The sequence below is a fragment of the Micromys minutus genome, assembly GCF_963924665.1.
Source record: "Micromys minutus genome assembly, chromosome: X".
NCBI classification, from domain to species: domain Eukaryota; kingdom Metazoa; phylum Chordata; class Mammalia; order Rodentia; family Muridae; genus Micromys; species Micromys minutus.
This window is the reverse complement of record NC_137970.1, coordinates 103279133-103423311: the sequence shown is the minus strand read 5'-3', so window position 1 is coordinate 103423311 and position 144179 is coordinate 103279133. Positions and strand designations below refer to the sequence as shown.

Sequence of the window (144179 nt, the reverse complement as noted above, 5' to 3'; positions counted from 1 at the left end):
CTTCTCCCAATGGCAGATTTCTAATTCTTGATCTCTACAGGATCTCCAAAACTAGATCTAAGGCTAGGATCCACGTTTGACGGAGAAGATGTGACGTTGGCTTTTCTGGTGAGAGGAAGTCAGATATTTTATAACTAGCACAAATATCCATCTTATCATCTTACCCAAAAGTCTCCCCTGAACATTGACACATGCTTAGAATAAACAATTAAAGCATCTATGTAACACCCAACAAAATGGACATTTTTTTAGGAGTCAAAAGATGTTATATCTAAATTATGGACCTCTGAGTTTGTACTCATTTCTTTATTGGACTTTCTCCAACTCGAGTATTTTCTAGGTGGAAATGACATAATTATATTATAATTTCAGGCACTAAGAGAAATAATTACTTAAAAGACAGGAAAATAGAAGGAGGATTATTAGAGAACAAGGAGGACACTACTAGAATGAGAGTCAGGAGTCAGGGGGGCTATGTGTATGTGTAAAACATCATCATGAAAACCATTAGTTTGTAGTTCATTTATACTAATTAAAAAAGATAAATTGTCCTATATAGAAGCTGCTAAGGAATGATCAAGGATGATCTCAGTATCTCTGTACAAACTCGGGGATTTGAGTGCAAGGGCAAATATCAGTATTGAACGGAGGCATGTTTTCAGTGATGTTATTCAGATTCACACAGTTGGGGGTGTGAGAAGGAACAGACTAGGCTTGGGGAAATTCCTGAGTAGTGGGGAAGAAGGGAGATACCAGAGTGCAGAGGTCAGTCAGTCAGTGGAGTCCTGCGTGCGTGTGTGATTTCAGCCCAGCCACTTACTGGTACTTCATCTCAATTTCTATTTCCTTGCTAGTAAAATGGAATCATAAGAAGTCCTGCACCACAGACTGTAGCGAAGAGGAAATATAGTGCAGTATTCAAAGGTCTTGATTATCGAGAGTTCAGTGCAATAGCAGAATGATTATTAGTGTTCCCTAGGATGGATGGTGCCGGCTCAGATTTCGAAGCAGTGGAAGATCTTTTAAGTCTCAGTGGGAATAGAGAGATTCTCTTTGAACTAAGTAGTTCCACATGTGTCTTGAAAGTTAGTAGAATGAAGAGCCCACCCTTTAGGCAGGAAGCAGGAGAAAGGTCACTGGAGAGCCCAAGATTTAGCAAGAATCACAGCTTTTACTTTCTTGACTTATCTGGAAAACTATATGTTAGCTTGGATGGATGTCCCACTATAAGCAGACCTTGAGATCAAGATTTGAGTGTATGTGATTTGCTATCCAATGCTCCTGAAAGAACTAGGTAGGAGCATGAATACTATAGGTAAGGTCATGGACAGGAGAAGAAGGAAAGTGTGGAATTTCTAGTTAAGTCCCAGCCTCCTCTGTATCCTTTGGGGATACTGACATATGTAAATTAAACATGAGAGCAAAGGTTTCACTATTCCTGCAGGATTGGCAAAGGACTTCCCTCAAGGGCATTAAACCCTTCTGCTCTTCTGGTTTCCTGTGATTTCAAGAAAGAGGCTGTACTCACTCAAGGGCAGACTTCCCAAAAGAGTCCCAAGTATTGGCCATTAAAAATAAAACAACAACAAAACACTGGAGAACAGCTTATCATTTTCTTACCAAAGAAAACAAAACCTTCCCTTAAGATTTCACCACTCCACCTCCACTTGTAGCTGCTATCTAAGGACATTGTAAATGTATGTATACACACACACACACACACACACACACACACATTTTCAGCTACCTCATTTACACCAATTCAAGCTTGAAAGCTTCCCCATTCTTCTTGAGCAGGCAATGATGAATTAACTGAGGTATATTTAAACAATGCTCTGTTATTCAGTGTTAAAAAGAGCTATCAAAGTGGTCATATCATTTAACATTCTGTTATGTATGTGCTGTGTAAAAAAAACAAAAACAAAATTCATGTGATGCTTCCAGGTGCTTCCCATCCTTGACTACTTGAAAGTGACAGTGTTTATAATTTTACTCATTCTAGAGGATTTGAAGTATCATATTTTGGTGATTTGAATTTGCATTTTCTAATGATTGGACTATGTTGAACATTTTGTCGTATCCTTATTGGTCATTTCTATAGTCATTGTAAAGTGCATGTGTGTATTTGACCTATATTTTATTAGGTTGTTTTTCTATTTTTTATTTCATTCTAAAAGCTCTTTATATATTCTGTATTAGAGTCCTTTGTGAGCTATAGGTACTGTAAATATTTTCTCCTGGAATCTTTTCACTCTATGTGATCTTTTAAATGGCATGTTTGAATAAAATTTAAAACTATATTAAAATTAACATAGTCTGGTTTAGTAATTTATATTTTGCATTGTATCAATAATCACCTATACTAATTTTTGATCCTCTAAATGGGGAATATTTTTTTCAAGGTTCTAATTTGCACATATGTTTTTAGATAAAGCTAAAAGTGTATTTTCTTTATGAGTGTTTGATATTTTAGCCCCGTTTGTTAAAAAAAATGATGGTTATTCTTCCTTAAAGTTTTTTTTGCTTTGTCCAAAGATAAGTAATGAAATTGATCATTCATGTATTTTTTTAATTCTCCATTCAATTCCCTTACTTCATAGATAGAAACTGTTTTTTTTTTCTTAATTAATCTACAGTTATTGTTAAGTTCTGTAATCTGATAATATAAGTCCTGGGACATTACTCTTTCAAGACAAAATTTTTAAATCTATTTTAAGTTTTGTCAATTTGACTAGGGACTTCAAATGCCCTAAGACACCCTCAAACATGATATGTAACAGAGACCAGTCTTGAACTCCTGTTTTCCTGTGTCAGCCTCTCAAGTGCTTTTTAAAAATGTGCTATGAAACCCCTTCAGCTCTTCAGTCCTTTAAGGGTTTACAACCCCATAGGAAGAACAACAATATCAACCAACCAGACCCCTAGAGCTCCCAGAGACAAAACCACCAACCAAAGAGCACATATGGAAAGAGCCATGGTTCCAGCAACATATGCAGCAGAGGATGGCATTGTCTGATATCAACAAGAGGAGAGAGGCCCTTGGCCCTGTGAAGGCTCAATACCCCAGTGTAGGGGAATGCCAGGGCAGGAGATGGAAGGGAGTGGGTGGGTGGGGGAATACTCTCATAGAGGCAGGGAGAGGGAGATGGGATAGGGGGATTCCAGAGGGGAAACCAGGAAGGGGGATAACATTTGAAATGTAAGTAAAGAAAATATTCTATAAAACAAACAAATGAACAAAAAACAAAAAATGGGGTACAGAGCTAAAAAGTAGAATTTTCAACTGAGGAATTATTGAATGGCTGAGAAATGTTAAAGAAATACTCAACATCCTTAGTAAATGGGGGAAATGCAAATCAAAACAGCCCTGAGATTCCACCTCACACCAGTCAGAATGGCTAAAATCAAAAACTCAGGCGACAGCAGATGCTGGATGGAGAGGATGTGGAGAAAGAGGAACACTCCTCTGCTGATGGTGACACTGCAAATTGGTAAAACCACTTTGGAAATCAGTCTGGCAATCCCTGAGAGAGTTGACAATAGTTCTACTGGAAGACCCAGCTATGCCAAAAAGATATACCCAAAAGATGCTTCAATACATAATAAAACACATGCTCCACCCTATTCATAGCAGCCTTATTTATAGTAGCCAGAAGCTGGAAACAACTCGGATGTCCCTCAACAGAAGAATGGATACAGAAAATGTGGCATATTTACACAGTGGAGAATGACTCGGCTATTAAAAACAATGACTTCCTGAAATTCTCTGACAAATGGGTGGGACTAGAAAGTATCATCCTGAGTTAGATAACCCAGACACAAAAGAACACATAGGGTACGTACTCACTGATAAGTGGATATTAGCCCAAAGCTTCACAATGCCCATGATAAAACCTACAGACCATATGGAACTTAGGAGGAAGGAAGACCAGGGTGTGGATGCTTCAGTCTTGTATTGAAGGGTGAACCAGATGATCTCAGGAGGTGGAGGGAGAGGGGAACCTTGGAGATTAGAGAAGAGGGGGAAATAAAAAGGGCAGTATCAGATACTGCAGGGGACGGGAGAGAGGTACAAAGGGTCAGGAAATAAAATAAATAAAATATGTAGCTGTGGATGAGGAACTAGAGATAGACACTTGAGGGTCCCAGACACCAGGGAAGTGAGAGGCTCCCACGACCTAATGTAGATGACTTTAACCAAAGGGCGGAGCAGAGGGGAGATAGAACCTGTAGAGACCACCTCCAGTACGTTGACATGGCTCCTGGATGACTGATGAGACCACTCACCCATTTCAAAGTTTTTAACCCAGAAACATTCCTGTCAAAGGAAAGACAGGAATAAAAAATGGAGCAGAGTCTGAAGGAAGGGCTATCTATGGACTGCCCAACCTAGGGATCTATCCTGTCTGGAGACACCAAACCCCAACACTGTTGTTGGTGTCAAGAGGCACTTGCTGACAGGAACCTGGTGTGGCTGTTCAGTGGAAGGTTCTGCCAGCAACAGACCAATGCAGATTTGGATGCTTGGAGAAAACCATCAGACTGAACTTGGGGACTACGGTGGGAGGGCTGGTGGAAGGACTCAGAGGAGCAGAGGGGATCACAATCCCAAAGGAAGGACAATGTGAGCGGACTAGACTACCCAGTGCTCCCAGGGACTGGACCACCAACCATGGAGTGAACAGGGAGGGATGCATGGCTCCAGATACATAAGTAGCAGAGGATGACCTTGTCTGAGATCAGTGGGATGGGAGGCTCTTGGTCCTGTGGAGGTTTGATGTCCCAGAGTGGGGACATATTGGAGTGGTAGGGCAGGAGAGGGGAGAGGAGTGCCGTCATAGAGGCAAAGGAGAGAAGGGAAAGGGCACATTGGGATGGGGGTTTGTGGAGGGGTAACTGGGAAGTGGGAGATCATTTGAGATGTAAACTAATAAAATGATTAATGAAAAAAATCTCAAGGGGAAAATGTGGGATGAAAGGCATTTGTTCTTTTTGAAATAGGGCCTCATGTAGCTCAGCCTGCCTTGAACTCTTGATCTCCTTACCTTCACCTCCAAAGTACTGGGATTGTTGACATGGTACCGCCCTGATTTTTTTCCATTTATATAGAAACAGTTGGTTCATCTTATTCATTTCTTGGAAAGTACAGAGAGGATTTTGATACATCCTGCCTTGAACACAAATATTAATTCATAAATACAATGCTGCACCTTCAAATTCAGAGACACAATATCTCCCCACCTATTTACAAGTGTCATTTTGCGCTCTAACTTAATCTCAGTGTAGAGATATGACTATTGTTAAACTCGTGTTCATGTATCGTGACTAATTTGCATTGATTTGTATTCTTAATTTTATTTTTCACTGTTGGTTTATTAGAAGCAGAATTCATTTTTACATGATGTTCTATGATCCCGCAAATTAGCTGAACTTTCTAGTCTTAATTGTTTTATTCTCAAGGACTTTTAATGTACACACCTGCCATCTGTGCATCTTTCCAGTCCAGATTCCATTACACACATAGACACACACACACACACACACATTCACACACCTCTTCCTTTTCTTTTAATTTTCCCTCATTATATCAGCTAGATCCTCAAGTGCAATGTTGAATAGAAATGTTGAAGACTCCACCTTTTTGTCTTTTTCCTGACTTTGCAAATCAAGGAATCACTAACAACTGTTACTCTGAAGTTACAGAAGAATCCAATTCTCACTCATGATAATAGAATCAAAGTAACCCAAAAACCAAAAGTTGTCTCTCACCTGGAGTCAAGCTATTTATTAAAACACAGTTCATAATAATTGTTTTAAAATTTTTAGGTTTGTATATTTTATTTTTATGTGTACTAGTATTCTGTTTGCATGTATCATGCGCATGCCTGGCTCTTGCTGAGGATCTCAAGAGGACATCTAGATTTCCTAGAACTGGAATTGTAGATGCTTAGAAACCACTTTATTAGTGAAAGTGGGACCTGAGTCCTCCGAAAGAGCAACCAGTGCTTTTAGCCACATAGCCATCTCCATGGCTCCAATAATCCTAAAGTGCTCACTGCTTTTGCTTTATGGTTAGGAACAAAGCACAGGCCAGAATTGCAAGTAGACATTTTTGATTCTCATGTGTTTTTCTGTATTGCTGCTGCAACAGCTAACCATAAACCTAGTGCCTTGAAACAGAACAAGTTAATTATGTTGTAATTCTGCACTGTAGGTGCCCAACATAGGTCCATAGGTCTCATTAGACTGTAACCATGGTGTCACTGAGGTTGTTATCCTTTCCAAGGCTTTGCCTTTGAAACCTTCTGGATGCCTTGGTTTGTGATCTCCTTCATCCTCCATCTTCAGAGCCAGCAAAGGGAGGTACAATCCTCTCACACAGCATCTTTCTGGCATGTTTCTCTTTTTGTTTGTCTTTTCCTTTTAAGGATGATTACAACTATAGTGGGCTAATCTGGATAATATATATTGTCCATATTTTAAGATCTGCTGATCGTTACCTGTAATTATATCTGCAGCTTTAATTTTCTCTTGATTTGCAACATATGCATAGGTTATGGGGATAAGATGGATACTCTGATGAGACCATAAATGGGCTGTTTACAGTATGCTCTTACAGGCTCGTCTCACATAGAAAATGCATTCATCCCATCCACAGGTCCCAACTGTCTCATCCAATTATAGCAGTATCTAAAAAAAGAATCAGTATCATCCCAAGTTTATCAGTTCCAAAATCTCGAGCTTCATCATTCAAATCAAGTGGGGATGAGGTGCTTGGTATAATCGCTTTGCTGCCTCTCTAGCCAGCAAAGCTCTGGAAATTAAGAGACTTTCACTGACTCCCAAACTATGATGATTGTCTGGAGGAATGGTGATGTGCATTCCTATTCAAAAAGGAAGAGAGTAAAATTAAATCAAGGCATAATTTTTTTCCAAGAAATTTTAAAATCAAGGGAACCAAATTTTGTTAATTTTCAAGATCTAGACATAACGAGGGTAGCTGTTTTAGCCTTCTTGCTGACCAGCAGTAGCTATGCATGAGGGGTACATGCTTCCCTCATCACCCTTTGCTGTCTGCGAAAGACGCTGCATATTTCCAGGTTATTATTTCATCATTTGAATGCCTCCTGCATGTTCAACGTTTGGTGCTCAGACAGCTTCTTTTCCATATAATGATGTCGAGGTCCTATATACTCTGAGCCAGCAGTGTTTCTGCTTGTATAGAATTGTCAAGACTTGTGCCTCCCACATTATTCATCATGGGTGCTTTCGTGAAGATGCTCCTTCAAAGATCTCTCTGAAGTGGCATATATTTAAAGCTGCCATGCTAGATGACTTTCCATAAAGGCTTCAGATTAACAGACCCCAAGCAATCAGTAGTTAGTGATGACATAGTACAGCTATGGTGAATACACATTAACTAAATGGGTCCCTTTTCCCCTTCCCCCAACACCCTAAAGGTCACACATTTATTCCACTATGTGTTAAGTTCTCTTCACTCCCCAGCCACCTGGGAATTAGAAACAGCCTGATTACCAGTGTGTACCATGGACTGCTCATCAAGTGCCTAACATGGGACGGCTTCCCTTCCTCCAAAATGTAGAGAAAAAGACGCCCACTCTCCACAGGGCGCCTGAGCACCCATGGGGCCTGTACCCTGCTGTCTCTCCATGCTGTTAATATCAATTCTAAGGAATCTTTTACTCCAAAGATATCCACTTCAGTGTCTTGCCTTGAGTTCCAATATTTTCCCCAAAGCACTGGCATCTTCAGAAAGGGCTATGTGGATCTGAGTAATGGCAAAGAACCTTCCCTATATCTGAATATGTTTTTCTCCCTTTGTTCATGGCAACTACCATTTAATGTTCTCAGTGGACACCACACACAGTAGAGAGTGCCAACCCTTATAACACAGTTTACCTTTTTTTACATGCTAGAAGCCAGAAAAGATGCAGATTTTGGTGTTTGGAATATTTGCATGTATATGATGAAACGTCATCAGAATGAAACTCTAGTCTAATCAGACATTAGGTTCTGATTTATATAAACCTTATCACATAGTCTGAAGTGACTGTTATAACCGGAACAAAGTTTTGCAGCATGGGTTTTTTCATATAAGTATGCTGGTGTTCTAAAGAGTTTGGATTTGAGGTTTTCAGTTTCCAACTGAGGGTTACTCAACCTGTACTTTTTATCCCTTCTATATAACCATACCTCTCAGAAAGTTTCATTTATAAATTAGGTACAGTGCAGGATTGTTGAGATCAGGCCGGGCTGTACTCTAACTCATTCAGTGTTGTGTAAAAATGAGCTTTTTTTCAAGTATTGCCCCATTCTAGGTGTCTGCCATTTTATGAAACAACTTGGAAGCCATTTTGAGGGTGGAGAATGATTGTATGCCCGAGTAGATCCACACACAGTGGTGTCTGCACAATCACCCATGTAGCACAAATGACTCAAATTAAAGACTTAAAATATACAAATCATCATCTCAGATTTCACAGTAACAATAAAATATTTCTGTATAAGACAGACTTCTTGTTACTGGGGTAAGGCCAGCACACGCGCAGAACTGTGCTCCTGTTTATAGGCTCTATGGGAGAATCCATTGCATGCCATTGGATCTCTTCATGACCATCTGTAAAATTTGGTTGAGAACTCCCTATTTTGAAAGCTATCAATGGCAGGTCCAATCTTTGTTATGGTACATCACTCTGACTGTCTTCCTATGCCCCACCCATCTTTCATTTCTAAGGATTCTTTTGATTACATTGGACATACCTAGATAATCCAGTGAAATCTCACTATTGTGATTAGTTGATTAGCAATTTTAATACCGTCTATAACCTTAATTTCCCTTGGCCATGTACTGGCACGTATACTTATAGTTTTTGTGAATTAGAGCATGGATATATTAGAGAGCCTTTATTCTGCCAGCCACATGTATCACATTAATTGAGTTTAAATGTTAAACCAATGTTGCGTTCCTTGGATAAATAACACTCACTCAGGTTGCATAATTTGTTTCATACATTGTTGCTTTCTGTTTGTTCTCCTTCAGAAAGGCATTGCTCTATGATTTTTTTTACCCTCTGTGGTGACATTGATTTATTTCCCTATCAGGATTCTTCTGACTTTTTTCTTCATCTAGTAGCTTCCTCCTCCTCTCTCTCTCTGCCTCATTCATCTTGTTTTCTTCCTCTTCTTTCATTCCTTAAGACTGAGGATGGAACTCAAACACTTTACAGCCTAGGATGGCCTAGAACTCCTGATTTTCTTGCCTCTCTGCCCACAGAGCAACAGGAGTGTGTTTTCATCGCCTTTCCCAACTTTCCACTGGGCAGAGTTTATGAAATGGTCCCTACACTGTTTTCTGAAGGTTTTGGTGAAGGATTGGTCTTGCTTCATCCCTGACTGTTAGAATTTGCCAAACAACCACCTTGGCCTGGGTTTTTCTTTATGGGAAGATATGGAGTCACTGATTAAAAATTTAAAACAAGGCAGGAAGATTTAGAGTTCAAAGTTCACCAGTGGCTACATAGCAAGTTATATAGCGCAAGCTGTACTACATAACTCTGCCTCAAGACAAAACAAAAGCCAAAGCAACAACAATTAAACAAAATAAAGCACACAATACAGGAAACAAAGAAACAAAATCATGCATACATTTGAGACACAGAGGCAGGCTGGTCAGAGTTCTAGGTCAGCCTGGTCTGCATAGTGAGTTCCAGGCCAGGGCTACACAGCGAGACTGTATTGATCTGCACTTTTAAGTCTTCCTTCGACACCAATGTCATTTAGAAGTATCATGTTCAATTTTTCAAAATTTGGATATTTTCCAACAACATTCTGATACAAATCTTTGATTTAATTAAGGTCATATAATGTACTTATGTGACTTGAATCCTTTTGTTTTTATTGCAACTTCTTGCATGGCTCAGTACATCCAGAAAATGTTTTGTATCTAATTTTTAAAACGTGTTTTCTGTAATCACTGGGAAAAAAAAAACAGGTAAGGCCAGGTTAGGTCATTTAACAATGATATGTAAGTCTATGAACAACTCAACTATTGTTTATTTCATGCTGTCATGTTTCAGTTCATGTTCTCCAGCATTCTACTGTTGAGAACAAATATTATTACAATTATCTTATCCTTCTAAGGGTGTGGGACTTTTGTCATATATGTGCTCTTCTTTTGTTCCAAGAATCATCTAGTACCTCAAAACCATCTTCTCTTGTGTCAATATATCCAAGGTCTTCCTTAGTGGTTGGTATGTCTATGGGATAAATTGCTCATCACTGGATAGATACACTTTCATCCTATGAGTGTGTTTACCCCTGAAGTATGTGTCTCTTGCTTATCTACTCTGATGATTTTCAACTTTAGTGGGGGTGTTTATGTCCCATCATTTCATAGATTTATGATAAGGTTGAATTTGTGTCTGCCACTTTGTCACGTTTTAATTTTTTTCTTCTTATATTTATGTGTGTGATGCTAAACCCATTTAACTGTATAATTGTTATTCCTCTATTAATTCACTTTTAACTACTTTCTCTCACTGTTTTTTAATGCCCTTTCTAGAGTTTATCATAGCCAGCTTAACATATTACAAACTATTTCAATATCATAGTCACAATTTTGTAGATCATGAAGCTTTTCTCAGGCATTCCTCCTTTGCCTGGCTCCTCAATTGTCATCCTGCTTCCATATAGCTATACAAGTTACAAGCACAGCAATACAGTACTAGATTTATACCAGTTGTATAGCCACATGACTCTGTTAACTTTTCTTCATATATACTTCAACTGTTCCTTTGTTTTGGGGGGGGTATATTTTATTTACATTTCAAACCCTTTCCCAGCTTCTGCTCCATAAACTCTATATCCCATTCCCCCCCCCCCGCTTCTATGGGGTACCTCTACCTACCCATTCCCTCCCTCCTCCCTACAGTGACATTCCCCTACACTAGGACATCGAGTCTTGACAGGACCAAGGGCTTCTTTTCACATTGATGTCCAACAAGGCCATCCTCTGCTGCATATACAGCTGGAGCCATGGGTCCCTCCATGTGTACTCTTTGGGTAGTAATTTAATCTCTGGGAGATCTGGTTGGTTGGTATTGTTGTTCTTATGGGGTTGCAAACTCCTTTAGCTCCTTCAATCCTTTCTCTCCAACTCCTCCATTGGGGATCCCGTTCTCAGTTCAATGGTTGGCTGTGAGCATCTGCCTCTGTATTTGTCATGATCTGGCAAAGCCTCTCAGGAGACAGCTATATCAGGCTCCTGTCAGCAAACACTTCTTGGCATCAGCAATATTGTCTGGGTTTGGTGGTTGTATCTCCAGGTGGGGCAGTCTCTGGATGGCCTTTGCTTCAGTCTTTGCTTCAAACTTTGTCTCCATATTTTCTCCTGTGAATATTTTTGTTTCCCCTTCTAAGAAGGACTGAAGAAGCATCCACACTTTGGTCTTACAACTTCTTGAGCTTCATCTGGTCTGGGAATTGTATCTTGGGTAATATGAATTTTGGGGCTAATATTCACTTATCAGTGAGTGCATACAATGTGTGTTATTTTGTGACAGGTTACCTCACTCAGGATAATATTTTCTAGATCCATCCATTTCATGAAGTCATTGTTTCTAATAGCTGAGTAGTATTCTATTGTGTAAATATACCATAATTTCTATATCCATTTCTCTGTTGAATGACATCTGGGTCATTTCAAGCTTATTGCTATTATAAATAGGGCTGCTATGAACATTGTGGTGCTTGTGCCTTTATTGTATGTTGGGGCATCTCTGGGGTATATGCCCAGAAGTGGTATATCTGGGTTCTCAGGTAGTACTATGTCCAATTTTCTGAGCAACCTCCAGACTGATTTCTAGAGTGGTTGTACCAGCTTGCAATCCCACCAACAATGGAAGAGTGTTTGTTCATCTTTCTCCACATCCTCACCAGTGTCTGGTGTCACCTGAGTATTTGATCTTAGCCATTCTGACTCGTGTGAGGTGGAATCTTATGGTTACTTTGACTTGCATTTTCCTCATGACTAATGGTGTTAAACATTTATTTAGGTGCTTCTCAGCCATTCAGTATTCCTAAGGTGAGAATTATTTGTTTAGCTCTGTCCCCCATTTTAACAGGATTATTTAATTCTCTGGAGTCTAACTTTTTGAGTTCTTTGTATATATTGGATATTAGCCCTCTATCAGATGTAGGATTGGCAAAGATCTTTTCCCAATCTGTTGGTTACTGTTTTTTCCTAATGACAGTGTCCTTTGCCTTACAGAAGCACTTCAACTGTTCTTCGAATTAGATATTCTTTGAACTACTTCTAAGTCCATTGATTGGTTTCTTCATTCAAATCATTGGTTGAGCCCCATAGCATGAAATTTTTTATTCTGTCATTTTCTAATTTCCAGATTAATAGGTAGCTTTGTTGTGTCTGACTTATATGTGTGAGAGCCACTGTTCTTTCTGTCATTTCATCAAACTTTCTTTAATTCTTTACAAGCCAATGATTCTTTAGCTTTTAAAAGCATATTCATGATGTTTGCTTCCAAGACTTCTCTATTAAATTCAACATCCAGAAATACTCAATGAAAGTTACTGTTAACTGATTTTTCTCATCTCCCTAAGTTGCACCTTCTTTTTGTGTGACTTTTTTGTAACTTTTTGTTCAGTGTTATGTATTTCAAGTAATATAGTATAACACTATTGGATCCTGACTCTTCCACCAATGGGAGCTGCTGTTTTATTTGATTTTGCTTGAGTGGTTAGTTGCCCTACTAGAGTAATTATGCTAAATTATTAAGGATCATAGCTGGGTCTTTATAGCTTAGTTATCAATCAAATACTGGTCAGAGGTTGTATTCAAACATGTTGCACCTTGAAGACTTCCTGTGATGGTGTCGCTGTGCAAGGGAAAGTATGGGCTGTTTTTAAGATGTTCCAAGACTTTGTTTCCTGCTAGGTTTTCTTAGAACACCCTTGTAGGTATATGCTGGCTTTATGTCATAGGAGTAAGTGTAGGGCAGGGGAGAATTTGGACTATTAAGTTCTCCCCTTCTACCACATGGGTCCAGATAATTAACTTAGGTGTTTAGACTTGGCAGAAAGTACGTTTACACTCTGCGTTATCTTGCTGGCCTTTACCCTTATTATATCTTATATGCATCTTATAAACTTTTTATAATATTAAACTCCTTAGCTCTGAGCAACAAAGGGAGAGTCACTAGATTTGCCACATGATCTAGCTATTCAATTTCTGAATATGCATCTAAGAGGAATAAATATTACATATAAAAAGCCACATATACTTTTACACTTATCAAAAAATTAACATGTAGAAATAGTTGAGGTGTCCACCAGCCAATGGTGGGTAAGGACAATGTGGTCCATATACACAATGGAAATTTATCTTGCTACAAAAATCCTATTATTTGGGGGGAAAGTACATGTAAGTTAGAGGAAGTTATGTTAAACGAAATAAGTCAAACGCAGAAGGACAGATTGGGCACACTCAATGAGTCTGTGTGTGTGTGTGTGTGTGTGTGTGTGTGTGTGTGTGTGTGTAAGCTTCAATAAACAAGCTGAGTTCACTGGGTGTGATGTACATGCCTGTAATGACAGCACACAGAAGGCAGCATCAGAAGGATCACCAAAAGCTTGAGGTCAGGTAAGTGACACTAAATGCAAGATCACCAGAGCTAGAGTGTGTAAACCTGGCTTTAAAAACCCCATAGAAAAGCAGAAATGAGTTGACAAACTAGAAAGTGTAGGAGGAAGGGAGGCAGAGGGATGCTGTATAAAGGGCAGAAGAGAAGAATTAGGCAGGCTTGCTAAATTTTAGTTTCTTATTTTTTTTCTACTCACTTCCCCCTTTTGCCTGAGGAATTCTTGTATGATCCCAGGTATATAAAATAAGTATGCCACCCAAAGGTTTGTTGATAATAAGCCATAAAGACATTTATTTTAAAGCAATCTTTCCTTCCTGTCTTAGTTACTATTCTATAGTTGTGACCAAATGCTTGTGAAGGATAACTTGAGAAATGGTTTATTTTGGTTTCTAGTTTGAGGACATGCAGTCCATTGTTGGGATAGGGGATGGGGGAGGGTTGAAGCCACTGGTCATCTTTTGTTCTGACTCAGAAAACACAAGAAACTCTTTTTACTTAGTCTGAGATCTCAATCTGGGTTGTTTGTGTTCCCTCCTCAGTTAAAATGCTCTGGAAATACAATTACACCAGGAAACATGCCACCTGGGTCACTCCAAATAATGAAGGTTAACCTCACAAACATACATATAATTTTTACTATTCTTTTAAACATGAAGGTAAATGAGATAGATGTATTTGTTCAATATTGTATGTAAATAATTAAATATTGGATGGTAATTGATTATTCAGGCCATAGAGCATTTTCTATATCTTTTAGAGTTGATTGATATTTTGATTTTATAATCAGCAATGCTGAGAATGTTTCTAAGAATAAATACATATTACAACTTTGAAGAAGCATGCTCAAGACCATTTCAGACATTGTTGGAAATTCTGTCTGAACCCCAAGCCAAAATTCTTTAAAATTTTTTTCAAACTGAAGTCAGCAAACTAAACAGCAATTTTTTAAAATTAAACATTTCCTTATAATATTTTAATGTAATATAACAATCCAAATGTATGAGAAAATAAAACAATAAGAGCAGAAATTTTATGTGTATAGTAAATAAAAACAATATAAAATTGGGTCAGTAAGATAGCTGAGTAAGCAGAAGTGCTCTTTGCACAAGCCTGATGATCTGATCCATCCATGGAACTCTTGTAAATACAGGAGAGAAAAATGAACACTATGAAATTGTCCCCTGACCTCCACACTGATACAATAAGCATGTGGTTCACACCAATATCATAGCATATGTCCCATACAAATATACCATGTACAAACACACACTAATAACAAATATCATAGGGCCAACAAGATACCTCAGCAGATAAAGAGAGTTGTACTTCAACCTCCACATGTGTGCCATGACACATATGCCATCTCTCATTAATAAAAAAATCATAATTAAGAATTTTAGACACTACAATCATGATATACAGTAGTCTGAGCTGAGGTATTTCATTCACTTGTTAGCACTGTGCCAAGACCACATGTGTGTTCAGACCCGAGGTACAGCAATACAATATGACATGAGTGCTGAATTTTCCACAACTTCAACATTTAGCTATGTGACCCCTGGAGGTGCCATGGCAACACCTCAAAAAGCTGTTTTCTATAGCACAGATGGGTGATAGTTTACAATGGTGTATTGTATGTTTTATGAGGAACTAGATGGACTGAGTTTGAAGGTTCCTGACACAAAGATAACATGACTACCCAACACATACATATATTGAAAATACCACACAGAACACAGTATGCACAATGTTATTACAACAATTAAAATATTTCTGTGTCAGACATCTAAATATATAGGATATGCCTCTGTTGTAGAACATCTGACTAGTGTATTCAAGGACCTAGGATCCCTGTTTGGTACCAGAAAGTAATAATAAATTAAGTCAAATTTATTTCAATACAAGGGAATGGTAGAAAAACTTACAGACTCTTCACTCATGTTCTCTGCCTGTTTCCCAAACCCTTCAGGTACTTCTACAGACATGGCAATGTTCCATGAGTGGTACACATGACCTCCCTGAAGAATAAAAAGATTGAAAGAGCAGAGGGCTTTGGTGCCCATAAGAAAACATGACATTGGTGCATATATATTGCACATATAACATGTAAATTTGTATAAAGGTTTTAAATGTGACATGTGTAAGTTGTAAGGCATGTAGATTCAGGAGGGAAGACATTTCAATCCAGGCTCTTAGTCTTGTTGATGAAAGAATTCATAGAGAGATAGTGAGTCAGCAAGCAGAAGGTTTGAGGAAGTGAGGAAGAAAAAGAATTTATGCTAGAAAGTAATGTGGGTAGCCTAGGCAAGGAGAGTCAGGATGGGGAAGGCTGAGATGTTTCTTTGATTTGTTACTTAGACATTTATGGATTGGTTGGACATACTAAAATTGTCAGTGTATGTGTAGCAAATGACTAGTTAATCAGTTCTATAGCCAGCATCGAGATAGCCATCTACACATAGAAAAGGTGTTTGAGGACTTAAGCTCGCTCATTTTAACACAATTGGCCATACAATAGCTAATCTTTGTTGCCCACTTGATAAACCTTGGAAGATACAACTTCAATTGATGAGTTGACTCCATCAGATTGACCTTCAGACATATCTATGAGACATTTAATTTTCAATCATTAACTCAGAGCCCAGACCATTGTGAACAGAAGCAACCCTAGGTAGGCTTCCCTGGGTGCTCTAAGAAAGGTAGCTGAATATGAGTCTGGCAACAAGACAGTAAACAGCATTTGTCTGTGGTTATTGCTTCAATCTCTGGCCCTGAGTGTTTGTCTTAGCTTCTCTCAATGATGGACTATAAATTGAAAGCTGAAATAAACACATTTCTCCCCAAGTTGCTTTGGTCATGGTGTTTATCACTGAGCTGACAGTGATTTTTAAAGAGACAGTCAAGAATCCTGGAAGGCAGGATCCTCCTTTTTGATTGACAAGAACTGGGCAGTTGATCTTTACTAAGAGAAAATCAAGGAGGGGAGAATTTAATGAGGCCATTGTCCCTGACCCATGACTCCTCTGCCTAGTGACACTTTCTTCTATTTTGTGGGTAGGGCATGTCTATGAATGAATGAAGATTAATCTCAGCTTGCTTGAGTTAATTTCAGATGTCTAAATTCCTTCTTTACATTTTTCTTTTTTCTTGGTTTATCTTTATTTTGATGCTGAGGATCAACCCCATGACTACTCATGCTCGATAGCTGGATAAGCAGTCTACTAATGAGCTGCACTGTACCCTTTCCTTAAGGGGTTTTGTTGCTGATGTTATTGGCCAACTCCTCTTTTGTTTGTTGTTAAGACTAGGTTTGCTGGTGGGGTTGTAAACTCTGAAAATCAGTCTGGCGGTTCCTCAGAAAAATGAACATAGTACTACCAGAAGATCCAGCTATTCCGCTTCTGGGCATTTACCCCAGAGATACTCCAATATACAACAAAGATACATGCACCACAATGTTCATTGCAGCTCTATTTGTAATAGCCAGAAGCTGGAAGGAACCCAGATGTCCTTCCGTAGATGAATGGATACAAAAATTGTGGTACATTTACACAATGGAGTACTACTCAGCTATCAGAAACAATGGCCTAATGAAATTCTCAAGAAAATGGATGCATCTAGAGAATATCATCCTGAGTGAGATAACCCAGTCACAAAAGAACAGACATAACATGCAGTCACTGATAATGGGATACTAACCCCAGAAAGCCCTGAACACCCCAGAAACAACCCACAGACTGTGTGAAGATCAAGAAAAAAAGAAAAGAAAAAGAATATATTTTAATTAAAATAGAACTGTACCACATCCCCCTTTTTTCCTAAAACCCCTCCCAGTTTCTCTCCTATCTCCTCAAATTAATAACCTCTTTTCCTATATTATGGTTACATATATATATATATATATATATATATATATATATGTGTGTGTGTGTGTGTGTGTGTGTGTGTGTGTGTGTGTGTGTGTGTATGTATAGGTACCCACAAATACTTAATTACAACCTTATAAAAATGTGTTTGTATACTTTTATGCAAAAATGCTTAAAAATCTGTACATTTATCTTTGTTTTTAAAAATAAAGTTAAAAAAAGAAAGAATTTTTAAAAAGACAAAAAAAAAAAAAACAAAAACAAACAAACAAAAAAAAACTAGGTTTTACTGTGTGGCACTGACTTGCCTGGAATTTGGTTTATAGGCCAGGCTGCCCATGAAATCACAGAGATTATCTCTGTGTACATTATATATGTGTGTGTATGTATAATATATATATATATGGAGAGAGAGAAAGATTATATATTTATTATATACAGAGACATATAGAGAGATAGATTTGAGGTGCGTGTGTGGGTGTGTGTGTGTCAAACAAGAGTCTTGGACATATATGTATTTCCAAGGCTTGCATGGATAGTGCTATGTAGGCTAGTCTGGCTTTGAATTGTTGATCGTCCTCTGTTTCCCATATTCTAGCATTAGAGTCATACACCACTGTGGTGGTTTGAATGAGGATGACCCCATGGGTTCAGATTATTTGAGCACTTGGTTTTTAGTTGATGATCCTCCTTGGGAAGGTTATGGAACTTTGGGGAAATGGAACTCTGTTGGAGGAAGTGCATCAGCAGCGTCACAATTTGAAAGTTTTTATATACTCTCCAGTTTTCGTTTGCCCAGTCTGTATTCTGCTATACTTCTCCACCACGATAGACTCTCTTCCCTCTGGTAACATAAGATCAAATAAGCCCTTTCTTCTATAAGTTGCCTTGACAGAAAAGTAACAAATACAACCACCATGCCCAATCCAAAGCAAGTGTGTTTTATATAAACAGGACAAACGCTTTTGGGGTGTGGCACATGAAATGAACAACAAAATGCACACTGAAACAACTTTAGAGTCTTGCTATTCTGTTAAATGCGTATATAGGAAGGCTGAATGCCTTAGAGAACATTAGTACTTTAATACGAAATCCTAAAATTAATGAGCCTTAATCCCACCGGAATAAGGTCATATGATGACATGCTAAGTAATGCCCTAACTCTGGCAGCAGCTCTTAACTTCAGTTGTTCAAATAGCATGGCAGATCATTCTTGGGATATTAGTTCTTTTTAGAAGCCGTTGTGTTTTGCTTTGTTGTTGAAGTTCTTGTCTATTTTCAAATAATAATAGTAAGCTTTGTGTTGACAGACTAACGCTATCCAGTTTGCTGAGGCGGGAATCCACAGCCCTTCTCTCCTCTGCTCCTCTTTTGGCAGCCTGCCCAGCACTTTCTCTCCCTGCATGTGGAGAGACTAAGTAAGGGCAGACTAGCCAGGCTCATGTTTCCAAGGGTGAGCTCAACTTGAAATCTTTAAAGTAGAAGAAATAAGTTTCCTTGAGAATGGTTTCCTGCTTTGGATCACAGTTTATTCCCCAAACATTTCCAGGAAAAAGGAGAGGGATCAAGCCCAGGAAGAGAAAGAGGGGAAGAAGTAATGTACTTTTTACTGATCATCTCAACTTCAGCCCCCAAAGGTCATGTATCATACTTATTATCTAAGCATTTACCTAGTCAGTAAAGGTTTCTTGAGTTGCCTTCTTTATGCAGCCAAGGCAACATACATTTCCATAAGTCCCCTGAACAAACCTAAGAATGTGAGTTGCATCCTTACTTTACCAGTTAGGAATCTTGAGGCTCAGAGCTAACTTTGCTGGTTAAGATTCCAAATAGACTTTTCAGTCAGCAGAACTACTGTTCTTGCTACCATCCTTATAGCTGCCTTTTCAGTGGCAGTCATTGTGGAGACTGTACTGAGAGCTGTCAAACTATGAACTGAGGTATGCACTCTTGTCCGTCAGAGGACAACCTTTCATTGGTCTAATTTTACCACCCTGTTTATTTAGTGACACAGAATAAGCTGGTTCATTGTAGACAAAGGGTGGTGCCTTTGGCTTCTTGCCTAATCTGGCTAAATGTGCTTTTGAAGATGTCTCTTTCCAAAGCCACTGTTTTACTTACTGAGGAAGCACTGAAAGATTTCCCATGCAAGTCAGGAGAAGGAAACAAGAGGCTTGCTATTGTCATTGTTGTTAACATTTCATTGGGACATTGGCCAGACCAATTAGACAACAGGAAAAAAAAACTAGTGTTACAAGAGTTAGGAAGAGACAAAACATTTCTACTTAAAATAATAGAATTATATTTGACCTGAAAATACATGGGTCAAATAAAGACCTACTTCAAACTCAAACATGAATAGGCAAATTAAAATCCTTTTACATATACAAACAACTATTAATCAGAAGATACAATGACAAAGAAGACTGTCAAGTCACAATGCAACCAAGAGATGGCATCACTATGTGTGATGTATAATAATAATTTTATTTTTAACTGATATACCATCCCCATCCTATGTAACCGCCTAAATTATACCTTCTTTTTCTGAAAAAAAAAGTTAAGACATGCAAATAAATGTACAAAATGAATCTGCTGAGTGTGTCTACTTGTGTGTTTTAGAGCAGACCAATTGGTATTGGATATTAAGGGCATCATCCTCAGAGAAGACTGATTCTTTTCTTGTCTTTATAAATATGTATTAGATACAACAACACTCTAGGAAAGAAGGGAATAAACTAAGATCTGAAAAAGAGGCTGCCAATATGGCTCAGAAGATAAAAACCTGATGACCTGAGTTCAATTCCCTGAACCTACAATAAAAGCAGAGAACTGCCTGCTGGAATTTGTCCTGTGAGCTCATATAGCCCAACAATCAACATGTAATGATTTAAACAGTAGGCCAGAACAAATGGAAAAACAGAGCCGGTCACCATCAACAAGACATCAACCATTCTTTAAACAGACTTATCATTCGAACATGACATACAAAGTTTGTTGCCTGAAACTGGACTAGGTTATAGTGGAAGTAAAGAATAAAATAGAAGAATTGTGGGAAAGAAAGTAACCTCACTAGATATGAAAACATACTCTAGAGCCTCAAAGGCTAAACTAATGTTTGTGCACAGATGGAAGCTAATAAAATTTTTCGAATAGGCCAAAGAACATATTTTCGTATTTGATAAGTGCAACTTCCAAAATTAATGGAAGTAGAAATGTACATTCTTATTAATAATGTCTAAAAAAACTAGGTAGTCAATTAGAAAAAGATTAAGTTGGATTCATACCTAATACCATACATTAGGACAAAACCCAAAGATTAAGTTAAAAGGAAACCACTTAAATAGCAAAATTCAAACTTTGAGGTGAAGAAAGTCATTTAAACTATTACTCATGATCCAGAGTTTAGGGCCAGTAAATGGCTCAGTTCATAAAAGAGATTGTTACCACACACAGTGACCCAAGTTTGATCTCCACACTGCTGGTCCTTTGACCTCCACACACTCACTATAGTTCTCTACATGCATGTGCGCGCACACACACAAATACACAATCATAAAATTCAGAGACTATTTTTAACTAATTGATAATTTTTTACATTGTTAATTTTTTATTACTTTATTTAGATCCCAAATACTGCCCCCCCATAGAGCTCCTCCTCCCTCCCCTTCTCCTCTGAGAAGGTAGGGCCCTCCTGGGTATCCCCCCACCCTGGTGCATCAACTTTCTGCCAGAGTAGGAATATCTTTTCCCACTGAGGCCAGACAAGACAGGGGAATGGATACCACAGTCAGCTTTAGGAGAGTTTACACATGAAGACCAAGCTGTACATCTGCTAAATATGTGTCAGGGGCCTAGGTTGAGCTCATATGTGCTTTCTTTGTTTGCTGGCTCAGTCTCTGAGAGCTCTCAGAGGTCCAGATTAGTTGACTCGGTTGGTCTTCCTGTGGAGTTCCCAGCTCCTTCAGCACCTTCAGTCCTTCCCCAAACTCTTCCATAAAAGTCCTGACCACCATCCAGTGTTTGGCTGTGGGTGTCTGTTTCAGTCAGCTGTTAGTTGGTCCTCTGAGAGGCATAACATAACATGTCCCCCAACATAATAGAATATCATGAATAATGTCAGGGATTGGTGCTTGCCCATTGGATGGGTCCCAAATTGAGCCTGTTATCATTGGCCTTTCCTTCTGTTTGTGTTCCACCTTTGTCCCTCCATTTTTTTTTTAAAGACAGGACATATTTGGTGTCAAAAGTTTTGAGGGTAAGTTGGTATTCTTGTTCCTTCACTGGGGGTCCTGCCTGGCTATAGGGGGTGGCCTGTTCAGGTTTCATGTCCCCAATGTTATATATTCAGCTAAGGTCACCTACATTGACTCCTGAGAGCCTCCCCCATTTGAGATCCTTGGAAGTTCCAAAAGATTTGCTCTGCCCCAACCCACCCCAGGCAGCTGCAGATTTCCATTCATTCTTCTGTTGCTCTGGGTCTCTCTCTTGTTTCTCCTCACATAAGATCCTTCACACCCCTACCTCCCCCCTTCCCTCTCTCCCTCTGCCTCCTATGACAATTTTGTTTCCCCTTCTAAATGGGGTTCAAACATACTTGATAGAGTCTTCTTTTGTTTTTGTGGGGGAGGGGTCTGTGGGATGTATCCTGGGCATTCTGTGCTTTATAGCTAATATCCACTTATCAGTGAGTATATACCAAGCATGACCTTTTGGGACTGGGTTACCTCACTCAGGATGATATTTTCTAGATACATCTATTTGTCTGCAAAATTCATGATGTCCTTATTTTTAATAGCTGAGTGGTACTCCGTTGTGTAGATGTATCACAATTTCTGTATTGTTGTGATTCCTCTGTTGATGGACATCTGGGTTATTTCCAGCTTCTGGCTATTATAAATAAGGCTGCTATGAACATGGTGGTGCATGTGTCCTTATTGTATGTTGGAGCATCTTTTGGGTATATTCCCAGAAGTGGATTAACTGGATCTTCAGGTAGTACTATGTCCAATTTTCTGAGGAACTGCCTGACTGATTTCCAGAGTGGTTGTACCAGTTTACAACCCCACCAACAATGGAGGAGTGTTCCTCTTTCTCCACATCCTCGCCAGCATCTGCTGTCATCTGAGTTTTTGATCTTAGCCATTCTGACTGGTTTGAGGTAGAATCTCAGGGTTGTTTTGATTGGCATTTCCCTGAGGACTAGGGATGTTGAGCATATCTTTAGGTCTTTCTCAGCCATCTGATATTCCTCAGTTGAGAATTCTTTGTTTAGTTCTGTCCCCCATTTTTTAATTGGGTTATCTTGTTTGTTGGAGTCTGACTTCTTGTGTTCTTCATATATTTTGGATAAATTTAATTACACAAACATACGAAGTTTCCCACAAGACCCACAACATGAGCAAATTTGCCAGCTGGAGGAAAAATGGGTGAAAATGTAATTTATGCCAATGACACACACCAAATGTTTGTATCTGTATTTATTTATGTAGTTATTGGTCCATTTGTTTATTCCCTCATTTATTTATTTTGCTGTGCAAGGGATCAAACCCAGAAGTTCATGTACGTTAGACTATAACCAGGCCACAATCCTCTTAACTTTAAAAAAGTGTCCCCAGAAGTGAAGGAGAAAAGATAATAGACAAAATATTTTAAAGGGCAGATTGTTTGCACCCCTAAAAGGAATCGACATGCTCTTTAAACATTATCATGTAAACCAATTAAAAGTTCGGGCTGCAGAGCGATTTCTTTTCTTGTCCCCTTCCAGGTTGAACACAGGCATTTTTGAGGAAGAACTATGTCATTCTCCTCTGCAGCTCTTCCGAGTGCCGCCTCGTTCGCTGTGCTTCCAGAACAAAGCCCTATAAACTGGTTGACATAAACAACAAATTCCTTTTCTCATAATACCAGATGTAGAAGTCTAAGCTCAGTGTGTTTATATGACTTGCGAGGCCACTTCCCAAGGCTTTTAGGTGTCTGTCTTCTCCCCATATCTTTACAATCTTGAGGTATCATTATCTATTCTCTCGTTGTCTGGGTCTGGATTTGTTTTCCTCTGTAGACACCAGTCAGATTGGGTGAAAACTCACCTCAGTAACCTTGTTTGAATTTAATGACCTCTTTCAGACCCATACCATCCCCAAATTTCTGTAATTATCCGTGCTTTTACTGGGAACTACTTCAACATGTTGGATTTTGGGTGACAACTCAACAATAGCAGCTTTTGTGAAGGGAACCTTAGAAATGATGAGCAAAATTAGCATGGTGTTACTTTTAGCCAGCAACTTCTGTAGATCTGGTGGAAAGTCAGAACTACGATCGCCAATGGCGAGAATTCTTTCATCCTTGTTGAGGCAGCAAGAATGATTTCAGAGCAATCGAGTACGCTCTGGTTTGTCTACACAATACAAACTGCCTCGTTGTGAAGAAGGGAGGAAGCTCTCTGCATTGCTGTCAGAGATTTGCTTGCAGTATGAGGGTAAGAAAGGCAAGGAGCAAACAGCTAATAATAGCCTGTTGTCTACATAGGAAAAATACATTTGGATTGGCTTGCACGGGATTTGTATAAGCACGGGATGGAAAACGAGTACAAGAAAAAGAAACAGATCCATTTGATTATTGATAAGGGCATGTGGCATAGAATAAAGCAGGCAGGGGGCGATATGTTTTTTCTTTATTAAGTTATGGATATTTAAAACAATTGAAAGCATGCATTTGGTATATATGGATAAAGGATATATAAGAACAAAGGCTATAAGTTTTCATTTGCAAGTCAGGTGAGTTAAAAATAATTAAGAGATATATTTTAACGTATAGAGCACAGCTCTCGTGGCTTTTTGCTCAGCCATGGGATCTCTAGAATAGAATGAGACTCTCATCTTTTGGCTTCTGAGAATGACTATTGTCAGCTTCTCTAAGTTTAATCAAGTGTTGCCAAATTGCTCTCTTTTGAAGAAAAGAGAGTCATGACTGTTTCCTCCCTGTTTTCTTTTTCTTTGCAGAAAGGGAGTGCGTTCAAAGTCCAGTTGGACTTCACGTGGACCAAAGAGGAGGCTGCCTGGATGCTATTGATCCCAGTACTCAGCAGTGCAAACACCCTCGGGTGTGCTTTACTTCAAGCAAATAGAAGTGGGCCCCACAGAAAGTAGGGATGCCTGGCTGGGGGTGGGGGGACACGAGTGCTCAGCATCCAACTGAGAGTGAGATTCCTGGAGAAAGCCCCCTTCCTGTCACAGCACCCACAGCATTCTGAATCTGCTCGCAGCCCAACGGCCTCACCGAGGATGCTCCATTTGAAAGTGCAGTTTTTGGATGATTCCCAGAAGATTTTTGTGGTTGATGTAAGTGGAAATCACGTCGCTATTATTCCTTTATTATTCATTCAATAATGGTCATTTGTGGACAGCCCATTAGCCAGCACTGTGATATCTTCTTTAGAACCAAACGAAAGAGGACTGTGGTTTTTAGATTTGGAAGAGGAGTCTGTATTTAATGTCACGATGTGGCTCATGTTTTCCCATTAACCTTTCTTCTAGAACATGCTCTCTTTTCTCCAGGGACATTGAAAACAGATTTGAAAAATACGCTGAATGTTTGTGAAAAGGCAACAACAACTTAATTCTACTACCCAATAAGGCATTATTGTTCAGTGAATTTATTTATCTGGGGGTCTCATTCCCTGAGGTTCTGAGGGAGATAAGGGGAGAGCTGCCTCCCTTTCCTCAGAAAAACCTATGGTTACGGTTACTGGGAGCAGGGTTACAGCTCTAATGAGAACTTCAGGAAGCAATGCCGAGAATAACAGAGAAAGGATAGGAGACGATTTAGTTTGATTAGCACTTATATTCCAGAGTTCTTAAGAGAATTCCTAGCTACAGGATGATGGCAGACAATTATACCTCATCTCTTCAAGAAAGAACAAATGTATTAAGCACATCACCTAGTGCTCCAAGCTCCAACATCTTAAGATCTGAGCAATTTGATGTCAGAATTTATGCATGCGCATTTTGAAATGTTCTACTATTCATTTTATTGGAAGCCAAATTGCTCTTTCCTGTGACATTTACATTAGCTTCTAACAAGGAACAAACAGTTCATTTTCCATGAAATTCATACAAAAATGTTGTGGGTTCTTTTTTCCCTTTACAAATAAACTGAAAACTACTCTAAGCTCAGCTGTGATGTAGGGTGTGAGGGTAGCCCATTTTTCCAATGAGGATTTTATTTTGATTTGAATCGTGTTTTGTTGGTGATGACTTTCTGGCTTCAGCTGCTATTCTGCTGTCTCTTCCTTTACGCTTTATGTGCAAAAGGCATTTCTAGTTCCACGGACCTGAATGATTTGTTTTTGTAGCAAATGGATTCCATTAGAGTTATGGGGCATTTCCTATTCTTTCTTGGAAGTGTACGTGAGAGGTGGAAAATGTCTTTTGAGTAATTTGTCCATTTGCAAACTGGTGGTGGACTGGTCCAGTGCTCCAGAACCCAAATTACTGAGCTGCGTATTCAAAGGGTACTGCTTTAGGCTAAGTTTTTAATAGATGCTTTAGGCAATTCAAAGAGAAATCTTTGACAAAAAGTGACAGAAGAGTTTTGTGAATGTGCAGTTCTAATTTGGATCCAATTATAGGAGGAGCGGGGAGCACGGTACTTACTATAACGCCATAGAATTCACCTCTCCGGTACCCATTTCCAGCAGCTTGAAGCAGCCTGACTTGGCTTCAAGTCATATTGTCTCTTTCCAGCTGCAACACATTATGTTCCTTAGGAAGATAATCAGAGAGATTTGATACCCAGCAATTCGTGTGTCAAAGCATCTGATGCCTTTTACTTGGTAGAAGGGTGCTCTATGAGCAGCAATCATGGTGTCTTTCTGAGTGGGAATAGCATGGGCTGCAGTGCTAGAAGCATCTTTGTTGTGAGGGCACAGAATGTGACTTAGTATCTGGCCATTTAACATGACAGTCTCTTCTTGCCAATGGTAGGCATAGAAATTAAAGTGGTGGTGGTGGTGAGGATGATGATGAGAGTATGGTGGGGGTGCAGGACCACCGCATAGCTTGTACACTATCACTGTGTAGTATGTACGTACAGAGTGAGGGTTTTACATAAAGAACTCTCCCCCATATTCTTCCTTCCACAACTGGATCCAGAAAACTCATTAGACAGTAGTTGCTAAAGCCTGAAACATTGCTTACAAATACTGTATTGTATTGTCCCCAAAGAATATATAATTTAGCATACAGTGAACATTTGTGGTTTTTGTAAACCATTAGCAGGTCCTTTTTTCCTTACCCATGGAAGAAGCATTGAGCAAGGTAGTCACTAGAAGTCAGGGACACAATAGTGGAACTTTATTTACTGATTTCAATGCAGATGCATAAGAGCAGCTGAACAGTGCAATCCTATGACCCCTCCATCTTCAAAGTACTGGGATTACAGGTCGGCATCAGCTACATATTCAGTTTGAGATCAGCCTCAGCTACATGAGACTCTGATTCAAAACAACAAACAAAATAGTAAGTTGATAAAACGTTCTCTTATATTAGCACTAATATTTTAAGCAGGCTAGAGTAAAAAGGCTTATAATGAAGAGAGCTCATTAGTAGCTGAGGAAAGCCATGTGGGAGGGTTTCTGGTAGTCAAGTCTGAAGAGGTAAGGGAGATTATCCTTTAAAGATAAGATTCAAGAAAGTAAGGTAGTCATCCATGTTGGTTTTATGGCAAGTATAGTAGGAGAAATATGAAAAGGACATATTATCAGATAGAATAATGTCATCCAAGAAATGTTATTCAACATTCAGAATCTTTTATCCAAACTCCAGTGACATTATCTTTCTGATATTCTCAATATTCAAGATCTGGCTCAGATCAATAGATTTAGACATCTGATTTGTCAAAACTCCACAAGGAACTTAAGTCAAAGACTGATTATAAATTCACATGCCAAGGTCACCATTTACAATAGGATTAGGTCTCCTCAATAATCATGAGAAGGCTGAATGATGTCAGAAAATCAGATCTAAAGAACAGATATGTAGTACTAATACTTAACAGGTTAGTAAGGCATCTGTAGCCACCAAAGCCCTATGATTGACATTTATTAATTCATGAATATAGCTATTTAGTTTAAAATTATTATTGAGGATTTCATACGTCCAGGTCCTGTTGTGTATACAACTGTATGTATGCACAGGGCTCCATAAAGTTATTTTAAATAAGGAATATTCTAGCCTGAGCAGAGCCTGGGTGACCCTTTTGCCCCTTGTTAAATTGTTGATGTGATTAGTGTGCACCTGCACTCTTCTGTCTTTAACTTGTTAATCCCTTTAGTTAGATTATGTGGAAGAACATCTGGCTCCAGAGACATCCTGTTTGTTCGAAATTTCTTTGTTCTAAGGCAATGTGTGTTGATTTTATAGATGTAGCATCTGAAAATGTTAGTCAACCTTTTCCACTGTGATTTTTTAAAAAGAGCATTAAGGAAGTGTGGGCAAGACAGAGAACTTCAGTGCTGTCAGAACACACCTACTGAAGTATGGCCCTAGGACTAACACAGGGTAAGAACCTCATCTTGATTTTTAAGACCCCATACATATTCATAAAACTGATTATTGTTAGACGCTGGTATCATCCTTAGGGCTACTGTTAATATCTTTAGAAGATCAAGGGTGGCCTTTTGGATAACAATGAGAGTGAGTGGGCAGGGGAGATACAGAATAATATCATATGGCTCAAAAAGTAATTACAAGTTTTAGTGGAAATTTGATTTTGCTTCTTCAACAAAAGGACCAGAAAATGAAGAAAACATATGAACAAAGCTCACCTTTTCTGGACTGTTAGAGGTTTTTATACTGACTACAAATCCCCAATACACTTCCCATATATACAACAGTAGGAGTGAGAGTATCTCTGTTCCTCAACTTCCTTCTAACTAGTGCTGTTCACTCCCTTTAGGCTTAGATGGAGAGTTTTAGAAAACAGGTATTCCAAGATTACAGTTGATACAGTTTGGTCTGACATCTATACACTCAACCCCTCTGCTGCTTTCTTGTCTTCATATAAGCTATTGTTTCTGGATTTTCAAAACTCAATTCATTTGATAGTTTCTAGACACTAAAGTCAAAACAGGAGGTTGAAAAAATGTCTGCACTTAACATTTTTTCTGATTGCTAGGTGATCTTCCTGGCCACTCAGTGATTACTCAGAAAAACACACAATGAGTCCCCTCAGCTGATACCCTCAGGGGCCACAATAAAGGTCACTAGGTCTCCTTTGCTAACAAAGACAAAGGGTAGGCAGTGTCAAGACTGAGCATTTTCTAAGCCAAATGGAAAAGCAAAGATCTGCCCAATGACTTTTTTTTAAGCAGTAGCAGAATTTACTTTATAGATGCTTGTCCAGAAATTTCTTTTTTCAGTTTGTAGTGATGAGAAAACTTTTGTAATTTGGTCGAGAGAGGATTGGATAACTTCTTGTCCCACATTACAAAGCTATGCTTTCCCAACTGCGGTGACAGGGACTGCTCTGGTATAATAAAAATGCACCTGGATTTCAGGCTACAAACCCTGTAATCTTAGACCAGTCACACATCCTCTTTGTTGTGAGGGAGGAGCAATGGAAAAGCGATAATGTTTATCTGAAGCTGATAAACCAGGTTAAATTGGAATCTGCACTTACAAGCTGTGGGGCCTTGAGGAACTTATGTGAGTTTCAACTGAATCACAACTGTCAAAAAGCAGACTTAACAACAACAACAACAGCGAAATAAGGAAATTTCTCCAAAGAGTAAGATATTTAGGTTGTTGAGTAGAAGGGATCCAAAAAAAAAAAAAAACCCACAAAGTTCAATATGTCAAAAAGAACAAAACATGTTCCTTTAACAGAAAGAAAAGGTCAACTTGACAGGCAGAGTTCAAAAGAAGATGGGGCTGTCTAAAAGAACTGCAGGAACAAAAATGGAGCAAAGACTGAAGGAAAGGCTGTCCAATGACCGGCCCAACATGGGACCCATCTTATATGGGGTGGGGCACCACGACCTCACACTATTACTGATGTTCTGGTGTGCTTACAAACCTCCAAGAGACCCTACCAGCAACTTACTGAGACAGATGCAGATACTTACAGCCAACCATAGGACTGAAGTCAGGGACTTGTAAAGTGAAATTGGGGGAAGAATTGAAGAAACTGAAAGGGAGGGAGACCCCGTAGGAAGACTAGCAGTCTCAACTAACCTGGACACCTGGGAGCTCCCAGAGACTGAGGCACCAACCAGGCAGCATACACATCCAATCTCAAATATCAGCCAGGCTGGATTGATTATTTAAAACTGAAATCATTTGAGGACATGTAACTTCAGGAAAGACCATTTGGCCTGCATTTTTAACATACAGCAAGTCATAATGGTTCTTTCAGGAGGAATGGCCCTCACATACCAAAGCTGGGAAAGGGCCTTGGTCACAAGACACTGGTCATTAAGGCTGCAGTGACCTTGAATAAACAAACTCTTTGAAGTAACCCTAATCTTCTAGTGGTATCTACATCCACCGGCCAGGTATCTCTGAATCGATAGCCCAAGAATTTACCACCCTAGTCCAGATACCAAACTGTCACGTCGTTACTTCCCAGACTCTTTGTTCTTTGTCTAAATAGTAAAGATATTCTGTGCTTTGATCATCTCTTCAGAATTTACTCTTGTGAAGATCGCCTCGTACACGTAAGAATTGTAAAACTATTGTTTGTTGCGTAATCAGCTAGTGTATTAGTAAAGTTTCTAGATCCATTCAATGAACCCACACAAGAACTAAGGAAGGAGGAGGGCTCCTGACACCCCTTTCCCTCTCTCCTGTAAAGTATGAATTCAGTGGTGAATACAGAGAGAAACAGGATGCATATACAAGAGAGGCTATAGAGAGAATTTCTACAACTGCTTAGACTCCTCTTTAGATGTGGAAGGAAAGAGATAAGGGCTCAAGTAAGGAATGCAAATAATCTTCCTGTTTCTGACTGAGGTGACTGAGCACCAAGATTGAGAAGAGAGCGACCAGAGGAGGGTCGAAGATAATTTTTGCATTTGGATTTATAGGTGGAATTATGGAACAAAATGTATCTAGAGCTGTTTCGATCTTAACTCTAATCTCAACTCTTACAGTTTTGATTGGGCCTTCAGGAAGGGCACGGGTTCTCTTTCAGCCCATGTTTTTTATCAGTCAGATGGTAATAATAGTCATATCACCTAGTTTGGGATGCTGTTGAGAAAAAAAAGGGGGGGGGGATTGCAGATGTGAGGCACTGGGAACTCAAAGCTTCGTTTACCTCCTGCTCCTTGATCATAGCACCATCATTTCTTGGCTTTACCAAGCAACAGAGAACAAGAAACTCTGGCCTACAAATCAGAATTTCTTTTCAGAATCCTTGAGCTTGCCAATCACCTTCATTGAGCAAAGCTGTGTTCCCCCAGCTCTTCAGTTTCTCTGGGGCTTTTCGGGGGTGGTTAATTCGCCTTGCCATTCCAATGGAGGTTTGGCTGATGCTTAGTGAGCACCCCAGGGGATATGCTCCCTTCCTAGATCCATCCATCCTTTGAGGGTCAATAATAGCTGTCTAATATCCAGATAATAATTTGGCGGGGGGCAGTTCTCTCTTTACACCAGATAGGTCTCGGAGATTGAACTCAGGTCATCTGGCTTGGTAGCAAGTGTCTTTACCCACTGAGCCATTTCACTGGCTCACTCAAGTTTAAATGTTGAACAAACATCCTGAGACTTTAAGTGACTGTGGCCCAAGCTGTTGAGGTGAGGAATATTAGGCTCCTGTCCATTTGTACAGGCATGGAAACGGTTGCAGAGTGGGAGATTGGGTTTTCCAAGAGCCTGTTCCTGCTTAATAGATGAACTGAGATTCAAGTCATAGACTAGTTTCAGACTCTTGGGTGGCCTGTGTCCTTGTGCAGGAGGCCTTTTTCTGCAATCGCCTTGGTTTAGTGAGGTTTCCAGAGTTTTCGGGAATTTGTAATCTGCCCTGTAGATCCATGCAGACTTCCGAATATTGGGTCCTCCAAAAGAAGGTTTTACTGATAGAAAGACAGGGTTGGATCACCTCACTACCCCCCCCACCGCTGTGAAAAGAAGGCCAAAGGAAGGACCTTGGAAGTCAGGTCACACACACACACACACACACACACACACACACACACACACACACACACACACACAAAGTTAGCTGGGAATCATAAAGTCCCAGCTTAGCCAATGTTAGCAGCACCTTTGCCAGGGATTTATTTGTCGTTACTGGGGGCAGTGCTGCCCGGTGAATGCTTTTGTTTGAACTGAGTTTTCTCTGTCCCTCACAGCATAAGGTTTGTTGATTCGGATAATAAATTGAACCTAGAAAGAAAGAAACTGCTTGTATTCTGTCTGTCAAGCAGCCAAAAGACCAAATGTAGTTTGGGTGTTGCTCATCCCCCCCCCATCCCCACCCCACCTGAAGGCTCCTCATCACTGTCACCTGGCTGCCTGGCCTGGCTTTCTTGGCAGCTTTTAGAGGAGAGACCTGGCCTGTAGCTGGCTCCACCCCAGCCTCCTCACTCTCCGCAGCTGAAAGGAGGAGGAACCAGTCCTGAGAAGATCTGAAGGGAGCTTTGTGAGGAGACTGGGAAGCTGGCTTTGGAATCAGGTGTGTGATGGCTAAGTGTTTATTCAAGTCTGCACTCGTGAGAAGCTCAGGAAAGAGTTTTAGCTGGAGGAGGCCTTGCCACTTTCACCCGGGCTCAGGACCCCTGCCTGTTGCTCCTGTGCCCTTCTGGAGCTGAGGAGTCCTAGTTGAGGTTCCCTGACCTTCGCTGGGCACTCCATTGCTAGAGAGCAACGTTCCAGTGAATTCTATACACATTTTCCTCCTCTCCAGGGACAGAGTCATTGTCTGACCTGTCAGGAACACAAATAGGTCACAGTCACAAGAATTTACTTTTAACTTGTGCTTTAAGCCAATGAAGTTTGACAACTACAATAAATAGAGAGATTTTTTTCCCAAAATTATTGCAGAGAGTCTAATGTCTTGGGGCCAAAGGGGCATAACCCTGGGGGCAGAACAAACTTGGAGGGGGTGGCAGGCATGGCCCAGATATTTCCTATAAGGGCCTGAGGCCTGCCAGCCAAGTGTCAGAGAGCAGTGCTAGCCTATGTGATACTTGGTGCCACACAATAGCTTTGTGCTGATGACAGAGCTGGAAAACCCTTGGTTAGAGCATGTAATCACGAAGAGACCCAGCCTTCAGACTGCATCTGTGCAGGAGGTAGGCAGAACAGAGTTGGTCCATGGGGCACTAGGGCAAAACACTCATCATAAGATCTGCTGAAATCTGCAGCACTAAGGATGACAGGGAAGTGACAGGCATTAGGGGAGCACTTAGGGGAGAAACTGGCTGGTGCAGAGCTTCTCTGGTTCTTAAATAGATCAGCTATGCAAAGCTTACCCCCTCCTATCCCCACTCCACAGGCTACCAAAATCTTTATTCCCTCTTTTCCTCTGTCCCCAGCCTCCTCCCCCACTTCTGGTTCCAAGGTGTGGGGCCAGAAGAAGGAGGTCTGTCTAGAGTGAACTGACCCCAGGCCCTGGAAGCATTTAAGCTTGGCGCCTCACTGCTAATCTTGGGGCTTAGCTGTTTTAAACAAGCAGACCTTTGTCCTCAGAGATTCCTTTCATGATGATGAAATTTACCTTTCAGCAGACCTAGAGAAAGACAAAGGTTCCCCAGAACTTCACACTCTGTGTTTTTGAGAAGTCTCTGTCACACAGTTACTGTCAACTGCTTTTGAAGCTATGAGATACCACTTCCTGACCTACCTCTATTCCAGGACCCCCCCCCCCCCCCGCGCGCTTGTTTCACATAATCACTATTTAGAAAACATGGGAAACAGGTATGATTGTGGTCTTTCATTCATTTAACTAGTGCTCAGGAGTCCTTGCCACTTCCAGGAGTCCAGAGCCTGGTGGAAGAATTAAAAATGCACATAGTGTGGAATCTGCACAAGACATCTACTATAATAGGCTTTCCCCCTGGCTCCATAGAGAAGATCACGTGGAGCTCTCTAAAGGAAGCTGTGTCTGACCTGAGCCCTAAATGACCAGTGCAGGTTATTTAGGAATGTGCTGGGGAGTTGGGGGACAGAGGGATGGGAGTTAAAGTTGGTCTAGAGACAATGGAGGAAGCCAGGGATGGCCTGTGGAGTGTAGATCTGACTGATTCACTGGATCTCAGGGGTGAGAGAAGAGGATACTGGGAACTCTGAAAGGGGAGACAGGAAGGAGAAGCAAAAGCCAAGGAGGAGTTTCATATGCAGAAATTAGAATTCGGCAAGGTTACATGTGAGCCCAAGGTCATACATATACAAGTAAAGACAAATCAGGAATTACATGTAATGTGCTGATTGCTCAGATCCCGAGTTTGGGGTCAGAAAATCTTGGCCTTGCTTCACAAAGAGCAAAGCTGTTGACTATCAGTCTCCTCTTTACAACTTGAATTTGGAGTTCAGCATTTAAAACTATATATTTAAAATGTGTCCACTTTATTTATTTAAGTGTATGTCTCAAGCAATTCTAAAATGTCCAACAACAACACTGGCCCTACATGAGCTGGGGGAACTAAATCTCTAGAAAAGAAATGTGTCCCATGGAAATGAATAATGTTGTTTATAAAATCGATGTGTGTACTTCTTTCTATGAAAGAGATTTCTCTTAATTTTGTTTGCAATTGCTTAGAGGAGAAGACAGCTTACATGGTCAACAGGGCGGTTTCTAATGGCATTTATGGTACAATACCAAGCTTTGAAAAAGGTTGTCACTGAATATTTAGGTGACATATACATTGAGAATTATTTTAAAAGCATTATGATCAGGTCCATATGTTGGGATTCTGTAAACCCCACCCCTCAGTTACCTGGCAACAGCCAGATATACCCAACCCCTCAGTTACCAGTCAATAGCCAGGTACGCTGTGCTCCAATTGCCTGGCACTATAAAAGGGGTTGCTCCCCCCTCCTTGCTCTCCCCTCTCTTTCCACATGCTCATGGCCAGCCTCTACTTCTCTACTTCTCTATTCCTCTCTCCTCTCTCTCTCTCTCTCTCTCTCTCTCTCTCTCTCTCTCTCTCTCTCTCTACCTCTACCGCCCTCTTAACTCTCCCATGACCTGAATAAACTCTATTCTGTACTATATCGGAATGTGGTTGGTCCCTCAGGGGAAAGGGATTCCCAACATGGGCCCCTCCAGAGGCATCTCCCTTACCCTCAAGGCCTCGCTGCACCTCCGTGGGCCATACCCCCCTCACAACTCTCTTCATTCTTTTCCTAACAGTGGTGCCAAAACCTGGGACATCATCTTTCAACAACACCATAGATTGTCTGACTCCAATAAGATTTAGAGCACATGATTTCTTCTCCTTTTCCTCGATTCTTTTTGAGACAGGGTCACATCTAGCCCAGGATATCTTTAAGCTCAACAAACTTGCTATGTAGTGGAGGCTGTTCTTAAATTCTGGATGCTCCTGCTTCCACATCCCAAGTGTTTTAGCATATCGGGCTCATTCCAAACCTATTTGTTTATCCATTTGTTGCTGAGATAGTATCTTACTGATGGCAGAGCTGATCTGGAACCCTCAGACTCAGGTGAGTATCCCAAGTAGTTGGGATCTCCTAAATAGATGAGACTAAAAGTATGTACCCCACTGACCATCATGCCTGATACCCTGATTATTTTTTTTTAAATAAGAGCATATTGTTTTGGAATAAAGCCAAAAACCAGAACCAAAACAGGGGAAACTTCATTTAAAAAAGCTGTCCTGATGATAAATATGTGAGGTAATATATACGTTAATTAGCTCAAATTAATCATTCCACAGCCTATACATATTTTAAATGTCATGCTGTGCATGATAAATATGTATAATTTTTACCTGTTCATTTACAAATAATACATTGAAAACAGTTTAGGTTCTGTTTCTGCATAAGCCTCAAAACCAGATTTCCTCCTAAATTGATAAAGCTGTGTATGCCAGTCATGTGCAGACATTCCAGGTACCTCCTCCTAAATATAAACTCATTGCCCACCTGCCCACAATGACACCCAAACCCTTTCCAACTGAAATTGTAATGACAATAGCTGGTAAATGTTAAAAGAGTGCTTGTGTTCCAGGTGTTAGGCTCGGAATTCTTCACATAGTCCCTCATTGACATTCACAATAAAGTAGCAACAATTCTACTGAATAGATGAGCAATGGAGAGAAGAGCAGACACAACATGTCCAGGGTTGCCGATTGGTCATGCCTCTCATTCCAGCTGCTTGGGGGTGGGGGTGGGGGGCTAAGGAAGAAATAGGACAAGTTCAAGGGCTGTCTGGAAACACAGAGCCAGTTTAAGGACAACCTAGGCAAGATCTTGCCCAAAACACAAATTTAAAAGTAGCGGGAACATAGCTCAGTGATAACATACTTACCAGACTTGTATTCAGTCCTTAGTACTTAAAATGCCTCTAACTAGCTTAACAGTAGAAAGAAGCTTTGGATGGGGTGGTATAGGTGAACTTTCTATTAGATATGGCCACTTTGCCAATTCTGTTTGTTTGTTTTTGGAGACAGGGTCTCTCTGTGTAGCCCTGACTGTCCTGAAACTCACTCTGTAGACTAAGCTGGCCTCAAACTCAGAGATGCACCTGCCTCTACATCCTGAGTGCTGGAACTAAAGGCGTGCACCACCACACCTAACTATACCAATTCTTTAAGGCTTGTCCTTTCAACGTCGCTATGCAGGAGTTAGCTTTCAGGGACACGCAAAGACGGTAGGGGAAGTGAATTTAAGGAAGAAGGCTCTTACATCGCTTAGGGAGCTGTCATAGGGTGGACGAACAATAAAAACAATTCAGAGATCCGAAAGATGTGGCCTCTGAGCATTACATGAAGACACAAAAGGTGGTCTTCTGTGTGTGTAGCGGAGGGTCTCAGTGACTAGGATTAAGTACAGACACAGTGATGTCCGCTAATCATTTTATGAAGGCAAAGTAGGTATGTTGAATTGTTAGTGCTTAATCTGGGACAAGGTAGATGTTGAATAAATGCAAATCTGTGAGAGAATTCATGCTTTTAGCTGCTAGGCAGCCCCTGTTCAAATGGATTAGTTAGCTGATCAAATGCCAGCTTGTTGATTTTAGAAGGCAAAATCTTCAGACAGGAAGGATGAGGCACACATATCTCACATAGTAGAGTAACATTTTTTCTATGCAGATTCTCCATTCTGTGGTTTCAGTAAACCTTCAGTAACTCTTTGAAATGGAGATACCAGAAATGATAAAGCACCCTGCCTCAGGCACTTGCAAAGAACAACAAAGGAGAGAGGCCATCCTACTCTGACAATCCACAAAGGCCTCTGAAGTCTTTGTGTGGATACTACCCAGAACACATTCCAGCTTCAACACAATGCACAGGAGCCACTGTCAAATTTAACATTCAGAAAAGAAGGGTATCTTTGGCTTTGATTTACAAATAGCAATGAGTCTGTTAACCAGATCCTGCTACACAAATAATTCCACCTAAGTAATCAGAAGGAAAGGTATCAGAAAGCATGCTTTGGGAGTGGCTAATTTTAAGACCCAACGGTTAGTATCTATTGGAATAAAGTTTCCCACAGAACACTGTTCATGACTTACACATTCTTCTCAGTTTCCCCACAATTTTGCATTTTGCAAGTTAAATCCTGCCTTCTCTTTCTTGTGCATTAGATTTTTAGGATGGGTAGTATTTAGAGGAAATATATGAATTAAAAATGCTCCGGACATGACTGTGCTTGCACCTGGTTATGACTAGGGAATTCTAGACAGCAGCTTTGAGTTATGATACACAACCTGGCAGGAGAGCCCCCGTATCTAAATATTCTTGAAGTGGGAAGTGGCACAGGTCAACTGTAATGGGACCAAACCCAGACTAAGAAGAATGTGAAACCCCCAGGCTTTGGTTGTAGAGTCTGGATTACATCAAGACTCACAAATATTTAAGTCATGACTTGGGTGGTTACATGTCAAGGAAAGGTCCTGGAAGTTGCAGACAGGCCCTCAAGTGAAATCATACTGCCCTGCCTCAAGTTTATCTGATCCTTATTTAAAAAATAAAATAAAATAAAAGCACCTATGGTATACACAACATATCCCACACCCATTTAAGAGGCAAGTAGAGCTAACTGGATTCTAAGTAGCGGCTATATTAGGTCCAAGTCAGTGCCGGTCAGATGCTTAGGAAGACACTAGGGGTGCTGGGGTCAAGAACTCAAGCACATGTATCATAGGGCAAAAGAAGGGAACTGACAGGCGCTTCAAGGAGTTTTTTTGGGTGTCGTGCCTGGGAAGAGTCCAAGCGAGGCAGAGGCAGGGACTTCCAGCTCCAGGATAGTCCCCTTAGTGTGGTTTCCAGTTGTCAACAAGCAAACACACCTGGCTAATGAGAGGCTGTGGAAAGAATGAAGGAATGAAACACACTGTCACTATATCACTCAGAATCCCCTGAAGGGGATTTTCTTAATGAAAAGATTTTCATATCCAGTTTCCAGAAATGATAGAACCTGAGCAAGTGCAAAAAAAAAAAAAAAAAAAAAAAAAAAAAAAAAAAAATACAACCATGATACCTTCATTCAGATTCTACTTAGAAGGTTGAAGGAGAGTTGTGAGTTCAAGGCCAGCCTGGAGTCTTCATCCAAAGTGTATAAATTCATTCCTTCATTCTCTGTCTCTGTCTCTCTATCACACACACACACACACACACACACAGAGAGAGAGAGACAGAGAGAGAGACAGAGACAGAGACAGAGACAGAGACAGAGAGAAACAGAGACAGAGAGAAACAGAGACAGAGAGGTGAAGAGGGGAGTGGAGAGGAGAGGAGAGGAGATTTTCCTTAGTACCCATAGTATGTTATGGATGGGGCTCTTCTGGAATTCACAGCCTGTAAGAACAGAGTGGCTTTCCAACCCAGCTCCCAGCTGACCATTCAACCAAACAAAGCAAAGTTGATTCCAGGAGGAAAGAGGTCAGAACCACAGGAAATTGAAAAGGAGTGTCATGGAAGACCAGAGATATCAGAGTTATAAGCAGGCGGTGAGAAAGGATGAGGATGTCAGAGAGTCAGACTGACTATGAAAGAGTGACGCAGAAGATGACAGATAGGGGTTGGGATGTCCGGCTTGCTCATCAGCAAAGCACATCCATGAGACCCTAACTCCCGTTCCCAGCACCACATAAATAAGGAGCTGCTCATATATGTCTTATCTTTCATGTGCTCGCTGTTAGTTTTCCCTTTATATTTAAGGACAGCTTGGTGACCCAACATGAGCTCATTACTGGAGGCCAGAAGTGCTGTGTCGAATTCCTAGGTGGGCTACTCACTTTCTGACAGCCCTAAGGCAAGTAAGTCTCTTACTTGGGCGGAATCTCAGCTTCCGCCTTTGTAGAGTGAGGGTTTGGAGTGTGAGGTTCAAATGGCTTCTGTTGCCCCCTGTTGTACTTGACAGCGAATTGATTTCAAGTTTAGAAGAAAATTCCCAACAACCATTTGGAAGCTGGTTGTGCCTCATGCACAGTGCATGGATTTAGTGCTAAGCACTTCATGGAAACAAACAATTATAATTGTTTTAATTACCCAGAGAAGCTAGTAATTTCCAGAAGACTTGGAGCTCTGTCTTGAGAATGCTGTTATTATGCTGTCACTTTGCAACAGACTTTCTAGTACAAGCATGATAATTTCAATGTCCCAGGAAGGGGGGGAGCATGGATGCTATTAGGGTGGTAATCTTGTGGGTTATTTTTTCCCTTTTTCTCCTCTTAGCATAAAGGGGTGACTGAGAGGTGAGAGGCAGCTTGACTCTGTGCAACTAATCTAGCAACTTGAATCAGATGCAAGCTGCCCAGGTCACGGGCAGGCCTGGGGAAGGCCCCAGGCAAGAATGCCTTCTCATTTCCTTGTAGTTTTCAAAAGATGTCTGCCAGAAAGTATCACCTATCGGATACTACACTGGATACTAGACTCTGCAATTCCAGTGTTCTCTTTACAATTTGTTTTTCCCTCCACATCAGTGTGCCCAAGGGCAAAAGGGGTGATAGGCAGCTGCTAAATTGAGTCTCCAGGAGAGCCCCAGGAAAGGGAAAGTCACGTGACCGGAACTCTCTGGGAGCAGTTAATCCCAAGCCATTGGGAGGTCAGTTGTTCCGAAGCCAAATGAAAAGTGGTTGTAATTTTGGTGTGAATTTCACTCATTCACACACACACACACACACACACACACACACACACACACACACACACAAACCTTTCTAAGGGCTGGTCTCTCTGCTTCCTACACACACACACACACACACACACACACACACACACCTCTAAGGGCTGGTCTCTCCAGTTCCTCCCATGAGGACATCTAAGGATCCAGTTAAACTGCTTCCCTCCCAGGGTTTATGGCTGAGCCCAGTGTGTTCTGGGGAAAGGCCTCCATTCACTTCCTACTTTGCAGTGTTGTTTTATGTGCAATTGCACCTTGCTCTCCACGAAATGCTAAAAGACACGATTGCCTGCTAAGGAAAGTTCCATTTTAGAACAAGCTGCCGCCGCCGCCGCCTGCTAATTAGCTTCTCCGGGTTCTGGCAGTTTTCTACTTACCAGTTAACCCCAAGAAGGGTGAAGCTCTTCTGTCCTCCCCTAAAGAAGGCTCCTTGACTACATATCTAGGCAACTTCCCCAGTGCGATTTCTCTTCCTTTTGCCAGCTAATTCTTAGAAAACAGGTTGATGATGGTTATAAGTAAGATGCATGCAACACTTTGGGCAATTTTTAGAATTTTTTAAGAAAATTTCTGGATGTCCACTCCTCCTCTCCAGGATTTTTAAAAAATTGTTTTTTTATTAACTAATTTATGTATTTAGTGTGTGCGAGAGAGAGGGAAAAGGCAGGAGGGAACATGGTTGTGGTGCACAACTCAGGGGAGTCTGTTCCTGGTTTCCCTCTGTTGGTCCCAGAGATGAGCCCAGGTCACCAGGGTTTGGTAGTGAAAGACCTCCGTAGGGAGACCCTCACTCAAATCTCAGGAGAGGCGCGCACCCAGCGAGGCACCGAGACCAGACTTGCTGCAATCGCATGAGGAAGTTTATTGAAAGTGAAAGAGTGAGATCTCAGGCCAGCATGCTGGGGTCGAGACTCATACACCACGCAGGGGTAGAGGAGTTCGACCCCGGCCTGAACTTGTAACAGGCTTATAAAGGCAAAAATCACAAAGGAGGGGGAGGACAGGGGGAATGAGGAAATTCATAAGGGGAAGAATCATACATTTTTTTATCAGTACACCCCCAGGCACACCTAGGGCGTTGGAACATTCCACAGAGGTCATCCGGACCTTCTGTGGTATTTTGGGAACTCAAATCTCAAGAAAGTGGGATTTCCTGGGTGGGATTTCCTGGGAGCGGCAGAGGAAATCCCTAGGGCAAGGAATCAGTGTCCTTTGACAACCTTTTACTCTTCATTCCCCCGTTTTTCTTTTTGTAAAAAGCTCTAATCTTAGAGCGATCCCTCAGCTTCTTGTAATATCTGGTATTGTTGTCTTAGGACTGTACAGCACTCACCCTTTCTTTTATAAAAGTCACCAGTCTATTGAGGATGCATGGCCCAAAGGTTAGGATTAGCATTAAAATGAGTAAAGGCCGGACCAAAGCAGAGACTAGCATAGAGAACTAGGGTGACCAGTTAAACCAATTTTCATACCATCCTTGGTATGTTTCTCTTTCTTTTTTTCTGTTTTCTAGTCTTTCTCTAAGCTTTGCCATAGAATCTCTTATGACACCGGAATGATCTACGTAAAAGCAACATTCTTCTTTTAGGGCAGCAGAGAGCCCTCCTTCCTTTAGAAAAAGCAGATCTAATCCCCTCCTGTTCTGTAGCACTACCTCTGATAATGAAGTCAATGACTCTTCTAGTTTGGTTATGGACTGTTCTAATGCTCCCAGGTCCGCATCCATAGCTGCTCTGAGTTCATTATAGTAGTAAGGTTGTTGGATGAGGGCAGCTGCTCCTGTTCCAATTCCTGCTGCCACTCCAAGTCCTAACAAGACAGCTAAGGTCAAAGTAGCTGCAGTTTAAAACAACAAATGCACTATCAAGCAGATTGAACAGGCGGTCCTCAGTTCTCATAGGGAGATAGGAGGGTGTGGTCACAAGGGGATACGAGTCCTCCTTTGGTGACAGAGTGAGACAAGGAGGTCTCTCAGGCCTGGGTGCAGGGTTATCAAGCACCGAATTGGGGCCTACGGGCCATGTGGGCAGACTCTCTATCTTTATCTTAATAACAAAAATGAATCTAGGGTCCCCTCTGCCAGTATAGACTCTCCATCCCCAACGGTTTCCTCTCACCCACTGACGATCTTGTTTTCCCTATGGGGTGAAGCTGATATTTAGAGGGTTACAATAACTGTCTTTGCACGGTCCCTGAGGGCTAGCGGAGCTTTCAGAGGCACACCCAGTCCTATAAGCCAGGTATTTGGATGGATCTCTTTCCCCTTTCTCTAGCTCCCCTGGCCTATGACCCTTTTTAACTATAATTAGATCCCAAGTGGAGGAAGGGTTCCAGTAGGCTTCTCCCATGGTCTCACATCCCCATTTACTACAAAAATAGTCTGAGGCCCCTCTCTTCATTTCCCTGGTGTGTCCCTGTCCGGGGCAGACATAGAAGTCTGCTGCCTGAAGGTTGGCTCGGTAAAACTGTCCTGAACACCCCAATGTGATCCCTATGCCATGAGGGACACACTGTTCTTCTGGGGGTGGCTTTTCTAAATTGGTATAACTGGAAAGATCCTAGGCCATAGAGCCGGCTGCTAACTTACAGACATCGGGTGCAAGATCAGGCCACCAAGTCCAAGGGGTAGTTGACCACACGATGTCGCCCACTTCATTAAGCACTTCCCAGGTTAATTTTTGAGGGGCATGGGGGTTATTACCCAAGGTTGGGGCTACGACGAAGGTGCAGCTTAAGAGAATTGTCACCAGCTGCCACTGTACCCAAGCAGCAATCTCGTTGACCTTGACTGCCGAGGGGGTAGTCAACAGCACCAAGTAGTGTCCCTTCCACAGGGGCTCAAGCATGCCAGCGCGATGTCGTCTGACCAGGACTGAGTCTCCGACCTGGAACCTGTGGGGCACCGCGGTGGTTCCTGGAGTGTAGGCTTCTTTGATTCGACTCCAGATCTGTGTCTTAATAACTTTTAAGGCCTTTAAGTGGGCAAATAGAGCAGAGGAGGAGGGAGAGTTAGTGCCAGGATCCAATATCCCGCACGACTCCGTTAAGGGGGGCGGTCCCCCATGTAGGATTTCATAAGGGGTAAGGCCAAACAAAATGCCCCGGTGAGTTTTGGACTCTAAGAAGCACAAAGGGGAGGAGGGTCACCCAGTCTTTACCGCCGGTCTCAATAGCTAATTTAGTAAGGGTCTCTTTTAGAGTTCTATTCATTCTTTCTACCTGTCCTGAGCTCTGGGGTCTGTAAGCACAATGTAATTTCCAATTAGTCCCCAATAAACAAGCTAATATCTAACTTACCTGGGCAACACAGATGGCCCATTGTCTGATCCAATTACCTTAGGGGTGCCAAACCTAGGGAAGATCTCTTCTGGAATCTTCTTAGCTATGACCGCTGCTGCCATTTCTCTCTTTGTAGGGAGGCTTTTACCCACCCAGAAAATGTATCTATAAAGACTAATAGATACTTATATATCTATATCTTCTTGGCTCAGTTCTGTAAAATCCACTTCTCAGTAAACCTCAGGTCTATCTTCTCTCCTCCCAGCCTTCTACATACATTTGCTTTCTAACATGGCACACAGTTATCTAGTCAAATCTGGCACAAAAGAATTTGACCTCAAGACAGTCTTTACAAGTTTGTCTACCTCTAGATGAGTCCATTGATGCATTTTCTTCAAGTCCAGTGCTGTACACCAGGTCCTGGATAGGGCAATGAGCTCAACAGGTTATAGGGGTTAAGTACTGTGAGGTGGAGTTCTGCCACCAATTTGTTTACCTCCCAGAGATCTTGAGCTGTCCAGCAGTCGTTGGTTCCATGTTTCCGCACCAGTAGGAGAGGCATACCTCAGGATGATGGACACATACGAAGTTGTTGGAGTAACCGAATGATGAGTGTCTTGATCCCGTCTCATGCCTCCTTTGATATGGGGTGCTAACGCACCACTAGCCTGGACTTTCAGCTCCATATGGGCAGGGGCTGGTTCTTAGCCTCTCTCATTCCTGCAGTCTCCGCCCAGGCCTGTGGATATGCCTGCAGCCACCAGTCCGTCTGATCTGAGGCAGGCTGTTTAGAGTTGGTACTTGTCCTCTAACTGGATGGTTAGAACCTGCACAGGTTCCCCTTCTGGACCTCTAACCTGTGGTCCATCAGAGTGGAAGTGAATCTGTGCCCCATCTTAGTCAGGAGGTCTCTCCCCAACAGGGTGCAGGGACAGTCTGGCATTACAATGAATAAGTGGGATACCCGGCCCACTCCGAGATCCACAGATCTTCGGGTAGTCCATAAATATTTAAAACTTTGGAGCCACATGTCCGGGGCTTCTGTTGCTGGTGTCCCCTTTTTTTCTTGTTGGGGCAATTTTTTGTCTCAGTGGCCTTCTTCTTTATAGTAAGCACATTGACCTTTGCCAAGAGGCTCCCTCCTAGTGCCAGACTTGATTCCTAACTCCCTGGCCCTTCACTACTGTGGCCAAAATCCTACAAATTCCTTTTTTGTCTACTACCCTCCGGTCCTCTCTTTCCTCTGCCTTCTGCTTCTCTCTTTCTCGCTTCTCTTCCTCAGTCTCCTCCTTATGAAACACTTTCTCTGATTCCTTCACCAAATCCTGCAAGGGTTTTGGAACCCCTCTAGCCACTGTAACTTTCTCTTAATATCTGATGCTGACTGCTGTATAAAGGCCATAGCCACCTCTGCCTGCTGACCCTCAGAGGTTGGGTCAATGTATAACCCCTGTAAGCTTCCATTAAACGTTCAAGAAACACAGACGTCGGTTCAACAGGTCCCTGAAGAACCTCTCTTACCTTAGCCAAATTAGTGGGTCGCCTTGCGGCTCCCTTGAGACCTGCCACTAGAGCCCGGCGGTAGACCTTGAGATGCTCCTTACCTTCTGCAGAGTTGTAATCCTAGTCAGGGCGGATCAAGGGAAAAGCTGCATCTATAAGATTAGGGAGATTGGTGGGGGTCCCATCTGGTCCTGGAACATTTTTTCTAGCTTCCAGGAGGATCCTCTCCCTCTCTTCCGTAGTAAAGAGGACCTGCAAAAGCTGCTGGCAGTTGTCCCAAGTGGGCTGATGAGAAAACATCAGGGACTCAAGGAGTCCCGTCAGGCCCGAGGGGTCCTCTGAAAAAGAGGGGTGGTTAGTTTTCCAGTTATATATATCGGCTGATGAAAACGGCCAATACTGTAGCAGGACTACTTCTCCCGGAGCTGGGGCGGGTCCATAAGCCTGTAATGGTAGGACAATAGCAGAGCCAAGCCCCGCGCCATTTCCCCCTGGGCTTCGAACCCGGGGGCTTCGGGTCCCGGCCGCTGGTTCTGTTTCAGAGGCCGTCTGGGAGTCAGTGGGAGTCGGTGCCTGTGGGGGACTTGCATGAGAAGCCAGTTGAGGGTATGGGGGTGGAGGGTTGTCGAGGAGAAGAAAACCATCATCAATTTCAGGATAGATCTTCGTGGGGGCCGATGGAGCAGGTGCCAGCTTGTTCGAGGCCACGGCCACCGTTGCCGTTTCTGCCCCCGCTGTCCAGGGTCTTACCCAGGATGTCGGGTTTTGGACCAGGTCCTCCCACACGATGATGTATGGAACCTGATCCGGGTGTCCCCCTGAAGCCTGAAAAACAATTCGCTTAACAGCGAAGATAAGAGATAGATTAAAAGTTCCCTCCGAAGGCCATCCTACGCCAAAACTCGGCCATTCGGAGGAGCAGAAAGTTTGCCACGGTCCTTTCCTAACTTCAACAGAAAGATTATGGGCCCTTGTCTTAACGTCCATCCAATGGTTCAAAGTCAGTGTTAGTGGGGTTGTCACAGTCTGGCCCATTTCTAGTTCTGACACACACACACAAAACACTCACAGATACTACAAAACAGAGAGACAAAGTCAGTCGCCGACCTCGAGTCGACCTGAAATCCCGAAAAGAGCCAGATGGCCCACAATTGGCCCTCTGACACAGATCGTCAAGGAGAAAAACTGATCTCCCGACTTTTCCCGTGGGGGTCCACCAGGCGTCCCTGGTCCTCCCCCTGTCCTCCTGGGACGTCTCCCAGGGCGAGCAAACGGTGGACCCTGGACACGTCTATCCCCGTCCACTCCACTCCTCCCTTGGAAGAGCAGACTCGGTTAGAGCGTTTGCGAATACCGAACTGCGATCGCACCAGACCTCTGAACAAATCACAAACACAGAATCACAATCTGGACAATCCACAAACACAGAATCACAATCTGGACAATCCACAAACACAGAGTCACAACAGGACAACAAAGAAAGAAAGGAAAGAAAATCCTTACCTCCAAGTAGGTCTAGGGCCCCTGGGTGGTCGCGCAATTCCCGGACGAGCCCCCAAATGAAAGACCTCCGTAGGGAGACCCTCACTCAAATCTCAGGAGAGGCGCGCACCCAGCGAGGCACCGAGACCAGACTTGCTGCAATCGCATGAGGAAGTTTATTGAAAGTGAAAGAGTGAGATCTCAGGCCAGCATGCTGGGGTCGAGACTCATACACCACGCAGGGGTAGAGGAGTTCGACCCCGGCCTGAACTTGTAACAGGCTTATAAAGGCAAAAATCACAAAGGAGGGGGAGGACAGGGGGAATGAGGAAATTCATAAGGGGAAGAATCATACATTTTTTTATCAGTACACCCCCAGGCACACCTAGGGCGTTGGAACATTCCACAGAGGTCATCCGGACCTTCTGTGGTATTTTGGGAACTCAAATCTCAAGAAAGTGGGATTTCCTGGGTGGGATTTCCTGGGAGCGGCAGAGGAAATCCCTAGGGCAAGGAATCAGTGTCCTTTGACAACCTTTTACTCTTCAGTAGAAGTGCCTTTACCAGCTGGGACAACTTGTTGGGTACAGGGTATCTGTATTTTTTATGAAATGCAAAAGTAAACAGTGCTGGAGTTTAATCTTTAAGGAGTCCTTGGATTCTTAGGTCAGTAGAGGCTAAGAAATGAGAAGGATTTCTGGTTAGGAGGATAGAGGGGCAAGCTCATCGAAGCTGCTGGTGTTTCTCAACAGAGACATGGGTGGATGTGAAAAATACAGGGCAACACTGAATGAAATCTGCACCATCAACAGCATTGCTTTAGCCAGAAGTGCACCAATCAAGACCAAATGGAGAAACATCCGCAAGCCTCCTCTTCTACCTAGAGCAGGTCCCATCCTCTACCCAGAGTACCTAGTTTAGCTCTTGTTTCCAAAGATACTATATGGCACTGTTTCTCAACCTGTGGGCCGAAACCCTTTCTGGAGTTGCACACAGTAGCAAAATTACAGCTACGAAGGAGAAACGAAGTAACTTTACGGTTGGGGTTACTACATCATGAGAAACTATAAAAGGATCCAGCATTAGGAAGGTTGAGAACCATGTCAAGAAACTCCAAAGTAGAAAGCAGCGTATCCAGAAAGAAGTACATCACAAGGATACAATGCGATTATACTGCATTGGAGTTCTGTAGCAACTGGTTTGGAGCAGTTCCGGAGGGGTGGATGGCGGTTATCTGAAAAAAAGCTATGTAATAAAAGCTCTGAAGTTCACTCCAGGAAGCAGGAAAGAAAACACAAAGTGGAGTTAGTTAAAGAGCTGAGGAGGTAATGAGAGCTTTGACTGTTCTGTCACTATGCCAGCAGAGGGCGTAAATATGACAAAGGTGGCTTTTCTTTCCTGGCTTGTCAATATAGGGAGTGTCAAAGGAAGGACATGGGTCCAAGCATTCATCATGCATCACATACAAACACCACACACACACACACACACACACACACACACACACACACTTAAGAAATCAATTTAGAAAGTGAAAAGAAAACCTCGGTAGACTTCAAAAACTGACCCCAGTCTAGTGGTGGTGTCTGCACACCCTATCCTGGTGGGAGGCAGGAGCAGTAATAGAATCTGTTCCTTCCCTGCCTCAGCTCCCTTGTGCCCACTGTGGTGTTAAATCTCCTCTGGCTTTTCTCTATTGTCATGTCTACCGCCTTACTTCACATCTATTGTCTCCTCTTATCACAACTGTGGCAGGACCTAAAGTTTGCCTTCAACCTTTGTTTCTCAAAGTAGTCTCAGGCAGCAGCGTTTCTTCCACCCTGCCCCCCTCACCTCCCTGTGAGCAGTGAGAAAAGCAACATTCCTATTCTGGCAGCCCCTACTGAATCAAGGCGTGCTTTTGAAAAAGACTTTACATCAATAATCTTGTCTAAAGTTCTTCGTGCCTTTTCCTCCTCCCTGGGGCCGGCATTTGGGGACTTGGCTTCATATGATAGTAAATGCACTCTCTGGGGTGTTTGCTTTCTGCTTATCTGTCTACCTATGGAATGTTACTTTGTTTCCTAATAGCAGCAAACTGCTTGGTGGGTGCTTGTCTAGATAAGGATTTCTAGTATTTTCTGCTTTTCTGCTTCTGATAGTTTCATTTCCTTAAAACTGGTGAAGCACTTCTCCTCCACCATCATGGGCTTTCCGGATACAAATGGAATCACAGGGATGAGATGACCACACAGATCATTCATTCAATTGCCAGTGTGGGAATGAACAACAGGCATTCATTACCATCAGGGGAAACCTGGTGATCCTGCATGTGAGCCCTAATGATCCAGATGTTGATAACATAAAGAAATACCACCTCTGCTGACAAAACAGACCTTGTGAGTGATCCAAATGCTAAGTGCTATACGACCACACACCGGAGTTTGTTCAGGACAGTCTGGATTATGCCTGTTGTGAGACTGTAGTTATTATTAGTGACCCCTGTCAACCTTCAAAGTATCCAAGCATGGTTGATAAAGTATGTGGCCACTGTACAAATAGGCAGCACTTACTGCAGATGCCATGTAAAGTACTGGTTGCAGGGACCATATACAGAAGTCTGGACTGACACTATTCTGCTTGAAGTTGGGATATAATTCAAATACTATAAAATTTCTAATTTTAAAGTATACAAATAAATGGTGTATAACAGTTCTTTCTCTATGGTACACAATCATTGAGTCCTATGTAATCATAGGACATTAAAATCACTCTGAAATTAATTTTATAAAAACTATTAGCATTTTGTCTAAGCTCCAGCCCACAGTTACCTGGCAATAGCCAGGTATGCCTGACTCACTATAAAAGGGGCTGCATGCCCCCTCCTCTCTCTCTTGCTCTTGCCTTTCTACCCCCACTCTCTCCCCAGTTCCCTCCCCCTCTCTCTCCATATGCTCATGGCCGGCCTCTACTCCTTTACACACACTCTCTCTCTCTCTCTCTCTCTCTCTCTCTCTCTCTCTCTCTCTCTCTCTCTCTCTCTCTCTGTCTTTCTTTCTCTGCCTCTATTACTCTCTCAACTTCCCTCCCCATGCCCTGAATAAACTCTATTTTATACTATACTGTTGTCCTGTGGATGGTCCCTCAGGGGAAAGAGATGCCTTAGCATGAACCTATGGAGGTACCTCCTTGCCATACATCTATAGAACATATTCTCCCCCCCATTATCTTTTTATAAACACATCACAAACTAAGAGTCACTGTTCATTCAGGTCTCCTGGCTCCCAGTCCCTGAAAATAATGAATTTGTTTTCTGTCTTTTTTAGATTTGCTGATTCAAGATATTTCAAATTAATGGACTTATTTTTAATTCATTTTATCTGGCACTTGATTTTATTGTTTTCCAATGAAGGAAACTGAAGCTCAAGAGAGATGAAGTAGTTTAAGATCAGCCCTCTCCCAGGAGGAGGCTCAGGTGTGTCTGGACTGAAAACCCTGCATTCTTACTCACCGTGACCTACTGCCCAACCCTGCGTCCATGGGTGCTCATCACACGCTTGTGATTCCTCTTGGTTCCTCTGTGTGTACATTGTGTTCAAAATGCTCACAAGTTCTCCTTGTCTGAGGGTTCATTTAGCTTTGGATTCAGGAAAGATTCTGAAGCTTGGTGCAGTGGCACACATCTGTAACTTCAGCAAGCCTCTCCGGAGACTGAGTCAGAAGATTGTGAGTTGAAGCCCTGAGTGGGCTATATAGGGAGATCATTTCCCTAAACAAGCATAAACAAGGCAAAAATGATAAAGAACAAATATGGTAACTTGGTGGGTCAGTGAGTTGGTTCAGTGGGTGAAAGTGCTTGCCAGGCTAGCCTTACAATCTGTTCTCCATCCCCAGAACCAACTTCACAAACATTGATATTTCCTCTTCATTACACATATATGTGCATGCACTGAAGTATACACACACACACACACACACACACACACACACACAAATACAATAATTAAAATGGATTATCAAGATGCATAATAGCTATCAATTGACTTGTATCTTGCAAAATTCATATGTTGAAACTCTCATCCATGATGTGACTATGTTAAAAGACAGAGCTTTTGGAAGATGCAGTTGAGATCATAAGGGTGAGGCTCTTCTCCAGTATGATTAGTGGTCTTTATGAGGAGTAAAAGAGAAAACTCCACCTCCTCCTCTCTTCTCCCATTTCTGTACCTGTGAAGTCTTGGTGAAAAGGCACTCTTGCCAGCACCTTCATGTTACAGTGTCAGGTTCTAGAACTGTGAGAACATACATTTCTATTGTTTTAAGTTCCCCAGTCATGATATTTTATCATATACAATACAAAACACAAAAGACAGTTATATTTTGAGATAATGAAAGACTCAGGGAGCCTTCGTATCCAGGAGACCCCTTCTCAAAGAGACACAGAAACAGCAATCGAAGCAAAAGCAAGAGGTTTATTAGTCCAGTGCTCTGGGGTGGCCTATATCCAGAGGAGAGGTGACCCCAAAAGGCTGTTACAAGCAGTTATTATACTTTTTAGGGGTGCAAGTTACATCAGAAAGGTTATAATTTAAATCCATTGGTTAAGCATATTGATCTTTAAACCTGTTGGTTAGTGAGCAAATGTGTCAGAACCCTGTCTGAGACCAGGTGGTCAGATGGCTATCAGTCAGTGCATTCTATGATTCTCCTGAGAATTATTTACTCAAGGAAGTTGCTTAGGCCGAGGCAGGGTGGGCCACTGGGCCATTGTTTCCACAGGGGCGGGAGAAGAAGGAGAATTTAAGGAATGTGTAGGGCAGGGAAGTCAAGGGCAGAGAATTTCCCACTGTGACTTCTTTATCCTCCCCACTTTTTCTAGGCCACTATTTCAATCTTGAAACCAAAGGTCATCCTGCTCCACAGCCTCATACTGTTGTTTGAGCACCATTATTTGCACAGTGTTAAGGCGTTCTTGAAAGCAACTAAGCGATTCAAATGCTCTTTCCCCCCCACTTCAGTAAATCAGATGGAGAGAGGTTTGCAGGAGAAATTAAGACAGGGTCCTCCTTCTTCTCAGCTACCACTTACCCGGGTAACGTCATGGCGAGCACAAAGGACCCCAAAAAACCCAGAGGCCCTACCAGTCAGTCCATGGGTTCATGTAACAGCTGCTGCGTGTTAGCCCTCCACTTGTGGAATTCCTTCTTACAGTAATTAAATCCTATGAGGAGTGGGGCTTCCAGTAGGTATCCCCCATGGTCTCACAACTCCATGCACCACAAAAGTAGCCATCAGCTCCTCTGCACTTATGGGCCCATGTCCTACTCTGCCCATCTGCCCATCTGGGGGCACACATAGACCGGGACAAGGCATAGCTCACTCTTTATCTGAGGGTGTCTGCATCCTAATCCTTGTTCTTCCAGGCCCCCTGCGAGACAAGGCTTCGGGGAGCATGTGGGCTCACCCTTGTATTCTGGTAGTCCCTCTCCCAGTTTCTGAGTGGGAATATCCCATGTATCCAACCCAGCAGCTAATTTACACAAATCAAGGGTTAAAGTGGGCCACCTGTAGTTGATAGGTCTAGCAGGGGTATAGGGGTCGTTCACAGTTCCTGAGGTGTCCTCGATCAGCCACACGTAAACCAGTAGCCAGATCATGATATTCAGGAGATCTTGAGTTTTAAGGGGTTGTCAGTCTTTTCGACTTTTCCAACTGGAGATGTCAGACGTCTCAGGTGCTGGAACAGGTTTTACATGGGAGGCTTGTGTCCAGGTTACGATCCTGTCCACCTCGACCGCCATTGGCGTAGTCAGCCAAACCATGTATGATCCCTTCCAGCGTGGTTTGAGGGTCAAGGTCTGATGGCTATACCGAGTCTCCGACTTGGAAAGTGTGAGCAGTCTCCAGAGGCCAACAGAACCCAGGCATCTTTCTGAATTGTTGGCAGAGCCTTAAGTGTGACATATAAATCATTATCATTATGGCAAATCAATTCAGGAACATCCTCCAATAGGGTGAGAGGAGCAGGGGTCCCACATAGTATCTCAAAGGGGGTCAAGTTGAAGGGGGACGGAGTGTTTCTAACCTTAAAAAGGAATAAAGAAAGGAGCACCACCCAGTCTGCCCTAGTCTTCTAGGTCAATTGAGTTAAGGTCTCCTTTAGAGTTTTATTCATTTTTTTAAACCTGTCCTGAACTTTGGGGATTGTAAGCACAATGAAGTTTTCAATTGGTCCCCAAGAAATGAGCTAATATCTGACATACCTGGACAACAAAAGCTGTCTCATTGTCTGATCCAATTACCTTAGGGTGTCAAACCTAGGAACGATCTCCTCTAGAATCTTCTTAGCTACCACTGCTGCCATTTCTCTGTTTGTTGGGAAGGCTTTCACCCACCAAGAAAAGGTATCTATAAAGACTAATAGATATTTATATGCATATCTTCCTGTTTTAGTCTCCGTAAAGTCCACTCCCCAGTAAACCCCAGGTCTAGCCCCCTCTGCCTCTTTACTTTTTCTACCTTAGTTTTACATCCATTCATTTTCTGACATGGTACGCAATTATCTAATACTTATCCCACTAGAGGCCTCAAATCTGCCACAAAAGAATTTGACTGCAAGATGGTCCTCACAAGTTTGTTGACCTCTAGATGAGTCCATTGATGCATTTTATTCAAGTCCAGTACAAGGTTCTGGATGGGGCCAATGAACTCAATAGGTTATAGGGGTTGGGTACTATAAGGTGGAGATTGGCCATTTGTTTGTTTACCTCTCGCAGGTCTTGAACTAGCCAGCAGTCGTTGGTTTCTGCTTTGGTAGGAGAGGTGTGTTCCAGGCTGATTGGCACTTGCAGAACCCCTAATTGGAGTAGATGGGTGATGTGGGAGGTCTCTCCCCAACAACGGGCAGGGACAGTCTGGCATTACTATGAGATCCACAGATCTTCAGGTAGTCCATGAATACTGTTTGGTGCTGGTATCCCCTTGAACCCAAGACTTTCTGTTTGACATGGGTTCCTCAGTTCTTAGTAGGTCAGAGGACTGAGCTGCTGTATCTACAAGGAACTCGATAGGGTTCTCTTCCACTTTCAAGGTTACCCTGGACTTGGGGAGGAGTTCCAAACCCTGTCCCTCCTAGTTGCTGTCTTCTTGTATGGTCAGAACTTTGGGGCTACAGGTCCAAGGGTCCCGGTGTTGGGGTCCCCTTTTCTTATTGTTGGGACAGTCTCCGGCCCAGTGGCCTTTTTCTTTACAGTAAGTACATTGATCTTTATGGAGAGGCTCCTTCTTAGTGCCAGATTTGGTTCCTGATTTCTTGTCCCTCACCACTATGGCCAGGATCTTCTGTAAATTCCTTTTCTGCAGTTCTTTCAGACAGGAACAAACACGAGTCAGAGTTTTGACTGTGGGATATCAACCCCATTCCTTACTTGATGCGCTGCCTTTCTGCTGAAGGTGGACTCTATGGTTACCTCTCCTCACTGTAAGACATTTTATCTAGACTCCCTTTTAGTCCTGAGAGTCTCTCACCTTCCAGGTCTCTGGTACATTCTGGAAGGTCTTCTTACCTCTTGGCTCCTGGGGTTGCCTGTTTCTATTCTTTCTGCTGGCCCTCAGGGCTTCAGTCTTTTTCCCCACTCAGTACCCCATCATGTTCCCCTTTTCCTGTCCCTGTCCCCTTTCCTATCCAGGTCCCTCCCCAAATATTTTGAACGTTAGAGCCAAGAGTAGAAATGGAAAATATCTATAAAATATTTTATGTAATATATGTTTTAATTTCTATTACATCTATTGAAATCTCTAGAAAATATAACAAAAGGCAAAAGTAAAAAATAAATTATTATATTTCTGTTAATGTTATATTTTACTCCAATGTATCCTTTTCTGGAAGCCTAATTAAATAGTCTATATGTAATTAAATTATTAAAGTATGCACTCCATGGGGATACATGAGAATCCCCTTTTAAATCTTTTCTAAAGTGCCTTTTAGTCTTTTAACTGACAAAAATTGCTGAAACAGAAATCAGTAATAAATTATATACATACATGCACCGATAACTTAAATGTATTTTAACAAAATTATACATTTATATATTATTATATATTTATCTTACACATTACACAATTTATTTTTTATTTTAAAGAATTACATATTTATTTTATGTATATGAGAATATATTTATATGTAACTGTCCGCAGACACACCAGAAGAGGGCATCAGATCCCATTACAGATGGTTGTGAGCCACCATGTGGCTGCTGGGAATTGAACTCAGGACATCTGGAAGAGAAGCCAGTGCTTTTAACTGCTGAGCCATCTTTCTAGCCCTACAATTAATATACATTCGTATATATTTTTACAATAATTTTCCATTGGTCAAAGCCTTTCTAGTAGGTATGCTCTTCTTTGTCCTTTTCCCTCCAATCACATAAATCTACTGTTTCCAATATTGCTTTATTTAATATGGCAATAGAATGTAGATTTTGGGAACAACATTGAGGACAAAATTCTTTTGGCTTTTGATGTATTTTGGTTTCTCTTAGGCCACTGTTTTCATATTTAAAACACATTATACAGCACATGGGAATGCTCCTTAGGTGATCTTTATAAGGGCTGCTTTAACTTTCACAGAAATGATTCCTTACTTTTCATAATTACTATATGCGTATAATTTACTTAAGTTGTTCAAGTATAGTAACAAGTCAAACTGTCCAAATTATGGTAAAGACAAGAGTTACTGATAAGCATGGAACTTGATTGCTGTATGGAAGCATACACACTCATATTATTAGAATGTCCTACTAGCTGTCAGCTTTTCTCTTAGTATGACTTATGTCATTGTTTTAAAGAGGGAAAGGAAAACATGGTCTAAATTGTGGAATTAGGTCAAGAGAAACTGTACTGACCTTTCTTATTTAAAACTATTCCGCCATCTACAGAGCAAACATTGAAGGAATTGCCCCCAACACCCAATCCCACTCCCTCTGCAAGTATAATCACTCTGTTAAAGTTTGGTTTTCGTAGCATTCCAGACTCATTTGACTATTTTTTCCATAGGTTAGCCACACCTTCTTACATGCTTGTATGTTAAGCTGTGCCAGGCACTAGAGTAAGATCTCTTGTTTACTCCTCATAATAGTCCTCTAATATAATTTGTTATCACCTCCATTTCATAGGCTCGTCAACTGAGGCTCAAAAAGGTTCAGTCATTCCCTATAGCTCATACAATGTTTGCTTTCCTTGTGAGAGAGTCATCTTACTAATATACCAACTCAGTTACATGTTTGGGTCAACTAATCTATGTATGCAGTAAATACTGAATGTCCATCTTTCCAGTCACAGTGTTTAAAGCTAGATATTTAAACCCATGGATTTTTGTCTTCAGGTACCTGGTACATAAATCTGTGGGACACATGACTTGCCCCAATTCATCTAGTCAGAAAGCAAGTAGAGAATAACTACATTTCAGATGCATTTAAAAAAACTGGGTATGACATCTCTAAGCACACAGGATACTGAGTAACTTGGAACTTTAGAACTAAGTGTTAAAAATATTGTTGCCTCCATGAAATGATGAGTTTGGAATCCCCAGGAATCAGTGCCAGTAGTCATGACCCTGTAATTTGGACATTATATAACTAAGTCCCGAGACATTTGCTTAAAATAATACAAGGACTAGGGATAGAGCCCAGTGGTAGAACACTTACCTAACATGTGTAACACTCTAGGTTTGGCCTCTGGTACATCAAAATTAAAAGTTCTCATTAGAAGGCAGGAACTGCTGTCATCTTACCCAAGGGAGAGGAGACCAAGACAAGAATCAGGACTGAAGCAATAATTTTTTCAGTAAGGGGACTAAGTGATAACAGAGACTTTAGCTCTACAAAGGAGCTTGAATAGAATGCTGTAATGTGCCAAGTGAAACAAGAGCAGGCAGATCCTTGGAAGTCCTTAAGGAGGAAATAGGAAAGCCATATATGAAGAGATATTGTGAAAAAACAAATCAGAATACAAAATTTGAAGAAATGGGTCGTAATGGTAGAAAAAAAAAAGCTGCATGTTAGACAAAACCAAAATCCTACCTATTATGTAACACATTCCACAAGCCTGGCCAATTTCAACGTACACTAGGAAGGGAAATGCCTGTCCTGAGATGAGGTGAAGCGTTTGAGCTACAGGAGTGCCCAGACTCCAACTGTAAAAATGTCAAAGGCTTCTAAAACCATTTGGCAACATTTTCAGGGGTGGAAGCATCAGTGAATTATAGTAATAAACGTGGTAGGGGATCTTAAGGAAGGGAGCAAAAAGAAAGCCTTATTTGAAAATCCTCCATGAATGTATGTGTACACACACACATAGACACATACACACACACATTGACTACAGAAGCATTTAAGTATGTGAACACATGTATACAAAAATGTGGTACAGAGTGTGGCACTGTTGGTGGGTTGATAGGGAGTAAGGACTGTAATGGAAAATCAGAATAAACACACACACATATATAGAGAGAGGGGGTAGGGAGGGAGGGAAGGAGGGGGAGGGAGGGAGAGAGAAGGGAGGAGGGAGAGAAGGAAGTAGAGGGAGAGAGAAGAAGGGAGAGAAAGAGAGAGGAAGGACAGAGGAAGATGTGGCAAAGAGAGAGACTATCTCAAGCTTTTTTTTTTTAAATGTGAGTACACTGTAGCTGTCTTCAGACACACCAGAAGAGGGCATTAGATCCCATTACAGATGGTTGTGAGCCACCATGTGGTTGCTGAGAATTGAACTCAGGACCTCCGGAAGAGCACTCAGTCCTCTTAACCACTAAGCCATCTCTCCAGCCCTATCTCAAGCTTTACAAATTGTTTGCAAAGAAACTGGAGTCTATGACAGAATTTAATCCTCATGACAGCAATGTTTTGTTTTGTTAGTGTTGGAAGAAAGTACTGCTGTAGTCCCTCTTCCTTTAGAAATTCTCCCCTCCCCTCTCCCTCCCTCCCACTCACTCCCTCCCCCTCTCTCCATACTCCCTCTCCCCTCCCCCCCATAAAAATCCTGTGGCAACTCCTTCTCTGGAGGACTTTAAAAATAGGAGTGATGTCATCTGTCTGGAATGGTCTGTGTCAGCACTTGCCCTAGGCAAGGTTGCCACATAGGCACAAAACACCCCCACTCCCATCCCCCCCAGCCAGCATTCTTCCCTCCTATCAGATCTCCCCATGCCCTTTGCACCCCCACATCCAGCTCCAAGCCTGCCCCCCTTTTCTTGGATGGTAACTTTAACTCAATCTCCCACATCAAATCAAACTCGACTTCCTTCAGCCCAGCAGACTTTTCTCCAGGTGCGAGGGGGTGCAATCTGTTTTGCCCTTTGTGGCCTATTTGAGTTTAAAAATAGGACCCTGGTTAACCCAAATGAGTCTTAAATTGGAGCTCTGTGCAATGTAACCAAGTGGAGGGATGGGCAAGGGGAGAGGGTCATATTTTTGGTCACTGAGGGAAGTGTTGGGGAGGTGGGCTGCCTTCCTGGAAACTATTAAATCGCAGATGTAGGCTCTGCTCAACGTGTCACTGCCTTGGGGTGACCTCTGCCCTCTCATGGTTGCTGTTAATTCTATGGCTCAGTGACTTCCAGCTCCACTTCCGTGCTCCGACACCTGGCTTCTCTCTCAGCACTCTGGACGCCCTGTGACTTTGCTTTAACTAGAGGTTTTCAGCAGCATGTCTTTGTGCCTATCAGCCAGGGCCCAATTTTCCCATCAGCATTTTCTCTGCAACAGCGACACTTGGGTTCAGAGATGGTGGCCATTAAAGCCATACTGAGCTCAAAGAAATTTGCACGGAGCCTTCTACAAAGTGCTTGTTCCCAGGGAAGCCTAAGAAAGGCGACACTTTGTGCTCACAGCGTGTGTGGGCTTTATGAAGAAAAAATATGTGTGGCTTATGTGAACAGAATATGCTGCATGCAGGAAAAGCTACGAAATGAAATTTGCTCAAAGAACTCCTATGATGAATTTGGTCAACTTCCTGTTATAACAACAAACACTCAAGGGCCTCTATTTTACTTCCATCTCTGGTTAGACTTAGGGAGTAACAAGGAAAAGAGGCTGCTGGTCCTTGCTATGAAAGAATTTTTCACGAGGGGGAAGGTAGACAAGCACGGTTAGATGTGTCCTCCTGGTTGAGGTAAGCCAGGAAGATTGGGAGCTCAGGCTCTGCCCTTGGCTTAAGCTGCTGCAGATGGATGGTATCAGAAAAGCTTTCCTAGGGCAATGGCATCTGAGCCTGAGTGGGAGTAAGCCAAGCCAAAGAAAGGTGGGGAGGGGACAGGCTGTGGAGAAGGAATGCTGTGAGCAGAGGCACAGAGGCATGAAGCTACTTGACAGGTCGGGGGAACACAAGCAGGCTGGGATTAGTAGAGGGCAATGTGTCAGGGAGCAGGGTCAAGAAATGCAGCTGGAGAAGCAAGCAGGCAGAGCAAGAGGAGAGGGCCACCAGCCTCCCTTCCTAAGCAATGAAGCTCTCTACCCAAAGAACAGCCCCTGAAGGATTTGAAGCAGGGCTGTGGTAGGGTCAGATTTACATCTTGCTTAAACAGTCATGTCAGTTTGCAAGCTGCCTGGGATAAATGAATTAAGGACTTTTATGAGACAGATGAATATGTAGATCTAGCCATAGTTTCGTACAAGGTTATCCCCATTCATCTGAGGAGTTTTTAGTGATGTGGCTAAAACCATCTGAAGAGAGATGTGCATCTGGGTCTGTAAAGTTCTCAGCATCTTTAGGGGTGTGCAGGTCTAAATGGTGGGGCTTGAAGAAAAGCTTTTCTTCTGCGCTTTATCATGCTTTCTCTGTTCGGAACTCAAACTGGGCCATAATCTCTTTGTTTTATTTAGCAAAAATCATCTGGAAAGGCGCTCTTTAACCTGAGCTGCGGCCATCTCAATCTTGCTGAAAAGGAGTATTTTGGATTAGAATTCTGCAGCCATTCTGGAAATAATGTAAGTGGCTTTCACTACAGGGTTCCGTGTGTCTGGAAATACTTCCAAGTGCAGTTTGCCCCTAGGTATGTAAGGCTCGATCCCAGATTAAAAATGTAAAACTTGTTTGTACCTTACAAAATAATTGTGTTTAAAACTATCTTCCTATCTCCTGCTTTGTGTGTTGTGTTAGCTTGATTTGCCAAACCATCTTCTGCCTCATGATCCATTTCTCTTGCTCTTTGACCAACTATCAAAGTCTTATCTACTTCAACCTGTTGGACCTCAACCCCCAGAGTTAAGACTCTTGACCTCATAAGTATTTATGGAGATTTCTTTTCCTGTTTTTTGGGCCCTAACTTTCACAAGGTTCTTCGGCCACATCCCACCTTGGCATATCTGTAATCTGGCACTTTCCCAGAAAGGGTCATTATTAAGTGGGCATTGGCTGAAGTCAGGGTAAGGGTAGTGGAAATATATATACTACATATATGTGAAATCAAATGCCTTTAAGAGTCTTTGTAGCCACTCAAGAGCCTCACCCATGCCATATTTAGCATCCTATCGAAGCAGGGGAGTAGGGATTGAAATGTCAACAACATAGAGTTTATAGAGCAACAGGCGTATTATGAGGGGGATGATTGAGAATATCGAAGGTGTGTCATCATGTCTGTTCATGTCCAACTCTCTTTAGAAGTCTAAATAGTCCTGGTGTTTGTTCATTTGACATTGACCTTTATCAGGTACCAGAAAAGAAAGAAAAGGGCTGTGCTCACTGCTGCTGTATTTTACTGATGCTATTACAGGTTTGGTTGGAACTTCTGAAGCCCATAACGAAGCAAGTAAAAAGTAAGTATGGAAAAATCACTCGAGAATTGGGGCCTCAGTTTATGCTTGAGAAATACTCCTATAGCCCCATGCAATTCTTCGCCTGACTGAGAGAGAGAGGGAAAGAGGGGGCTTGGATAGATTACATCAGCCCTTCATCTGTCCAGTAAGTTTAACAATAGAGAACACTGTCTTAATTTTGATGGGGATGAAGAAAGATGCTCATACTGCTGGATCTTGGAGTCCATCTGAAGAGCTCTGGTAATTATGTCACCAGCAGATTGCGTGCTTTTCACTCCCTGATGCTGTGAATCTTCAAGCACCCTTAATGACAATCTACAATAATGTTCACCTTCTGTCTGAAGAGTCTTTCAGGTCATCACAAGCCTTGCCATTATGTTCAAATGACTCCTGTATTTCATACTCTGGAACATGGCTTCTCACATTTCCATGTGTATTAAGGTTGATTTGGATTTCCTGTTAAAATGGAGACAGATCACTGGACTTCATTCCTAGGGCAAGCGTCCAAGGACATGCACATTTAACTAGTTCTATAGGTATTTCTTTTGCAAGTAGGTCTTAATTAACACTTGGGGAGACTTTGCTTCAGTGCCTCTTCCTCCTTCCTTGCTGTACTCTGCCCTTCAAAAGTTGACGCATCCTGTGACTCTGCCTCTCCCAACTCTGTGATTATATCACATAATTCCGTTAGCTTCTGAACTGATTTCCTCCAATTAAGCATCTATATTACTCTCCAAGGGACTGAGTGAAATATACAACCCAGACCACATCTCTCTCCTGCTTAAAATACTTCCATGGCTCCCTAATTACCTTTAAAGTTCAACCTTATTAGCATGGTATGCTAAGCTCTGGACTTTATCTTAAGTGCTTTGTCCCTGCCACTAACCATTTCAGTGCCTGCCCCTGGTAGCCTACTTAGCTGTCAACTCCTCGAGGAAGGCTTCCTCAGCCTAGGCTCTGTGGCACTCAAATTGGTCTGTTTAATTATTTGTCTCTCTGATGAAATTGGGAGCATTTGAGTATCTTTTAGCTTCCAGCATTGGCTTAGAACAATACCCGCACATGACAGGCAACCAGAAAAGATATATTGACTAAATGACACTGTTGCTACTTGTGTGTGGTTACTTTCGATCTAACAAAATTTTATTTTATTTTATTTTATTTTTGCTGGTGTGAAAATATACAGATTTTTTTTTAGGGATACATTTTAAGATTGATAGAGACATTGGTCCATATTGTTTCTCATTCCTTTTATTTTAACTGTAATTTTTTTTAAAAAGCCTATTTTTAATGGTGGTTCTTAAATGTTTTTCCCTCCTTTTTGGTTCACCACCCACCAGAGGTAGTGGAGAAGAAAGGATATGTGGGAAGTGGACCTGTTTAGAAAGGTTCTTTGGAGCAACTCCTATCTGTGTTGTCAGGAAATCAGCAGTTCAGTTTATGGATACACCACAGTCTAGTTTGGTAGAGTCGGGATAGCAAACACGAATCAGCAGTGGTTAGAGACAGCCAGGTCTCAGCCTCAGCAGGAGGGACCTGGAGGGTCTCCAGGAGAAGGTCTCAGCTGTGCCTCTCTCAGTGAAGGGAAGATCAGTGAAGAAGCCAAGACCAACAAGCATCGTACAGCTAGGTCTATAAGCAAGCCTAGCTCAGCCTCCGTCACTGTCCGTCAAGTCCTATTTTACTCCCTCCAAACATCACATGTCCTCCATGGGTCTCGCCTCAGCAAGTGCGTTTCTCAGCTGACATCACTCTGTCAATCAGCCAAAGTCTGAGGAAGCTGCAGCACACCACCAGAAGTTTTTTTTTTCCTTTTTGTTTGTTTGTTTATTTGTTTTTTTTTTTTAAGCGTGTTTCACTCTCTGGAGTCTTGATGAATGGAGCACAACTACACAATGTAAGGCAGATCAATACATGTTGTGTGTTGTTAGGGGAGAATCCTTCATCACGTATCCTTTCACGTGTTTGCTTTAGCAGAACATCCTCATTCCTGTGTCTGCTTCAACCAAATGTTCCTTAACCTTTCACTGTGTCCACTTCAGGAAAACACTCCTTCACATGTTGGTCCCAGCGCAACAACATCCAACACAACTGACTTTCCAAAGAACCCTTAAGTTTCCACTTCAGTTTATGAAACTTTGAAGTGCTTGCACTGAAGCTGGGCTCTTTTCTCAGGCAGGATTGAACAGTCATAGACAGTGAGTTGTGAATAATCTTTCTGAACGACTCACTTCTCACTTCTTAAGAAAGGACAGAATGGGCCTCACATGGGCACATCTTTACAAAAGAAACTCAATGTGAGAAGGAATGGGAAATAGAGATGAGTTGCAAGACTTTCTGAATTACTCTACACATAGCAGCACAATCCCAAAATAATAACAGTAAACATGTGAAAAACTGAAATGTAAAATAAGTCTATGGAAAGTAATGGAGATGGAAGGGAAGTGGAACATTGTGTGTGTGTGTGTGTGTGTGTGTGTGTGTGTGTGTGTGTGCGTGCGCGCGTGAGTATGCATATGAAGTTATTTTAACTGTTGCAATGAAAATTTAAATAAAACTTATGGAGATATTGTGTTTTAAGATCCTAAGGAAGTTGTTTTCAAATTTATGGTGAAATTTTTCCCAGTGGACCCTGGACATCTTCGGGAAGAACTCACAAGGTAAAGTGTTTCACTGTGCTGAATGATGTTAGTAGAGAATCCCCATGCTCCAGCTATTGATAAAAGAAGGGTTCTGATTCCCCTTTTCATGTCACTCTCTGATAGAAGATGTGAGAGCCTAGACAACTGTTCTCAGCCTGAGAGTCATGACCCCTTTAGGAGCAAATGACCCTTTCACTGGGGTCACCGAAGACCATTGGAACACACAAGTATTTACACTGCAATTCATAACAGTAGCAAGATTACAGTTATGGAGTAGCAGTGAAAATAATTTTATGGGTGGGGGGGTCTCCATAACATGAGGGACTGTATGTAGGAAAGGGTCACAGAATTAGAAAGGTGGAGACCCACTGGGCTATAAAGAAGGAGAAGCTGGCTGCATCCTCCAAATGTCAACCTTTCCAAGTTTCAGAACTAAGAAGGGATGGCATTCTAGAATCAGTGGCTTGGTTCAGTAATGGCTACAACAGTGCACATGCACTGTGTCACACCATCTGTGATTTAATCAGCATAGAGTCGAAGACAGCCGCTGCTTGTGATCATTGAAAATGAATATCCATATGGATGTATCCCATAAGCAGAAAGGGAAACATTTGTAATAGCGGTATATCCTTATGGACAGAAAAATGACACTGCCATTCTAACACTCCCCCCACTAAATTTATTCTGATAAGTTGACACTGACACACATAACAAGGGTCTAGGAAATATTCTTTTATAAAAAGATTTATTTATTTATGTATATGAGTACACTGTAGCTGTCTTCGGACACACCAGAAGAGGGCATTGGATCTCATTACAGATGGTTGTGAGCCACCATGTGGTAGCTGGGAACAGTCAGTGCTTTTAACTGCTGAGCCCTCTAGGAAATGTTCTTGTCTAACTCTTTTAAATTACAGATAGGGAATGTGTCCTGGAAGCTAAAGTTGATTGACTTACAAACCAGAGTGGTTGAGAGTTAATCTACTTGGCATCTGACCCTTCCTCATGGAGCACATTGACTTATTCCTTTGGTGTGAGATCTTTGCACAGGTAGTCTTCTTCCCTCCCCCAATTCTCCCAAAGTCTGTTTGTTGTCATCCACTTGCTGAGATAACTCGCTGTGTAGATCACTATGTATTCAGTAACCCTGCAGCAACAACCAAAATGGCTAATGCTTACCTTTTATAGAAATTACAGTTATGCCTTGTTTGGGGCAAATTCAGGGAGTGCTGAGAATATTATATAAAAATAACCATTTTCACTGAATTATATTTTCAGTACATTAGAGACACACACAATTTGAAAGGACATGACACTTAAAGCTTTCATGAACTGAATAATTGCTTGACAAGTTTCTTCAGAGCAAATTTTCATATATTACTTGGAACTAGCTATTTTTTTTTTACTACATTAATTGTCTTCAGGGAATTAGCTACTAAACAATCCACCTAGAACTTAATCTAGAAAATTTTATTTTGTACAGGGAAATACTCAGTCGATAATGCCTGTTTTTGCACATATAAAAGAAAATACTGAGACTGGTTTTTGTTCTGGACAAGAAAGCAGATAATATGAACGTATACACTTATTCGCCAAAAAGTGGGCTCTGGGACTGGAGAGGTAGTTTGGTGGTACTTGCCACACAAGTATGAGGCCCTGAGTTCAAATTTCGGCAACTCACATAAAGCTGGGAATGGGGCACGTCTGTGATCTCAGTGCTTCTGAAGTGAGCTGAGAAGCTTGCAACCCAGCTAAGTTGATGTACATAGTGACAAATGACAAAGAAATCCTATTTTACATAAGGTGGAAGGCAAGGATGGACACCCACGCGCATACACTCACTCACACACACACACACACACACACACACACACACACACACTCACACACACAAATAAATTCTTCTTTACTAAGGCCTTAAGTGTGGCAAGTGTTCAATTTGTCCGAGCCCTAAGCACAAACCTGCATTTGTTCCTTGATGAAGCACTGAGTGCACCAACCATTAGTTTCATAGTTATTATTTGTAAAATACTGATTTGGGGTCTGGTTGTTAATAACATGGAGATCCAGGCAAGGAAATAAGTTGGGCACAAGCATGGATTGATGCCTTAATTCCTGAAATATGCTCTTTCAGTAGGTATGCTAGACTCCATCCAGATGTTAAGGTCTAGCCATATTTTCAGGATCTTAGAGTAATATCACCTGGTCAGAATGTCTTGGCTCCTTTCTGGATATCGTTATAAAATACAGTGATTGTTCTTGCTTCACTAAAACTTGTCACAGCTCTGCCTACTTGTTAGTTCTTTGTGTCCCCCAGAATCTGCTCACGCTTGCTGAGGCTCCCATTTCTCTAGCTCAGGATGTGGTTGTCTCTATGGCAGAAACCACCAGAAGAGGATTGGCCAGGTCTCTTGAGCTGGCAACAGGCTACAGTCAGGGCAATTTCTAAGTTATAGAACCTGCCAATGTGCGGGGTCAGCTGGGTTGTGGGCTGGCATTGGCTTGCGATGGAAGCAAAGCCTACGTATGATTCGCCACCCCTGAAAAGGCCCCTGACTGACTGGATGCTGTTCCTTCTTTAAATTATCTTGGGTTTGGGGGAAAGAAAAGTTTTCTTCTGTATTCCTGCTTCTTTTCTGAGAACTTTTCCTCAAATCTTTTGCAGGTATCTTTTTACTCTTCAAATAAAGAAGGATTTGGCTCTGGGAAGGCTTCCATGCAGTGAAAACTGTACAGCTTTAATGGTGTCCCACATCTTACAATGTAAGTATCAAACCTCTACTTCTCAGTCCATTCACCAGGGGGAGAGCCAAGTGAAGGGGGCAAGCACCTCCAATTTGCCTGCCTAGCACTGTATTCAGCCTTAAGAGGAGAGGGTGTCTGGTTCAGATAGAGTGAAGTTGTTCTTCATTGCATTCATTGAGATCTGAATCACATCCTGTTTTACTACCTCACCATTACTGCAAGGCAGACTCCTTTATTTCTCTTAGTCTCAATGTCCTTGTATTGAAATAGTGACAAGAGTACCTTCTCATAGAGGTGCTTCTGATGATTCGAACTGTAGAATCTGCTGATTTTCTCCTATCTCAGTCTATCTACCCTGCAGTCTCTGTCCTTTGTCATGCTGTCCAGGAACCGGCTTTAATAGTTTTTGCCATGAATTTGACCAAGTAGTCCGTCTGCATGTTCTAGGACATACCTCAGTTCCATATTTCTTGCAGCATAGTTCCAGAGAATAAATCATGGGATGGAGAAGATGAAAAGAGGCTGAAAGGATAAAAGGTACCAGGCATATTTTAGTGTTCCCCAAGGGTTGGCAGCCAAGTAGCTTGCCTTGAAGGAACACTGAAGGTAGTCTAGAGGAGGCCTAGGGAACAGTGGGGGCCTGCCTGGGCGGGAGTTACCCAGAGCAGACTATGATGCTCCTACAGTCTGTAGAGGAGGGTCTAGGTAGCAGGAGATAACATCTCTTCTAAGGCCAGCTGGACTTTCTCATTTTGGAGAGGCCTCCCAAGAATACCCTGTTCCATGATAGTCCTGAAGAATCATAACTTCAGCTTTTTGTTTATTTCATAAGTTCTCTCTTGACCTTTGTTCATTACCTTTCTCCTGGTCCATAAATGGTAGATTTCAGATTTCACTGAGAACAACAGAATGAAGTGCTTGAATCGGGACCACACCCTAGGCAGTGTATTGAGTGACTACCAATTGGCACAAGAGAGCTCCAGGGTCTCAGGAAGAGAGCAGATGGAAAAAGCTGGAAGAACCAAGGAAAGCTGATGGAGGAGGTGGTAACTGTACTGGAGCTTAAAGGGATAATGAGAATTCGATGTGATGGTAGGCAGAGAATGCATAAAAATTGTGGTAGTACAAGAAACAGTGCATACAGGGCTTGAAATATGACTACACATAGCTCAAAAATAGTGTCTATCTAGGAGACATGGTGGCAAATGGAGCATCATCTTGAAAGGTCTTGAATGCCAAGACCACTGGCCATGTGCCCAATGTCATACTTGGCACTGAGATGTGGGACATGGAGTAGGGCAGGTAGGAGGGACATCCTTCTCCACTGGTTACCTCTTCAGACAGCAGTTGAGAGACTGGGACTCCAGGTGACCTCTTTGAATCAATTTTATTCTTAACAGATCTGCCTTATTGAGGTGGGAATTGCCTAGTGGCCATTTCAGGTATAGCATAGAATGCTGCTTTTCCTGAGGATATGTGGTCAACAGAAGTTTATTTTATGGATAAAAGGCTGTGGTTTTAGTGAGTTAGTGTTTCACAATCAGTTCCAGTCAGACTCAAAGTCATGTGAAGAATCACAGCCCAATTGCTCACTTACCTATCCATTCATTCACCTGTTCAGTAGGTGTTGAATGCATGCTATAGGCTAGACATTCAGGAACCTGAGTATTCTGGTCCTGCCATTTAAGTACTTACACCTCTTTAAAGTGCCTCTAGCTAGATAGTCCTTATGAAATGTGATTTGCATAATTCAAATGAATCTTCCTTCTTAGAAACTCGTAGTATAATCTTTCATTGTCATTCATTAAGCAGCAGAAATAATACCAAGCAAGCACCACTGTGTTAGAGTCTGTTTCATTGAGAGCATAGCAGTGAGCCATAACCCTTGTCTTCATGGAGCTAGCGTTTGGACCGCACAAGAGAGTCAGAGAATGACCAAAATAATGATGGATGTTAAGAAGCGTAAGAGCAAGAGAGAAAAATAGAGCAGAGAAGGGAGATGGAGGGTTCGGGTGTGGGTATTGAGTATTTCATTACGAGGAGGGCAAGCATATTGGAAGGGTGTCAGTTAATATAACGTTTGAAGGAGGCAAGGAAGTAAAGCATGGAGCAAGGAGAGGTCCACACACCTGGAATAGTCAGTGAAAAGGGCCAGAGGGGAGAAAGAACATGTCTGAGGCATTTTAGAAACATCAAGAAATTTTTGTGGCTGGCCAGAGCCTTAGTGAGAAAGGAGAGAGGAGTTAAAGCACATTGAAGACCTAGAACGTGGCCCTAAATGAGATGGGGAGCCATAGAGGCAAGATACTGAGGAATGAAAGAAAGAGAATTTATTTTTAATCATCAGAAGCACCTCTGTAGTAAAGGATTCTTGGCCTCTATTTTAAATATAGGAACATAATCCAAATTCTGTTTTAAGAGAATCATATTGGCTGCTTTGGTAAAACTATAATGTAGAAAGTAATGATGATTTTAAGCAGAACAATAAGATCCTAGGAGAGATGATGCGAGTTGGACCAGAAAGGCTGCCCTTTGGGCATAGCATTTGTCACCTTCTGCTACTGGTGGTACCAATTTTCTTGCTAAATTATCATAGTAGTACATGGATAGGAAATGAACACAATCTCATGTGTTCTTACATTTTCCTTTTTGTCGTGCTAAGGTTTTGTTCTTATGAAATCAAAAGATGCACACACATGTTGCATGTGCACATGTGATGGCTCTATTGACATATAATTTACATGCTGTAAAATTTACCCATTTAAGATGCACAAAACAGTAATATTTTGGTAAATTAATGTCCATAGTTCAGTTTTAGAACATTTCTATAATGTCAATAGAAACTTTTCAGGACTGGGGGTGTCACCTGGTTTGTAGCTTGCTTGCCTACTTGCCAGAAGCCCTGGGTTTTATCTTTAGCACTGCATAAAACTGAGCGTGATAGTGTATTCCTGTGATCCTGGCACAGGGCAGGCAGAGGCAAGAGGATCAGGAATTAAGTCTATCTTCAGCTAGATAATGCCTTCCAGGCTGCCTTGGGCTATATAAGACCCTGTCTTAAAAACAAACCTGAGGGTGATGGGCACTTCTCCCTAATTCCATCTTGGGAGACAAAGGTAGGTAGATCTCTGTGAGTTCAATTTTCATGCCAGCCTTCTCTTCACAGCAAGTTCCAGGCCTGCCTCAAAAGAGAAAATGAGAGAAAGAGGGAGAGGGGAAAAGAGGGAGGGAGGAAGGGAAGGAGGGAGAGAGAGAAAGGGAGAGGAAGGGAAAGAGATTCTTTGCTATGCTCTACTCAAGTTCAGGAAATTACTGATTAAATTCTTGTTTCTACACTTCTGTTTGATTTTATTGACATTTCATAGAAGTGGAAAGATTATAAGTGTGATCTTTTGCATTTAGCTTTTCCATTCAATACAGTGGGGTTTTTTTAATCTATGCAGATCCCAGTTTATTCATTTCTATCAGTTAATAATATTCCATTTATTACACTTTATCCATCTAGTTACTTTGTCATGGGTAGTTAAGCAAGTTTCTAGTTTAGGTATAAAGAATAATAGTATATATGTTAGCATAGAGTTTTTTTTAAATAGATATATGCATTTTTCCTCTTGTGTGGGTTCTTAGAAAGCTGTTGCCCAGTTGTGTGATACAGTTTTATAACTATACTTTTCAATGACAATTAACTTAACAAATTAATGTATTTCACTGTGTTATTTCCAAGTATGCATATATAATTCTTTGACCAAAAATGAATGAAACTTCTAGCTTCCCCCACCTTCCCTAACACTTGGTATTATCTTATGGCTATTTTAGTACATATAAAGAGATATCTCATTATTTGTTTAACTATCATTTTTCTTTATAATTAATTATTATTATCATTTGTTATTTTATACATGTACACAACGAAGTATAGGCATACCCTATTGATTTCCAACTCCAATTACTCTGCATCTTACAAAATGTTCCCCTCCCAACTTTAGGTCTTCTTTTCTTGTTTTGATTTGTTTTTCATAATCTAGTTTTTAACAAATCAACGTAGTACTGCCCCCATGTCCATGAATATTGGGGCATCCACTGGAATATGGGAAACTTTCCAGTGGCCACACTCTCAAAGAAGAATGAGTTTCCCTTATCCAGCAGCTATTAACTTCCAGTAGCTCCCCCAGTAAAGCCTGGGGCCAAGACCACCTACCCTACTTGTACCAAAGCTTTTGCTCATTTGATCTTGTGCAGGCAATCATAGGTGCTGTAAGTTCAAGCTTTGTTGTGTCCAGAAGACAGCATTCCATCCTCCAGCCCTTTTATTCTCTCTTCCTCCTTGTTTCCTATTCTTCGATGTTTCCAGAGCCATGGTGATGGTGGTGGTGGTTACAATATTCCACTTTGGGCTGAGCACCCAATTTATTATTTACAACACTTTGAAAAATTACTAATCTCTGCATGGGCAGTTGCCCAATGCAAAAGGAGGCTTCTCTGACCAAAGTTGAGGACAGGTGTATGGATATAAATATTCTTTTTAAAGATTTATTTATTTATTCTATATAAGTACACTGGAGCTGTCTTCAGACATACCAGAAGAGGGCATCAGATCTCATTACAGATGGTTGTGAGACATCATGTAGTTGCTGGGAATTGAACTCAGGACCTCTGGAAGAACAGACAGTGCTCTTAACCTACAAGCCATTTCTCCAGCCCCTAAATAAAATTTTAAACTCCATTATTCTCAAAATCAACCAATTTTTTTTCTCAGTGCCCTCAAATTCAACCTTTCCATTGGATTTTAAAATCGGTTTTTTTTTCCCCCAAAGCAAAACAAAACAAATTCTGATAGCCACAAATCATTCTTCTCTTCATTTTTTTCTAGATCTTTTTGAGATTTATCTTTTAGTATTAGGTCCCTGATCCATTTAAGTTCACTTTTGATAGGCTTGTGTAGTGTGCTACATGAGGCCACAGGTAAACTGTCAACTATTTAGAAAAGACAGAAGGACTTGTCTACTAGGGATTCTGATATTATTGCTGGCTATTTACTATGTACAGGCTGATGCTTTGACTGTATCTGGCTTGCATCATAGTATTGTTCTCTTGTAGATTTCCATTTGTCCTAGAACACTTCATTGAAAAGATTTTTAGTTTTTCATTGCACTATCTTGGCATCTTTGTCAAAAAACAATTCTGAAAGTTTGTTTCTTGACCCCCGCATACTACACTGTTCTCTACGGGTTTCTGGAAATTTTCTAAATGAAACAGTTCTATCTTTAACTTTACACTACAAAACTTTTATGTATCCTTTTCTTGTCTGATTGCAGTTACTACACCCTCAATTACAATGCTGAGTAATGTGGTAAAAGTAGGCATGTTTATCTTATTCCAGACTTTAAGGGAAAGTCCCAATTCTCTCACCATGTGATATGATCATATTTCAGCTACAGGCTTTTCATAATATATATTAGGGTGAACACGGTTCTTTCAGTTCCTTATTTATACAGTGTTTTAGCAGTTTACATATATTTTTCTTAATATGAAAGCACCCAGGATCCCACAGAGTACATTACTCTTAAAGACTACATATAGCCTAGCATATATTATATATATATTTATGTATGTTATATAATATGTGTGTGTGCATGAAATATCAAGGAGGTCATGAATTTGAAGGAAAGTGGGAAAAGGTATGAGAGGTGAAATGGAAGGGAAAATGTTCTAATTATGTTATGATCTAAAAACAGAAGAATGTATATGAATAAAAGGGATGGCTATACTTCTTAACCCCTCTGTCCTAGATTAAACATCACAATGGAGAACAAAGTTTTCTAAACTTTGACTTTAGAAGAAATAATCAGAAGGTAATGCCTGTGAATTTTAGACACACAGAAGAACAACTACAAGGAAAAAAGTCAAAGCAGTCTGTGGCCCTTTACAGAAGTAGGAGACAGGTCTAAGTACGCAGCAGCTACACGGGTTTAATTTGGTAATGGTTGTCTCTAGTAATAAACTGGAGACATCTAAAGGAAAGTAAATTAGGTTCATAGATAAACTGCCAGCTACTGGCAAAGGATTATTTGTCTATTGGGGACTCCTGGAGATTTACAAAATGCCCAGACTACAGAGTTGTGACTTGGTTATAGCTAGCTTGCACAATAGTTAATGATTTAAACTTGGCTTATGATAATGGGCAACCATAGTAGAACTAGGTTTGGCTATATTAGTTTTTACCAGGCTTCTCATAGGAAAGTGCCAGAAACTGGGTCGTTTAAATGAGAAAAACAAAACAACAACAATAAAAAACAATTTCTCACCATTCTGGATGCTGGAAATCTAAGATCAAGGTGTTGGCAGGTTTGCTTAATTCCAAAGCCTCCCTCCTCAGCTTGATGAAGGCAGTCTTATTACTCTGTCTGCACATCACCATGTGTACTCATACCTAGAGTTCTTGCATGCCTTTTTTGCGGTTTTTAAATAGATACTAGTTAGGTTGGGCTACAGCCCTCTGCTTGTGTTCTCAATAACAACATAAGTCCTCAATAAAGTCGCATATTATGGCACCAGGGGTAGGATTTCAACTTACTAATTTGGGAAAGACAAAATCCAGTCTGTAATGGGGGGCTAACTGAAAGTAGTAGGCAAAAGTACAAAGAAAGTATAGAGGATGGCAAACCTGACAAAATATTCAACTGTGATTCTGGAGCTTTTAAGGTCTAGTTTAGGTGTATAATCCATGATACAGATTGGGACTTCCCAAAAAATTCACTGCTATTATTTAAGAACAAGTCTGTTGGTGTTCCACTGGACAAACACAAATATAAACACAGCACAAGGTAGGAATTGGGCCATAAGGATTCACCAGCTGTGGAGAAACGGCTGTTTGGGGGAGATTTCTTGGGTTGTACATTGTTCAATTCTTCAATGGAAATGTGAAAAAAATGCCACTCTTCTATTGTACAGCAGAATTAGGAGACTTCCATGAAGAAACAGTTAGGATGCATCTGGTGCAAACCCAGTACTTACCAAACCAAGTCTGTTTACAGAGCAAGATCATGCAATTTCATCAGCAGCACATGTAAGTACTTTTACCTGGCACCTCTTTCCCACTGACAGACACTAAAGTTAGGGCAGATGCTTAAAAGCAAAGCATTTAAGTCTGAGAATCTTCAGCTCCTTGTGGGACTCCTTATGTGTTTGAGTCATTAATCCTTTACTCTCTGCAGAGGCCGGAGCCCAGCTGAATCAGACATTCTGTTACTGGACATAGCAAGGAAGCTGGATATGTATGGCATCAGACCACAGCCCGCCAGTGATGGTGAAGGAATGCAGATCCACCTGGCTGTTGCTCACATGGGAGTACTGGTGTTACGGGTAACAACTCTTTCCCCACAGTGTGGTGGGGGTGATAGTGTGATTTCAGCTTGAATATAGGTTCCCCAGATAAGGCTTTGCCTTACCACCAACCAGAAGGGAAATGGTAATTGTAAAAACAAAACAAAACAAAACAAAACAAAACAAAACAAAAAAAAAAAAACCCAACTCTGTGCATAAACCCTCTTCCCGCAACGTGCTTTGGATCTGTGTGCAGTCAGTAATGTTCTGTCTGGATTTTGAGGCCAGGGCACTTTGGATCAGGCCAGTATGGTGAAGTGAAAAAGAAGCTCTTAGAGACTGTTGATTCAGATATCCAAAAACAATAGGTGCTAGTACTTTGCAGATTGCTAAGAGTCACCTTAAGTGATCCAAGCTATGATATGCCCTTACTCATTACTCGTGACATTGGAAGGGAATTACTGCTGGCTCTTTCCAGCAGCTGTTTCTGATCACCAGATCATTGTTTTCTCTGGATTTCGTATTTCAAGGTAGAAATCAACTTGAGGTACCATTGTCTTCTATTATCATTCTCCCCCCGTCACCCCAGTTCTTCTAAGCAATTCTGACTTTCCCTGTCTGCTTAAACAAATGTTGTGTAAAGGAGCTAGAAATGGAGTTGCTGCCATCAGAATATTGTAGAGTGTGTGCTATCATTGCTGGTGAGAAGTTTGGTGATGCAGAAGGCATTTGGAGCAGGGGGAGAAGGAAGCCACCCAGGAATGAGGGTGCAGATTGAGGCCGAAGTTTGGACTGATGGGAAGAGAGGTGGCTGTATATTGAACAGCAAACCCCAAGCCAGCTAGTGGGTAAATGAGACAGCAGAATAAGTGGGCATTTCTCTTTAGCACATGTGGAAACAGGGAGGGGTGAGATTTCAGAAGCCGTTATAGCGATCCATTCTGCTACAGTCTCACTAGACTGCCTTAGGTCCCCAAGATGCTCCTTCTTGCTTATAGCCTGGAGGAACTGCAATGCTTGAGGGAAAGCTCTGATTACTTTCCCAGGATCTATCTGGGTAAGGGAGAGTCTTAGATTATCTTCAGGAAGAGTATTTCCCATCATACCTCTACTATGGCACAACCCGACTTATGCTGACATGTTCTGAAACTGACGATGTGTTGTTTCCTGATAGGGGAACACAAAGATTAATACTTTCAACTGGGCTAAGATTCGTAAACTGAGTTTTAAGAGAAAGCATTTTCTCATCAAACTTCACGCTAACATTTTGGTGAGTACATGTCTAATAAGTGGTATTTCTGGTCACTTGGAATTTTGTAATTGCTCGAAAATCGGTCTGAATACAAATGTTGAAAGGTGTCTAGCCTTCTGGGTTGATAGGATACCTCTTTGTCCACTATATAAACTGAGGAGACAGTGCTGGAGAGATGGCTCAGTGGTTAGAGCACCGACTGCTCTTCCAGAGGTCCCCAGTTCAATTCCCAGCAACCACATGGTGGCTCACAACCATCTGTAATGGGATCTGACGCCCTCTTCTGGTGTGTCTGAGGCCAGCGACAGTGTACTCATATACAAAATAAATAAATAAATATTAAAAATAAACTGAGGATACATTTAATGATGGTTTAAAGGCAAAACACTATGGCATCTGATTTGCACTTCAGAATAAATGATACTATAGAAAATGAGGTAGCTGGGCTGAAAGGCAAGTCTCAGTGGATATCATTTTTTGAGGAATCTAATGAGTCAAATGGGGTCACCAGATCTAGAATTAGGATAATAATTATTCGATGGCCACTTTTTTTATTTTAAAAAGTACCACTAACTTCCCTTAAGTAGAAACTATTGGCCATCAGCCATATGCTTAGGCTGAGCTTAATGTACTCATATAAGCAAAACAAGGAATTCTTTGGTGACTTTTCACTGCACGAGGTAAGAGAAAAAGGTGTTAGAAAAGATGTTTTAACAACTAACCGTGAATGGAAACTACTACACATGTATTAATAATTTGAGCCTATAGAAGATCCAATTTGGACTATATTGCCTGGATCTTAGTAGTGTGCAAAGGTGTTCATTTGAATCATTCACGGGGCCAGATCTAGTGTAAACCTTCTGGAGAGGCTTACAGGTTATATGCAGGAACCTAGAAAGGGGGGAGAGAAGGGAGCAGTCAGCTCAGAGAGCTGGTAGGGCTGTTGAAAAGTAGGCTGGGAACATGTCACAGAGCCTTGGTCCAGTGAGGCTATGTGGTAATTCCGAGTGGGTAAAGCTTGTACTTTAGAAGTGCAAATCCAAGTTCCCCTCGGACACATTAAAATAGAGACTATGTCATGAAAGAAAACCAAAGCACTGTGGAATAAGAGAGCATATAGAGGAAAGTGTATTTCTACCTGGGTCACTGAAAAGACTTGTATGTATGCAATCATCCTACAGAGGAAAGGAAATCTTTCCCTCTCCTTTCCTATTTGTTATTTATAATATTTTCGCCCCTTGAAATGAAGCCCTTTGATGGTCATTTTAGCCTCACTTACTTCATAAAATGCTTCTGGAAGCAAAGAGGCAAGGCAGAAAAGCATGTAAGGGGAAGGGAGTGTGTAAAGCAAGTCTGGCTTCTAAGATGAAGCTTGCATGAGTGGAAGCTGTACTGAGCTTCGGGAGGCTGCCAGTCATTTGGTTTCATTGGCTGTGAAGCCAATGGGGAGCTAAATGGAAAATGAGATGCTGCACGGGCTACTGTGACTGGTGGTTTAGAAGGCACTGAGATCAGAAGGTCTTTGGTATTCTTGCAGGATGTTATGCTTGATAGAAAATCATTTTTACAGGTGTTGTGCAAAGACACTCTGGAGTTCACCATGGCCAGCCGAGATGTATGCAAAGCATTCTGGAAGACTTGTGTGGAGTACCATGCTTTCTTTAGGCTTTCTGAGGAGCCCAAATCAAAGCCAAAAACACTACTCTGCAGCAAGGGTTCCAGTTTCCGCTACAGGTAATTATACACCTCATGTAGGAAGACCATGCACACTGCTTTTCAATAACGTGGAAAACAGCAAGGAGCCTGAATCCATTTAAATCACTTGAAAGATTATAAATATACCGTACTACTCGTTTTTGGTACATTGCATTAAGTTGGTATTTACTAACCAGAGGGGTTGGATCAGAATCATATGGAGAATGTAGGGTAGCGGAGAGTGTTTGAAAAAAGAAATGTATTCAAGAAACTGACTGGTTTCCTTAAAGGCAGTCACAGAAGGAAAGCACAACAGCCCCCGTTAATGCCATTTAGGGAAAAAAATAGATTGAGAAAACACTGGAGGGGACTAAGGGATCAAAAAGATGGAACAATTCTGCACGAGAGTCTTCTCAATAGAGCTCACAGGTCAGAGAAATTGAAGTGATGTAGAATTAAGATCTTGTTCCTATTTGAACTAACCTCAAAATCCATTGAAAGAAGCTTACAAAACTCTAGTGAATACAAAAATAATTCTAATCAAATGGTTCCACTTAAGGGATTTTTTCAGACTGTGGAAACCTGCCCTTGTAAGGATATATATATATATGTATATATATATATATATATATATTAAAATCACACATGTACTTTTGGTGGAATGTTTCCAAAGTGTATTCTACACATCCCTGTCTTAAACAGATGACATTGCATGTTTTGCTTTCCTGATGGCCCGAGTTCTTATAAACCTTCTATTATCCTTCGAAGGCAGCTGCAGTGAAGCAATGGCCTTAGAGTAGCAGTGGCCTTGTACTTTGGTTAAATGGCTCAGACTTTTATTATTGTAATTTCTTCTGCATTTTGTGTTTCTCCCAATGGTGTGCTCAATTCTTTTACTGATATAAGACTGCAGTGATCTTTCTCTACTGATTACTTATCTGCTTTGGGTCTACCTTGGCTTGGGAATCCAAATAAACAGCCTCATTAGAATTATCGTATAAATAAGAGTCCATGGTAGTTTACAGGTTCCCCCCCCCCACTAGGATTTGAATAGTTGAAGTTGGTGTCCACATAAGTGGGTTTAGATAACATCAATATGATAGGGTATCACAATGGATGACACTCATCCAGATACTTCAGGTTTTCAACCAAGGTGAGGCTTTGAGGTTTTAGGGACATATAGGCATATGATGGCGGAATTAATGATTTTTGTCCCTTCTTTATGATAGTGGAAGAACTCAAAGGCAACTTTTGGAATATGGGAAAAAGGGCAGATTAAAGAGCCTGCCATTTGAAAGGTGCGTACTTTTCCTCCTTTCTTCTCATGCTGACTGGAAGTTGAGTTTAGAGATTTCTATGCATTCTATAATTTGCATAATGAGCATTTCAATAATTTCTCTCTCTTGGGGATTTCAGGAAACAGTACATATCTCAATATCATGAACGGCAGTGCAGATCATCGCCAGACATTCTCTCTGATGTGTCAAAACAGGTAAGGTTTCTGAAAGGCCCCACTTCTTTAGAGAAGTACAAGTCATCCAGTCTTCAAATGCTTCCAAGACTTGATTTTGTCAGAACCTCCCAGTGTGTCTCAAGGTCACTCCATGTGAGGTTAGCCTCTTAGCCTTTTGGCACAGTCATTCCTGCTAATAGACCATTTAGTAAATTGCAACTAATGTGTACTATGCACCTCGGAAACCCCTGGTGTACCTCCAAATTGTAATCTGTACTATTAACATTGTGCAGACCAATCAAATTCCAATACATTTCCTTGGCTTCATTAGCAGAAGCGCTAAGGCTTCAGAAAAGCTATCTAGTGTAGTTGCTTATTTGTGTAGCGTGATTTCAGGATGCTCTTTTGCCCCGAGCACTGTATGATGGACACATCTGAGACTTTGATTGGGAAACTTGATCACTTTTCTTTGGCGCTCTCTACAGAATATAAATTCCGGTATCTTCACTCAACTCAGATAATTTTTTTTTTATCTAAAAGGCATCTGAAATAAAGCAACGAAAGGGACCATCTAGATTATGAACCTCTGGAGCCATTAACAGCTCTCCTTTTACCCTTTATAATGGGAAATATGGAGGAGGCGGAGTGGGAACATTAGACTGTGGTGCCCAAGGTCCACACAGCCATTCTGAGGAAGAGAGGGGCAGGATTCCTACTTCATTGACATAGTTACCAAACTAAACTGCTTGAAATACAGTGGTACCTGAAGGACAGACACATAAAATATGGAGTGCAGAAACGGGATGTCATCAAGAATGAAGAATGCTGCATGCACTTTCTAACATACAATTTGGGATATGGTGTAAGTCCCATTACCCTTTCAATACACCTATTTATTAGCTGTGAAATAGATCTAAATCACTTTCTGGAATCAGCGTTTCATAATAGGAGATTAACTTCCAGATCCTCCCTAAGTCCAGCTAAATAGCATTTTTCATCTGACATCAATGTGTCTTCTTTTTCAAGGTGGAAGATCTGAGACTTACGTATGGCAGCAGTTACTACCGAAATGTGAATGGGGTGCACGCATCTGAGCCTATGCTAGACAGTAGGAGGAGGAACTCTGCAGTTGAAGTGACATTTGCAGCTGAGCTGGAGCATTCCAAACCAGAGGCAGAGGCCACATCGATCCATCCATCCCAAAGCAGTTCCTCTTTCACCTTTATTTATGCAGATTCTGTCTTTAATACTGACCCTGAGCCCATAGATTTCTTTGAGGAGCGGAGCCCTCTAAGCTCTTTCCAAACAAAGTCCAAGTTTGCGGATAGTCACACAAGCAAAGTGAGTCCAGCAAGGCAGCTAACATATACCGATGTGCCCTATATTCCTTGTACTAGTCAGAAGGTTGATATTATGCCTCCCCAAGTCTTTTTTTATGTGGACAAGCCACCCCAGGTACCCAGGCGATCTCTGATCATGGCAGAGGAAAGTATCAGGCCAGACAGCTATGTAGATCCCAGTGCAATAAAACCAGCCAAAAGGAGCCCAAGGAATATGAGGATAAAAAGCTTACAGCAAGACCTTCAAGAACTGCAAGAAGCTATGGCTAGAACTAGTGGCAGGAGCAATATCAGTGTAGAGCCAGAGGAGGAAGACCCCCATTTAGATGATGCATTTGCATATAACCTTCAAGAGCAAACTCCTAAACGATCTCAAAGCCAATCAGACATGAAAATTATTCGTTTTCCTTTTGGATCAGAATTTAGACCTTTAGGGCCGTGTCCTGCTCTGACTCGTAAAACTGATCTGTTTACATGTACGTTTGCAGAGCAGGAGTTCCCAACAGTTCTCACGGATCAGAGCTCAGCAGAAAGGTATGTAGCTAGTGAGTCCAGTGATTCAGAATCAGAGATTCTTAAAACAGACTACTACTACTCTTTGTATGGAAAAGGAACAAAGTCACCCAGGGCCCGAATCCGCTTGTCTTCTGGTAGTCTTCAGCTAGAAGAAGAGGAGGAAGCTATTTCTTTTGCCACACCAGGTGCGGAAGATAGAACTTTGCTAAAGCCATGCAATTATTTCTTAGCTTAAAAAGGTGACCCTGTGAATGTTCCTGGTCCAGTTCTTTGTTCCCACCTTAGCTAAGGCATAAGAAGCCTTTTTGATCCATTTTTTTCCTTAGTCATTTTCATTGATGGTAAGATGGTGTGAAAGATCAAGATGCTATTTCCATGAGCTTCTTTCTTTTATTTCCTCCAGAAAGACTCTGGAACAAGCCTTCTCCCCAGCACTATTTTTGTGTGAGGGTAGTATATGTCATGCCATTATACATTTCCTTGAACAGATATTATTAGTGAAGAACCATTCTTCAATGGTGAAGAATGATGATGTGGGTCGGTGCATGGGAGTGGCTTCTAAAACCACCTTGTGATTTAGTAGTCCATCAATATGTTGGTTATTTTTGTGATTAGGTAACACCGAACAGTGGTTTCTCTCTTCATGACTTCTTCGGGACCCAGTGAACAGTCTTGTTATACTAAGAATGTCAATTTTTATAATATATATAGGTAAATGCATAGATCCTCTCAGCACAACATGTTTAGAATCAATAGAGGACTTAACAGATTTCTCAATCCAGGAAATTCATGGATTAGGCCCTTTTCTCAAGCAAACTGTGTGCCTGATGAGGATATTATGGTGTTTGGTGTCTAATTTCTATTAATTACTTATTATATAAGAGGTGATCAATGTTAACAGGCAAGCTTGTTTATTCATTTCTCCTGCCAGAATTTATTTTTGCCAAAACTTTGTTGCATGCATGCAGTCAAGGACATGAGGTGTTATTTTAATAAAGTGTAGTGGAAATTCCACTGAAAAAGAAGTTATAAGTATGGCCTTCTTTAACAAAATTCAGACGTAATTGGTTCTGGCCTATATCTAACAAGACAGAGAATGAAAAAAGGACAGAGTCAAGGGAACAAAAGGTATGGCCAGGAATGGAGGAATAGGAATAGACGTGGCTGGCATGAAAAGTGGCAGCAGCGACATCATACAGAGAACCAAAATTCTCTTATGTAAGGTTGTTTTTGACTTTTACATGGAGCTACGGCGGGGCTCCAACTCGAGATCCTCTTGCCTCAGCTTCCTGTGTGCTGGGGGTCCCAGTGATGGACCACAATGCTAAACTCAATTTGAGTCCTTTAAAAATATTATGTGCATGAATATTTAGCTGACTGTATGTAAAGACACCATGTGGCATGCGTGATGCCCATAGAAGCCAGAAGATGGGGTAGGGTCCCGAGGAATGGGAGTTACCAGACAGCCGTGAACTGCCATGTTGACAATAGGAACCCAATCTAGGTCTTTGGCTGACATGGCCAGTGGTCTTGAGCACTGAGCAATCTCTTAGCCTGCCAAACTCTACCTTTGACCCATGAAATATTCGTCTACCAGTCCTCCTGGAAGGCTACTGAAGAACTTGTTTTTAAGACCATGTTAAGTGTAAATGTTAAAGAAGTGAATTGATTACATAATCGATTTTATGTGTGATTTGATAAGAAAAGGTAGTTTATACAATTTTTTTGTCTCTACATCAGTAAAAACAAAACAAAACAAACAAAAAAACCCCCAAAAACCAAACCTTTATTCTACTCCCTTTTTCTGTTCCTGGACACAAATTCACTAAGACACAAGTATAGAGTAGTCATTTAAAACTAAGAATATGCTGAAGCTTGACTACTTATATGTAATTTCTATAGATTCCTACTTTCTTTTTTAGAAAAAGTTACCCGAAATCTTTTCCCCAGGAGAAACTCAAAATCTTGTGTTATATGCTATTTCTCATCACATTTTCATTTGAAAACTTTTGCTAAATGTATACTTTCTGTAAGAACTATAAAGTTCAATTCTGTATGTGATATTTTATTAAAATAGCAATTAGGGATATCATTAAACTAGCTGTCTGAAGATATTTTTAAAAGTACTATTAATAGTTTTGTTAAGGTAGGAGGAGAAAATCAGGATATATGTCTTCAGCTATGAATAGTCAATTCTTCCTAACTTTTAGTTTCAATGGAAGCCTTGGTTATGTTCCAATACTAAAAAAAAAAAAAAAAAAAAAGAACTATTTAGACTAATTAGAATAATGTATCAGACAAACCCCCAAGAAAACAAACATCAAGGATCATAAAATTTAAATACTTATTTTTAAAATTCCCCAAACAGTGACATATACTTCACCTAGAAACAGGTCTACAGGACTCACACGATAATGCATAAGCGATACCAGTTGTAGCTGGGATGCAGTTGTGTAGTAAGGTTTTCCAGAATCTATTTATGAACTTGTTTTTATTTTCACAAAAATATGAATGTCACCCATTGTTCAAGTCACACAATGATTTGTAGAGCACTATGGAGAACAAACTTTGTGTTTCAGTTACGACACGGATGACAAAACTAACCAAATCATTACTTCAAGGTACAGTCAACCAAAAGCAACAGTTACAGTATAGGCACCGATGAAAAGAATTTGCTTGGCATATGATGGTCTGCCGTTCAAACGTTTGTATTTCGTTTTTAAAAGGTTTGTGATTGACATTCCAATTTAAAACTGCATTGGCTACTCATATAACATCTTTCTTTTTCACATTTGGCAGTTACTCAGATATTTTAAAATGTTTTCTGCTAAAATCAAATGTGAAGATACAAACATTAAAATCTTAACTGTCGAAATTAATCATTACCAACAATTCTACAGCTACAAAACTATAGCCCTAGTTCAGCACTTAGGCAAACATAGTATATATATATATATATATATATATATATATATATATATATATATATTGGGCTTACAAAAAACTATTACTCACTTAACAGTACCATAAATAGAACTGTAAATTAACTGCACAGTCTATCTTACTTTTGTATGATGAGAAATGATCCTGCCCTATGGTATTTTCATATGAGCTGGACAATGTTTGTTTAAATACCCGTTCAGCATTGAACACACTATACTTATATATGGATAATTATAAAGAAAAATGTATAAATAGTTTCTACAAAAATGCATTACCATGACTAAAAATGCTGGTATAAGGTTATGTTCATACCTATTGATCAGGTATTTAATCACACGACAAAAAGCTTGTTCAAAGTTTTCTAAATCCAAGCATGTAATATGTGACTTAAGCTGAAGATTTAAAGACTGAAGCCAGACTAATTCCATCATTCTAACAAAACCCCCATTCTTGGCTAAATGAGATCACTTTAAATGTCTAACCATGTTAAATAAGGGTGAACTGCTTCTTCCATTTGAAAATGAAGATAAATACACCAAGAGGTACTTCTGCTGCTACATGTTGCATGAAAAATGCTTCAAACACAAGGTTCTCCAAGGTGCTAGACACAGAGCTGCCAGAATTCAGAACAACTTGCTAGGTGGTTTCCCCCCCAAAGCTTCTTAAAACACTTGTTTTAAGACGGTATTATATATTTCTACCTCACTACAAATAGTCATTTTTAGAATATACTTGGGTGGGGAAAAAGAATGCTTTTTGAAGCTTGATGATTTACAAACATTTGATAATTAGGTAGGATGACTTTGAAAGACCTGTATGTTTATGAGTGTACAGTTAACTAAAGATTCCAAACCAAATAGTACTGATTCCAAGAAAATAAGAAATAATGGTACCTAAAATTTAAAAAAAAAAACAAAAACTGTATCTCAACATTTACTACAATACAGGCAAAACTATAGTATTAAAATTATTCCTTACAAAATAATCTCTTTAAAATACAAAATGATAGCCACCATCACAAAATAGTTGAATAGCTTCCTCTAAATCTTCAATGTGGCAAAGATCCAAAAGGCACATGGAGCTCATGAGTTAAGCATTCTTAAGGTTGACATAGCTTTGGTGGGTTTCTCCTGGTCCACATGAAACAGAAGCCAAAAAGAATGACAACAAATTCCTTAAGGGGATTCATCCGCTGAACACCTATAAAATATAGACAAGTATAATTATAAACATATGTAATGATAAAAATCATCTATTCCTTACTCTTGAACTGTACAAGGAATGAAGAAGCCATGTTATTTCTATTGAATCTTACATAAATAAATATGTTAAGAGATGTAAAAGAACGGTCAAAAATTCCTTTATGTCTGATTTCACAACTTGCAATGGATTTATTTGCAAATAAGAAAAGAACCAGGGGATTTTAAGCATGGTGTAGCTCTAGAGTCCCAAGTAGGCTTTACTGGATAGAAAGATAATTAAGAGGGATTTTATAGGTTACGTATTTAGTTTCACCTTGAGCTTAGTTTGGCCAAGGAAATCAAAAGATGGGACAGGAAGAGATATAATGGGTTTAAAGTTAAAATCTGTACAACCATGTTTGAACTGACTTAAGCTAATGACTATGAATGCAAACGTGTTGTTGAAGAAAAAAAAAAATCCAAATCAAATGTAAGAACTTTGTGAGCCAAATCAAAGTAATAGGAGACAAGATGAAAACTAAATGCAATCAAATGGCTTTATTATTGCCTCCACTATTTTCTCTAAATCTTTTAATTGGCATTTCAGATGGTTCTACTGTAGAAACTTTGCTACTGGCGATGATCAGAATGGCGGTGTTTCTGAAAAGACTAAGAGTACTGTCAAAAGTAGTAATGCACATAGTGCTACATGAGCCCAAATAAGAGCATACTATCAAACCTTGAAAAAAATCAAGTACTGACTAAAAAATATATTCATATAGTTTTATGTAAAAACTATGTTAAAATCGGGAAAAAAAGTACTGACAAAAATGTATAATTTTAAGCAAAAAATGTTTAAAATCTGTACATTTATCTTTGTTTTGTAAAATAAAGTTGTTTTAAAAAAAAAGGTGCCAAAAAAATAAATTAAGTATTGACTGGCATATTTTCTACAGATGTATCAAAAATAATAGATTAAAAAATTATAGGGCCAGAGAGATAGTTAGATATTCAAAGCACTTGTTTTTAAAGAAAATACAGATTTCTTTCTAAGCACCTACATGGGAGCTCATGGACTTACATAAATCCAGTTCCACTGGATCAGAAGCCACCTTATGGATTGTGTGGGTTCCAGGCATGTAATGCTTCATGTACATATGGGCAGATAAATCATTTGTAAACATAAAACAATAAATGGTTTAAAAAGAAAAAAAAAAAAAAAAAACATACTCAGTGACATTTTCTCTCTTTTCATCCTAACAGGGAAAGACAGGGCACAACCTGGGCTGTTTGGATCAGTAGAAAACTACCTTCCTATATCTAAATATACTCATTCCAAAAGCAAATACTGGCTGGGGAGGTGGCTCAGTGGGGAAAGTCCTTGAAATACAAGCACAAGGGCCTGAGTTCAGATCTCTAGCACCCATGTTCCAGTCAGGTGTGACTGAGCCCACAGAATATCAGCACTAGAGGGTAGAGAAGAATGTCCTGTGGGATAACTAAACAGAGCAGGTTCCAGGTTCAATGAGAGACCCTGCCTCAAAAAAAAGGTAGGAGGGGCTGGAGAGATGGTTCAGTGGTTAAGAGCACTGACTGTTCTTCCAGAGGTCCTGAGTTCAAATCCCAGCAACCACATGGTGGCTCACAATCATCTGTAATGGGATCTGATGCCCTCTTCTGGTGTGTCTAAAAACATATGTACTCACATACATTAAATAAATAAATCTTCAAAAAAATAATCTAAACTTAAAAAAAAATTAAGGTGGGAGAAATAGAGGAACAACTCCAATGCTGAGTCTTTCCTATCCAAGCCCATGTGGAAGATAACCCACCCATGTATATACCCCCCATGCCCTCAAAGCAGATGTTTAAATTTGGCCAGAAACAAATCCGCTTTCAAGCAAACAACTATCAAAATGGGATTTTGCAGGAAAAAAAAATGTAGGAAATGGCTGCGCCAAAGTAAGTTTATGACATCAGAAACTAACATCTAACATGCCGACGGAGCGTTGAGATCGACACTTGAAACTTACTTTTGAAATTTTTCAATGAGCTTCTTCACCATTTTATCTGTGATGCCGGGACAGGCAGCTTCAGCCACAGCCATGCTTTTCTCCAGTTCTTCAATTGCCTGGTTGCGGCTTGCATTATTCTCATCCTGTTGCTTAAGCTGAGAAAGAGTGATGGCTATAACATTTAAAATCCCCTGCCACCCGAGAAAGATATCGGATGCTAAATAACCCACACTTACTTCAGCGAACGCAGGTGTGATGATCATAGACAAACAGCTCAAGGTTTGCACAAGGTCTTGCTCCTTTGAAGAAATGATACAGATTACCCGTACGGAATTAAAATAATCCTTCATGGCTTTCCTTAGTTATGTGATAACAAATGTGAATCAATTTGAATTCCTCCTTCAAAAGACTGAAGATAAAGCCGGTCCCTATGCTTTCTTTCTGTCACAAACTGTCATCCGTCAGTACAACCCCCTAACGTCTAGAATTACGATAGATAGCTGATTCTATGGGTTTAAATATCTCTACACGAAATGAATTTTAAATAAGAGGTCATTTCAATGACTTCTATGACTTAATCAGGTGACAATTAGTGATAAATTAAACATTACACACACATATATATTGAGGAAGACAGTTATACACAGGAATTAAATTCTCATAGTTTTGTACATTAAAATATCATAACACAATTTTTAAAAGTCTATCAGGAGGCTATGATCAGATGGGAACATAATATAATGACATGTATATGAAGATTATATGATGAAGATTATTACTTTGTATGCTAAATAAATGACTAAATAAATAGATGAACAGAAAAGAGTGAGTGAGTGAATGAATAAAGAACTAAATAAAGTGATTAGCTCCATACACATACTTCCCCATTCTGTAGTTTCTTTGGGTCAGGCTTCTTACGCACAGTGGTGAAACTCCATTCAGGGTGAGTATTACTTTCCCTGCTGCTGGATTCCCTAAAGAAATGCCAAGGATGCTTAAGTGATTCAGCACGGGGGGGGGGGGGGGAGGACAAAAGACAAAGAAAAAACACAAGCAAAGACCAAACCACTGAATCAGTGCAAAAAACTCTGAAGAGCATCTGGCATCAGTTTCAGGTGGCTACACTATTTTACTCAAGACCCGCAGTGTTTCCTCAGCCCTTAATGTTCACCAAAATCCTAGGTGGAGAGTCAATCTGTGTCTGTCTATACTGAACAGGATCTCTAGTAGCATGCGTTGTGTTTTTAAGGATTCATCAAGAAGTTTTCATGGGCAGTTCAGGTTAACAAGCCCTAGATTGGGCACAAACTATGGAGATGTTTTATTCATTTCAAATGCTGAGTAATTCTCATAGATACAGGTGCCTGAGAACACTGAAGAACTGCAGTGCTGCCCTGGGGAACTACTGAAACACTAAATCCTGGTGCAGCCCTTGGACTCTCCTATTCCAATTAACATACAGGCACAGAAGCCTAACTATTAACATAAATACTGCCATTTTTTTAGAGACCAACTTTTTTACAGGGTAAAAACCATACATACGTAAATAGGTGTAACAATTCACAGTTCAAGCTGATGACAGTTTGGTCCATGGCCAGGAAGTAGGAAAGACCATGAGATCAGCTCTCTAAGGGGGGGTCCCACAGATTGTCATCACGATGTGAGAAAACAGAATTCAGTATTGCTTCTCATGAACTAGACCTCCTATTCCAACTCCTATTCTAAAACTTTGTAATATACTCAAGTATCCACTAGGGGTTAGACCTAGACCATTTTAAAGCAGAGCCTTTCCCTTCCAAAGCATGTTTCCAAATTCGTTGTATTCCACTGTAAAGAACTTCACATTGGCCAAACTGACTGCTCAAAACATGATTAATAACTTTGTCTAAAGCAAGCATCCAAGGTCATTGCAAAAAGGCAGAGCATACGCAAATGGATCTGTCTTTAAGGAAAAAATAAAACCTGCAGTAATTTGTACATACGAGTCAGAGCCCTCAGAATCAGATTCCTCATCACTGTGGCCTTCTGCCTTCCACCTCTTAAATCGATCGATCAGTTCAGTCAGATAAGAAGTCTTCTTTGAATTTTTTACAATGAACTTATGCTTCAAAAGTTCTTTTGCTGTAGGACGCTAAGGTACAAACACAGGAAAAAAAGATGAAGGACACATGACTATGTTGAGGAAGTTTGGGATTAAGATAGGTGGTAAAATGCCAATTGAATTGTGAAGCTGAAATCTATAAAAATCATGTTTATATACATGAGAACAATTACGATGTAAGAGGAGAACAGACAATTCTATTGCCTTACAATGGCTCAAGTTAACCACATTAAATCCCACATTTCAGCTACATTTGTTAAAGCACAGGAGACAAAAGCTAGGATACACATCAGCACACTAGGAGGCAAAGCCTTCTCAGAAACAGCAGGACTTAGAAAGTAAACACCTAAAACCGTCAAAACAACAATTTAACACACTTTTATCACATTGACTATAATTTTTAAAAATCCATGCAAATGAGAAAAATTGCTGTAATTTTGTTATCATCTGCACATTTCCTGGAACCCTAATTTTGCCATTGTCTGCCCATATCTTAAGATGCACTTTTCTATCAAACATTAATTTTTATTTACATAAATGCAATCACCAAGTTGCTGTGGGGAATATGTTCCTCTCAGTATTTCATGAATAGCAGACTGTTTACTGTCAACAAAAAAATAGTTACATCAATCTTAGGCAAGGCTGGTGCAAAATTTGTAGTCAGCAGAAGTAAAAAGCAATTTTATTTTTAACACTCAAACTACTCTAATACAATTAGTCAATTCCACTGTTAACAGGTACACATAAATAAATAATAATTAATAAAACATGAATTATTTACTCTAATTGTCTCCTAGAAATAGGAAATGATCAGATAGGTGGGGATCAAAAAGATGATGTAGGGAAGGAAAAAACAAGGACTAAGAACAGAGTGAAAATACAGAAGAAAAAGTCCAGCTTCTTGGATGGTCTGCAGATGTTTTTCTCCACCACAGGAAAAGCCACCTTTGTTAGAAGTAGATGGAACAATAGGAAACCAACAGTGGTAGTAACAATGTATACTTACAAATGATGGATCTTTATTTAGGCAAGCATCAATAAACTCCTTGAAAGACTTAGTAAAGTCTCCAACAAGAGTTGGGGGGTTGTTTTTTGGAATAAGAAACAGGACTCTCATTGGATGCATGTCAGAATTCGGAGGCTCTCCCTTGGCAAGTTCAATGGCAGTAATTCCCAAAGACCATATGTCAGCCTAAAAAGGAATCAGTAACAAAAACTGTTCATCACCTGAAACTCCATTCTAGGATGCGGCCCCCCAAACCTGGTATCTCAAGAAATGTAGTGAATTACAATGATTTTAATGAATGGAACTCAAAGGTTATAAATTTAAATCTCATGCTTTGTAACAGGCACTACATTACTAGAGTGTTAAATAAACCAGATGAAAGTCCTTGCCTTCAACCGGCTCAGATTCTAATAAGAGAGACCGGTAAATGAATGACATAATGCCATATGGGACAAAGTTCTGTGGGAAAACAAAAGAGCAGAATAAGGGAATGATGGCCAAAGCAGGGAAAGGCACTCCATGCTGATGCAAGATGGTTGGGAGAGACATCTCTAGGCAGGGGATGCTTATACAGAGAGCTCACTGGGAATAAGGCTATTCCAGACACAGGGGAAAGCTAGACAAAGGTCCTGAGGTCAAAATGAGGCCATGAGGGCTGAAGCAAAGAGGGTACAGATGACAGTGGTAGAAGATAAGCTTGGATAGGCAGACAATCACCAGATCAGATAAAGCCTTATATGTCTGTCACTGGAACAACTCCCGATTTCATTCCAAGTGGAATGAAAACCATCGAACTAGAGTTCAAATATTACCAACACCAATGGGATTTACCATCAAGAAACAAGTATGACAGAAATTTTAGGAGCACTTATAAGGGAAGGAAAAGTCAGAGAGATTATTAATGAGGGTATAACTAATTCATTTTATCTATATAGGGAATACTTTACTTTAGAATCATAAGCTGACTGTTGAATAACTTCAGGAGCCATCCAAAATGGAGTTCCTACAAAGGTGTTTCTTTTAATTTGTGTATCTGTTAGCTGGCCAGCAACTCCAAAGTCAGCCAGTTTAACGTCACCTTGTTCTGAAAGCAAGACGTTGGCAGCTAGGGGGGAAAAGAAAAACAAAGTGAGAATCTCTCAGTCTCCCCAGAATGTATCTGCTTTTCTCAGGTTTCTATATGACTTTTGTATACCTTTAATGTCTCGGTGAATTTTCTTTTCAGAATGGAGATAGTCCAGACCTTTCAAAATCTCTTTGAGCATGGTGGCAATCTGGAACTCATCAAAGGGACCGGCACGGAGCTTAGGGACAAAATACACGGACATTCACACACTTTAAAATTTGAAAAAATAAAACTCGAAATTGGTATTTTTGAAACATAGGAATCATCTAGTTGCCTGAAATAGCCCATTAAACCTACGTTTGGACAAATGAGGAGAAAACTTAAAAGAATAAAAGACAAAAAAGGAGTCATGTCAAATAGCTGTACATTATTTGGATTATGATTTGTGGGCTGGAGATACAGCTCAGCTGGTAGAGTTCATCAGTAACATGAGCAAAACCCTGAGTTAGATCAACACCCATAAACTGGGTGTGGACGCATATGCCTGTAATCCCAGCACGTGGGAGAGAGATGCAGAAAAGCCAGAAGTTGAACTTCATCTCTGGCTATGTAGACAGCCTAAGGCTAGCCTGGGCTATAGAAGAGCCTGGGTTATATGAGATCTGTCTAAAAACAAAGTCACTCACATACACACAAATCAATAATTTATCTTGAAAGATCAGATAAGCATTTTTTACCTAGACACTATCTTCAAATTCTGGGGGTCCTAAAATTTACATCCCAGATTTAATACATGGGAATGTTATTAAGATGGCTGCCAAATGGGAAAAAATGGAATCTGATACTTAAGGAGTAAAACTCTCCAGGGGAGTGATGGGGTCTAACAGGAAGACTAAAGAGCAGGGAGTTAGGGGTGATGGAGGGAATACACTGAATGTATAATATATGTGTGTGTGGTGGCTCCTCATGTAACACCATACTATCTATGCACAATGACTATATAAAATAAGAATGCCAAAATCACAAAGAAATCAGCTACTTGAATTCTGCAACTGCTTTAAACACTCCATATTAACACTGAACTGGTTTTTCAATCAGACATTCCTAATTTAAATTCAGCCAGGAATATAATAACTAAACTATTCAGACTCTCATTGTAAAAAAAATTAAATCACGGAGGAATAATATTTTTTCAAATAAATATAACACACTTTCCGTTCTTTCTCCACCCATGTACCAAAGCCAGTCATCCCAACTGGATGACAAGGAAAGCAATGGTGAGGTTTCAGGAGAACTTGTAATGGAATACCCAAAAATCTCTCTTTAAAATAAATGGTCATTTTAAAATTCTGGTACCTCATAAAGCACAAACAGTGGACTGTGCAGTATTATTACAGGAAAGGGTGGGAAGCAGAAGGCAGAGGTGAAGTAGAGTTCTGTTTGCGGGAAGGAGGGGAGAGGTGGTACAAGTCAAACATTGCCTATTCTGCCTCACACTGGGAGGGATTCACAGTTCTTTGGCACCTTGTGTATTTCATCTTTCCATGAATGCCATATTTATACCGAATAAAGGGCACTTTCTTGTCAAAATTTACCAGCTTAAAATAGACCTGGTTTCGCCATTTGCTATTAAGAGTAGTCTGGGGATAGCGTATACTCCTGGGATGTCTGTAATTCAACAGATCCCTTTGCCAGGTAACATTAGCTATTTACTTTCAAATCCATCAGCTCCCACCTCAATTTTTTTTTTAATTTAAAGGTTAATAATTAATGTGATTCTAAAGGTGAAAATGAGACATTGTTTTATTGATGGCTGGCAAAGAAATTCTGTGGAATTAGCAAATAACTGAAGGATATATATCATATGACTTAAGACTGAAATTTAGTACATGATCATAAAACATTGGCAGGGCATACTGTCCATTACTTCAGAAACTGGACAATGACAATTTAAGAGAACTCACTATCATTTTGAAGGATTTCTAAATGTGGAATAGATAGCTCAATTCATTGCTATGTATTTAAAGATTAGGTGACAATTCAAAGTAAAACGTCAAATGTCAGCTGAAAGGGACCCGGGGGAAGACTGTGGGGAAGACTGTGGGGAAGACTGTGGGGGGATGGAGATTGGATGGTCAATGGGGTTGGGATTTTTCTGGACCATCATCATACCAAAAATGGACTCAGATCTGTGGTACCTGTGCTTCCTGAGGTAGTCATGAGAAAAGGAGTCAGGAGGAAGTCGGAAACAGCAGGAACATCATGGAGACTATAAAACGGAAGCTTTGTTTGCTTGCTTTGCATACTTTTTATTTTTTCAAATTTTAAATACAACCTTGAGAGAGATTATGCCAAGGTCTTGGACTACATTCCTTGGAATGCTTAACCGAAATTTCTCAGCAGTGTTCTAAGTCTTTGCCCTGGGCAATATATCTGCCTTATATAATCCGCCTGTGCTTGAGAGTAAGGATATGCAAAAAGGGGACAATTACTCCTTTAACAAGCTTGCACTTGTAGCTTTATAGATTTTACCTACATTCTTTTAACTTCCTGCCAGTCCCTAAGGCAGCATGCTATAGTGGACTGGGTTTATAATTAGCATACGGTCCCTAACTTTCCATGCTGTATACACTTTAGCTTAGTTACTCCCATCATATGCCTTTGTGCAACACACTGTAAATGTTTTAGAAAGAAGTAGTAAGTAATAAATTCAATAAAATCACATCTCATATGGTCAAAGTCTACAACAAATCAGATGTATACAGTATTACAGTAACATGCAACCCAATTCATAGTCACATGCTATTCTATCAGTCTGTGCTTCTAGAGCACATATCAAGGTGAAGTTGAATGTGGCATAAGTACACTTACTAATGTATGAAACAGCCTATGTTATCATCACAAGATAACTGTTTTTACCTAGACAGAAATCTTGACCTTCTGCAAAGTTTAACTTTGCCATTCTGTAACTTTGTTACAGATCAACTCTTAAAGTACACCAAAAATGCTAATTTATTTGATATCCCAACTTTTTGTGAATGTTCTCCTTTCTCGGTTTATTTCCATATATTACATATTATCATCTCTTGGTTTTCATTATTTCTCAGTGGCATTCAACTATGTAAAAAAAAATTGATAAGCTGAGACTGATGGTGTACCTCTGTAGTCCCAGCAATTCAGAAACAAAAGCAAAAAGATCCCTATGGGTTTGAGGCCAATATGGTCTACATAGAAAGTTCAAGGCCAGCCAGAACTATATAGTGAAAGTCTCACATATTCTCCCCTAATCTGTACTCCCTCCCCTTCCTGTATCAGGACTCAGGAAAACTGCTTATTCAAATTTCCATATATTAAAACCTGAAAAGAACATAACTTTGTTTGTGTATTAGGTTACTTCTGGGGTACATGAAGCCAAGATATGTCAAAGTATGTGGGTGCTATGGGGGGGAAGGGGAAGGGTGAGGGAGAGAGAGAGAGAGGGAGAAAGAAACGCAAAGGGTAGAGTATCATAACAGCAAAACCATGTGCCATAGAAATATGATCATTTAACTTCAAGAAAAAAATTTCTTTCTATAAGAAAATGCCTCACTGGAGAGGAGAAAAAAATAAAGAGTAAACTCACAATCAAACTAAGTTACTACATAAGCTACCATGAATTCCTAGGAGGTGAGGCTCTTCATTGAGTTTAATTATTTCTGTGGAACGCTCTGGATGCTGAGGCAGGAAAATGATAAGTTCCAGGGCAGCTGGGCCTCAAAAAACTTAAAAATAAATAAAGAATAAACACATATGTCACATAGTATTAAAGATGTAAGAGAGCGTAGAAATAATTTAGTATAAGTTCTTTGTGTTATAGGATCTATGGGACATAAGTCTAGAAGAGTACATGTGTCCGGTTCAAAGTCACAGATTTTGATAAGTAGAGATGGTTGTAGAACTTCAAACAGCTATTTGTGCATTTAACAGTCAATCTGTAGCAAGTTAACTATTATAGTCTATAATGAATTTTAAATATAGTTGCCTGTTAATACTTTTTTCAGTGGAGGGATCAATTTTTTTTTATGCCATCACAATAACTTAGGACAAAGAGTTTTCTCAGAGAGATTTCCCATGTGAACTTGTTTTCATCTTCTTACACACCACCAGATTTTAGCACTGTAAACATCTGTCTAGGAATATAGGCTAGCAGATGGCTCAGTGAGTAAGGGCACTTGCCACCAAGCCCCGTGACCTCAGTTTGAATTCCAGAACCCACATGGTAGGAGGAGAGTGCATAGTTCTATAACTTGTCCTCTGACATTTCTATGGGCCCCATGAACTGTGCGTATCCCTTCTTCACCCTTATAATAGCTAACTAGCTATTTTACAAAGTCAAAAGCACAATGATAGTAAAACGTTTCAGTTATTTTAACAACCAAAAAAAAAAAGACCCAATCATATTTTCAAATGACTTATTGAGAAGAAGAAAAATGTCTACAGAAAGCCATTTATTTCTACAGGCCAACAGGATTAAAACCTTCATGTCAGTCTTGATCACCCCAGGCCACTCTAAGAGATCATTACAGGCTGAATTAAATAGCAAACATTGATTTCTCCGTTCTGTGTGCTAGAGAATCTAGGCAGATGGGTATGTCTGAGAAGACACCTCCTTGTTTACAGATGATCCTTATCACTGAACTCTCGTATAATAATAAAAGTAGAGATAGAGTGTACTCCTGAGATCCTTTGGATAAATACAGTATTGTCATTCTTGAAGGCTCCACTCACATGGATTAATTATATTTCCTAATACCATCATGTTGGGGCGGGGTTAGGGTATTGACTCATAAATTTTCAAAGACTGAAACCTTAGGTTTATGATCACTGCTAGCTACAGTTATCTCGATGTACTTTAAAGATTTTCTTTTTAAAATTATTTTATGTTCACATTTATTTTGTTTGCATATTGGTCTGTGTGCCATTTATGTGCCTGGTGTCTGTGGAATCCAGCAAAAGGTATTGGATGCCCTGGAAATTGAATTATAAACAATTATGAGCTGCTATGTGGGTGCTGGGAATCAAACTTGGGTCCTCTGGAAGAACAGCCAGCGAGTCATCTCTCCAGTTCATATAGGTAATTTTTTAAAATTCAAATATATTTAGTATTAGTGAAAGCATAAAAGTGTCAAACTGACATTGGCACACAATCACTCTGAATTTCCGGACTTTATTTTACTGAGACATTTGTATTTCTTATACAGAGTAAGACTGTCCGCAGTATGACCTAACGTGTAATACAGTTTGTGTACATACACTAGAAGCCCCCTCTATGCGGTGTTAAAAATCGTACCCTAATAAGTTCGCTTGCCCAAAAGCTACTACTTACATAATTACAGAGTTAAATAGCCTTATGTATGTGTGTTGTGTTATATATAATTATTTTAAAGTACTCACAAGATCCAATGCTGAACCGCCACCTAGGTATTCCATTATTATCCACAGTTTTGAACCCTGTAAACAAATAAAATACTTTAATAGTTACATGCCTGGCACATAATAAGATATTAGAAATAGGTAGGTCTTACATAGTAACCAGTGGGCTGGTTATAAAATACACGCTTTATTCTGGCTGTTTGAAACACAGAACATAGGCGACTGCAGAGTGAAGTGTTAAATTCTAAGCCTACACCTTCTTCAAATCTACCTCAACAATAAAGCTAACCACAAACACACAAGTTGTACTTGTCACTACTTAACTACTACTAAGTTTTATAAAATCCAGAAAATGAACAATCATTTAAGTCATTGTCTTGAATAGTATTAAAGGGAACATATAGGCTGGAGAGATGGCTCAGCGGTTAAGAGCACTGACTGCTCTTCCAGAGGTCCTGAGTTCAAGTCCCAGCAACCACATGGTGGCTCAACCATCTGTAATGGGATCTGATACCCTCTTCTGGCCTGTAGGCATACATGTAGACAAAATGCTGTATAATAAATAAATACATACATACACACATACATACATAAATGAAAGAAAGATGGGAAATATAATTACATTAAAATGGATATGGGTGGAAAGTTTTGAAGGCTTTCTGTGTAACTTTAGAGTTGAAAGATACTAGGCATTTTGTATTGATCCACTTGTTTTAGTACATTTAAAAATTTTATCAGTCATGACAGATATTTTTATACACATATGAAATCCAGAAAATAATTACCCCCTCCAAAAAAAGTGTGTAGTTTAATATGAGCACTGCAGATAATATTAACTTGTAAGCTGAATGAGAAAAGAAAGATTATAGGGGAGATATAAAGAAATGAACTATATAAACAAACATGTGTGCACACATGCACTCACATCATCTAGCTCTATTGGATGACTAGGAAAACAGCTCATTAGCAGAGTGCTTGCCTAGATTCCACCAGGCACTGAGTTTGATCTCAAGCCCCAAACACCTTCCCTCAAATAAAACCTTTCTTAAATAAATCACCAACTTCCTCTTATAACCTTTCAGATATAACTTGAATTGCTCCTTTCTCTACGGTATTTTATGAATGGTATTCACTGAAATTTTGTGAGACCACAGAATTGACTAGAGGTGGAAAGGCTGGTTTAACTAGGCTAACAGCAGTCACACTATGAATGACTTGTATTCTGTGAGCCCATTTCCAAGTAAAATATTTAGGTTTTGAAGCCTGCATTTCCTCATTAAAATAACGTCTATGTTCTGGGGAATAGGGGGTGCTTCCAAAGGCAACTTTAACATAAAGGCATTGATAGAAACATAGCACACAGGGCTTCAGAGACACTACTTACAATTTTGTACTTGAACTGTTTCTGTAGGGAGGAATACAGTTACTGCTCTGCTTAAGCTTATGACACAAGAACTATTTTTATCAGTTAAAAGCCTTCCCTGTAGAAGGAAAATTCTCATACCTCCATTGCTAGCCTTCATACTCTAACATGTCTGGATGAGTTTAAAATGTGCAGCATGTCCCTGAAACGGGGACTTACTCTATCAAGGCAGGAAATGGACTCCCCAGAGAAAAAAAATTCTCATGGGACAAGGAAGGGTAAAAGATCATATAAGGCCTGTGTCCATGTGTCTGGGACATGTGTGTGTGCAGATATTGAATGTAGAGACTGAAATGGATATTGGGTGATTTCCTGCACTGCTTTCTATTATATACACAGGGGAAAAGGTTCTTAGGTTTTTTTTTCACTGAACTCTGCGCTTCCCATTTGGTTAGTCTGTTTGGTCAGCTTGCTCCACGGGGTTCAATGTTTCTCTTCCTTGCAGGCTGAGATTACAGATCAGAAGCACTTACCAAGCTTATACTTGGGTCTGGGGGATCCGAACTCTGGCCCTGATGTTGTACATTATGCTGAGCCACCTGCCAAACCCCATGAATACTTTTCTCAATGCTGTTTCTATATTGGATATATAAGAGGGAGCATCCTTTTGATTCCCTCCAGTAATCTTGACATCCATTCTCTTCTGCCATAAGAACTAATAAAGCAAAGCACTGAAGGTTCTATGTCTACATTAGAAAAGAAATAAGTACCCACAGCAGTGGAGGAGGAAGCAGAGCTTTAGGAGCGATTCATGTAACTTGGATTTATGTAGAGATTGGGCACCGAGAACCTGGCAATTGCACATGGGATACATCTTTACATGTTTCCAAGAGGAAGAAAAACTCTTACAATGACTTGTAAATTAAGATTGGTTCATTTGCCACAGACATGCTCCTAATGACTAACTGCTCTCTCTATCATGAGAACTCAGAATGCTTCCTGTGTGCCTGACATTTAAAAACATCCTTGTAAAATATGCTTCTATTTTGCTGTTCTGCATGAACGAAAGCACCTGGTTTTTTCATGTTACAAAACAATGCGTGACATTTTGTTTGTACCAGTTCAAAATGGAAGCTTTCCAACTGTCACCAAAATGGATGCAGAGAAACCTTAAGCTGTGACCTTAGAGAGCAAGATATATGGCTGAGTTTGCTCACGACACAACTAAGTATAGTCTATATCTGAAAATAGGACTTCCTACCATTAAGCTAGCTATTCACTGAAACTTTGAGACAACCAGATTTGAGACTTGACAGATTATTTAGATCCCTCCATTTCTAAAGAGGAACTTCATGGGAGGATGTTCTGGACATCTAGATTCTTGGTAAGCAGGCCTGAGCCAGGACAAGGCCTGGGGAGCATAGCAGAAAAAGAAATACCAAGAAAGCTTATCCTTTTTCCATCCCATGATGTTTGTGGACTCCAATTATTTGCTATTAAATCAGACACGTGGGCCAAGTGGGGAGAAATGCTGCTACAAAGTTAGAATTTGCTCATATAAAAAGTACTTAAGATACCTATTGCACATGAGTACTTACGTATGTATAAACACACACACACACACACACACACACACACACACACACACACACACACACCATGAAGATTATTTGTACTATATACAAGTTGATGTGACTGGGCAGTCTCTTATGCCAATGGCTTATTCTACTGATGACATAGTTAGAATGTAAAACTGTAAAAAGGCAGTCATAAAAGGGTAAATTTTGTATGATTCCATTGTACCTAGAGTGGTCAAGATCATAGAGGTAGGCCCAGAGATAGCAGTTGCCAAGGAACCCAGCAATAGAGAATAATTGTATATTGGTAGAGTTTCAGCTGATAAAGATATGCTGGCAATGATAGTGAGTAATGGTTGAACAACAATGTAAAAATGGCACACTTAACAGAGATGCTGACTATATCAACGACCCTTCAGGCTAGAGGCCATGCTCATGAACCAATACAAACTGGACTCCATGTTTTGTCTTTATTTTTAAGAGAAAGAATATGAAGATGGGCAGGGATAGGGAGGAAGGGAGGAGCTGGGGAAAGCTGGGGGAGGGGCAAGTTAAATATATGAGTTTCTCAAAGAATAAAACCATTGTTAAAAACAAACACAGAAAAGCAGCTAAAATGGTAAGTTTGTGTTATTTTTAATCATGATTTTAAAATGTAGAGTGAATGATTTTAATGGCAGAGGCAGTAGAAATAGCCAAATGAAGAACGGGGCCCATAACCTTAACCCCTCTATACCTTTGTGTTCCAATCAGGAATGCCTTGTCTATAACCCAAGCCCTACAAAGTTATATGTTAAGTAGTTAAAATTCTACTTCTCCAGTGTTAGAGTTACTACATTTAATATACTCAAACATAAGTAGGTAACAGGAGAAAACACTGAAACGCATACCTGGGGCAGGAGAGGGAGGCTGAACTGTGAAGTTTTCAGACTAAAGTGAATGAAAGGAATACCCATAGTAGGACAGTCAATAAATACTTGTCTGCTGAAATATGGGGCTTCCTAGAGATGGATTATGTTAAGCCTAGAGCCATTTTTATTTTTGAGAAAAGAACGTTTTCCAATGGAGAAAGAAATGACCGACAAGCTTTCTCAGAAAACACCACACACAGTTTCAAATAAAACAATATTCCAGAAGCACTGACCATATTTTCTAGACACAATCAAGCATGGCATTTTGGTGAAAAAAAATAACAAAAGGCCATACAACTGTAGGTTTTACTCTGAAATATTTCCCTCATTTGTTCTTTTTTTAAAAAAAAATACTGGTTGTAATATTGAGGGTAGGGCCATACTCCTTTAACATAAAGGCAATTTCAGCAGCAAAACAGGCTTGATTCAAATTCTATTCAGTGCTTGAATGAGCTTCATTTGAAGAATTTCATCAGACTAACAAAATATTTGAAGAAGATGAAAGATTCTTCAATTAGTATGAAGTCAGAAGGAGAGAGCTTGCAGACTGTAGAACTCTTCATAAAGACGAAGTTTGTCAAGACAAGATGCAGTGAACGAAGAGGAAAGGAAACCACTGTGGTCACACTGATGTGTTTGTCTGGTTTTTTACTCTTGTTTCTAAAGATGGACTTCTACAGTGAGCTCAGTCAAAATGAATACCTAGTAAATGTTTGCATGTCTGAAGGAGATCACTACAACTGCACACAGTTTTAGAGAACATATAATTTTCTCTCAAATGCAGTAACTTACTCCAGCTTACAGTGAAGCGTTGGTTATGTATGATATCCTGTGTAAATCCCATATCCCATTTTGCACAATTAAGTTGACTCACAAACTCCACTACCATCTGAAAGGCACGGACAGGCCCCCAGTACATAGCTAAGTCAGTTGACAAAGCTATTCCCTCATGGTACTTACAGGATGTGGTCTTAAGTTATGCTGACTGCATTAAACAGAACCCTTTTATATTTGATGTGGCTTTAGTTTACAATAAAAGTATATGCCTACGAAATCACAGTATGACAATATAAACGGGAAATAATGAGTTGGTTAATTTCAGTGAAGTACTTAGCCCACCAGGGTGGTTCACAACGGTAATCAAAAAGCTGCACAGGGTAAGAGAAGAATTGCAGGTTCAAGGCCATCATGGACTATATATGTTAAGGAACAGGATTTAACTTAGTGGTAAGTGCAATCTGGGTCTCTCTCTCTCTCTCTCTCTCTCTCTCTCTCTCTCTCTCTCTCTCTCTCTCTCTCTCTCTCACACACACACACACACACACACACACACATATGCAGGGCAGGCACATACGCATGACTCAAAAAAGTAATTTAAAATCAGAATAGAGTTCTATATTTTGTATGAATATCCATTTACCTATAACAGCATTTATACAGTTTTATTATGAAGAAAAGAGTTCTTCAAATATTCTTTACAGGACTTCCATAAATAATCCGTAAAGGTGATAAAAAAAATGTTTTTCAGTTTTAGCCTTTAGCACTAGTTTTCTATCAGGGGCTGCTCTGAATACATTTTACCATCAGTATTTGTGGGGAAAAAAAATCTAGCATTAGTTTGCAATTATGAAGAGATGAAGTCATTACTAAATGACTAGTATGTGGCTACTCCTAGGCTAGGATGAAGGGAGTATTTTTTAGGAGTATTTTTAAAATATAATCTTTTACAAACAAAAACTCATGCAGCTACAGCACTTTTGTCTATGAGAACTATGAATAAAGACTTTAAGTAACAACTAAAATTTTTGCCACCATAATCCTGCTGATTTAAAAAATAAAATCTATAAAAACTGATTTTCAACAGGGTTTAATATTTTAAGCCTGTCACCAAAATTAGCTTATCTGATCTAAGTGCCTAAAAATAGCAAGGGTTCAGGTTTGCTCTAGAGTGAGTCTAGAATTACCAGGATTCAATCCAGAAAGAGAAAACCAGAAAGAGCAATAACACATATGACCCGAACATTCCCAGGGCTGCCTACAACCAGGCCCGTTGTGAGAACTGGGGGAGAACCTAAAGGTCCTGGGATTGAGAGATAACCCCAAAGAGTCCCATAAAAGAATGGGACTCGCTAAGTTAGGTATCGTAGGAGTGAATTAGAAAACAAACATGCAGAATTATCCATATGCAGTAAAATATAACAGCCAGCACTTAGGGGTAAATGCTGAAATTAGATAAAATCTTCCTTCCCTATCACCTCCCATGTGAGGTCATTTCTTCATGTTATTCTTGATGAGATGGGAGACAAGCAACCACTTGCTGACTTGTGCTTCTTATTAATACTTGTCATTACTATGTTGATTGATTTCGTTTTTTACTGTCCTGTGAAAGGAACCCAATTGGACAAACGTGCTAGGCAAGCTGCCTGGCAATGAGGTACACTCGTGCCCATTTCATCTGCCCTTTGATATAGACTTTTACCATAAAATCTATACTTTTATGTAATACCGGATCCGGTGCTCTGGAGTTACAGGAAGGAGTATGCTGTTCATGTTATATCTCCAGTACCTGGTGCATTGTGCCACACAGTGTCTAGCTGTTGCATGACTCATTCTAAAGTGAATTTAGTCTCTGTTTAATCCAAGGTCTATAATAATAGAATATAACAGGCTTTGGAAGAAAAGAGCAAGAGAAAACATATCCACAAACAAAACCAGCTCACTAGCCTTAATTGTAGCAATACAGGAGGCACAAAGGCAGGAGGGTCACTCCACAGAAAGGGCCACTGATGAACCTGGTAGACATGTGCAGCTGAGAGATAGCTAGGAACTAAGGAGAAAGGTGAAGGCTATCAATGTTGTCAAGCAGTAGGGACCAGTGCAATCCCAAATGATGGACATCATTACTGATGAAGGGATCAACAGCCAGTCTTCCTGGGGATTCTCCAAGGAGGGCAGGCACAGCAACACAACCCTTGCTCATGAAGCAGATACCGATGAGGGACTAGGAAAACATGTCTTCATTCTCCAAAAGCATGCCAGTTCCTCCTCCTTAGGTTAATGGCTGTCCTATGAGGCTCTATAGCTACACTGCATCCACCCACATGTCACCACCAAGTGAGGTCACTGCCTTGGACTGCTAGATCACACTTGGGTGGAACTAAAGATTCTCTGTATGTGTCTGTGCTGCACACACGCACTAGCTTGGTGGTCACTGGGGAAAGCAAGCATTCTGTAGCCTAGAAGTCTTGATGGCTTCTACACTGTAATCCACCATTATCGCAGACAGTTCAGGCAACACCATACCAAAGCAAGACCTCCATACAGAGCAGGAAATTTTCCTGCACACGTCTGTGCTCCTAGAAATGAACTCTAAGGTAAAGCGAAGCAGTGAACCCACTGAATATATGCACTCACAGCTCAGGGTCCATGCTACTGACATGGCTCATACTGGGCCGGAAATAAAGGTCCTTTTGTCTTCTTTTCCTCTCTCTCTCTCTCTCTCTCTCTCTCTCTCTCTCTCTCTCTCTCTCTCTCTCTCTCTCTCTCATCATTTTGAAAACAGGAAAGGGTTTATTTAATAAAGACTCCCCCTTTGAGTCACTAGATTAATTAGCACGCTTGACATATCACTTTGGGATAAAATACTTCATTCTAGGTGGGCTGGGAATTGTCTCCAGATATCGCATCATTTTGTGTGAATGAAGGATTTGATCATACAGAATTTAGCATTGTAGAGGAAGAAAGCAAGAACCCAGAGATGGTGCAGGTCTTTAGTACGACTCATTTGCTGTGCTAAGAGATATAAAACCTAGGACTATTCAAGTTAATCTGCTTGTCATCAATGAACTCACAGCCTGGCGAGAGGAAGCATGGCTGGCTTCAAGGTCTAGAAACGTATCCTTCTTTTTAACTTATTCTAAAAAATACTTTGTTTTGTGTAAGCAGATTTGCTAAAATCGACTTGACATATAAACGCCTACATGTATTTAATATTTAAAATTAAATATTAAGATTTGAAGTTTTCAAATACCCATTACTATTACCATTGACATGGAAGGTGAAAAATCTACTCGACACTTCCTTGTTTTTGGCTCTATGGTAAGTGGGCAGATTTCTATCAATTAGTATGAAGTACAGGGCAGCACTCATGGAGTCCCAAACTAGTGAAGAAGATAAGGGCACAGCACATGGTCTGTGGTGAGCTTGAGAAAGGTGTGGCTCATAGACTGAGATTCTTTATCCAAATAATGGTGCTAATAAGAATAACATTTACCAGCAAAGCCCTGAAACTACTAATAGAACAATCTGTATTAAAATTGTAAACTTTAAAAAAAAGAATAATAACAAAATTTACAAAGGTAGCTTACTAACATATCTGCTATTTATAATATTAAAGATATAGTACCTTAAAAAGATATTGCCTTTCAAAAATAGAATTAAAAGCAAACAAAACATAATGAAAACAACTTGGAACACAATCTAGCATGCATATTACCTTTAAATAGGACCCATAATATTTTGTCACATATGAGCTGTCGCACTGACTCAAAACAGTTATTTCTTGTTGGATGTCTTCTATTTCATCCTCGGCTTCCTCAAGGTCAATGATTTTAATCGCAACCACTTGCTGAGTTCGGTTATCAATTCCTTTGAAAACTTCTCCAAAGGAGCCTTTTCCAATGCGCTCTAATTTTGTGAACAGTTCTTCTGGATCCGCTATATTATTCTAAGGAAAAGAAAGAAAAAAAAAGTAAAAACCTAAATTATCTAAATCATTTTTTTTTCTTTTAGGTTTGTTTGTATGTGTGTTTATCTTTATTTGCCTACATATATGTAAATGCAACTATATCATATGCGTGTCTGGTACCTGTGGTGGGCGAAAGAGGGCATGGGTTTCCCTGCAACTGGAGTAATAGACTGTCCTGTGTTGTCTGGTTGGTGCTGGGAACTGAACTTGTGTTCTCAACAAGAGCAGCTACTGTGGTGCTCTTAGCCCCTGAGGCATCTCTCCAGCCCCAGGAATCAAACTTTTAAATAGAGGAAAACAAATCAGATTAATACTATAGAATATTTCATGTAAATTTCATTTTCTATACCTTCACCAAATATATCAAATGCTGCTAAGGATGCAGAGAAAGAAACACACACACACACACACACACACACACACAGAGAGAGAGAGAGAGAGAGAGAGAGAGAGAGTTACTGAGACTGTGAATCAATCACTCATATCCTATGAGGAAATGAAGGAACCTTACCAGAGACATATATATACCTTAATGCCTGTTGCTGCAGTATTCACAATAGCCAACTTAGGTAATTAGTCTACCATCAAGAGATTGTAGATAAGAAAAATGTGATGAATACACAATATACACAAATAGAATATTATTCAGCTATCAGAAATGATGTATTGTATAGCAAAATGGACAGGAATAGAGGGTATTACATAAAGTAAGACAGATATAAAAGACACATTCTACATACTCTTACATGAGTATGTTTTAAGAAGGCAATTGGAATATATTATAATGATTGCTAAAGACTGGGAAGAATACAGGAGGAGGGTATAGGAGGAGTTGGATGGTGGATATCCAAATACAGCAAAGAGAAGTTTCTAAGTTCTAGGGTACAGTCTGTGGGTGTGGAAGGGCTACAGTTTCCAACAAGATAATATGTTTTATAAATAAGTCAATCACAAGGCCTCCAAACACAAAGTAATGATAAAGAGATAGAAATGTTACTCAGATATGCTCTGCACATACAGTACACAGACATGGAGATATTATATCATACCACAGAACAACGTACAACTGTTATATGTCTCTCATTTTTTATGTTACAGGAGGTATCGATATTAACTACCCCATTTTGACTGTTACATACTATTATGTGTGCACCATATTAGCACCTAACACTCAATTATGTGTACAATTACAATACTTTTAAAAATATAAACGACATCCCAAGTTACCTTACAGAATTAGACAATACATACATATGTGCATTGGCATAACTTAAATGTATAAATGTACTGACTTTCATGATAGAGATAGATTTTGCCTTAAAAGTATGTAAAATTGACTTTTTTTATTCTCATTAATATTGCCAACTCGACAAGATGCTGCTGATAAAGACCTTCCAAACAGTATCATGAAAGTATAGTTGAGGGTTCTGCTAGGGTAATACTTTACTTGGAGCATCTTTAAAACACAAAAGAATGCTATCTGATTCTAGTCACTTAATCTCATTTGCCAACCAAACCAAAACCTAAAATTCATTTACTATAACTTCCCCAGGTTTTGTCTTAACCTGAATTTCAGGGGACAATTCCAGAGTCCACATATCCCTTTGTGTTTCACCTCCTTAGACAAAGTAGCTGCTGAAGTTTTCCTATCAAGTTCTTTGTTCTGCAACTGAAGAATTTCACAGACTTTCTTATCTTACCTAAAATAAAGTTAAAACATGGCCTATTTAACCTCTAAGCCTCGCTTATTCTCCTTAGCTGGGCTTAATTTTTCTTCCTTGGAGAAACATACACTTTCTACTTCTGTCTTTTTCTCTAGTTCATAATTAGTGGGCATCCCTACCTAGCTTTTGTCTCCACCTTCAGGGTGCATCTCTAGATGGAGCCAGTACACCTAGATATGCTTAAAGGAGCTGCAAACAGGCTTCTACTAGGTGACTCTTCAAAGCTCACATTTTGTTAATATTTTTCTCAAAAACTGAGTTCCTACATCACATATTTTTTGAAGCACTATTGGTTTGTCTTGTTCTTGTTTTGATTTTGTTTGTTTGATGTTCTGGGGACATGGTCCTACTTCAATGGCCAGGCTGCCCAGAAGCTTGTCAGCCTTCTACCTTGGCCTCTTGAGGGCTCAGATTATAGGTGTTAACAACCTAGCACAGCTCCATTGGTGTTGCCTTTTACCAACGCTGTCCTGTGATTACTATCATATATACGGTGGTTAATAGTTACCTTTACCTACTTCATGGGATAATTTTTCTCTTTGTAGTAGCTTGTGGTGGTGAAAATAGTCATGAAGTAATATGGTAGTTCATCTCTCCATAACTTCCTAACTGCACAGGACTTGGGAAAAATTCAATGCCAAATTTGTTTTCTTTCATTTAGAGTGTGTATGTGTGCAAGTATGTGAATGGGTATGGGTTCACCTTTGAGTACAAGTACATATGCATGTGTGTGTACTTGCATGAGGAGGCAAGAGGGCAACCTTGGGTGTCATTTTTCAGGAGCTGCCCAACTTACTTTGTGTTTTTAAGTTTGAAAAAAAATCTCCATCACCATTATCATAACCATCATCATCATCACCATAACCATCACCATCATTAGAGGAGGCATATGTACCACAGTGCGTGTGTGGAGGTCAGAGAACAACATTTGTAGAACACTTTTCTTCTTTCATTTTTATGTGGCTTTCAAGGACTGAGATCAGGTCACCAGCCTTATGTGGCAGGCATTTTATCCATTAAGCTAACTTTCTGGTCCCTAACTTTGTTTTTAAAGACATGGTCTCTCACTGAAACACAGAGGCTCACCTAGTAGATTAGGGAGTCTAGCCAGGAGAACTCCAAAAACCTGTCTGCCGATCTCTAGCTTGCCAGTGCAAGGACTACAAGCATGCATCCAGCCTGCTCAGCTTTTACATGGGTTCTTAGGACCAAACTCAGATTCTCATACTTGCAGAGTTAACACTGTACCAACGAAGCTATTATCCTAGCCCCTCACTGATATACCTGTAAAATACATCTGGACTTCGGAAATACAAACTTGATAAGAAATACATATTCGATGTACCTTCTAATAATATAGTCTGAGGAGTAGATTATTAGCTAACTTACTAATAGGAATCTTCTCTTGTTAAGAAACAAAAATTAAATTCTACTCTTCTTAATTGATGTTTTAAAAGGCTTTAACTGAAGCTGTTAACCCTAGGGAGGACCCAGCTGCTCCCTGCTTTCTATAATAAACAGACTTTTGCAAATATGTAAATCATAGATTTAAAAAGCAAGTCACATTTTAAGAAAACCATGATGTGAATCCTAACTTATCAATATAATTAAAAAATTTAAATTGAGGAACAAGTTGGAGACAGAAAGAGATATCATTTACACTTTGTTTATATTTCAACTATAATTCTGGGCTTACAACTTGTGCAAACCACCAACTTTTAGAGGAGAAGAAGTCTGAAACCAATTTTTTTCCCTACCATAATTTCACCTCACTCTCTTAATTACCTGAGGGGTAGAGACCTTTGTCCCAACACCAATTCCAGAATTGGTGATTAAAAACCCACCCAGTTTATAATCTCCACTTTAACATCTTATACCAAAGCATCCTGAACAAAGACAGACTTTTTTTCTTGGCTATTTGTTTACTTTCGTTTTTTCTGTACCATCATTTTCCTTCCACCCTCCTTCCCTCCCTCCATTCATCCCTCCCTCACCCTTTTTTTTTTCTTTCTTTGATGGAGGTTTGCCATGTTGCCCTGACTGGCATGAGAATCTTTATTTCTTCCAAGATGCCCTTCAATTTAGCCTGCTGAGTGTTGAGACTGTGGGAGTGGGCGTATGGCATCACACACAACTTTTTTCTCTTTAAAATAAAGGGCAACGTTGAATAAACAAACAAATAGTAAGCATTTAAAGTAAACCAGTGAAAACCTACCAGCCTAGGGCCATGCGGAAGGAGGCATTTTGAACATTTGGGATCTATATGTATGCATATGTGTATAATATGAGGAAGCTCAGTAAGATCACTGTCACTGTGAGACAAAAAGTGAATCATAATAAGTTTAAATAAAGGAGGTAGATTTCCCATAGTTCCTGGGCTAGGAACAGCTGAACTCGGGTGTTCTAAAGAGTCTCCAAAAATCAAGAACCAGGGTAAAGCTGACTTCTAAGGTAGTAGTTCTCAACCTGTGGATTGCCACTCACACAGGGGTCAAATATCAAATATTTTTGCTTTATAATTAATAACAGTAGCAAACTTATGAAGTAGCAATGAAATAATTTTATGGTTGGGGGCTCACCACAACACAGGGAACTGCATTAAAGGGTCGCAGCATCAGGAAGGTTGAAAGCCACTGTCCTAAGATTTGGCACTGGATCCGACCATGACACCAAGCAAAGATAACTTTTAGTCCTCTAGGAATCCTCAAGAGGCACACAACCATCACAGGAAGTCTGACAATGTAATAATGCCAAGCATGCACCCAGTCAATAGATGAGCTCTCATGATATCGAAAATAGGCTTTTCTGTATCATTATCAGGTCTATAGCTGCTACTTAGTGAGTATGATGCACATAAATATAAAGGATCCTCCACCAGCTGTGTGAGCCACATCACTGTTCCCTCATGTTACTTTTTTTTTTTCTGTGACTACTGTGAAATAAAATAAAAAGGTTGCGGTAGATTTCCTACATAAGACTTAGACTGGCAAAAACTGGTTGAAAACGAACAGGCATATAGACAGGCAGTAGTGCAGAGTTCACGATCAGGGGACACCAGCTTTTGCAAGGACTGGACACATACAAGTAGAATTGATTTTGGCTTCAGTCCCTGGCTTTTTGAGCAGGCAGGAAATGCAAAGGTCATACAACCTCATCTCTCATCACCACTATCAACAATATGGGACTGCTGAGTGCCTGCTCTGTCCCAAGGTATTCTCACCCAATACAGCCAGTGAAGTCTAAGGGCATTGGTGTCAAAATGGGGGCAGAGATAGTTAGAAGTCAAGAGCTCTATGAAATCTCGGGGTTAAAAAAATAGGGCCTTTGAGATAAAGCAAAACATCTTCTCCAAAATCCACTGTATACTAAATAGATCACATGAACTTATTCCTCATAGCTAACTAAAATTTCATATCCTTTTAAACTACTTAGAAAGTGCACTGCAAAGCCTGCTGTGTAGTAGTGATATAAGCTCAGGACAAATCGACAAAAACGTTACATTCATATGTGTAGAACTTAAAAACCAAGTAAGATCTCACAGACTCTGTGTGTGGAGGAATGGTTACTGGGGGCTAGGACCACGGGTGAGAGTGGAGGTGAGCATCAAGGGGATATTGTTAATAATACAATTCCTTATAATAATCTCTAAACCCATCTGCAGTAGTCTGACCTCATACGCATATGCAACTACCATACACTTCCATTTAGAATCTTGACTGACTTTCTCTTAAGGTTACTGCAATTGGTTGCTTTTTCCCATGGCAATAATGAATCTGGAAGCAGCTAACCTCTCAAAGCAGTGATATTCTATCTCATGATTCCCATAGGATCCAATGTCAGCAGGACAACAGCTCCGATCAGTGATTGATTGCAGACTTCAGTTCGGTTCATAAACAATTCCCTCGAATTGATGGATTGATCCAAGATTAAAAATATTTATTATCAATTATTAACCTGTGCTAAGTACTGTGTAGGTCTATAATGATTCTGATAGTTGTGTGAGTTTTCAGGCTACTTTACTAATGAGAAGGATTAAACAATCGCCCCAAAAATTTTGCTAAACTCTTGAAGAATGTGGGACATTTCTCTACTGTGCACAACCTCAGGATCACGTTACAAGGATCTGATAACATTTTATGGAAACCTTAAAAGACTTCTATAATTTATATTTCTGAAGGAAAATACTCAGCCTGACTATATTTTACATGTGACAGACTAAGAACTGAGATCGAAATTAAGTATGTTTCTAATTAAACATAAGGAATTTGGCTTGAGGTCAGATTCCTTTAGGTAGCCAGTTCCTTCAGTCTGTGTTTCCACATTTCTAAGACTTCAAAATATTTATGTAGGTGCATAAAGAAAATGTTATTCATTTATCTATTTTTATGGTGTACTTAACATTTTTATGTCTCTCTCAAAGATTATTAAACTTGCCTCTGCAAAATAAAGCAAGGATCCAGTTGCCGTCTTTCACGGGCATGTGCTGAGATAAATGGAATGCAGTCAGAAATGCAGTTACGACAACTCTGAGCTTCCCTGTGGTCATTAGAAAGCATTTAATCACTCACGGTTCAGTCCCTTTCTTTATACACCCACTTAAAAGCCAGTTTAGAGATGGATGAGACCAGCAAGGCAGCCCTGGTCTTAGTGGCAATGTGACGAGTCAAAGGTCTTGAGCAGCATTGTCTTGCACTCTTAGGACAACTGTTTAGACTCTAAGCAATTCTGTGCATAGCAACAAGAAAAATGTGTTCATAAGGCGGAAATACAATTACATTCTTAAGTACTTTTTCATCTCCCCTTTATTTTATTATTCCTATTTTTACGTGCATCTCATTAGCAAACATACTGAGAACATAAATATATTGGTAAAGGATAACTTGATTAAAATCATTACCAAAGGTTTTGACATAGCTGCACGAGAGGAGTTTCCCTTGATCAGTAATTCTGAGTCTACTTGTTCTTTTAAGAACAAAAGAATTATCGATAATATTCCTTCATCTTAATTCCGCCTACTCGAGAGAGGATAGGAGAACTTCTTCTACTCTTGACTTGCTATCTGCTCTTTCCCCAGGGCTCAGATCAGACACACACACACACACACACACACACACACACATAAAAAAAATGGAGTGAAGCGGAAGATAGTGAGAGATATGAAGAATGATGTTCTTTACATATGTTTGTGAGGCAGTTCAATTGGCAAAGCTGGGGGAGGAAGAATGAAACCTTTCTTCAAGTCTCCCGTCACCTCTGCACACATTTTTAAAGAAAGATGAAAAACAGAAGTATAAGCAGCCTTTACCATACTTATCCCACCTTTGAGATGCTCAAGCAGGAAGCTGCACTTTTACTAGCTCTGGTTCCCAGATAGAGAGGCCTCTATATCCTTGTTGTTCTAACTGACATTTTGTCCGGGCAAGTAAATCATCGTTGGGCTTAAGTGCTTGTAAATGAAAGGAAATAACTAATTTTGTCTTTTTTTACTAACAGTGGAATCTAAAGTTTCCTTAAACCTTTAATTATAGCCATGGGTAAGGGAGAAGAAGGATCCTGCAAACACTCACATTCTTCTCTCGATAAACCAGAAGTCAAGGCTATCATCACAAGAAACGCTGGATGCAAATTCCATTGTATCATTTAGCTCATTTCTCTCTAACCTTACATCCAGTCTGGAGGAAAATGGAGGCCTGGTGTCTCCTAGCATTACAGAGGTAGAGAGCAGAGAGGTCAGGCAAAATTGGCTTAATTTTGCTTATCCTGAAAATTACAAGACATCCACGATTAAATGTCAGCTTCGCCATCTGTCTGACGAGGGAGAGTGGGTGAACACAATGAACTTTAAATTCCTTACTGCTCAGATGCTAAGTGGCTGTGAACTATTAGAAACCAAGTCCCTTTGTTCTCCCTTTCTCACAGAACAGTCGCCAACCGGGGTTTCTAAACATAAAGAGATGACTGAAGGAGTTGAAGGGGTTTGCAATCCTATAGGATGAACAACAGTATCAACCAACCAGACTCCCCAGAGCTCCCAGGGACTAAACCACTATCCAGAGAGTACACATGAAGGGACTCATGGCTCCAGGTGCACATGCAGCAGAGAATGGCCTTGTTGGGCATCAATGGGAGGCGAAGCCTTTGGTCTTGTGAAGGCTGGATGTCCCAGTGTAGGGGAATACCAGGACAGAGAGGTTGGAGTGGGTGGGTAGGAAGGGGAGCATCCTCACAGAAGCAGGGGGAGGGGTATAGGAGAGGGGGAACTGCGAAAGGGGATATCTGAAATGTAAATAAAGAAAATATCCAATAGAAAGAGACGAATTGGTAATGATCACATAGTCCGCTCTACAGAAGTCTACAGTGAGTGAAATGAAAAGCATGCAGCTGCCACATGTAGCCCCTGCCACATGTAACCCCCGCCCCCCAAATCAATATCACTAGGCCACTGCAATTCCCTACCCTAGCTTTAGGGAAAGAGCAGTAAAGTGAATTACTGTGCATGCATCTCTGCCCTTCATATAAGTGTCTGTATATATACAAATGACTGTCCCCAAAAAAGTCAGGACAGCCAGGACTGGAACAAATATAGAACCTAAGAGTAACTTCTCTCTTAATTGTAAAGGACATCCATTCAGAAAGCATTCAGAAAGGTAACACAGTTATACTGAGCATAAATAGAACATCCAACAAAAACAAACACTCAGGGAGAAAATTCCAGGGATATTTTACCATATCTCAAGCCCAGTGTTTCCCTCAGATAGTAGCTTAGAAATACAATTTTTAATGCAACACCCCAGTAGCCTGTGATTCTCCGGTCTTATTTTTGAGGCTTTGGATGACACAGTTTTCTCAATAAACGATATCCTGCCTTTCTTTTATCTCTGAATATCTCATAAGTTTCATAAAGACAACAACAATACTTTGCACCTAAATCAGAGCTTGCATTGTACTGTACCTGTTGATTTCCATCAGTAAGCTAACTTTAAGGGTAGGACTACCTTCTCTTCAGTCCCAGGTACGCTTCCCATGGACCCAGTGCAATATTTTACACACTGTCATCTTTGGATTTCACGAAGTATTTACTTTAGGCAGACCTTCTAGGTATCAGGTTATCCTCTGGCTTTTGGTATAAGGAAGGTTACATTCAATATGCTAAAGAGTTTTAAAATAGGTATGAAATTTTTAGGTAACACCCCCCCCCCCGTGCTCATATATGATTAACTTTTCTAAAAGTTGAGTTTCTCTTCAACATCATTCAAGTTGGAATACAGCAGTTTGGGAATCTACATCCAAGGAAGAGCTGGGAGTCACAGCAAACACAAGGATTCCTACCAGTGGAATGTGCAAATCTGATTCTGGGAGCCCATCTGCCACAGCAATTAGGGGAAGCTCGTGACTCCTGCATGCCCTGGGGCTGTCTTGCATTTTCTACTCTAATGTAAAGATTAGAGGCTTCAAGAGCCAGGACTTGCATTATCACTGTGCTGTGCATCTCTTAATTTAGCTAAACACACATGAAAATGAACAATTCAGTCAGGGTCAGACTTAACTGTGAGCATTAACGTTAGAAATGAGAGGGATTATTACTGACTAGACAGGATGTTACATAAATATGGCCTGGGATTGATAATAAGCCCTAACTATAAAATATTCATTCAGAAAGGAGGAAAAGGCCACATGGTGAAATGAAGACAGGGATTGTGTTAATATATAAATGGTAAAAAAGGTAGCCTAATTTATTCAGGCTATTATTTCATCAAACCCACACAGGGCACTTTCAAGTGATGGGCAATGAGAGGCTCATTCTGCCATCTGTATGAGAGTTAAATAAAAGGAAGTTGTTTAGTACTTCCAGAAACAGGCACCTTTGCTTTCCACCTAGGGCAGCATCCCTTCAGAGCAGATATCGAACCATCCTGGGTAATGTTATGATGAATCTTTAGCACACTTATTAAAATGCACTGAATTAAAACAAAATTGATTTGCTCATGCCCTGGCTTCCTTTTAGATACAGAACTCCAATTGAAATCAATAGGTTTGAAGCTTGTAAGCACAGCTCTAAATTATTAACACCATGAGTTCTTTTAGAAAATTAACACTGATTGAAAAAGTGAAATTTTCTGTAGCCTTCGCTTTTCATTCTTAATGAGAATGTGGCTGCAGAACCATCCCCCTTCAACATTTTCTCCCTTAATCAAATCTATCCTTGGAATGAATTTAATCAAACAGTATTTGCAAGGAGTTGCCCAGAGGAATCTTAGGCCTCAGGAAAATGATCTCTTGGGTCCTGCTGGCTTTAACATTCTATGATCACAAGAAAATGATGCTGGTGGCAAGGGGACATTGATAACAAATGATTTTAATCATGGAAAATACTACAGATGAAGGCAAGGGGAGTGAATTTTAAGCTAAAAACACAGTTTTCCAATATGACAGACAATTCATTTCATTTCCCTAAAGTAAAAAATACAATTGGAGTCTCTCTCTCTCCTCTCCTCTGTCTCTCTCTGTCTCTGTCTCTCTGTCTCTCTCTCTTTGTGTGTGTGTGTTTAAAATAATGTTTCTTGCTATTTTTATGCTCTTAAAAAGATTTGGAAACACCCATTATTCAGTAAGAACACACTTAGTAATTGAACTTTGTAGGTTTTACATATATATGTATGCAGGTAGATATATAAATATAACAATAGTAATTATAGAAGAAGAGGACATGAATTGAGAAGGATGTATATTGTATTCATGTATGGAATTCCCCCCCCAAAAAAAACCAAAAATCTTTTTGAAAAAGTATATACTCAAAAACCAAGTAAACTGAAAAATAGCTATCCCTAAAATACTTGGCTAAGAACGATGACACCTGAGCTAAAGAATTAGCTCTGCACTCAGCATGTCAGACATGCACCTTGTATATAAGTACCTTCCTTATAGAGGACAAAGCTGGCTGGATTTCAGCATCCTTCCTAATGATGGCTTTGTTATTGTCATTGCCCTAGCACATGGGATGTCATTCATTAAGAAAAAAATACTAAATGTCTTTCCAAAGAAATGGAGCTGAGAAAAATCTTATACCTTTTCTTTTAAATTAATCTTCTTTGGAAGTTTGCCAACATTTTCTGAACCCAAGAATTTCAAAATTACCTTTAATCCTTCTCAAAAACCCCACCATTATCCCAACTGTCATTAGCATTTTTGGACATCAACTTTCCCACTCTACAGGTGCAGATTTAGCAGTGTTTATACCCATTGTTCTGATTGTACCAAAACTGGTACCTAGCACAACTTAAACCCTCCTATAGATTAAATGTCAAAAGAAAGGGAAAATACCACTGAGTAATGAGTTACATAATAATGAGCTAATTTTTAAATTTTTAAGAAATATTATAAGCAAGGAGCTGCTTCTGTGTTTTCTTGATAAAGGTGACTGACTCATGTGTGCTAATGTCAATGAAAACCATTTTATCTTTTAAAACTTGAGTCTTTTTCTATTTAACACCCAATCCAACAAAACTGCCATTCTCCAAATAAGATAAACAATAGCACATATTCATGTTTTATATACATAAAAATAAAAATATTCTCCCTTCAAAAATTCCATATGGTCTATTTATAGATTTTGAAATGTGGTAAGATCTTAGAGTCTGGAAAAGCACTTGCCCTTTTGACTTGGCAGTAGATCTCTAGGTGAGCGGATGGTGTCCTGGGCTGTGCCAAACACTTCCCGGTTGACCACAAATGATAAGTCCCTCAATCAGTTCTTATGTTGCCGTTTCCAACACAATCTTGGTGACTGGTTCAAAGTAACTAAAATGCTTTCAGCACTGTCCAAGATCTGCAATCTCCAATTTGAACTGAATTCTAGCCTCTCACTTTAGGCCTTTGCCAGAAAATCACTAAAGAGCGCTAACAGCCCACCCCCAAAAACCTGAAAAACAAAAACAAGAAACCACTTAAAACCACAATGGACAAGTCTCTTTGCTCTTCCCTGCTGTGGGTAAATTCTTTCTCCCTTTCTTCCCTTCTTCACAGCTCATTTTAATGCCTTTCCCCACCATTTCTATAGCTTGGCCTGACTTATTCTTCTTTAGAATTTCCAATCAGGCTGCTAGGGAGCCACTCAATGACAGTTTTGGGCAGATGAGGGATAAAATAAATGTTGTACTTCAGGTAATTCCATCAAGTCTGCACACAGGCCTGAGCTGAATTACTGACAAAAGCCAGAATGGCATGATAAAAAGCAAGGATGATATCTGACACTTTCCAGGGGTGGGGTGGGGAGAATGCAGATAGAGACTTGTGATTAACGAAAGGTGGAGAGAACAGAAACCTGCAGCAAGTTATACATAATGCCTGCTACTCTCCATCATTTTGTGATTTGCCAATACATGCTTTATGGCTGATGTCACCTCCCCTACGAAATTAAATGGTTAAGTGGTTTTTGGTAGCGCCTGATTATTTCATATGCTATGATCTAATAATTTTAATGCATTTTTGATTAAGTATTATTCTCCTTACTGCTGATGAGGTACCTGAGATGTTAATTGTAGGGGAAGATACTTATTCAGTACAAAGAAGAAACAAATATGATTATATCTGACACCTAACACTTGCTGTTCAATTCCCTTTTCAAATAGATATAGCTGTTGAAATTAAAATACTAATAAAAGCAATTAGTGCTCTCTTTTGCCTTTGCTGTATTCTGCCCTCCAATACATTTCCTTATTTTCCATGTTAAAATTGGGAAAATTATTAAAATGCATCCATAAAAAGCACATATGCTTAGCTTTCAATATTATTATTATCAATTCAACATTCTATACAGTTATCTTTACGAAGTGAAGAAAAGTGTTTCCATTTACTATAAGCTGAGGTCTTTTCTTCAGGTCAGCATCATAATAATAGGACTGAATATAAACCAGTTGCCTTGCAAGTACTATATACCTAACCCCAGAGGAAACAACAAAACCTTTTCTTTAGACCAGCAGTTCTTAGTGGGGTCAAAGTCCTAAGGTTGAGTTGGGAAACAGTTTCAGAAAAGGGTCTTTGTGAGTCAGATGAAGTCTGCAGTCTCAGAATGTTCTATTTTTTTAAGACAAATCTCTAAAAACAATAACATTTTCCCTCTCTTTCTATATTCAAGTGGGTCTTGGGGTAGAGTTCAGTGTTAAAATACTTCCCCAGTATGTACTGGGTTCCATTCCCACCTTGGTAATAGTCATTTCTTCTTCTTCTTCTTCTTCTTCTTCTTCTTCTTCTTCTTCTTCTTCTTATTATTATTATTATTATTATTATTATTATTATTATTATTATTGGTATTAGTATTACTTTAGCTTGCAAGTCACACAAGCAGGCTACAGGCAGAATTTGGTCCTCAACTATGGCGCACACACACACACATACACTCACATGCACACACACACAATCATAACTGCTTTAAAATACAAATAGTATTAGCCTTAGTCATGTGTCCTTCCAAGGAAAATAGGGACCTTTTCTGTTTCACGGTTCAGATAACAAAGTCCTACTTGAGAAAGTTCCAAAAGCTCCACTGTATGGTGAATGATAAAATATCTTAACAATACAAAAAGTCAAGGACAAGAATATGGTGGGACAATCCAGAGGAGTAGACAGGAATTAGGAATGAGAGGGTAGTAGGCTATACTGCTAGACCTCACCTCAAAACAAACAAAAAACAAACAAAAACAAAAATAAAAGCAAAAAACACAGTCATTCATAAGTACTTACCAAGGAAGAATGTAAAAAAATAAAAATGTCAAATTTCAAGTCCCTTTCCTATGTCTAAATTGCAAGCCAAACGTCATAGCCTTACCTCTGAGAAGAAAACTACAGTCAAATATTAATTGTACATTAATTGCCTTCACACAAAAAAATACATCAATCTCATTCAATGTGTGTTTGAAATGGGTATCCAGACTCTGCTATACATAAATATGTACATATTCCCTGGATATACAAATAATATCTAACCCAGATATGGCACATCAGGCATGTAATTCCAGCTGAGGCAGGAGAATTGCTACAAATTCTGGGTCATCCTGAGTTATGTGTTAAGATTCTGTGTCAAAACAAAATTAGCTAAAGTATAAGCAAACAAAACCCAGTAACAACAACAATAACAACACCACCCAGGTCCCAAGTCCTAATCAGTGTCTCCCACACCCACAGCTTAAGTGTTTCTGGTACAATCTCCTCACATTACAGCTAGGAAGATGCTATAGTACAGTGAAGAGAATGTACTGCATCCTTCATCCTCATAGTAAAGATGAGACAATTTAGTGCCCTCCAAGGGTTAAATTCAGCCCTCAAGCTTCAGAAATACTTGGTTATATTAGCCAAGAATATTCTCTCACAATCAACACATCTCTTCAGCTAACATTATTTTAGCAAATCTAAAACTGTGTCTTATCTATCAGCCAGAATTTCGTGTGACACCGTAATTGGATGTCAAGCTGTCATAAAAAAAATGCACACCAGAGCAATCAGATTAAAATGCTTCTTGTTACCCAAATGGAGCAAGGCAGGCATGCAGGTGAGCAACAGGAGAGACTGAAACCCAGGAAAAACAATTGGGTTCACTCGTGTTTCTTTACATGTTTGTTTTTAATGTCTGCAAAAGATACAGATATTTATACCTTCTAAACTACTGCAGAGCTAAAGTAATAGAAACCACGCAATAGTTAATATCGGTTAGGTAGTGCTAGAAAAACAAAGAAACAAACAAACTAGATGACTACAGTTTGAACTCTTCTTAGCCAAAACACAAATCAAATCGGCATTAGGAAAACTTATTTCAAAGTAAATCAGAGGCGCTCTTCAGCCTTGACATACTCCAGAGAAATATTCTACTCCGGCCTCCAGGGAGACCTGAAATGCCAGGACCTATTGAAAATGTAACCATTATGTTAAGTTCAGTCATCTAAAAATGAGAATCATTCTTTTGCTCTTCCTTCCTAGAAAACAGCAGTACGAATGACTCAAATAAAATCCATGCTATTTTTGGCACTTTTCCTTGCTTAAAAAAAGGTTATGCCTTTAGCTACACGCACACACAAAAAAGGACCCCCTAAAATAATTGCAAGTGTCTAGAAACAATTAATTAGATCGATACATGTACGACCAAAATTGCACATCTCAAATAGAGAAGCAGCTAAAAATCACCACACACTTGTCATTACTTATCCTGTCATTCACAAAAACAAAGCAAAACAAAACAAAACACACAGAACCCTTCTTACAGACATTTTCCTGGCATCACAAATTACTTATGCAAATATAACTTTCATCACAGAAGTCATAAGCAACAAGGAAAGAAAGGATTGCTATTACCTCCTGAATCTCCTTTTCTGTTTGCCTTTTTTCCACTCTGCAGAAAGTAGGGAAATTTCCCATTCTTAAAAAAGTGGATAAACACAATCCTCAATCTTGAAAGCAAAAGACTATCATCCCTCTTCCTTAGAAATACTGCCTTTCTGTGCTTCCTGAGTCCAGCACCGTTTTCCTTCACTTATATTTTCTGGTTGCTCATGAGGCATCAGTAATCCCCTGGCATTAGGAAAGGCTACCTGCCCTAAGTAGGGTTTCCAAAAACGATGCCTGAGCCTCAGAAGATAGAAGACATACAACAATAAAGGTAATAGTTTTCTCCTTGCTATTGTCAGAAATCACTGTCTGAAGGCACAACCATGGACGTGCCACCTATGCTAAAGTCTCAAAACTGAGTCATTCTTAGCTACACGAATCACACGTTTTCATTTTATGTGCCCTATGGAAAGCTGGTGACAGAGTAAAAAAAGATCTCTCAGTGACAGTCACCATTTTTCATAAAGAAATAAACAGAAGAAAAAGCAGCTTCCTGGTACAAGATTTTGTTTGTGGGTGAGTCACACTCCAATATCTGGTTCCCTCCATTCCCTACCACCTTCCTCTCCATAGTGTGAAGCATCTGCAAGACTTCAGAATTAGCTTGAACAAGGATAACAAGTTTCTGTTAACTACCAATCATTTGGATACTGCCCAGTGTCTCTGATTTTGCTAACAGTTGAACAGATTTGTGTTTATCAAAGGCAGCTCCTTTGGTGCAATGATTCTGTGTAAGACTGTTCTATTGGAGAAATTAACCAGAATATTGGAAATCTTGATAAATGTAATCCTACGGAATGTTCAATTCTAATTCACTAAAACTGCTTAACACTGGCATCGAATTTCATTAAAAGTCAATTCTCATGATTTGTAAACTGTGTGGAACAGCCTGCTGTGAGCTCAGTTTCTTTGGGAATCCCAGAGGCTGAAGAAACAAGAAAGCAAAACCAGAAAGACCCAGCTACTATGAAAGCGGAACTAAAATGTGTCACAATAAACTGCCTAAAATTTATCACAGGTATGTATACACATTTACCTTACAGTGACTGTTCTAAATGACAGTCTACATGCCCTGGGATGCCACAATCTTTCAAGAAACTTTACACACTTCCGTTATGTGCAGAGCTTCTTAAATGTCAAGTCATACCTGTCTGTTTCTTGAACTTAGTGACCATGTCACCTTTTGTCCACTTTACTCTGAGGACTCATTATTCTTTGGCTTTAAAATTAGCAACATCTTGATATGCAAATAATGAGCCTTATTTTCAAATTAAGTGTTTTCATAATGTATTTCTTGTGCAATACCCTTGTATAACACATACATGTATACATTCACCCATACATGGATCATTTTCACTTATACAAATTTAACTTAACAATCTTTACTCTAGTTAATAGATGTTCACTAACACATGGGGCATAGGGTATAAACATTTTAGGAGAAATTCCTTTATGTGCTTTTTGGGAGTATCATTAGCAGTGGTCAATTTTTATTTCTGAACAGTGGATTCTCTTTCTGTTGTGGTTGCTAACCTGGGTTCATTTGGACACTGAAAAATGATCTAACACAAGACTGGTACCTAAGTGGGTCATCAAGTTTGTTCACATTATTTGGTGTTGGCAAACTCATTAAATATTTGCTTCTTTCGTTTTCAATTCCAATCCTTTGTTTGAACTTGACTCTAGGTTTCCCTACATGGTACCTGTGGGCAAGTGCTACTATCCTAACCGGCCAGGTATAGGGAAGGTGGTACGGAGCAGAAAGGCCATTTAGGAAGTTCTTTGATATTTCCTTGATGATTCAGAACTAACTTCCTCTCCCTTCCAGAAATTTACATATTAATCACAAATTGGCTTCAGAATAGCATGATTATGAATAAACAGTTTTTTCTAATAGAAGCCTAGATATATTAGATTCACTCTGTTTGATTGAGGGGCTCCATGTGGGTGGAATGGTGCACAGGAACAAGCTGGAGGAGGGTTCGGAATAATGAAAGTTGATGCTGTTTATGAGAATTGCACAGAGGCTTAAAAATCTCCAATTTAGGGGAACACGTCATTTATTGGCATTTACAATAATGACATTCTACCGCATTTTAACCAGATTTCATGTTCTTATTAAGTGCTTGCATCCCAAGTACAAGAATTTGCTGAGCTGTTAACTGCAGAAAACATAGAAGCAAGCTGGGTCCAGTGTCAGAATTCCACAGAAAGCATCTATTTGCGAGGGTTTCTCACCTAAGAAATCTTACCCAGGGTGAGAAAGCTGTAGTGTGGCACCATTGACACTAATGAGGTTGATACCAGGCTAAATGCAAATGTAACTCAGTGAAAGTTTTGCCAGATAGAATTTAAATATATACAACAAAAATTCAGTTATAAACCGATAAATAAAAACAGAAGTTCTTTACTTACAGCACACGTGAGTCAATGGGCATGTTCTAAGACGTAAACATACCTCGATGAAGGAAACATCACAGAAGAGTAAGAGATGTTTGTTTTTGTTTTAAAAGCTGTAGAGCTCGGACACAGTGCTCCCATCCTTGGAGAAATAACTAGAGATCCTGCTATTTTCATTTCTCACACATTTACCTTCTATCAGTTCCTTCCCGGTTTCTACTTTCTCTCCTGAACAAACCCAGCTACTAATTGCTTCTGCTTGGTTGTGCGTGAGCCAGCACTTCAGATTTGGCCGTGTGCTGAGTTTCTTCAAGACTCAGCTGTATCTCTCGTTCTCGACCCTCTCATCCTGCTTCTCTAATTCCTACACTCAATTAGTCACCAAGGTCTGTAAATACCTTGAGTGGTGCTCAGAGGAGTCCCCAAACCAACAGAGCAGCTGGGAACTTATTAGACATGCAAATTCCCAGAATCCACCTCAGACCTCAAGAATCGGAAACAGAATGGTTGGGATCAGACTTGGGTGTTTTCAAAACCCCCCAGGCAGGTGAGTCCTTCAAAGGCTGGAGTTTGACCTTTACTGCCCTAGATCACTGGTTCTCAACCTATGGGTCGGGACTCCTAGGAGGGTCACCATTGGAAAACAGATATTTACATTATGTATGTAGAAAAATTATGATTATGAAGTAGCCATGAAAATAATGTTATGGTTGGGGGTCAGCACAGCATGAGGAACTGCATTAAAGGGTGGCAGCATTAGGAAGGTGGAGCACTGATGCTCTCAGTCAAACACATAGGCACACACTTCCTGTCTCCTTCCAGCCTGTTGGGGTTTTTGAAGTTTTAAGCAAGTCCAAAGACACACTCATCTTGCTAAATAATTTCTGATAACAGACTGCATATAAACCAAGTAAATAAAGGTCTTCAATTGACATTCAAGGCTTTGTACTATGTGTGCAAACAGTTCTCTCTATTTGGTACCTGCCACAAACCCCTGGTATATGCATTTCTTTTCTCATGAACTTCTTTTTATAAATAACAGGATTCTATCTTTATCTCTCTGCCATGGAATGCTTATGTACCTGATTCTATCTCATTTAGGATTCATTGGTTTCAAACTCAACATGTAGATGACCAGTCATTTTAGTCTATAAACTTTTTGGAGTCAGAGAATCTGTTTGCTGACTCGAAGAATGAACACAAATTCCTATCCCCCAAAGCAAATGAACTTTGGAAACAGTTGATGACACCTCACTACTTGAAGTCAGAACCAGATGTTTCTTGAAGACTGACAACATAAAAACATTAAAACCAAGGCAGTCCAGCATGGGAAGTCTGATACACATTTCCATTATTTGGGTAGCATATAGAAAGGCTCTGAGCTAATTTCAAACAAACAGCCTGGATGTAAAGTAGAGAAGTAAATAGGACTGAGTTAATGAGTTTGCTAACCTGTTTCCCCACGGGGTCAGTGGCATTTAAAAGCATACATTTGAAAAATGTTTCTTTTTCCAGGGTGGCTAGACACTCTGACTATAGTCTCTTTAACCACAAGAGGTCAAAGTTCTATTTTCTGTCGCTATACTTAGTAGCATGTATGTATGCTTTCCTTGTTGGCTTTTTTTGTGTGTGTGCTTCTGCTTAAAGTTAAGGCAGGCAGCAGGAAATTGAGACTGAGGAATCCAAAAAACTTTCCCGGCTCTGGTAGGCAGAAGGTTTGGGGAGAAATGCTGGCTTTATGGTTTCTATTGGCTCAGCTTCTCCCAATTTCCTTGCATTAATAACAACCTACACCCAGCCTAATTATCTATGTTGCTCACCCCTCCCCCATCACCTGTTGCTCTGTTATTCAAACTCTGCTCCAGCAAACATCTAAGCCTAGCTTAATATACATGCTGTAAAGTGATATGCCCCAAATCCATCGGTTTAATGGAAATCTGGGGGAGGTGATTTTTTTTTTAAATTGCTGAAACAGAGCGGCTCAAAAATGCATTTTCAAAGAAAACTCTGGATGCTTCTAGATGTCCTTGAAGCATTTCCTCCACCTGCCAAAAATTCACTCCTAGGATTATGTTACCAGGCACTCTTGAAATCTGGTAGAGTAATTCACCAGCATACTAAGAAATGTCTGAACCCATCTAGCGCAGTATACATTTCAAATCCCCTGAAACTTCATTAAATTGATACTAGGAAGCTGCTCTGATAATCCAAAGCAACTGTTATTATTTGGCTAGACACCCTATTGTTCTTTAATAAACAAAACTTTTAAGCCATCATGGTTGATTTCAACCTCCTTTGCTTCAGTGTTTTGAATTTTATGTCAGGAAGGCCTTACAGATTTCCCCCAACTTTCTCCTCAACAGGTTAAAAGTAGAGAGGAAGAATACCACCAACACACAGTCCTGTTACAAGGACCACAGAGAAAGGTTTGAAATTGTTCTGCTTTGCTTATATAAACACTGTTTATGATGAAAGCTCAAAGACAAGGTGCCTTGGTTTCTGAGCAACACATTAGGAAAGTGATGGAGATTCGGCACTTGAAATAAATTGAAGGCTGGGAATGCAGCTCCAAACCATTAGCTAGCATGAACTGGGTACTCTGCTGATGACTGGCGTTGGGAAGGAGGAGAGGAGACCGAGTGAGCAAGAAAGAATATTTTCAAGTCTTTCATCTCTTTCATCTAAGCTGTCTACGGTTTTGTTTGTTTGGTTTTTTTTTCTTCTTCTTCTTCTTCTTCTAAGGCTCAAGGAGTATGAACCACAGTTATGTTCTAATTTTGCCTGAGTTTCCCAAAGTCTGCCATTCTAATGTCTAATCTGATGTTTGGAGATGTGAATCACTTAAATCCATGATATTATGATAAATGAAAGAGAAGAAAAGCCAGTGAGCTTCTGTCAGGGGACTGCTGGAGCAAGTCCAAAACAGGCTAAGGAGAGCTCTTGCCAGCACCCTGAACTGCTCTCTATCCCCAGTAGGGATGTGCTGGTGAGGTGTTAGGAAGAGGCAGGGAGGAATAGAAGACAGGATCTGCTGTGGAAAATAAGCCTCCCCATTTTTCTGAACATGTGAATTAGATGAGTTGCCTGTTGTAATGAAGTTTAGGTAGAGACCAAGAAGGAGGATCGTGAACAAAGTTACCCAGGGCTATGGAGGCCTTCTTATTTTTAAATTTTAATTGGAAGACAGTTTTTTTTTCAGACAATCACTCTTTTTATTTCCCCGATCATGTTGAAAGCAAATAGGTACCATCTTAAAGAAATGTCTGATGTCTATAAGCGTTAATTCCCATACGTAACCCTCTACCACACAACAGCATACGTAAAGTGGCAGAAGACCAAGTGAGAAATTTATCTACCATAGGCTTAAAAGTTTAGTGGTGACTATTTTATCGATTATTGTGTTTTAAAAGGAAGGGCCAACAGTGTGGCCCAAGGCTAGAGCACTTGCTTAGCACAGGGAAGCCCATATGGTCTAGAACTGGCACTGCAGAAATTAAATGAATAAATAAATAGTAAAATTACTTCATGGCATTCTTCCAAGGACACTGGTTTATATGTGCATGTGATAGGAAGTCTTTGAGTCTTCATAAGGATACTTGAAAGGAGGTTGCTGTCTCATACCTAATAATGATGGTAGCTTTCATTTTCCTAATTTCATTTCCTAGCACCAAGTAGACTCAGTTATATCACCACTCTTTGTGAAGATACCACCCAACCAAAAAGTAGTATTAAGGTACCCGAAGCTCTACTATATTTCCATTTATCCAAGGCACAAACAATTCCCTATAAAATATGACTATTAAAAGAGAGTCTACATACTCAACTATCACCCAAAAATATCTTACTACAGGTGGAAAAAATGCTCATTTGTACTCTTTCAGAGGAACCCAGGTTTGGTTTCCAATACCTATATGGAAGCTGTACCACACGCTTTAACTCTAGGGTATCTGCCCTCTGTGGGGGCATCAGAAACACACATAGTGCCCATACATACATGCAGGCAAACACTCATACACATAAGAATATTCTTAAAATATATTGATATGAATGAAATCAGATTTCAAAGGGATAGCTGAGATAAGAAAATAAAGAAACCTCAAACACTAGTTTAGGCAAAGGGAGAACGGAACAAAGACACAGAAAGGACTAGTAGGTCCAAATCATCAGGCATACAATCCAAAAGGAGCCATGGAAACCATTTTGCCCAAAGACAAAAGTTTGCCTGAAATCAGTTCCACTCAGAAGGAAAGCCACGAAACTCCTTGTCATCTCAAAGACCTGGGAAGGCAAGAGGGTGAGAGTGTCAAGAGTCGGGACGGCTGATTAGTTCCTAAGTCTAGCCTGACAAAGTATTAGGCATTAAAATCATTTAGACAAATAGAAATTCTCTTACTATATTCAAATTAGTCTTTACAGTCTGCACAACATAAGCATTCCACAACATACTTATAAAAACAGTCAGACATTAAAAGGCAGAGGATATATATAATGAATATAATACTATATTCATTAGCCAACCCTGTATATAAAGATTCACAGATGTATTTTAATATCTATTATTTATATTTATTATTTTATCTATGTAAACGCTCATAGATAAGGCCATGAAAATTAAAATGCATGGTTTCCAGAACTTCAAGAAATTACAGTTTACTTTTGGAGACATACATGGCTTATTTCTTTCTTCACTTGTACGTGTGTGCCCATCCCAAACACTAATCGCATTACCGACAGACCGTCACATCCACTAGGTATTTATGTGGTGCTGGGATATGAACTCAGGTCCTCCAGTGACAAAGACTTTACCCACTGAATCCTTCTCCAGGCAGAACAAACATATTTAAAGAAAATTGAAGGCAGGATATTGAGTGACCACTATGGGCCACTGACAACAGATACAGATTATGTAGAAATGGAAGGTCTTATAGCTTGGCACATTCTTAGGAAGTCCTTGAAGAAAGTAAAATGTGACCTGAAAAATCAGGTGAGATTTGGTGATTACTGATTTGGAACTGACACCGTGGATCAAACAGGATTTCTTTGGTGGGAATTAGTTAAACTAAATTCAAATCTATAGAGAAACTGACCAGCTGACTGTAGGGCTTTGGATCTCATTGGGGCAGTGGGGTAGTCAGGATTTGGTTTCAATAAAAAAAAATGTGGGTTATTAAGCAGAAGAGAGATGGGATTAGATGGTGTTTTCAGTATGAACTGCCCACAGGAGCTCCGAATATACTCCGTAGAGGATACTTAATTCATCATAATAACCTCTTGTTGAGGCAAAGGAAATGCAGCTTTTACTATTCCCAATTATGTAGACAGTTTGGACAAGGTCACTGAATAAACAAGAAGCAGAATAAAAACAATACAGCAATGCAATGCTCACTGGCTCTCAGGCACCAGGCAAATTCAAAGCTCTCCTATTCTATGGCTCAAGAAGTGGAAGTATCTGATGGAGCTTTTTTATTCAAGCACCATTTCTCGCCCTCCTTACCATCTGATCCACATGCCATCTTCTGTACAATTCCTCTTTACTTTCCCCAATAGGCCCCAGCCTGTGGGTCCTACTTTTAAGCCTCCAAACTCCAACTACACCTCTTTCTCTAGTACACCAGTTGGCTTGGGTTATTTTGTTCCAGCTATTATCATATTTAATGATTCAGTTTCAACCGCTTAACACAGGGATCCTATGTTCAAGGCAATGCTTCTAAGCTCTTGCTACCTCATGTAGTAAATCTGACTGATCATTGAGAAAGACAGGAGGAGACAGTAACTCCACATAGCAAAATCTGGTGCCACAAGTAATCCCTTCACTTCAGGCTTCCTGGTGACAGTTAATAAACTATTTGCCCCAGCTAATAACTCTCTCTTTAGCTTGGCATATTTTCTCATCTTCTCATGCATCTTAATTTCCAAGCCATGTTTCCTGTCCCACGAGGGCCTTTGCTTCCACACAGTCTCACTGATGTTATGAACCTCTCCCTTCTTGATGGCTTTCCATCTTTTCTCTTTAAGTAATATGCTTGGTTAGACAGTAGTGGCTTGGTAAACAACAAATGATTGGCTAGAGCTCCCAGTTTACATCTCCAAACTGTGTTGGACTTTCTTAAGGTGCTGTCTCCTTGTTCCCTGAAAATCCACATGTGTGAATTCCTTTGCTCCCTGTCAGGTCTGGCTCTTCTGTGTTCCAATCTTACTTCCTTTAGATGCACTGTGTTATCTCACTTGTCCTGCTTATGACTAGAAAATCATTAAATCAAGGGGTGTCTTTTTCTTTACAGCACCCAGGGATATGGAAGGCAGCCTGTTAATCTCAGTTCCACTGCAGAGCTATGACTGTCCTACTGAAGCAGCCTCTTAGATCAAACTGTCTTAAATATTATACCCCTCTAGTACCTTCATTCATCCAGTACAGAGATTTCTCCTGCTATGCAGGACTTTGCTTATTTCATTCCATTATACAGAAATGCTAGTTCAAAGGCTAAAATCTTTCCTAGAATTCAAAGGTCACCATGATCTGGCCTACTCTAGTTTTCCAAAGTTATTACTATTTGTCTCATAGGATATTTCTTGATCCCTCAAATGATTTGATCCTGTTTTCAAAGACTGAGTATGTGCTTGTATGTGTATGTGTGCTAAAACATGCAGGCAGGCCCTTGTCTATATATGTAAGGCTTCTTTACTTGGAAATGCCTACCTCAAATCCTAACAATACTTTGGGATGACCTTCTGGAAACCTTCAACTTTTCAAGTCAGAAGCTCTTTTGATACTTACAGAGATAAGATCACAGACTGGATGGTTGTTTAAGTACATACAGATCATAGATCTCTATACTGGCCCTTCTTGGAAACCTCTACTAAGTTCACGATTTTCGGCCATGTTTACTTCTTAGCTAAAAGTCTTCAATAGTGTGTTTATTAATACTAAAATATCACTTCCACTGGGATCTCAAACAACCATTGATAAGTTGTAAGACACTTTTCACAGTTAAAGGTACATAAGCGCTAACTTTAGAATTATTTTAAGTAAGAAATGTTTCTTTACTAAGAGATATAGCATAAAGTATAACAAAGATAACATTTTCTATTTAGTTGAAACTTTAGTTTCTAACTTTATTCTCTTACATAAACGTTATGAGAGACTGAAAATTACTCCTACATATTTGTTTTAAAACACTAACGTAGGCTTTAAGGAAAATATCTTAAACTTTCAAATATAATTTTTTAACTGACAACTTCAAAGTCAAAAACAGATTTTAAATCACTAAAGAATAAATATTTGGGTGGAAAGAAACAGTTTATTGGTTTATTATATTATTAAGATTGTACTTTAAATGTGGTTCAAGAGTAGAGCTCCTGGAGTGGAAAATTCCTTTAGTTATAAACATAAAATATGCAAGAATTAAGTACAAAAAATCATGTCCTTGACACTGAGTATAGTTCAGTACTGCAGCATTGAGAAATATCAACAATATATGTTTTGAGGAACTAATTTCACAAGGATGAGTTTCAATTGGACCAAATCCTGGGGTTTCTTCCTTCACTACAACCTTTTTTTTTTTAACATTTTAAACTAGTGGCAACAGAAATTTCTTTGTTGGAAAGTTAGCAATGCTGCAGATGGAAGTGGAGGAGTGGGGAGCTCTGCTTCTGCTCAGAGGGACGAAAACATTGTGGAGAAAGTAATTTTGCCTTTTAATTTCTGGAAAACTCATTTTTCCCATCAATCTTCATAATGCTCCAACATAAACAGTTAAAAATGTATGGGCCAGTCAATCACTTCACCCTGATTTGGGGAAATATTACACATTAATTTAAAGAACATATGGCCAATTCAAGTTTTCTTGCTACTTAAACAACCTAAAAGTTGCTTGCTCCTAACTCTTAACAAAACTCTAGGAAACTATTATGATCCAAGAGTATATTTCTACATGATCATTTTTTGGGAAAAGAAAACAAAAGTTCTCTAGGCTAACGGGTCATGCTGCATGCTGTGAATGTGTTTTAGGTCCCTGCATAATTTCAAATATGGACAAGTTGTATGTTTTTTAAATGTTGCAGCAAGTGCTTAAGAACTACATCTTAAAGTAAAAAATGAAAATACCTGGTGAATGTGCTATTATTTCATTTGGATGGAAAGTGGCAGAGCACTAATCAATAATCTTTGCTAAATGTGAGATGACCTGTAAGAGGCAAGGCTTGACAAATGAACAACTTTGGGCAAGGCATACCAGGGCAAGGCAAAGCTGATCGTTCCAAATATGTGATTCACATTTCAACCCACCTTAATTAAGATCTAAAAGTCCAAGAGATAGCCAGCTCACATGATTAAACAAAGCAGGGAGCAATGTGACAACGCTGAACAGCCTACAGTTAGCACACCATCTCCACCAAAGTCAGAACAAATGAAGTAAAGGCCAGGAACCACATAAATCAAATAAAGTCAAGGCAAATGAAATAAAAACCAGAAACTCTTTTCTCCTGAGCACATCGAGTTCCCCAGACTCACACAAAGTTGATGCAGGAGAGGCAGCAGTTGCGGCTGCGCGCAGGCAGGCGCCTGCTTACAATGGAGAAAGAGGCATGGAGCTCCTGAGCAGCCACCATATGTCAAGTCCTACTTCTCCACAGAATAGAAAGTTGTGCACAAAGGGAAAAGTTCACACATTGTTCCAGACCAGACAGACCAAAACTAGTTCCTATTGCACACTACTACTTGTCCAGACACAAGAAAAGCTAGAACTGAATGAGTAGTTAGAGAAAAGAGAGCCAGAGACAGAGAGTACACAAGAAAAAAAAGTTTGGGGCCCTAAAAAAAAACTTAAATGGATTAATACCATAAAGGTCCCACTCTTTCTAGTTCACATTTCTTTCCTTCCCCTTTCCTGAGTCTCAACCCAGACCTGCCCTTAAATGCAGGATAGATGTATGACTTGTACAAATGGCCCCTTTGAGGAGAAAGGATACTTTAAAAATCACCTTTCTTATCATGAATAAAATGAGACCAATTTCCAAGGCAAACGATGGAATCCATGCACGAAGCAGTAGGCTGAGACTCCAACCCACCAAGGTTTGATTCCTAATAGAAGCTATGCAGTGTTCTCGACACTTTATAACTTGAAATAATTTGTTTGTTTGACTTAGCATATTTAGATCATAAGGAACTCAGTTTCAGTGTTTTTAGCCTCTGACCTATTACTCATAAAGGGTTGTTTAGGTTACCGTGGTGGGTGGGTGGGTTACCCCAAATGTTAATGCTTCAAAATGTTAAGAGTGGTTAAAAGAAACCAAGATGTGTAAAACATTTGTTGACACAACTTTCCTTTCATAAAATGACAATGAGAGGAGAACTGTATAGACTTTGAGTAAGAAGTTGGGTCCCAGACCTTTTTTCTTTCTTTTGCACTGGACAAAAGCTTAAATACATGTACTAACCACCTTAGCAGAAGGGTCTGGGGAGTCATCATCTAGGCCCTCAGAACAGGAGCCTGCATTCCTCACAGCACTACCCACTGGGCTAGGTAGGAGAGCGAGACAGAAGTTTGCTTGTAAGTGGCACCGAAAGGAAAAAGAAGTCATCTTGCTCTTCTCTTTGCACACAGGAAGAACCCAACTCAATGCCACCACCACTCCTGGTCTCGCTCCGCCCCAACTTCTGTGTGTGTGTGTGCCGTGTGGGGGGTACCACTTGGGTGTTTTAGCCCACACATTCCATGGTGCCTCCATCTCATCTAGGTTACGTTCTGGGACTCCCCCACCCTGAGTCCTCCTCAACTGTGCCAGGATTAACAAGCCAACAAGTACAGGTGCCCAAGATTCTGACCTATTTTTATACATGTGCCCCCCCAGCCCCCACGCGCCAACTCCAACCCCCATTTACTGTCGCTCCCCAGGCGCCCCAATCTCTCCCGTGCAAAACACTTTCTAGCCCGGGGCCGCCAGGAAGCACCTCGAGCTTCACTTAGGGGTCACCTGGTCAGAGATCCGGCCCTGCCTTGAGGTTTGCCCCGTGGCTGCCCCTGGTCCCCCGGGCCCGGGGCCCAAAGCGGGGCTCCGGAGCAGTCACGTGGGAGTCAGGGAAGGCCTGGGCTTCCTCACCTGCATCCCGGGCACTTGGACAGCCACCGGTGAGTGGGCCATGGAGACGACTGCTACTTCGCGCTGCTTCTGCGGCGGTGGCTCCTTGGACACAAACTGGCTCCTCCTACGGGGGTAGCTCTGCAGCTCTCCCAGGCTTTTCGATCTGGGCCTGGAAGGACGCAGAGAAGTGGAGTTAGTGGGCTGCTGGCTTGTAGCCTCCACTCCCCCACTCCACCTTCCTTGCGGGGAGGTGAGCGGTTCGCGGGCTCTCTGTTCTGCTCTCCCGGACTCAGTTTACCTCTCTGACGCTCGCCCGCCTAGCTTTTGGCCAACTGCGGTGCTGCTCCTCTTCCTGAACGCAGGGCTGTACGTACGGCGGTGGCTGGGACCTGGGCTCCAGTGATGCCGCTCTGCTGCGCCTCGCCGCTTTAGGAAGAGGAGGTGGAGGCGCCCCAGCAACCCGCCTGAACGCCTAGGCTGGGAGGCGGCCGGGGGCGGTTCCGCAGTTGGCCCTGCCTCCACCCCGCTGCCGGGCGGTGTCAGGGGAGCAGAGGCGGAAAGCTGCAAACCCGGCTGCCTAAAGTAGCCAGAGTCGGCGAAGCGAGGGGCTCTCAGGGATTTCGGAGAGCAGTAGAAGGCCGGGATCGAAAAACTTGGAATGTGACCGGGCCTGGGGAAAGAAAGAGTTTGTGGGGTGGGGGATTATGAGGGCGACCCGGATGAATGCAGCCACGTTGCAGACAGGCTTGTGAGGCTAGGGTGCTTGTAGCCACCCAGAGGTCTGGAGTTGCAAAAGTTTTGCTTGGCTCCCCCACCTGGCCGAGGGTGGGGCCACCAAGCCAGACACCTGCTCCTTCTTGCCTAAGTTACTTCTCCCTTGCGGATTTTCAGCTTCCTTGCCCCTCTCACATGCCTGAAGTCCCTTTAACCTGAGTCTGTCCTTACCTATCAGTTGAGGAATGGACTGGCTGAAATTTGTCAGCATTTCTGCGAGTGTAAAAGAGGCAAATTGGAAAACGGATCATGTATCAGCAGAAAGCGTAACAACGATTACAGAGGCAAGAAGCATGAGGTTAAATCGTTTGTATATATATATATATATATATATATATATATATATATATATATATATATATATATATAGTTGAATTTAGCATACAATGTAGCAACTTCTGCAACTCCTGGCCTTCTTCCAATTTAAGTCCAGCTCTAGGAGTGAGGCAGACCCTTTCTCGAGGACCCAATAACACAACAATGACAGTGAAAATAATACCAGTCACGGGAATCTCAGAAAAGCATCTATGTAAACACCCAGGGGCTAAAAAGGTTACGGTACATCAAAGCGAAAGTTTAAAATGAGAATTCACCTTGAAGTTTCTTAGAAGCCCGTGCAACCAAAGCACACCCAATAAACGCTATTCTTTTGTAATTTTTCCTCCAAGAAAATTGCCTGGTTATTATCAACACGATTATTACAAATAGATCTCATTGTAGTTGTGCCAGAGACCCCCAAAATTATCCTTTGTGTTTTGGAATGAGTTATTGTGACAAGAGGTCACTTGGGTCACATTGCTTTCTCCCCACTGAGCAAATAGAGTAAAAGGCTCAGCCAAATAAATAAATACTTGACACAAATATCGCAATTAAAAAGCAATATATGTGAGAAGTCCAACCTGGGTCCCCATAACACTTTCTATCTTCTATTATGTGGAAGAAACACATGAAGGGACGGCTTTGCCTTACTCATCGTTCCCCAAGTCTTCCCAATGGCAGGCTCGGTTCTAGTATCTAGTGTCTATTTCTCAGCAGCTCAAGTCGCTGTATTCACTAGTGAAACAGGCAGTACCACTTAAACTTTAATGTCCATAGATACCTCAAAGGAGTTTGCTTGTTTGTTTACTTACTTCCTTTGTTTGAGACATGGTCTCGCTATGTAGCCCTGTCTAGATTGGGCCTCATTATGTAGAAAAGGCTGGCCTGAAAACGCACAGATCTACCTCCATGTGCGTTCTGAGTGTTGGGACTGAAGGCATGTGCCACCATGTTGGGCTCAAAGGATCTTTTTAAAACTGAAGATCTGAACCTGCAAGTCTGGAGTGAGCCCATGACTTTGCACTGTGAACAAGGCCCGAGATGAGGAGGCAGATAGTGAGTCTAAGGTTTTATTTTCTTTTACTTGTTTGTTTTTGTTTTTAGTTAGTAGGATGTCAATCAAGCTCCATCATTAAAGACCCGCCTCAAGTAGGTCCACTGAACATTCTCAGGCCTACCATCCAATGTACATAGCTGTCTTGTGCTCACTTTCAAAACTGGCTCTGTCTTTGTATTTTGGGCCTTGTACACCGTTTACTTGCCCACTGACCTTACTAGGTGCTTGAAGCCAGAGATCCAGTTTCTCTTCTGTGAGAATTATTCTGGAAGAATGAGCTCTTTCTGAGGGCAATGTTTGTTCTTAGGGTTATTCCTAGAGCCTAGAATGTTCTGTAGACAGAGTAGGTCCTCAATAAATACTAGTTAATGAGCAAGTGCACTTTCCTTAGAATCCTTTGATGATGTTAGGTATATATTGGGGATATTATATTTTATTGTATTGTTGCTAGGCTAGACTCATAGGCACTGCTCTTGGTTAACCTTCAACATGGTCAATTATTCATGTTCTTCAATTTTTGCCTGCTGTTTCCTTCCCAGTTGTAATTTCATAATTACCTAAGAGAATGTGCGATTTTAGTAAACAAATGAACTCTAAACATAGCAAAGAAATGACTTTCCTGACTTCATGCAGGCCTAGAGGAATGTAGTAGGATGGAGGAGTGAACATTAAACTAGACATTAAACGAGAGTTTCAGAATGGTATTGCTGAGGGCTTTTAGATTAGGTATGCTGATCTTGAGTAAACCCTGGTTGTGTTTTTTGTTTGTTTGTCTTTGTTTTTTCCTATTATTGTTAAAGAACATTTGGGGACTTTCTTGGGGTTCCTTAAGATTCTGCTTATGCTCTTTTGAAATTACATGTGTGCTATATGTGAGCATATGTATAAAACCTTTGTGAAAGTATACATGTTTGAAAACAATCCATATAGTACCAGAATCCCACACCCAGCCACACGTACACACAGTACTACTTCTTATGGTTTTCATTAAAGTAAAATGGCAAATTAAAGAATCATAGTATGCCTTTGCTATCACACATCTACATGTGTGCATGCTCACACACACACACAAAATGGCTGACTGTTATACTTCAAGGTATCTGTTCAGTCTAATAATGCAGGCTGAGTGTCTCACATCTGAATGTGTCAGAGAATGTTTCAGATTTCAGAGTTTTTCAAGTATAGAACTATTGATACAAACTCTTAACAGTTGACACCTGGAACATAAAAATCTAAAAATTTGAACATTGGGTTGATATTCAAAAAATTTTCAGACTTCAGAGCATTTTGGATTTCAGACTTTCAGATTAGGGAAACTCAGCCTGCATAGTACAATATATTACCACAGGTAATTATGAATGTTTAGCAACTAGATGAATGAAAGCTATATGCAGAATTAGTAAAGAAAATGAATTCCATGTTAGTATCCACAAACCCTCCACATTAAAACAAAATTAAATTGACCATCTCTCTACACCAGTGAGATGGCTCAACAAGTAAAATGTCTTGCTAACAAGCCTCAGTTCAATCCCTAGCACCTATAGAGTGAAAGGAGAAAATGAACTATCTCCATATGCATGGGATGGCATGTGCAGGCCCAAAATATGCAGACACACAGAGATGCAAATAATTAATAAATAAATAAATAAATAAATAAATAAATAAATAAATAAATAAATAAAATTGAACATCTATGGATGGTATTTCCTGATATTTATCATACTTCCAATATTAAATATTAAACTTTATCCACATTTAATGTGTTAAGTGGGCTGACTGCTTCATAGCAAATACGTCGGTCCTCGGCTTGGAGCAGTGTCTCCCTCTGACAGACCATATTTGGGTGTAATGGGTGGTGAGGGAATCGCTACTGCTCTCTAGTTGGTAGAGGGGAGGGGTAACCACATCAATGCCCACAACAAAGAATTATCTAATTCGAAATGTCAGTGGTGCCAAAGCTTGAAAAACTGTGTTCCATGATCTTTGATAGAGGCACTACTAGTCAAGTAATGTGCTGAGGAATCAGTGTTCTTTGGATATATTTAGTCCGTGTGCTGCCTATAATATTAAATGAATTATATGAGGTCATGGCAAGTGGGTCCTATAAACAAATAAATATTATTATGTTACCATTGTACCTTAAACCACCTTTCCCAAAAAAGGTAACATAAAAGCAAGGAAAAACACTGTCACCAGCCCCACTCCCCATACACAAGACTTGCATATTTTAGTTCAATGTGATGTCAAACAGAAACATTTATGGAAAATATTGGTTTGTTTAAAACACACTCCGTAAGCATGTTCTAATGTGCCAGGCATTACCTAAGAGCTTTCGAACACAATAATTCATCAAGACAAAATGTGAGCCTTTAGTTCACAAAGTGAAAAGAATGGGGCTCATGTTATGAACTTTCACATTTTACACCTCATGACTCTGTTGAAATATATAAAATGTGCAAAGTGTAATGGCAATGTGGTACAAATATCAGAATTTTATTCAATTCTTGGAACATATTAAACCAAAGGAAATTACCTGGGTTATGCTTGACACTTACCGTGCAGTGAGAGAATATTTGGACTCATGTTATAAGAAACTGAAGGGATACTTGAAGTACAGCATTCAAGAGTCTTTTCATTTTGCTGTTCTTACTGCTCTTCGTTTGGTTTAGAGACAGGATCTCACTGTATATTCCAAACTGGCCTGGAATTCTCTGTGTAGACCAGATTGACCTCAAACTTACAGAGATCAGTCTACCTCTATCTCCAAGGGGTAGGATTAAAGGCCTGAGCTACCATGCCCAGCAGGGTTTTTTTTTTTTTTTTTTTTCATTTGTTTGTTATTTAGTAAAAGAATGTTTGCTATCTCCGACCTTTGCTTTCTGTGGGTATCAGATCAGAAATGAATGATAGAATAGCTCTAACCTTTGTACCAACCAGTATCCTGTGTCAGAAACCTATGGAATCCATTCTCAGTCAGAGAATGTTAAACCTGAGTAATTTCTGATTTCTCCAGAATAACCTTGCACCTTTTGGGGGATTATACGACAGTCTACCACAGCATCATTTGCAATAGAAACCAAAATATATAAGACTCTACACAGAAGAATATTGTCAGTAGCTTTACTTCAGTTACTTCCTGATGCTATCGAAGGCACTACAGCAACAGACAAAGTGGGTGGAAGCAGATGCTGCTTAGAGCAGCTTCCTGCTCGTCGCATTTCTTTGCGTGTGTACTGACACTCTTTGAAATGCTTGCTCTTGGGCCCTGAGAGGAACAAACTCAGCTCACTGCCTCATCAATCAGTTCCAGAGCTGAGGGAGGGCAACGTGGTCTGGACCATTTCATGCTTGTGTAGGTCCGAATCAGAAGGTAGAATGGCTCCTTCCCTGGTTCCAATTTAACTACCCGCACACTCTTAGGTGACAGAATCCTGCTGCAGAATTACAGATGCCTGTACAGGAGCCCTTGTGCCAAGGGAAACACTGGTTGCTCCATGGGTCACACCATAAGGACAGCTTTGTCTTGCTATAAGGGTAGTGGAGAGACTTCTGTGGAAGAACATTGAAGGACATTTCTTAAGAGAGCTGATTTGGGAAACTGGGCTCTTTGTAATAAGATCGGGTACCTCTCCGCTCCTGGGGTTGCAGACTTCAGTCACGGGAGAGCCTTTTCATGTGTCACCATGAAGTGATGCTCAACGGCCATTCTGGGTGGCATTTCCCCCTCTGGGTTGAATTTTAAAGTATACTGAATTGTCTACTTGTTCTTCCATTCATAGGCTCCTCATGTGAACAGTTCTAGTCAAAGGTGGCAGTTAAAAACAGAAAAAAAAAAAAAAAAAGACTGGCAGTTGAGACCAAATAGGAAGTGACTACACCATCAGCTCCCACCAAGGAAAAGGAAGTTGTTGCCAGGACCTCTAAGAAAGGCAGTTGTGTAAAATTACCAACCTTCAACGGGCTTAGCTGAGTTCTGTCACGCTGTGGGAAGAAAACTTTCATGGTTTTGTTACAGCTATACTTAAGAGATCATGAACAGAGTACAGTAATGACAGGCACTCATTGCAGGGCTATTATCAGAGATACGGACAAGTATCTGAGGGACAGGAACTCAGCACTGAAAACAATCAAATCTCCTATTCTCCAACGTTTTCCCCAAGGGCACTTGGGTTTTTTAAGAGACTGTGTGCTATGTGATGACATCTGCTATGAGGATTCTATAGACGGTTAAGGTGGCATTGTTACTAAGAAGCAGACGACATGCTTATTTGTACTTTCACTTTGACCCTAGATTCTGCCCAAGTCACACAACTTTGCCTGTTTTCTTCACTTTTCTCTTCTGATGTACTTCATAAACACAAAGCCACAGGCTAAGCTAAAGAATACTAAGACATAAGAAGTTTGCTTTCTCCCAGGAGAATGCCATAAGCAGGCACATTAAGGAGAATAATTGATTTTAAGAGCAGTTCATTTAAAAATGCTACAATCTAGACATTGTTAGCCAGGTCTGTAACATTATCATTTGGGAGGCTGAGGCAGGAGGATCAGCACAAATATGAGGACAATATGGACCGTGTGGTGAGATTCTGTCTTAGTGGAAACAACATGGAATGAATGTAGCAAGAGGCCAAAGAGCAAGTAAGCAACTAAGGAGAGAACTGAGAAACAAAAGTAGAGCAAAGAAGGCATTCCAGACAGACGGAAAGGCATGAATGAACACGTCAAAAGGCATGCCTACTCCCTTATCACCTATGTAATACAGACTATAGCATCCATTAATACAGGTTGTGAATTTGGAAGTCTCAAATAGAGAAAGAGCACCTTTTTTGAGGTTCTGTTAATATTTACCCTGTGAAGAACCAACTTAGAGAAATGACACACTATCCTTGTGGTCTAGCTGTGGGTTTACTTTTGGACAGGCAGAAACAGAGTCCATGAGGCATCCCAGAATTAGGGCTGGGATAAGTTTGGGGCAGACTGTGGGCTCCATATGACTTTCTGCAGAGTTTAGACTTGATCCAATAGACTCTTAGAAGGCCTGAAGTGTTTTAAGGGACAGAGGGATATGAGCCAGATATTTTTTCAAAAGAAAACTCTGTGCACAAAGGTAGATTGGATATGGAAGAAAGTTGAAGCAGAGGGACCTATTAAGAGATCATTAGGTGGTCATCCTAAAAGCATAGGGAGGGCATGAACTAAATTAATGGCTAAAAGAATAAAGAGGAGGGGATAGATTCCAGAAACAATTTGAAGGTGAAATAAGCTGCATTCAATTGATTCGACATGGACATTACCGGGGGAAGAGATGTAAGATGCCAGAAACAGAGAGCTTAAGGGACTGGGTAAGTGACACCTGAAAACATTAAAGGAGCACCAAGATTGGAAAAAAGATAAAGGGGTCACTTTGAGATCCAGAATTTGAGGTGCCTGCAAGGCACCGAAGTGGAAAGATTCAGAGAGCTGCTGAAAATACCAAGAAATCAAATTGCAAATATAGGCTCAGCAATTGCAAAGATAAATCCTGCCTAACCCCATGGCAAAGTGTCAATAACAGGCATAAAAGATAGAAACCAAATTCACTTCCCATTTAGAAAACCACTTCTTAAATAATTGGCTTATGCTTGGGGACAGTCATGAGCTGTCTGTGCCTACTTCACATCGTATGTGTATATCATCATAGCTGTAGAAAACACTGGTATTTTTTTTTTCAAAGTAGCAATTGTTGAAAATCATGTGTATAAGGCACTGTCAGTGAATGTTTCTGCCGTGTGCTCGCACACATAAATTGCCTTTGACTGCATGGTGTTGACAATAAAGAAACCAAGGGAGTAAAAGAGAAATGATGTGCAACAGTCTAAACGCTGTGTTGCCAGGATTTCTGGGATGCTTTTCTTGTATGCAACTGTAAAACCGATTATTGTACACCAGAACAGTTTGTCTTATGTTTCCCCTCCTACACTCAAAAGAAAATGAGGTGGGAGATGACATGCGTGCCTGGTTTCCTGAAGCCAACTTAGTGTCTTCCATAATGGAACAAAAAACAGAAACAATTTCGAGCAATCTAAAGCACAGATTACTGGTAAAATCATGGTATGTGCTTGCACTGAAAGTGTGCGGTGACTTGTTAGTGTTGCTCCAGCTTTTTTTTTTGTTTTGTTTTGTTTTGTTTTTCAGAGTCATTCATAGCCTTCTGACTCTCTCAGTCTTTCCATGCTATTGACCTTATGTGAGACTTCACACATCCCCGTGGTTTACAATATGGGAAGGTAAGCATTCAGATGGCTGACTGCCAGCTTGAAATTAACACAGATAAATCATGCTTCCCATAGAACTTGTGAAAATAGCGGGAGACATTTACAAAATGAGATCATGAAAGCAGATACAAATAGACTGTATTTTAAATGTTTTGTATACCACATTTTATTATGTGTTTGGGCTCTCTCTCCATGTTACAAGAAACTCAAGCATACCAGCTCTTAAATTTAATGTTTCTTTTGCATCTGACAACATACAGATTCCTGCCATGCAAATGTAGAGATGCTTATGAAAATGGATTATATTTGGGAAAGGATACGGATTTTTAAAAGAAAAATTACCAGACCCTGAAAACATAAAAGATTATTGCTGTATGGAAAGGTCATTTGTATGGACCAAGAGCAGAAGAAATTATGTCTGGATTGTAAAATGCTGGGTTAGGGAATATATGTCCCAGCATAACGAAAGCCAACCAAAGGGAGTGTGCATAACCAAATGTTACACCCTCAATCTTCTGCTTTGGTTCTGCACATGAGATGTAATATAAGTCGTTCACTGTCTATAAAGCAGAACCCAAGCCAAGCTTGAATTAATGTAACCAGAGGAGTTAATTATAATAGACACTACTGCTGCAGAAATGACTTTGCACCAGACAGGACTACAGTTCATATACAACCCTGCTTCATCCTGGCCAGGACCGTGACTTAGGTTCTGCTAGTAATTTACAATTTCCAGTTTATGGATGAAAGAAGACAAGGACAGATAGGTTAAATAACATATCTAAGGCATATTGAATGACAATTCATTTTGACTTTTACATACATAATTCTGATGATCCATATTTATACTGAAATATTACCATTTTTCCTGAAACTCAAATATATTCTTATTTGCAAAAATCAGAGAGTTTTATAAACTGTAACCAAATAGTTATTAGGAGGTGAAGTAAGAATTGGAACCAAGTAGTAAGGAAGGCATCAGCATTCACACTTTCTCCCACTACAATCAGAGGGGAGAGTGCTGCATAGTCTATATCTGGAGTGCAGAAAACAAATGTTACTAGTAGATAAGACTCAAAGGATCATGGGTTTAAAATAACTTTGACTTCGTTAGAGTTCACCATAATTATTCTATAATCTAATGATGTTTTAGTGTGAATTTGTGTTTCCAAAGTGATAAAGTCTATACTATTTTAACTTTTATTTTCCTTTTGTGTTCTCTGACAGGGAGATTAAAAGAGGAAGTGTGATTCACCTTCATTACCCACTGTAATGAACAGAATTAGCTGATTAGTACTATTGTTTGAAAGACCTTGTACTTCTAACACAGAGTAGCTTTATGCTGTCTATAAAAAGTGCAACACTGTGCTCTTTTCTTCTGACATTCCTCCTCTAAAATGGACACCACCATTCACTTGGTAAAAAGTTGCACAATTTAACCAAGTGCGAGGGGAAGAACATCCCTGGACAACCTAATAGACCACACTAGCTGTTTAAAGTTAATGTCTAAGTGCTGTTTTCTTCTTGTGCAGTACGAAGATGATGAACAGCCACATTAAAGGGCGGTAGTGGAAGCTAAATGGGACAATGGACGTCATCTGCTGTAACATATCTGATAGAGAATTAAAAATCCACAAATGTAGTATTTCTTCTTTTCTGTCTATTTCTACCTTCTTCTGAGGCTCTACTACTCTTCTCTAGGACAAAGGAGTCTTTGAGAGGCTGATCTTTATTTACCAAGGTTTGTGTGACTCAGAATCACATAAAAATCAAGGGTCATATTAAACTAAGTGGATTTCACCTTGTCAGGTAAGAATCCGAATCATGGTAAGGGTAAAGAAGAAGCCAAAATGGATTTTCTGCTCTTAGGGACAGGTTGGGAGGACTTTTAGAGTGGTTTCAATAGAGAATATTCTTAGAGTTGTAATTTATGGGGCTCATAGTTTCTTTTAATGGACAGCAAGGAAGATGGCAAGTTCATAGAACATGAAGTCATTATAGTATTTCACCCTTTTCATTTTGTTTCATTTTGACGAGTGATGATATATTATGAAGGATTATGCAGAAGGAGATTCAGTAAGAGCCAGAAAAGCAGGTTATCACAGGCCAGACACCCAACAGCTGCTACAAAGAAATAGATCAATTCTGACAGGTGATATATATGAGACTAGCTGAAAAGAAAGGGTCTGGAACCAGACTACTAAGGGCCAGATCTTAGTTTGGTCTACATGTGCACCTTACATGTGGGTGGGTATGTGACCTTTAGCAAGGTATTGTTCTTAAACCTGTACCACAGATTCATCATTTTTCAAAAAAAAAAAAGTAAGTAAATAAAAGTACTCAAAACTGAGTTAGGATTGTAAGAAGGTTCTTTTTCTTTAAACATTCATTAAACTATTATGTCTACAGAAAGCTGCACACATCTGAAGGCTTCAACAGCTCAGTGAATTTTCACAAACTTATTTAATCCGTGAATTTATCACTAATCCCAACAGAAAGCACTATACCTGTACCCAGATGCTATCTCTATTGGGACACTGTCACCTCAGTCCAAATTTGTCCTCTTCCTTGTCTTCAAAGTTTGTAAATCCATACTTGAATTTTCCTACAGTAAAAGGCTGAAACCAGAGTCTGGTGCATAGTGAATACTAAATAAAGTTAGCAGCCAGATTTTCACAAGAAGAAACTTCATATAATTCAGAGACAGAATACATGCAAAGAATAATAATACAAAAGGAAAAGTGAGGTGAAAGCAATGGCTATGACAAGTTAAATGCAGGAAGCCAATCTGGAAAGCTGGAGTTTTCAAACTTCCTTCCATAAATAACATCTACTGTGTGTTTCATGAGAAAAACACACCTATTGTATCTGCTGGGACTGTTCAGCATGATCCAGTACATAACTTTTATGAAGTTCTTGACTAATAGATAAAAAGTAAGCCTAGCAAATGCTTCAGTTTCCTCACTATACTTGAAAGAGATTTTGGCTCTCTGGAATGTGACTTGCAACACTGACTTTTACTTAAATTTATTTATTTATTGTTTTTGAGATGTTTCAAACATGTGTATTATATCAGCATTATTTCTAGCCCTCCCCTTCCTCCCTGCAACTCCTTGCAGGCCCCTCTACTACCTCTCCAACTCACAGCCTCTTCTTCAATTATTATTGTTACACACACACACACACACCCGCTGTTGTGTCCATTTAGCGATGCTCTAGTGTGTTTGTATTTAGGGATGATCCTTATGATTGGACAATCTACTATGGCATCCATCCTGGGAGCAGACTTTTTCTCCCGCCTTCATCGAGGCCATCAGTTGTCTTTAGCTCTTCATCTGGAGGTGGGGCCTAGTGAGATCTTCTTCAGACATATAAGCAGGTCTTGTTTAGGCTACTATATTGTGAGACTTCATATGCCAGCAGTGACATTTAATGGTCCTATAGAAATATTTCTTTGTCATCTTAATTGATACTTAATTATACATTCATGCATGCCCATGCGTTTATTTGTGTGCTTGCATGTCAGCATTCATGTGAAGGTCAAAGGACAACTTACAGATATTGGTTCTCTCTTTCCACCATTTGGGTCCTGGGGCTCAATCTCAGGTCATCAGGCTTAGTAGCAACCAGCTTTCTCCTCTGAGCAATCTTGCTGACTCCTGAAAACATTTCTTTGAAAACAAAAAAACAGAACCTGAAATTTTACAAGGATTATTCCATAGCTGATCAGTAAATCTAGAGTCACAGTTAAACAGGACTTTTTCCAAATGAAGAGGGATGTCTGTGAGAAGAAATCATGTCAGACAAACCCATCAGTGCTCCTTGAGGAAGCAAGTACAGAATAGACAGGAGAAACCAAGGGACAGCTTTTATAAAGAGTTCTTTGAAAGCCCTTGACAAGATTCACTTTTGTTGAAATTTTGTTACTTGTAAATGAGTCCCTATGGGGTTTGGAGGAAGGGAAGCTAACTGGCAGCATTAACCAGAAGATAGGGAAACGGCTGTTTCTCTGACTAAGGGCATGTGAGGGTTGAGATTGCCTCAAGCCCATGTTTGTTCGGTATTATAAATGGGGTAAGGGGCAGTAGACACGGTGGTATTTCTGTGTCTGTACACTCACCTCTTCTTAGCAATGAAATGTCAAACTGATGTAGGGAGAATAACAAGACAGTATCTCAAAGTAGGGGCAGTGGGAAAAATGTGATCTCAGTATTATATAATGCTGTTAGAGTGGGGGCTTCCATGTGCAGCCAGGGTGACCTTAAACTTATGTCCTTCCTGTACATCCTCCCCTGGATAGGGTTCCATATGTGTGACCCATACTCTCTAAGGTAAAGTATTTACAAAAAAAAATCCACACAATAGCAATAACTAAATGTATTGTTATCTATAAATCTGGAGGGTAATCTAGGAATTGAAAGCTCTTTCTGGACTGATTTCAGCTCACTGGGCTGTTTTGGCCATGAAGCCCAAGAAAACTTTGTGCGATGATAGAAAATAAGCTAGAAAAAAAATGCGTGTTATCCAATCTTTGGAAAAGATATTAAAAGTTTGTTGCAGCAGTATCTGGAACATGATGCTTAGTTCAAGGAGTCACAAATCAAGAAAAAGGCAAAATGACATGGAAGTGCTGAGCAGATGGACGGCCAGAATGTTGGACCAAGAAGAAGAGGTATACAGAGACACAGTCAAAGTATTGCTATTCGTGAGCCACAAAAGCTAGAAATAAAAGAAATGTCAAAGTTAATGTGGATGCTGGACCACTAACAGTGATCACATATTTAAGACACATGCTGTGTTTTCCACATGTCTAATCACAGGACAAGCACTGGATCACTGAGTATCTGTTTACTTTATAAAGTATAATGCACAGCTTACCTCATTATAAAGATGTCATGAAGGATGTGGACAGAGTAAATAATGATCAAAGCTATTTACAGGCAAGAGCTCAGCGCAGACCTTTAAGCTCAGAAGAGTCAAATCCAAGACAAACAAAAGGAAGCAAGA

General features: G+C 40.2%; 2 protein-coding genes across 3 annotated transcripts; one reads left to right on the top strand and one right to left on the bottom strand.

The window, feature by feature from the left end:
• Positions 1–24741: 24741 nt before the first annotated feature.
• On the top strand, positions 24742–79104 carry FRMD7 (FERM domain containing 7; the record flags this gene model as incomplete). Of its 2 annotated transcripts, none has more annotated exons than XM_080910537.1 (12): positions 24742–24885; positions 58971–59075; positions 59861–59903; positions 62485–62563; positions 65211–65308; positions 72242–72356; positions 72505–72652; positions 73788–73883; positions 75436–75599; positions 76790–76858; positions 76977–77052; positions 78040–79104. In XM_080910537.1, the coding sequence occupies 12 exons, from the start codon at positions 24829–24831 to the stop codon at positions 79102–79104; spliced, it is 2115 nt and encodes a 704-aa protein (XP_080766663.1). The 2 variants fall into 2 exon arrangements, with proteins under 2 accessions (XP_080766663.1, XP_080766662.1); XM_080910536.1 differs by having other exon boundaries at positions 24829–24885; positions 62530–62563.
• A 3772-nt stretch (positions 79105–82876) lies between these two features.
• On the bottom strand, positions 82877–131145 carry STK26 (serine/threonine kinase 26). The gene is made up of 12 exons (XM_080909685.1): positions 131068–131145; positions 130788–130938; positions 102940–103170; positions 94615–94671; positions 89311–89419; positions 89063–89220; positions 88116–88301; positions 86991–87139; positions 85889–85982; positions 85245–85307; positions 85027–85163; positions 82877–83012 (listed from the first exon to the last, which is right to left on the bottom strand). Exons 2-12 carry the CDS (start codon positions 130827–130829, stop codon positions 82988–82990), a joined length of 1251 nt encoding a protein of 416 aa, XP_080765811.1. The 5' UTR covers positions 130830–130938; positions 131068–131145; the 3' UTR covers positions 82877–82987.
• Between the last annotated feature and the right edge of the window lie 13034 nt (positions 131146–144179).

What these genes read in the sequence shown, in the direction of transcription:
- STK26 (XM_080909685.1), bottom strand. Translation starts at nt 130,829, where the DNA reads ATGGCCCACTCACCGGTGGCTGTCCAAGTGCCCGGGATGCAG. An exon ending in AATTCACCGAGACATTAAAG is followed by an intron (nt 89,221 to 89,310) that starts GTATACAAAAGT and finishes TTTCCCCCCTAG; the next exon opens with CTGCCAACGTCTTGCTTTCA. An exon ending in TAAATAAAGATCCATCATTT is followed by an intron (nt 87,140 to 88,115) that starts GTAAGTATACAT and finishes TTTGTACCTTAG; the next exon opens with CGTCCTACAGCAAAAGAACT.